The sequence below is a fragment of the Ictidomys tridecemlineatus genome, chromosome 1 (assembly GCF_052094955.1).
Source record: "Ictidomys tridecemlineatus isolate mIctTri1 chromosome 1, mIctTri1.hap1, whole genome shotgun sequence".
NCBI classification, from domain to species: domain Eukaryota; kingdom Metazoa; phylum Chordata; class Mammalia; order Rodentia; family Sciuridae; genus Ictidomys; species Ictidomys tridecemlineatus.
Window position 1 is genome coordinate 240,844,139 of NC_135477.1, and position 144,179 is coordinate 240,988,317.

A 144,179-nucleotide genomic window follows, 5' to 3' on the forward strand; every position below is an offset into this window, starting at 1 on the left:
CCAGGGCCTCACACATGCCAGGCAAGTGGTCTACCACTGAGCCACAACTCCAGCACACAGGGCATTGCAGTTTTTGACCTTAGTTGGTCCTCTCCGGTACTGCCACGGTGATCATCCTATTTAGGGGGCTTCATCTACAAGTCAATCCCATGTTAATGTGGGCACTAGGGTCAGTAGCTGGTCAGAAGTTACCTCAGTGCGTCTGCACTACTAAAGGAATCTTCCTTCCCTGGCAAATGGAGACACCTATAGCCATAATTTCTAGCTTCATATCAACATCAATGGACCCTGTCAAGAGTTAGTCCCATTTTCTTTTGACACATTTTCCTATTAGCTCCTTTATTTATTTTGTACAAATTGAGTACCACCCTTTGCTTTCTTGTCTACATTGGAAGTAGTTTAAAGAAGATCCTAATTTAAAGAACACTTGTGACTTGCCATGCATTTCCCTGCTCATTGCTAGCTACTACCTAACAAAAGGGAGGCCAATAAAACCTGTTGTTTTGGTTGGCCCTCCATTTAAATTTCTCTGGACTCATTCCATGATGATAGAAGTCAAGATCTGGCATCCAATTTGGGATGATCTCTAGGAAGGAGGAATGAAAAAAGCTGTTGATGTATCTCAAATCATTAACAGCCTGACACTTTACATATCATTGACTGCTACTGGGTGATATCACAACTGTTAAGATTGTGTATCAAAATAAAAAATGTGTTATTCCTTCTTGAACGTTAACTAAGATCAAAGTATTAAGTTTATGAGTTTCTGGGGGCTGGAGTTGTAGCTCAGTGGTAAAGCGCTTGCCTAGCATGAATGATGAACTGGGTTAGATCCTTAGCACTACATAAAAATGCATTAATAAAATAAAGGTATTGCGTCCATCTACAACCAAAAAAATAAAAGTTTCTGGTATTGCTGGACAGCCATCAGTTTAATTTGGTACTCAGTATGGCTTAAAATATGGAAGAAGAATGGGAGGGTGCTTCTTTTCTACAGTAAAGGACCATTGGTATTTGGAGCCTAATGATTTTATTATTTATTTTTTAGTTTTCAGTGGACACAACATCTTTGTATGTGGTGCTGAGGATCGAACCCGGGCCGCATGCAAGCCAGGCGAGCACGTTATGGCTTGAGCCACATTCCCAGCCCGGAGCCTAATGATTTTAGATGAAGGAAGCTGTTGCAATCTTAAGTGCTAGCACTTTCTCAACTAAAAACAAGCTAGACAGTCGTCCGCACTGGGGCTCAAAGAACAATCAGGCCTGTTTTGAGCTTGGCTCACCGTTCTCACTCTCTGAAAACCTGAAAGGTTTATTGTTCAGGTGTCTGTAAAAGAAAAACAGGGATTTTAAAAGGCCCTGATTTGTTAGAAATTGTCCTTTGTCACAAGGTTAAGATGTAAGGAAAATTTTTGAAAAAAAAAAAATTGTCCAAAGGCAGAAAGAGAACATAAGGAATTGCTAAGCTGCAAAGAAATATCTCCATGTTTTTTACAGACTAACTTTTCTGCTTGAGCCCGGCTGAACAAATAAGCCATTTTCCCACCTCCATACCTACCTCCAGAACACTAGTCTTATTCAGCATTCTTTCACCTGGTTTTTGGAATAGGTTGTGAGGGCAGCCAAGTAAAAGCTAGAAATCTCAGACTACAAATACCTGAAGACCCAGAAAGAGTTGGGGGGAAATCAATTCATCTTCTCAACTCATTTGATAAAATACTGAGAAAATCATTGAAACCACAAGAGGTCAGAAGTAACCCATTCATTTTCAGAAAGAAGTCGGATCCACTTTCTTCCTGGTCCTCTCCTGTATTTCACTGAACTCCTTAACAGATTTTTCAACTGTTTACGGGTCTTATGCTGATAAAGTATCAGTAAATATACTAGAACTTATAAATTTATATATGTATCTGGGATTTTTTTGGTACCAGGGATTGAACCTGGGGGCTCTTGACCACTGAGCCATAACCCCAGCCCTTTTTATTTATTAATGTTTTAGACAGGGTCATGCTAAGTTGCTCAGGGCTTCACTAAATTGAAGAGGCTGGCTTTGAACTCTGGATCCTCCTGCCTCAGCCTACCAAGTTGCTGGGATTGCAGGTATGCACCACTGTATCTGGCTCTATATGTATTTTTTTTTAAAGTTAATTTATGTTAACTCTGCTTGTGCTCCTTGATTTTCAAAATCTTGGTATTCCTCAGACCTTAATATTTTCAATATTACCTTTAATAAAAAAAACCCTTATACTTATTTGATTACTAGTAAGGTTAAAAAACCGACTTCATATAGCTATCAGCCACTTATATTTTGAGAATATGTATTTTTTGAGAATTGTCTGTGTAATTGTACATTTACCCTTTTAAAGAAAACTGATATTATAGTATTACCAAAATGTTTCATGTTCATTTCCAAATAATAGGAATTAGTTGAAAAAAGTCATGAAGAATCTCATAACCCAGGGATAGCCAGTGTTATTTTTTCCCCCAGACATGAAGACAAGCAGGCTGCTCTAATGTTACTGAGTTTATTGAGATAAGTGGTTTTTGTCTCACCCCTGAAATAAAAGATTCCCTCTTAAGGTTCTAACTTGCTTCTATTTCAACCCTCCTTCCCCACATTTGTCTTGAATTTACTGTGAAGGAAGTATATCATTCTTTCTCTGTGGTGGTTTCTCTCATTAAATCTGGTACATTAAGTATCCTCATGCATAACAAGCATCTGATCCCTTGACTGAAGAATTTTACAACTAAGAATAACTTTAGCAATTATGCCCAAGAGATTTGGCTACACACTAAAATTTGAAGTATTTAATTTCTGACTTTTGACCAAAGATCAAAATGCAGAACATTAATGGAATCCCCTCCTTTTCCCTAACCTTATTTAACCACTGACCTTGGAAAGAGATATAGCTTTGTAGGTTCTTTAGAATGAAGAGAGAAAAAAAGGCTGATGGGTAGGTAGTACTTTCGAGCAGATCAAACTGGAATATCTGAAATCTACTTGAATACTTAATAAGCATTACTACCCTATATAGAAAAAGGCTTTGTTAAAAGACATTTATAAGAGGTACCTAGTGTTAAAAGCTCAGGCTTTAAAGTCAACAGAATTCCCCAATTATGAAGCATTTTGATGATGTGAATCATTTGGATGATCCTTTATTATACCAACCTTAAGTTACACAGCCTTAAACCTCAGCTTGCTCATATATAATGAATACTTACAGCAATACTATGAGTATGAAATAATATATGTTGTTGAGCCATGATGCAGCTGTCTGAAGGCCTTTGAAACATTTTTTTTTTTGAGACAAGGTCTTGGTAAATTGTCAATGCTGGAGTTGAACCTGTGATCCTCCTGCTTCAGCCTCCCAAAAGATTGGATTTACAGGCCTGCACCACTAAGCCTGCCTTAAAGGCTTCTAAAAGTAGCAGTAATCTGAATTAGAAGGAATATACAAGAGCTGTATGATGATTAGTACAGACTGGAGTTTGAATAAAAACAGGATTTGAAAATAATTTGAATAAGGGAGAAAATAAAGCTTGGAAGAGAAATGAGATAGGTCATAAATCCCACGTACATGTAGAAAAAATACTGTACCAGAAGAACGAAAAGTACCACTTAGAAAAGGCAGGAAAAATAACACACACACACACACACACAGAAAATTCAGTGCCAAGATAAGTGTTAAGGTAATAGCAAAACCAGCACCAATTGTCCCAAAATTTTATGTATCTTAGCTGCCATGAAACCATTTGGTTGTGGTGTGGGGGTTAAACCCAGGGTAATTCAACCACCACACTACATCGCTGCCCTTTTTATGAGAGGGGGCTCAGTGGCAGAACCTTCACCTAGTATATTTGAGGCCCTGGGCTTGATTTCCTACAGGGGGGAAAAAGGGAGGGAAACAAATTCACTTAGTCATTCTCTCTTGAGCATCTCTTACACTTAATGCTCAGAATAGAACACCATATTCCAGATATGATGTGACCAATGTCAAGTGTAGGAGGACTTTATTATGTACATCCATCATTTTGATGTTATTCAGACACGGAAACTTTTCCTGTTAAGAGTTCCAATGCTAGCTCACTAATTTAGCAGATACTGGCAATAGAAGTTTTAACTACCCTACGACCCCTCAGAACATATATTACCAAAAGTCAGGTCTTCTGTATTTGTTTACATTATAAGTCAAAGATTGTACTAGGAGCCTGTGCACGTTAGGCACATGCTCTACCGCTAAGCTACAGCCCTAGCCCTTTCAAAATTTTTCAGACAGGGTTTTGTTATATCACTCAGGCTTGTACTCGAACTTGAGATCCTCCTGCCTCAGCCTCCAGAATAGCTAGGGTTAGGGCTGAGGATATAGTTCAGTTGGGAGAGTGCTCACCTTACAAGAACAAGGTCCTGGGTTCAATCTCCAACACACACACACATTAAAAGGAAAAAAAAAAAAAAGTAGGGTTATAGCCAGTGTGGATGACCACATTCAGCTATTTATTTTTATTTAATTTTTTGTGGTGCTGGGGATTGCACATGGTAGGCAAAAACACTCTGCTACTGATCCACACCCCCAGGCTTACAGTTTACTTTAACAACTCAAAAATCTTTTTTTTGCATTACAATTCTTATTACACATATTTACCACAGTTTTTCATCTTTGTAAATAAAGTATGTTGACATCCATTTCAGGTCTTCATACATGTACTTTGGATAATGATGTCCATCACATTCCATAAACATAAAGAACATTTTTATTTGGAAACATCCTATATTTTACAAGGCTTATTTTTATTCAAGTGAAATATGTTGCTTCCCAACCCCCGCTTTTAAAAAATTCATCCATTTTAAAAGTAATTAGTAGGTTTGGGATCAAATTAATCATCTATACTTCTGATCAACAGGAGATTGCTGCTTTTTTAGAAAGCATTTCATAAAGGCCAGTTACTATAATGACTAAAGTTACTGTTATGAAGAATGTTTATTAAAGCAAGAACAGGCCACTTGTATGAGAACCACATCAATTAAAGATAAAGTCTGGGGCTGGGGTTGTAGCTCAGTGGTAAAGTGCTTGCCTAGCATGTGTGAGGAACTGGGTTCGATCCTCAGCACCACTTAAAAATAAATAAAGATACTGTGTCCATCTACAACTAAAAAAAAAAAAAAAAAAAGTCTAATTTACTAATATGAAAGATGTTCAAATACATCAAATGAAAAATAGTGAGCTGCAGAATGTATACAGCATTGCTGTCATTTGTGTACAAAACAAAGGAAGCATACATTTGTGATAATGTGTGCAGCAATCATCTGTGAAAGAATATGAAAGAATACAGTCAATACTGACTACTCCTGGAAAAATGACAACTAAAGGTAAGGTGAGGTAGAATACTTACACCATATACCACTTTACATCTTTTTGACTTTTATGTCATGTGTATGTGCTATCCATTCAAATAGATATTAAAAAGTTATCTTATTGACTTTTTTTTTTTTTTTTGGCAGTACTAGGGATTGAGTTGCTGAGGCTGGCCATAAACTTGCCATCCTACTGCCTCAGCATTTGACTTGTTGGGATTATAGGCTATAGGCATGTACTACCATTCCTGACAGAAATCCATCTTAAAATGAGGATTCGCAGGCTCACTCTGGCCTTCTTCAGTAACAATCTGTAATTAGGGCTGAGAAATCTTAATCTTAAAATGTTCTGCAGGTGATTCTCATGAAAAAATTTGAGATGACTACTATGAATATTATCATCTTTATATGACACTAAAATCTTTGCTTTTTATTGGGAAAAAAATTTTAAATTTAAAAATTTCATAACAAAAGGTTTTTTTTAAAATACACAGGAAAAAAATGATTTTATACTGTTGACTTAAGAAAAAAAACAGATTCTTTGCTAAGTTGTTTATGTAATTTTGCATTTTAATTCCAGATTATTGAGAGAAATAAAAACGGGCTGGGGATATAGCTCAGTCAGTAGAGTGCTTGCCTCGCATGCACAAGGCCCTGAGTTCAATCCCCAGTACCACCCCCCCCCCAAAAAAGACAAAAAACACCCAAAGAAACAGAAACATAATAGTGCTTAAGACAAAGAAAATAATCTAATTTGGAATGCATTATATCATTAGGGCATGGTGAGAAAGAATAAATTTATTTGGTTTACCATTAAATTATTTTAAAATAAGCATGCAGTAATAACAGGAAAAGCCAGTCTGAGATGCAGAGAAAAACTGGTAAATAAACCAGCTGATGAAACAACTAGCTCAAGCATGCATTAAGGTGAACAATCAATGCTTCTTTATACTACAGAGTAAATTATTCTTTCATACAAAATGGTTACTATGGGTTTAGCCATAGTTACTACAACAATTAAGCTGTGCCAAAAAAAAAAAAAATCAATACACAAGTAATTTAGCAAAAAAATGTAAATGGACCAATTGTATTTCTGGATAAAGGCACCCAAACCAAAGGCAAAATTTTGAAACATGGGTTGAAAACATTTTTTGAACATAACTGCAATAATGGGGCCAGTCTGACAAAATGTTATTGACCATAAATTTTGAAATTTGGGTCTTAATTTCAACTGTCACTTAATACTGAAGATGTATGATCTTTTATGCTGGGCTTCAGTTTCCTCATGTGGAAAATAAGTAGTATGGTACTTTCACTTACTATGAATAGGTTTATTGATTTATATTTTGGTGCTGGAGACTGAAGCCAGGGCATCAAGCATGCTATGCAAGCACTCTTAACAATGAGACTTTGTTATGAATAGTTTTACATGGGAAAAAAAAGAGAAAAAAGCTAATACGGTGTTTGTCATCAGTGGAAAAAAAAATTCCTTCCCTTAAGAGAACTGTAAGGAAAAAAATTCTAAAATTATAGTGGAAGACTACTAGGGTAGACTTGGGGAGTAGGGGAGAGAAAAGAAAAGGGAGGAAAAAAGAAAGAAAAAAAAAGAGGCTTGACAAAGTCATACAGATAGTTTGTGACATATCTGGGAGAGAAGCCTATTTATTTCCCCAGTTGTGTCTTATAGTTACCTGGTGACATAAAAGTATGGGGGAAAATCATGAGCCTAGAATTAAAATGAACCAATACAGTACAGAACTATAAAAGTTTCTGATAATTATGCACTAAGGTAGCACTTACGTTAGGAATAACGATATGTAGTACCCAAGAAATTTGAATATAATTTTACTGAAGCATAAGTCATTTAAAAGCAAAAGAAGTTTATGATATAAATTCTAACATATAATACAGTTAAGTCATTATATGAATTTAAGTTTTTATTTATGTATTTCACTGTAGTGCTGTGACAACAAAATGACATCTGTGTACCAGAGCATACATACATCAACAGTAAGATGTAACTTTTCATTACACCACTGCTAGAATATTTAGTTATTTGTAGAAGACATTAGCATGTAAGATGGCCACACCAAATAATTTTCTGTTTTTTTTTCCTTAGATAATCTTAATTTTTAAAATCAGTAATACTTTATCAACCTCACTGTTAATAGAACTGTAAATTATCTGGGTGATGGGGTGTGTGTGTGTGGGAATCATTCAACTGTGTTATACTGTAATAGTTGCTAGGTAATCTCACACACACCGAAAAGAAACTGTCACCATAATTAAGGGCTAGTTGTTAGTTGCACAATGATAAACTTCTTCTGAAAATAATAGCCCACTTATATGTGAAAAATGCTCTTTCCACTTATACAGAAGAAAAAAATATTCAGAAAGTTATTTTATGGCCTTGCTATGTCAAAAAGTCAACTGTACAAAGATCTACGTGTTAAACCTAAAATTATAATTTTAAAAGTCTATTAAAAACAAAAACGTCATGCATTTTTATTATCAATTATGCAGAGGCTTTAAAACTGTTGCAAGACCATATAGTATATATTAGCTTTTATACTGCTAATGCACAACTAACAGCAAACTTGATTAGATTAACAGAAATCTGTCTTAATTACACCTTTATATATCACACTAGAGACAAATGCCACAAGATCTGCAGAAACATTTTGTTCTGAGCACTTGAATGGCAGGATAACTTTTTGTGTTGTAATCCTTCACATACAGTAACAAAAGGAAAAAATCCTGCAGTCTCACGTTACAAAAAAACGTACTGCTGTAAAATATTAAGGGGTAAAGGATATCATCTATAACACAAAGTAACTTAACAACTAATGTCAAAAAGCAAACAAAACTTCTAAATAAAAATATCCAAATACACAGAGCAACTAAAGCACAAATCCTGCATTAAATACAGTAAAGATTTAATAAGACAATGCACTAGTTAATAAGACAAAAATAGGGGGTGCTAGGGCAATCAGGAAATAAAACCAAAATAATGGAGAAAAAAACCCAGAACCTCTGTTTTTCCTTAGTTGGAACACAATTTTTCTGGTGTCTTTCCATTCATATAATACCTAACACTGTACATTGTTTTTAATGCCATAGAAAAACTTGGTTCTTCCATGAAATTCTTAAATTCTTGATAAAATTTTCAAAGTAGACATTATTATGAATGAAAAAGAGCCAACAAACCGGCACCTGTTGTTTTTAACACTGAAGATTTGCAGAAACTTTTTAAAAGTTATCATAATCTTTTTTGTCTTTCTTCCCCTCAGCTTCAAATCCATCAACTCCATCACTATCCCTTCTTCGTTTCCTGTTGTTGTGGATGTTAAAACGTTGGCTCATTTGGGGTAATGGATCCATGCCTAGAACTTTATGTATCTGGCGGAATGCAAGGAGTCTCAATGCAAACTGTAACAAAGAGTCAGAATTTAGAATTAATTACTAAAACCAACATATTCTTATGTTTATTCCCTCCATTTAACAACTTTAAAAAAGCAGGTTTAATGAAATACACACGCTGAATTAATTAGTTTCATAACTCATCATCAGAACTGACATCTATATGCTCTGATGTTTTTTCCCCCAGGATTTTGTATGTGCAAGTTGCTTTCTGAAACATTAAGTTAAAAAACAAATTACCAGCCAGGTGCTGTGGCCCATGCCTATAATTCCAGTGGCTTGGAGGCTGAGGCAGAAGGATTGCAATTTCAAAGCCAGCCTCAGTAACTTAGCTAAGATCTTGTCTCTAAATAAAAAATATATAAAAAAGGACCGGGGATAGTTCAGTGGTCAGGCGCCCTTGGGTTCAATCCCAGGTGCCAAATAAATAAAGAATAAAAAAGTACTGAGGTACACCTTAAGCCCCCAATCCCTTCTAAAATTTTGAGACAGGGTCTAACCCCAAGCTAACCTCAAACTTTAAATCCTACTTCCTCAGCCTCTGAGTAGCGGGGAGTACAGGGGTGTGAAACCACAGCCAGTTAAAAAATAAACTGTTAATAAATTTAGTGTTATAATCACTGGGAAAAAAAAAACATCCTGAAATAAAAGGTCTCTTTCTCAATGAGCAAACTGTTCTTTTGTTCATATCTACATATTTTACTACTCTTTCTTTGGATACCCATGAGGCATAGGCTCAAGGCACGTGTTGTACACACATATATGGCTTTACAAAAGTGAACCGTACTTCAATTTCTTTCCCATTTAGCCATTCATTCATATGCTTGCTCCTTTTAGATATCTAAGTAAGCACTTACTATGCCAGAATATAAATAACATTTCTGCTTTCATGAAGCTTACTATTTAGTGAAGATACATGAAAACAAACTAAAACATAAATTAACTATAAATTATGATACATCAAAAAATATATAGGATATATAAAACAAAAAAATGCAGGTTAACTGCTTTCATATAATGGTTAGTGACAGCCTTCCTAGACATCTGGTATAAAGTACAACTTTGGAACTGCCATTATACTCAAAAGTTATTGTTTTTTTGGATTAAATTCAGGAGCACGTTAGTACTGAGTTACATTCCTAGCCTTTTCATTTTTTATTTTGACAGGGCCTTGCTAATTTGATCAGCCTTGCCCTTGAACTTGTGATCCTCCTGCCTTGAGTCTTCTGAGTAGCTGGATTTCAGGTATATGACACCATACTTGGTTTACTGGATATTTTGGTATCTGGTAGTTACCGTTTTTCGTAAGATCAGGCAAACTTCATATTGAACCATGCCAACTTGCCTTTTGCATTGTCCCTCTACCACTGCACCCCACCCCCACCTGCCTCTTACATGGAGTATGTATGATACTTCCCATTTAGTACTTGTACATGATGTGGAGTTATACTGGTCATGCCTATAATTCCAGTGGCTTGGGAGGCTGAAGCAGGAGGATTCACATATGAACATAGGAAAATTGTGTCCAATTCATTCTACTGTCTTTCCTATTCCCATCCCCCTCCTTTCCCTTCATCCCCTCTTTTTTACTTTATACATTTTTAATTTGTTTTAATTAGTTATAGATGACAGCAGAATGTTTTTATGCACTTTGATACACATAAATGGGGTATATTTCCTCATTTTCCTGATTGTACATTTTGTAGAATCACACTAGTCATAAAGGCATGCATGTACATAAGGTCACAATGTCTGTTTCAATCTGTTATCCTTCCTATCCCCATATCCCCTCCCCTCTACCTAATCTAAACTAACTCGGTTGTTCCCTAATGCCCCATCCTTATTGTGAATTAGCACCCATATATCAGAGGAAGCATTCGGCCTTTGCATTTTGGGGACTGGCTTATTTCACTTAGCATGATATGCTTCAGCTCCATTTATCAGCAAAAGCCACAATCTCATTCTTCTTTATGGCCGAGTAATATTCCATTGTGTATGTATCCCACATTTTCTTTATCCACTCATCTGTTCAAGAATACCTCGGTTGGTTCCATAGCTTAGCTATTGTGAACTGAGCTGCTAAAACATTGATGTGGCTGCACCACTATACTATGCTGATTTTAAGTCCTTTGGGTGTATGCTTGTTTATGTTTATTCACTATAAGATATCTTAAAGATATTCTGTTAGGGCTGTGGCTGTGGCTCAGTGGTAGAGTACTCATCTCGAATGTGTGAGGCCCTAAATTCAATCCTCAGCATCACATAAATAAAAATAAAGTTATGTGTCCACCCACAACGAAAAAGATATTTAAAATAAAGTTCTGTTACTGCAGCTGGTTTTCAATGAGTTGAAACAATCCCCTAACAACAGGTAATCCCCAAATGATTCCTTGGAACACACACATACAAAATTCTACTTTCTAGTAACACAGTGGAAAAGGCTAAACTACAAAACCTAAATAATTCTGGGTAATTCATAACATGTTATTGAATAATCATTAAGCATCAAACCATTATGCAAACCAACTTTCTGTCATTGTGAAAACATAATTACCAAGAATATAAAAACACTGCATGACACTGATATCCCCATGGTTAAAAAAAAAAAAAAATCCTTGTTAGTCATGAATAAAAAAGATTTTCACTATATGACTATGTCTATAGTGAATAGTGGTGTCTTTGGCACTAATGGCAAGATTTCATGAAATCTTGAAAGTTGGGCTGGGGTACAGATCATTGGTAGTGTGTGTGCTTAGCATACACAACACCCTGGCTTCAATCCCCAGCACCACAAACTGAACTATAATTCACACATCATAAGGTTAACCCCCTTTTCCTTTTCTAGAATCAAAGGGGATCAAACCCAGGGTCTTGCACATGCTACTGTTGAGCTATATCCCCAAACCCAAGACCCACACTTTCAAAGAGTAGAATTCAGTCACTTTTAGTAATACTTATAAAGTTGTTAAACTGTCTCCATTAATTCCCAAATCTTTATCACTCTTAAAAAGAAACTCTATACCCAACAACAGTTACTCCTTAAGCCTTCTACTTTAAGGCCCTCACAGCTAAACTATATTTTTCTGTATCTCACAGATTTGCCTATTTAAAATAATTTGCATAAAATAATGTTTGTGTGTGTGTGTGTGTGTGTGTGTGTGTGTGTGTGTGTGTGTCTGGTTCCATTCACTTAGCATTAAGATTTTCAAGATTCATTTTCATGACTGAATAATATCCTACTATATGAATATACTACATTTATCAATCCATTCATCAATTGATGGACATTTAGGTTGTTTCTACTTTTTGGCTATTATGTATAATGCTACTATGAACATTTGTGAATAAGTTTTCATATGGATTTTTTTCTTCTGATGTAGAGAAGTGATCTAAATCATGGCCTATCTGACTCTTGTGGTTGCATTTGTGCTGGGAGCTGCCTGTGTGAAGGTGTGGGTCAAGATGCCCAGTTGCTGTGGTAACGCTGGGGGAGGTGAGCTATGTGAGAAGGCATGTGGCTCTATTAGCGGACGCCTTGAGTTCAGCACCTTCTCCCAGGGATAGTGAATTCTGAGCAAAACAAGATGACCCTAATGTCTTGCCAATCCTGCATCTTTCAGATTGCCTGCTTTGCTGAAACTTTCCCACAAATAAAACCTTTGATGAAACTTGTATAATAAAACTTGCTTGGCTAGTTCCGGAGTCAGTCAAGCCTCACCAGGACTTGGCTACACACCTGGCTCCAGTTTTTTCTTCCTATGTGTGTCTGTTTGTCTTTTCTTTATCCACTATGTCTGGTATCACCTTAATTAATGGCTGCGGCTGACAGAGAAGAGAGGGTCACAGCATTCTGATTTCATGAGTTTATAAACAGGAATCAAAGAATTGATGAAGCACAGGATAATTTATGTATAACTTATTAAGGGACCATTAACTTTTTTTTTTTTTTAAAGAGAGAGTGAGAGAGAGAGAGAGAATTTTTAATATTTATTTTTTAGTTCTCGGCGGACACAACATCTTTGTTGGTATGTGGTGCTGAGGATGGAACCCGGGCCGCACGCATACCAGGCAAGCGCGCTTGAGCCACATCCCCAGCCCCCATTAACTTATTTTTCAAAATGGCATACAAGAAGGTGAATGTTTTTGGAAGGAAAAGAGGAATAGTCCTAAAAAGGGACAAAGGAAGGAAAGAGAAACATAAAACATGGACATGAAGAAACAAGCTGAAAATTGGTTCAATATAGAGACTATTCAGATTTCACTATTTATATATGTACAGCCCTCTTCAATTTTATTATATATGTAGCTGTACATTATTTAACCACCATCACAATCAAGATATTCAACTGTATCATGAGCACAAGATTCCCTTTAAAGCTACAATGTTCTCTTTTCCTAGCCCTAACTTTCAGGATTCATTAATCTCTTCTTAACTGCAATTTCAAGGATGTTTAATAAACTGAATTATGGATTCTGTAACTCCATCACTTTTAATAAGAACATTTCTGACTACCTCCTAAAATTAGACAATTTTCTTCAAGGCTGCTTTAAAAAAAACAACAAAAAAGTACTTTTTAAAATTGTCAATTCTAGTTGGTCATAGTAGCACGAGCTTTTAATCCCAACAATTTGGGATAGGCTAAGGCAAGATGATTGTAAATTTGAGGACCATGTGGGCAACTCAAAGAGACTCTGTCACAAAATAAAAATGGCTGAGTACATGGCTCAGTGGTACTGTGCCCCTAGGTTCAATTCCTAGTACAGTGAGGAGTGAGGGGGGTGGCTTGCAGAGTGAGTTTTCAAATGCCTGCTCCTAACCCCAAATTTCTTTTCAAGTAAATTCACAATTAATTCTTTCGAAAATTAAATCAAGGAAATAAAAACTAGTTTAATACTGTAGAATTGGTTCTATTTTAAGTCTATAAAATATCCCTAATGTTCTAATACTACTGCCTCCCACCCAGTATACTTTCCAGTGTAACATTTACTAATGCCTGACATCCTTGAAATTCCAAATTGCCCTTGCCAGTAGAGGCAATAAATCACGATCTTAAGTTTAACAACTCTCATCTACCATAGAATGGATTACTGTTGTTCACAGCTCATGTTTTTTCCCCCCTACTCAGTACATTTCTGGGATCATAAAAATTATGGATAGCTATAATAATTTTAGATTGATAACTGCTGATGACACTAACATTTAAGATCTTTCAATATACCGAGTAGTATAGTATAATTACATATATTAACCAATTTAATCTTCCCAATGATCCTGTTTGAGCTAGAAACTGCTTTCCTCCCATTTTATAAACAAGATGGCAGAGTTGATATTCAAGCCCAGGGAATCTGACCCTGGAGTCCATACGTTCACTTATTATATTGTGCACTGTTAGGAAAGGCTAAATTATATCAATAACGTCTAAAACCAGATACCCTACAACTTCCATGTAATGAGAAAACATGACTTTCTGCTTATCTTGAGATATATATATATATATTACTCTGATTTAACGAAACATTGAAAATACTGTGTTTATAGTACATAATGTTCTTAATTGAAAATTCTATTAGCAAAATCTAATTTAAGGTAAGTCTTTTTTAAAGGTTTACTTAATAAAGCAGCAAAATATTATACAGTGACTTCATCTAAAGAACAGTTATGAAAAAATAAAACTTTAAAGACAGGAACCCAACAAAGCTCTGGGATTAGAAATTCTAGTACCTGTGCACTGGATGTAATATCTTCCCGCTGCTGGTCAGTCATTGTTGCCAAGGTATCAAAGGGATCCTTTTCACAAGGATCCAAAAGTCCAGGGCTACCTACAATCATTACCACAAGGAGACAAACATATTAGCAATACCCATCTGTAAGAGAAGAACTTTTATTTAACTATCATACAATTTTACTTCATTAAGAACAAAATGAAATATACCTTTAAGAATAATCCCTGAAGAAATGCATTCAAACACTCTTCTCAGAGCATCCCCAGGGCTCTGAGGACTGGAAGCACTACTAATTGCTTTCTCTACTAATAACTCCATTGCCTAAAAACAAAAACAAGAATATGTTTAATAACATACAGATAAAAGAAATTATTCTTTTTTCCCCTTTTTTGGTAGTACTGAGGCTTGAACCCAGGGCTGCTCTATCACTATGCTATATCTCCATCCCTTCAATTTTTTTTTTTTAAATAACTTTGACATAGGCTACAAAGTTACCAAGGCTGGCCTCAAATTTGTGATCCTCCTGTCTCATCTTCCTGAATAGCTGTAATTTACAGGCATGTGCCACCAAGCCAATAAATAAAATTCATTTTCAAACACTAGAATGAAAAATACATATATTTTTTTGGTGGTACCAGGCATGTAGTACCTGGGATGACTTCACCCGTGAGCAACATCCCCAGACCCCAGCTCTATTTTGAGATAGGATCTTGCTAAATTGCTGAGGCTGTCTTTAAACTTGGGATCCCCTTGCCTCAGCCCTCTGAATAGCTGGGCTTACACACACATGCTACCACTCCTGGTTGTCATTAAAAATATTAGATTGCCAGGCATGGTGGCACATGTCTGTAATCCCAGGTGTTCAGGAGGCTGAGGCAGGAGGATCCCAAGTTCAAAGCCAGCACCAGCAATTTAGTGAGACCCTCAGCAACTTAATGAGATCCTGTCAAATTTGAAAGAACTGAGGGTGTAGCTCAGTGGTAAAGTGCCCCTGGGTTCAATCCCTAGTACTAAGGGGGTGGGGAGAGAATAAAGGGTAAAAATGAAAAGAGAAAAAATTTAAAGTTTAAAAATATTACATAAAATAAGTCACAGGGCTGGGGTTTGGCTCAGTGGTAGAGAGCTTGCCTAGCATGTGTGAGGCACTGGGTTCGATTCTCAGCACCACATAAAAATAAATGAAATAAAGGTCCCTTGACAACTAAAGAATATTTTAAAATAAATAAATAAAATAAGATAAGCCACAAAAACAGAAAATAGAAATTTATACTATAGGGACTGGGGTTGTGGCTCAGCAGTAGAGCACTTGCCTAACACGTGCAAGGCCCTGGGTTCAATCCTTAGCATCACATAAAAATAATTACATAAAATAAAAAGATATTTTGGCTGGGGATATAGCCCAGTTGGTAGAGTGCTCAGCGGTAGAGCTCTCACCTAGCACGTGTGAGACCCTGGGTTCGACCCTCTATACCACATAAAAATAAGTAAAATAAAGGTATTATCCAACTACAACTAAAAAATAGAATTAAAAAAGAAATAAAAACAAAGGATTGGTAATATGTACTCATAATCCCAATTATTTGGGAGGTTGAGGCAGGACTACTGAGCCAAGGAATTCAAGGCTAGCCTGGGCAACCTAGCAAGATCTCATCTCCCAAAACCAAAACACCAAAAGTAATAAGACAATATAAAATCTACATTTAAAAAAACGTGGATGTGTAACCGATGTGATTCTGCAATCTGTATACGGGGTAAAAATGGGAGTTCATAACCACTTGACTCAAATGTATGAAATATGATATGTCAAGAGCTATGTAATGTTTTGAACAACTAATAAAAAAATTGTGCTTCTCTTTATATATGTACATACATACATATACATAACTATTACATACATGTATTGTGTGTTATACATATTTTGTATTATAACTTATGGCTTAATTAAAACAGATTGATGCTGCTATAAATTAGGACAATATTCTACTGAAAATACTTCTGCTTTTTCTTTACAAAATACATGTATCATCTATACTTCCATTAGATGTATAACTGAACTTCTATTATCTGAGGAAAATACAAAGTATACAATCACTGTAAAATTACATTTAAGAAACTCAAAATCTAAACCAATGAATAGAAGACAAAAATAAAAGTACAGAATTAAAAAGCAGCCAACTCGGGACATGTTTTGAAGGTTCTCTAATTAGAAAAATGTGTTTTCAAAAATATTAAAAATTGTTTTCTAATTCACACATAAGATCCACTTTTTTTGTATAGTACTGGGGGGATTAAGCCCAGGGGTGCACTCTACCACTGAGCTACATCCCCAGTATGTTTTATTTTGAGACAGAATCTTGCTAAGTCCTCCAGGCTGGCCTCAAACTTGCAATCCTGCCTCAACCTCTGGAGTAGCTGGAATTACAGGCAAATGCTACCATGCCCAGTGATATTCACCCTTTGAAAGTAAAAGTGCAGAATCCAGTGGCTTTTAGTATACTTACAAAATTGTTCAAACATCATCATCTAATTCTCGAAAACTTTTCATCATTTCATAAAGAAACCCCATATCCAAAAGACTTCTTTTTTCCATTCCCCTTTTTTTCAACCCTGGGCAACCATCAACCTATTTTCAACTTCTTCAGATTTTCCTACTCTGAACATTTCATTCAGGTGGAACCACATTAAGTCTGGTTTCTTTCACTTAGAATAATACTTAGATTTCATTCATGATGTGGCTTTTATTTAAATTATAAGTGAAACCACAAATAACAATTCAAAGAAAAAAATATTTTTTTAAAAATTAGATGGACACAATACTTTTACTTTATTTATTTTTTATGTGGTGCAAGGGATTGAACCCAGTGCCTCACACATGCGAGGCAAGCACTCTACCACTGAGCCACAGTGTGTCCCCAAAGAAAATATATTTTATGAAACTATTACAAAGAAATCCTTAAAATGATATGGGAGCTAAAAAAGATTCCATGTTTAGTTATACACTAAAAAACTCACAGAGAACAGAGGTAAAAACTATTTACTTCAAGACCATTTCTCAAAATCTAAAATGTAAAAAGTTGGGACACAGAGAGAATATAGTTCCAAAGTTAGGAATACACTTCTCAAGAGAGGTGTAACTTATAGAAATTGCACATTAATGGCTGTGAAAAAATGATAGCTTGCATAAATGAGACTGAAAATGATAAATGCTTACAATATAAATCACAGTGAAAAAAATTAAAATAGCTCAGTTTATTCAGTTGAAGAATATAGAAAGATGGTGAAGACATTTTTTAAAGGAATGTCATTTAAAGGTTTTAGTGTTTTAAGGAATAAGCTTCAATCATCTAGAAAACTCCATACATGTGAAAGGAATCTCTCTCATTTCTGAAAAAATTAAAGTTGTCCAAAAGACTGAGATTATTAAAGCAGATATTTATTTTAATGAGATTAAGGTAGATATTTATTTTGAATTTCCTAAACTAGCATAAATTGCCAGCATATAGTAAATAATGTTTTGAAATAGAGTATTTCTAACCTAAATTCAAAACAACACTGTACTTGCTAAAAAATAGACATGTAGATCAATGGTACAGAATACAGAGAAAAACCCACACAATCATATGATTCTTCATAAAGGTGCCAAAAACATTCAAAAAAGAAAAGGCCATCTCTGATGGGAAACTGAATATTCATATACAGGAGAATGAAACTAGAACCCTCTCACTTTGCACAAAAGTCAATGTGAAACGAATCAAGTGTAAGACCTAAAATTTTCTAATTGTCAACAACAATAAAAACCCAAAACAACAACAACAAAACCCAACAAACAAACAAACAAACAAACAAAAAACCCTGGGAAATTACAACATATAGGCTCAGACAAAGAATTCCTGATTGGGAACCTTATAGCTTAGGTAGGAAATAAGAGAATCAATAAATGGGATGGCATCAAATTGAAGAGCACAGCAAAGGAAACAACACAGTGAAGAGAGAACCTATAAAATGAAAGAAAATCTTTGCAGTTGCCCTTCCTACAGAGGATTAATATCTAGAAAAAAATATATATATATAAAAAACTCAACACTAATAAAACAAATAAGCCAGCCAATAAATGGGTAAGTGAACTAAACATACATTTCTCAAAAGAAGTAAAAATGGCCAACAAATTACCTGAAAAAAAAATGTTTAACGTCTCTTGCCATCAGGGCAATTCAAATCTTGATATTATATCTCACTCTGTTACAATGGCAATCATCAAGAATATAAATAATAAATGCTGGCAAGGATGGGGGGTGGGGAGAGAAACTATTTATACACTGTTAGTGGGAATGTAACTTAGTATAGCCACTACGGAAATCAGTATGGAGGTCCCTCAAAAAGCTAAAATTGGAACTACTATATGATCTACATATTTCTCTAAAATAATTAAATTCAGCATATTTTCAAGATACATTCATACTCATGTTTATCACAGCACAATTCACATTAGCCAAGTTATGGAATCAGCCCAGGTGTCTATCAACAAATGAAAGATAAAATGTCGTATGTATGTACAATGCAGTTTTAACTATAAAGAAGAATGAAATCAATATTTGCAGGATAAAAACTGAAGACGATAATTTTTAGCAAAATAAATTAAAAGAAGAAAGCATTATGTATTTTCTCTCATGTGTGTGGAAGTTAGAGGGAAAAAAACAGGGGAAAAAAAGGTGATTCCATGGAAGAAGGGAAACCATTAGGGTAGAGAATAGGGATGAAATGGGAGGAGGAATTGAGGAGTAAAATTGATAAAATTGCATTTTTATGTATATCTGAATATTCACTAATAAAAAAAATATTTACAAAGAATGTGAGAATAGCCCTGACAACTCAGTGATGAAAGAAATTGAGACCCTGTCTCTAATAAAATACAAAATAGGGCTGATGTTGCTTAATGGTTGAGTGCCTGAGTTCAATCCCTAGTATCCACCCCCCAAAATATATTATAAAATATGCAGCTTTTCAAAAATGTCTCAGATTTTCACAGTGTACTGCTAGAGAAAGTTGTGGGAAAATTAATCAATTATAAATTTAGGTATGTTAAGACATAACGTGGGGCTGTACCTCAGTACCACATAAAAATAAAATTTTAAAAAAAGGTATTGTGTTCATCTACTACTAAAAATAAAAATAATCTATGATTATAATATTTGCTTGTATTTAATTATTAGTATTTTTTTGGTACCGGGGCACTTAACCACTGAGCCACACCCCCAGCCCCTTTTATTTTGAGGCAAGGTCTTGATAAATTACTTAAGGCCTCACAAAGTTGCTGAAGCTAGTCTTGAACTTCGGATTCTCTTGCCTCAGCCTATAGACTTGTTGTGATTATAGGCAAATATTCATGAAGTGCTAAGCACTTTAAATATATGATTTCATTTAATTCTCATAGATGCTATTATACCACAATTTAAAGATATAAAAAAAGATACCTTAAAAGATATTAAGCAGTCTGTCTAAGACTATTGTAGGTAATAAAGCTATCACCTAAATTCTTCTGAGTCAAAACCAACTTTTTCAAACCTTTCCTTAGACATTAATTTCTAGTTCTGGTAGAGGTTAAAAAAAAAAACACACACACACACACACATACACTTGAAGAGACTGTAATAATACAGGCACTTTCATTAGTGGGAGTATAAAGCAATAAAACCATTTTTAGAGCATAACCAGCAAGCTCTATCAAAGTCTTAAATGGCACATATTAATTAAATCAGGAAAGTCAGTATGTTACACTTAACAAAAGCACAAAAAATACTCATCTGTGACTAGAAGAAATCTCTAGCATTAGTTCTGATTAAATAATAGTAGTAGCAGGTATTCTCTTCACCATTAGCACGATATATCCTGCAGTAACCACTGGTCTCAGTTTTTATATACGTTGACTAGCTTTTACCATTAAAACCACCTTCTGGAGGTAGATATAACTATTATTCACATTTTACAGATTATATTTATGCTACTAAAAAAGGATTCTATAGATCCCTTATGAACAATTCTATATACAACAGCTAATTATATATTCTAGTTGACATAGATAAATACTAATGCATGAGTGACAGATTTCCATTTTTAAAGTCCAATCACAGGAAGTTGTATTTTTGTAACATAACTATGCAGAACAACTTACTTCAAAGTGCTGAAATCTATAAAAGTCTTAAACTGTTATGACTTTTGGGGGAAAGTTTACTTTTAGCTAAATGCTGAGTTATTACCCTTTTTTAAGTTAAAGTAAATGAAATATTACTCCCGTACAAGTTGCTGATTCTTTTGTAAGCAAACATAATGTTAGTTCTTTGCCTGGAGTTATCAATATACTATCATTTAATTTTTTTTTCATTGATTCCATCAGCAATAGACAAGAACTCTCTTGCTACCAGCACTAATATCTAAATTACTTACAAACACACTGAAGAAAACAAAAAAAAAATGTGAAAAGTAATGTTAAATTACATATTTCAATTATTATGTGAGCAGTAAGTATTATTAGAACAGTTCTCCCCACAATCTGCGAGAACTTAAAAAGCTCAGGTAATATTTATGGAATGTAAAGTTAACTATTTTAAAAAGTGAACAACTAGTATTTTATTCACTATGTTGTCCAATCATCACCTCTACTTAGTTCTAAAAGATTTCCAAAACACCCAAGTAAACTCCTTACCCCTTAAGCAGTCTTTCCCTAGTCCATAAAGATACACATTCCTTGTATGAAATTTTTAATTCTCATTATTTCATACAAATGGAAACAATATGACTTTTTGTGCCTGGCTTCTCACACATTTTTTTTCAACATTTTTTTAGTTGGACACAATATCTTTATTTTTTATTTTTATGCCTCATGCATGCTAGGCAAGCACTCTACCACTGAGCCACAAGCCCAGCCTGGCTTCTTGCACTTTAAACAATGCTTTGGAGATTCATCTATACTACAACAGATTATTATTTTTTCCGTGTGAACTATTTATCATCCAAATACACTGTTCAGCAATAAAATATATATTTTTAGGAACTCAACTACACACCATTCATAATTTACAGCATGTATACCCTACTAAAGAAGCTATGGATACTATATAGCAATTCTGATGTCAGACCAACCTTACAAAAGAACTCCACTGAATTTTTTTGCACTTCATGACAAATTCAGAACAAAAGAACTAATTTGAAGGTAGAATACCATTTTCAATACTATTGCAATGTATGTGAAAATCCATAAAAGCAAGCATTATTAATTATTTGTTCAAAGTAAGTAATCAGAATGCTATATAAAAATAAAAATAAAGAACCTCCAATTTCTTTTATGAAAATCAAGAAGAAAGGGTATTAAAGTGACAACACACAAGAGCCAAATCCCAAGATCTTCTGGCCCCCAAACACGACTATGATTAAAAAATGAATTACAAGCTGGGTACAGTGGTGCACATCTGTAATCCCAGTGACTCAGGAGGCTGAAGGAGAAGGATCACAAGTTTGAGGTCGGCCTTGGCAACTTAGTGAGACTGTTTTAACATAAAATTTAGAAAAGGGATGAGGCTACAAACCAGTGGTAGAGCACCCCTGGTTAAAAAAAGAAAAGAAATACATTATAATGTGCATGTACTTCTGCCAGTAACCAAGACTGCAATAACTTGAATCAAATACAGGAAAGGCTAGTCAGTGAAGGAGAACATTTACAAGAAACTGAGAGCTTACCCTGTTTGGGTAACTCTCATGTAGGTCTTAGTCTTATTGGGCTCTCCATACCGGGGGTGGGGGGAAGTGAGGGGGGAATAGGGTTGACTGAGTGAACAAAATCCAAAAGACTTCATCGATAACCCCCAAGCTGTAGAAAGGTAGCATGAGTTATGCTGCAGGTAGTTCCAGGAGAAGAAATGTTCCTGAAAAGAAAAACCTCTTCTGATCACCTTCTACCTCAGCAGGAAAAAGGGAGCATAATTTGCAATGCTGAAGTTTTTGTAGAAATCAGGAAAGAGTAGAAGAATCATACTTATTCACTTCTAATTATGCCCAATAATAAAAAGACATGGCTAAAATACAGGTAAAATACAAATAAATAAATAAACAAACGAAGCGAGTACCAAGTAAATAGGGGGAAAAAATAACATCAAAGATGGTTGTGGCTGGGCATGGTGATGCACACCTGTGATCCCACATGCAGCCCAGGAGGCCAAATTAGGAGGATCTTGAGTTCAAAGCCAGCCTCAGCAAAAATAGAAGAGTTAAGCAATTCAGTGAGACTGTCTCTAAATAAAATACAAAATAGGGCTGGGAATGTGGCTCAGTGGCCAAGTGCTCCTGAGTTCAATCCCCAGTACCCCCAACCCCCCAAAAGATGGTTATGAACTCTCAACATAAGGGCTTCAAACACCCTCAGTGGTGTCACGAGTGAGGTTGTTCCTAAAATGATATGGCATTCAGATTCAGGAAACAAATGGAGATTTTGCAAGAGAAAAGGCTCTTGGATTTAAAACCTGAAGCAGATACAGTAGAGTGCATAGCCCATGTCTGTTAGCAAGGGTGCATATAGCCAAATCCAACTCCTTTGTAAAAGCAGTTCTCATAATGCACAGTGGAAGAAAAAGAAGAAATATTAAAAACATTCTTGATCTGGGCATAGTAGACATGCCTATAATCCCATTAGCTCGGAGGAAGAGACAGGATGATTCCAAGTTCAAGATCAGCCTCAGCAACTTAGCAAGGCCCTAAGCAATTTAGTGAAACCCTGTTCCAGAATAAAAAGGACTGGGAATGTGGCTCAGTGGTTAAGTGCCCCTGGGTTCAATGCCCAGTACCAAAAACAAACAAAAAAACACAATGTTTGTCAACAGATAACTGAATAAAAAAAAATAAGGCATACAATCACAACAGAATGTTATTCAGTCATGAAAAAGAATGTAATTCTGACATTTGCAGCAACATGAATAGAAATGGAGAATATTATTTTAAGTAAAATACCTCAGGCCTTTTTTTGGGGATTGAACTGAGGGGTGGTTAACCACTGAGCCACATCTCCAGCCCTTTTTAATATTTTATTTAGAGACAGGGTCTCGCTGAATCGCTTAGGGCTTCACTAGGTTGCTGAGGCTAGCTTTGAACTCATGATTTCCTGTGTCAGCTTCCCAACCTGCTAGGTACACCAGGCTTTTGAGAAAGATTAATACTGCGTGTTCTCACTTATATGTGGCAGTTAAAAAGTTGATCTCAGGGGGATGGGATTGTAGTTCAGTGGTAGAGCACGTGCCTAGCACACATGAGGGCCTGGGTTGAATCCTCAGCATCACATAAAACTAAATAAATAAATGTACTGTATCCATCTATAACTTAAAAAAGTTGATCTCATAAAGTACAAAGTACAAGAGCAGTTATCAGAGCCTGGGAAGGGTGTACAGGAGAGTAAAGTAAAATGAACATAGGACTGTTAATGGGTACAGGGGAGCCAACAGGATAGGCAGAATACCTTCTCATGTTCAATAACACAGTGGGGTAATTATGGTTGACAGCAATTAATTATATGCTTCTGTTTCTTTTGGTGGTGCTGAGGACAGAATCCATGACCCCACACATGCTATAATCATTCTATCCCACTAAGCTTTATTACTAGTCCTAAATGTATACTTCAAATTAGCAAGAGAGAGTTTTGAATGTTCTCAGAATAAAAAAATGATGTTTGAAGTGATGAACATGCCAATTTCTCTGATATGATCATTATATATTACATAAATGTACTGAGATGTCACATTTTACCCCACAAGCAACTAAGAATAAAAAAAACACATTTAAAAAAAGTAGAATAGATTTGCATGATATTTTGTACTTTTGTGCCCTACAATATGGAAAATAGAGATGAAAAATCTATTCTTTATATACTTTAGATGATAAGGACATGTCAAAGTAGTTCAATTGTTGTTGAGCAGGATGTTGATGGTAGGAGAGGTGGTGCATGTGTAGTGATAAAGAATATGTGGGAACTCAATATTTTTCACTGAATTTTTCTGTGAGTCAAAATCTGCTATAAAATTTGAAGTCCATTAAAGAGTTTCTAAAAAATCTGTTCTGAATGAATCTTAATTTATGGGAATGAAAGTAAATTCTAACATTTGAGTTCTAGAGTATGATGTGTAATTGAAGGCACTTAAAATTAAGAGCACAAAATTAAGAGGTTATTAAAATTATAGGGCTAATAAAGCAAACTGAAATGCAAAATAACTTAGAGAACTAAGCAAAGAATAGGACATAGCTGAAAACTAAGTTGCTGCCAAGGAGATAATCACTGGGGATACAAGAAGAAAGAAAGAAGACAGAGACTAAACAATTGAAAAAAATAGTACATATGTTAGACAAAGGCAACCAAACAATAGGATAATCTGTGTTCCTAAAATAAGCATATTGATCAAAAATAACAAAATTATTCTTCACCTTTAGCTATAAGAAAAGTAAAAAGTAAGAGGCAAGAAAACACAAACATTTTAAAGAAATACGGATAATAAGAACAAGATTTTCATCAGACAAATGTGGTTAAGTTACTCAAATTCCAGGATAAAGAAAACAATTTTAAATAAACTCATGCATCAGATAAAGGGCAAAAAAACCCTGGGATTTAGATTTAGTAATACTAAATGTCAGAAGATAATGGAGCAACAATTACAAATGGAGAGGGAAAAACTGTAACCTAACAAAGTATTTTTCATTGAAATAGTGGTGAGTGGCAGAATCTCAAATATGTAAGAAATTTAAAGCATACTTTTTGTTAAGAACTGATGATAAAATGTAGTCAGTCAAGAAATGAAAAGCCACCTCAATAAAGACCTAGTGAACCATTCAAATATAGAACTAATTTAGCAATCTGTCTACAAAAGTACACAGCTGGATTCATCTTTGATCAATTTGTAGTTTTTTAGTTAATTTTTAACTAATCAAGTAATACTTAGTTTTTTTCCTGGTAAAAATTAAACATTATAATAGTCTTTTAAAATCATTTTTAAATTTTTTTTTGTAGTTGTAGATGGACAGAATGCCTTTATTTTATTTATTTTATGTGGTGCTAAGGATCAAACCCAGTGCCTCACACATGGCAGGCTAGCGCTATAGCCCCAGACCAAACATTACAAATCTTTATCCTAACCATCCCTTCCTCCCACTAAATATGCAGGGAGTACACATACGTGCCACCACACCCAGCAGAATTTATAAAAATTTAGAAGACTTTTTATAGCAAGAATTATGAACTGAAGAGCACATGAGAAACTGGAAAATATCATTTAACAGAGACAAAGGCCAATTTCTTACTGTGGAAAAAGTTAAGTCTAGGGCCAGTCTCAGTAATATAGTGAGATCCTGTCTCAAAATAAAATAAAAAACTGGGAAAGCATCCTTGGGTTCAATTTAAAAAAGAAAGAAAAGAAACAAATGAAAAACGAGATGGCTTATTTTGTCTATTATATATTGTTAAACATTAAGAAGTATGATGAGCTGGGGGCGAAGATGCATGCCTATAATCCCAGTGGCTCAGGAGGCTGAGGCCCTAAGCAACTTAGCAAGACCCTCTATCAAAATAAAAGCTAAAAGTTTTAGGTTAGGGATGGGATGTGACTCAGTGGTTAAATGACGCTGGGTTCAAGTCTCAGTACAAAAAGAAAAGTACAATGATATCCCAGAATATTTTGAAATTTTAAATGATCCAACTTTCTGATGAACAATTAGAACATGTTCTTAGATCTTGGAATTTCAACTGTAGCAATTTATTCTACCTTCAAAAACTTGAAAATAATATATAAAATAAGGACTTAAAGCTGAAGTCTGCAAAAACCTCCAATGTCTATCAAATGAATACTAAATAAAGTACAGCACAAGGGAATACTACATAGTTAATACAGAGAATGAGGTGCTTTTCAAAAAACATCTATTTTGTTAAGAAAGATGCAAATAGTATTATAACAGTACAGTTATTTATAAGTTAAAAAAAAAAAAAAACAGGGGCTATGGAATAGCCTAAGATATGCAAGGCCCTGGGTTCAATTCCCCAACAATACCTGCCACCCCTAAAAAACAAAAGGCTTGACTGAAATCAAATATATGGGATGCCTTTAAATAAGGAGGCTTTCGATACTTATTTTTAACCATTCTGAATTATTGAATTTTTGAAATTTTCAACTTTATACATTATTTTAAAAACATATGAACAGTATTCTGCACAGGGGCTTAACAGCTCATTTTCAGTCTTTTAAATATACCTATATGTGTAAAATCCAACTAATTACTGCTGTAATATTAAAAAAAAAAACCACTGGGAAGAGGAAAAAAAAGAGCAAAGAAAAAATACAAAATAAGTATGACACATAATTCTTTATTAACTTCTGAGAAAAATCAAACATACTAAGATGCCCAGCATTTCCCATCAAAAGAAAACGAACAAAAAATTGACAAAAAAACAACAAAATACTGGAAATGGTGGTGCACAGCTATAATCCCAGTGGCTTGGGAGGCTGAGGCAGGAGGATGAAGAATTCAAAGCCAGCCTCAGCAACCAGGAGGTGCTAAGCAACCCAGTGAGACCCTGTCTCTAAATAAATAAAATACAAAACAGGGCTAGGGATGTGGTTCAGTGGTTGAGTGACCCTGAATTCAATCCCCAGTGCCAAAACACACACAAAAATAAACAATAAAACCCTGTATTTAATAAATAAAAATAAGATTGATAACTAAATAGAAGCTTAAGGGTAAAAGTAACTGCAGACATATTTCCTGAATGTCTATTTTTTTACACCATGCAGTTATATACTACTTACCCAGCTGGGAAAATCAGACCATGTTGGAACTCGCTGACAGAGGTCTCGGAGAATACGTATGATAATCACACAGGACTGCAGACCGTTAGCTCTAGCCTTGAGGGCAATACAAAAACCAACTGGATTAAACTTAGAAATACTGAAAATATCCCTTGATGAAAAAAAATTAAAATACCACTGTTCAATGGAAGCTCAGATAAAAACAAAAATAATCACACTTAAAAGTTGGATTCAATGAGCTGCCATTTACAGCAGTATTTTATGCCAGGGTTAGTATATAAAAGTTGGTATTTAGGTCAAAGTAAACAGATTATACAAGAATAAAATTTCTTGATCCCCTGTGAACCTTGACCTATATTCATTTAAAACATTAAACTTAAAAAAAAATCTGCCTACATTAGAAATAAAAGAAATAGTGAAGAGCTAAAAAGTTTGTCTAGGGACTGAAAGGCTAAGGAAATCTGTTTGGTTTCCTTGCTGTGCCTTTGCATGACTGCAAAGTCACTAAACCAAACAGCTGCTTCCTCACCTTTCACTCCCTACACTTATTAACTTAGAGAAAGAGGGGGGAAAAATCTTAAAAAACTATACACAAAGCTTTAAACACATATTCCATTATTTAAAGCAAAGTTAATCTGCAGCCTTATGGAATATAATACATATACAAACATGTGATGTTCCTAAACAAGTTTAAATATAGCCACTAAAAAGAAAAAAGAAAAACCCAAACTACAAAACACCCCCAAAATGAAAGTTTATTGTCAAATTAATAGTAACTGCAATATGCAGAATCTTCACATCCAGCTTTCTATGTTAACATATTTTCTGAGATTTAATTTAAAATAATATTGCTTGGGCAATCTTTTGAAATGTTTAAGCACAGTTAAACATGTGTACTGAACGACTCTCTCATAAGGCTACAAGAAAAAAGTAAAATGATGTTCCGAACCTGGAACCACTTAGCGTGGCGTAGAGCAGCCAGAGCGTCAAGGCATTTTTGCCTGTCCAAGACGTCCGGTGGGTCTTTCACCATACCCGAGGTTACATCTAAAATGGATTGAATTGGCAAAATGCAGTGAGGAATGGGTGTTTGACCAGGTGAGCAAGACACTTCCTTAAAGTAGCATCAGTGTCACATGAGCCATTTGAAGTTTGTCAGCATTTTAACACACCCAGGGAGTTATTTTCAACAAATTTACATAATTCAATTTTAAGAATAAAAGGAGAAATTAAATTTAACTCTTAATTTAATAATATAATATTTTCTGGAAAAATAAACCCTACCCACCCAAATGAAATCCAAAGGAAAGATTACTGGACACAGCGCACCAGCACAAAGATGACAAGACAAAGGGAACACAAAAATCCACCTTAATAAATGAGAATGTACAATTAACTACTGAGTTTGTTGAGTATTCTAAGTGATCAAAGGTTATTCTGAGGCTAATTATAGCAAAGAACTGATGATAAATATGAAATGATCAATAGAATATGGGGGGCCCCCAAACAGGCATTTCTCTAAGAGATCAATGATTTTCTTCCACAAGAGGATTTTAAAATATGAAATGCCCCTTAAAATTCAAAGTTTTCACAAAATGTAATCCAAAGAGTAACTAGAGAAGCAATGGGTAAAGCAGAAATGGGTAATAGAAACTAGCATGGTTAAATGGAATTAAGAACAGAGAAGGTGGAATAAGATGAATGAATGTTTTGATGATAAATAATATATAGGGATCTTTCAACTTGGTTAAAACATAAATGATGTACATAAAACTTGTGGAGAAAATATGAAACTAAACCAGGACAAGAAGTTAACTTTAAACTAAAAAAAGTCACTCACATAAGCAGTCAAAGGACCAACCATATATTCATCTAAACAAATCTATAAAATGTACATGATATATCAAATATGCAAATCAAACTATCAGCAAGCAAATAGTAACTTTTTTAATCTAATTCATAGTTTCCAGGGACTTTATAGTACATTTTCTATATCATCAGTTAATTATAGCAGTCCTTTGGTCAACGAAAACAAAATCACGAGGCACTCAGGATATAATTCATTGAGAACCCCAAATGAATATTGGGGACAAAAGAAGAAACAGAAGATAAAACAAGAAAAAGGTACGTTTGCAAATTACTTCAATGTATATCTTATCATGAGTATTAAGAAATCTTAAAAAAGACAGCTTGTCCTCATTCTCAGCAGATGACATATAAAAAAGTATGTTAAAAAACTGATGAAGAATTTCATCCCACTTGGGTTTTCTTTTCTCAGTTATTATTCCTCAAATAATCAGATACAAATTTTTAGAAGATCTATAAAAAGGAAGTCTTATAGATATAATCAAGGAAAATTATGTAGTATTTTGAGAATGAGCAATGAAGGAGGGATCTGGTGCTAAAAAGAAACTATTAAGGAAAAAATATTAGTAGGTAATTTCAAAACTTGAAAGACTAGCTACTGAAAACAAGAAATAAATTTTAATATAAGAAAAAGACTTCTTTGAAATAAGGAAGAAAGACACGTGAAAGCACAGTTAAGGGGAAAAAAAAAAAAACAAAAAAAACCAATCAACTCCCCAAACCATTCTTGCTCTCCAAAGTATCTAGAACATGCTTTTAAAGGACCTCTTTTCCATGTTCCTTATTTACATTATTTGCTGAAGCTAAAATGCAAAGGTGATGGTGTGCAATCTCCTTTTAAGTTTCTAATAATATAATGTTAATGCACCATTTTAAAATTTCCTCCAATACAGAAGAATTTTGTTCACAAGCATTCATAACTTTGGAAATTTTAATCAATGACACAAACTCAAAGATGCCAAGACACCTATTTCAAGTTAAAAATATATTAGAACTATAAGTAGGAAATTGCTGTTAAATTTAGAGTGTGGATTTTTGCACCCATTTTTTACTTCAAGTGGATTAACCCCTTAGATATATCGTGCTTAAATCATACTTACTGCCTAACACCCAGTTAAAACAGAAATCAGTTAATTTATAAAAACAAAATGCAAATTATTATTCTACATGAACATAATTCAAAAATTTTAAGGGGTTAATCACCAATTAGAAGACATGCTGTGTCCACACTATTTTATGATTAAAAGTTAATAAGAATATATTAATTTAAATTAACATAATATATAATCCACTCAACCATTTAAAAACTAGTGTGAACACTGCTTAATTCTAGAAGAGACAAAGACAAAACAAACAAAACAGCCACACGAAAGACAATAAATGCCAGACTCTGCATCCAAAATCCCTCCTTAACCAAATGGCAGATGTGACACTGAGCTTTTGAAAACCTTGGTCAAAAATCCTTCCGATGTCTTGGCAGCAACCCCTGACAGGAATCAATCCCCTCTGTTAGAAGGCTTTGGACCGGGCCTGATAAGCTACAGGTGAAAAAAAAACACACACAATACTTGACTTGCTGCAGAAAACAATTCTGTAGCAAGGGTTAGAGCATTTTGAACATCTTAAGCTTTAAGTCAATTAAATGTTTAACTGTCAAACACAGTACTATAAAGTAAATCTGTCATGCGTTTAACAGTTATTAGAACAATTTAATAGTTTCTTTTTTTCATATGAAACAGGGCTTTTACACATCAAAGAGCTACCACACTATGTGCACGTAGTCAGTCTCATGATTTACAATGTTCTTCCGGCAAAGCCTTCCTTAACCCCTGTACTAACTCCCCAAAGCAAGCTATAGGCTTTAAGTGATTTTAAGACACAGAGCATCGGGAGCTGCAGTGAGAGAGAATACATACCGTTACTCTGCAGCAAGAAAGAAGCAATCTTCGTAATGAAGCTAAAGACATGATTTACTGCAGTTATCTGCAGCAAGGAACACTCTATCAATGTTTCTACACTTTTGCATATCCAACTTTCCAGCTCAGTGTCTTGAAGCACAATCTTTCAATTTTGAACTGACCATTTCCCTCAGGTTCATTTTTATAATTCAGAACAGTAATTCTAACTCAAGTCTGGGTCAGACAAAAATATAATTTTGTTTCCTTTAAAAGGGATAGGTTATCAAAGAACTTACACTTATGACACTATTAACTTTAATTTTTTGCAACATAATAAAAAGGCTTGATACTGTACATAATTTAATTCAGTCTAAACATAATTGGACAGAATGTACTCTGAAACAAAGTTAATTGTTATATAATTTCACACTAAAATAGCAACATTTATAATATTTTGTATTAGAAAGTTTTAAAACTTCCAGTCCTAAATAAAAGGTCATATGTTACATATTAAAAGTCATATGCTACATAAGTAAAAGGTCATATGCTACTTATGACCTGATCAGATTGACTCAAACTCTTTCTCCAGCAACACCTTGAGTGGAAACTCATGTTACATAAAAGATCCTTTACACAAAACTCAAACTCGTTTATTTTGAAGATGCAAAGCTTAAGATACAACATACAAATCCTAATATGGTAAATAAACAAAGTATGCAAGATAAAACATGTCTCCCAATGACATTTTAGGTAAAATGCCTTTTTCCTGGGTTGTAGAAAGCCCAGTGCCATTAAAAAAAAAAAAAAAAACACAATGCTTTGCTGTAAGAAAACAAATTTAAAGGGACAATAATTGAGAGGCTTTTCTCAACCTGTATCACAAAGAAATATTAGTGTAATTCCATATTTAACAAGTTAAGATGTATAAAAACAACATGAAAGGAAACAAAGTAAATTTTATCTGACCCATAAAACAAAAGAACCAACATACTGCAGACACTGATCATGCTTTTTGGCTTAAAAGCTTTTGAAGCTTTAAAAATGTTACAGAACAGTCCCTAAAGCAACATTGCTGGCACCAGCAGGATTCATATTCTACAATAGCAAATTAAGTTTAAAAATGCTGAACTGTACTCTAACTCACTAACTGTATCTGCCTAATTTATTTTTAATTCTAATATGATATTCAGGCCAAATATCAAAATCTGTGTGCATTAGGATGATCAACATTTACGAAAGTGCTCCAAACCAAAGAGCAACCTCAGAGAACTAGAAATATTTACCTCAGAACAAGCCAAATCCATGATTACATATATAATACCTCAAATATAAGTGCTAAGAATAGTTAGCCAATTTTGTCTGTGAAACTTTCTTGTCTTCTTTTAAGACAAGGCAAAATTGAGAACTTCTTAATGGAAGTTAAAGTTGTGGCCCCTATACTAGTAAACATTTAATTTTTTTTTTCACAAGTCAACTATGCCAAGTAAAAATAATTTTGAATTTTTTTCCAGAAATCTGAGGTTAGCAAGAAAAGAAAAAAAATCAAGAAAACCAATCATATCCTATGGGTTTCATGTAAAAATTATCATTAACAAGCGCATTTACTTTGTGGGAAATGATCTCAACCCAAACTGGTTGCTAAATAAGTCAAATCTATTAAATATGTAATGCCAGCATGTTGCCTTCTAGGGCTTAATGCCATCTTAAAGAGTAGGTAAATTGAAAATAATGATAAAACAAAACAAAAAAACAGTTAATAGAAAAGTAGAATGTTTAACAGCTTTCCAACCTCCTTCCCTCATGTTCTCTTCTCGAATAATTGGAGATGTCAGGGTGATAGTGACTTGCATTTTGGGTTCCACACATGAATTCAAAATTATCGCTGCTTCAGATACAGCACATTTTATGTCATATTTCTCAGGACTTATAACCTATGTAAAAAAGATTATAAGAAATTAGTTGGATATAATGCATTTGTTAACAGACAAAAGTAGTTTCATTATGATTCTTTTATTTTTCCACTACCCTAACCATTCTATAAAGATAAGATCATATACTACTATAAGATCTGCCAAAAATATCCATATCATTAATCTCTTGTACCTCTTTATTTTCAAAATCTTTGTTGAGCTAATATTTAACATTATCAGTATTATTTGGGTGTATGTCTCTTAGATGATGAATTCTTAGATAAAAAAATAATGGCATTATTTTTTCATATTTACAGAACTTGGAACTAAAATAACTGGACCTAACAATTCAACCATTGGATCCTACAGCCACAATTCAACCATTCCCAGTATATATTCTCAGTGAATTCAATAGATCCACATCTTATCAGGAAGCAGGAAGTCCCACTTAAGAACAAAAAACAAACCCCAAGATTTACCGCAATTTGGTAGACATGTAAAAAGTCACAATTTATATGAATAAATTAAAGTTTTAGACAAAAATTACATGAAGTGTTTACAGTGTAGCGTCTAGTCTTAAATCTTAGCTCTACTTTATAAGCCATGTGAAGAGGGGCAAATTATTTACCCTGTGATTGTTCCTGTAAAATATGAACAATAATTGTACCTAACACTTAGGTTGTTAATTATGTAAAACCCATTATTATGATGATGATGAATTAATTTTACTTTACTTGTTAATCCACTTACATAATAAGAGCAGGTAGCTTTGAAAGAGCTATCTGCTTTAGCTTAACTGTTAATTATTTAGTTAGGATACAGGATTTCCTGCTTTGTAGTTTTATTAAGCAGCACATTAGAATGGAGATGTTTCTTACAAATTCTATGACTTTATTCTAAGGCCCCTAATCTTTTCTTTGCCCCTTTCATTGGCCTAACAGGGACAACAAAGAGGTAAAAAGACAAACAGGAACTTCATCTCTAGAACAATGGTAAGAGAACAATAGAAAGTGCTAGAGTGGTGCTAGTTTAAGTTCAACAAGGTGCTTTCACTGTTTCTTTTATCATCTGTTGTAATATTGCTGTCAGGTAGTATTCTGACTTAGTACTGCAGGATCCATACTGCCAATGAAATTTTAATCCCTGAATTCAGAATGGCTAAATTGAAAGGTTTTGAATAAAATTTATTCAAGGTATCATGACTTTATACCCTCCCCACAAAAAAATTAAATTCAAGCTTTAAAGTAAGGTTGTTTTGTAAAACCAAAAGGGAATATTCTTGTCGCACGACTATAATCCCTGAGGCTTGGAGGATGAGACAGGAGGATCTTGAGTTCAAAGCCAGCCTCAGAAAAAGCAAGGTGCTAAGCAACTCACTGAAACCCTGTCTCTAAATAAAACACAAAAATAGGACTGGAGATATGGCTCAGTGATTGAGTACCCCTGAGTTCAATTCCTGGTACCAAAAATAAATAGGAATGTTCTCTTAATTGCGAAAATTTTTTGCTGGAGACAAGAGAAGTACTTCCTACCATTATAAACATTAGAAAATTGAAACTACAGAAGTCATCCCTTATCTGTAGTTTCACCTTCTGTAGTGTGTTACATGTTGTCACTGCAGTCTGAAAATATTATACAGTAAATTCTAGAAACGGATAATTCGTAAGTTTTAAATTACATGCTATTCTGAATAGCATGATGAAATATTGAGGCACCTTCCCCTATCTGGCCAGCTATGTGAATCATGACTTTGCCTAGCCCATGCTATATATGCTCATTAGCCCCTTAGTTGAACTGTTATTAGATTGTTATGGAATGGCAGTGCTTGTGTTCAAGTAACCCTTACTTTACTTAAAGTTCCCGAAGTGCAGAGTAGTGATGCTGGCAATTAAAATCTACAAAAGATAATCTGTGCCTAACATGTAAATTAAACCTTTTCAAAGGTATGTATGAATAAAGAAAACACAATATACACAGAGTTTGGTATTATCATTTAAGGTATTGACTGGGTGTCTTGGAACACATCCCTGAAGATAAGGGGGTACTATTGTATTAATAATTAAACTGAAGAAATCAAAATCAGATCCTTTCTTTTAGTTATATTTTATTAAAAATATGTCAAACTACATAAGTAAGAGGTTCATGAATTTAAAAACTTAAAATTAAGCACTGGTAGTGTGGCTTTATTAAGAGGGAAAAAAAATCACTTTTTGTTCCCATCAACTGCCTTACACTTTAAGTATTGGAAAAAGAACAGGAAAAGGAGGGCATATGCTACAATTTTACATTTCAAAATAAACTGGCAAGATGGCTTCATGTCAAATACAAGCACCATAAAACCTAAAAAGACAAAGTAGAAAATAGTTTTATCAGTTTGCACAATTAAGCAAAAAACTCAATATGGAAAGTCAAGCCAAAAATTTAAAGGCTGGCTGAGGTTTAAACTGAAGCACAGTTAGTCCTGCCAAAAACTTTTGAACCAGACAAGGGGTAAATTTAACATTTTCCATCATACTTACAGCAAGCTGTTTGGGTAGGTTTTCTGCAATCCGGCTTAATAATGTCTTTGAAGGTTTTTCTGAGCACAGCAAAACAAGGTTGACATTTCTATCTCCCCGGAGAAGTAGTCCTTTTGCCAATACTCCCACTCGCAACACTCCTTTCAAAGCTCTGTATCAAAATCAACTCATATTATAATATGACATTTATTTCCTTTTTCCCCCCGTCTTCTTTCTTTTCTGCAGCGCTGAGCATCGAATCCAGGGCTTCTTCCATGCTAGGCATGCACTCTACCACTGACCTATATATGCCCTCAGTCAGAACCATGATATTCTCTAAACACAATATTAAAGGGAAATTATTTTAATACTATTAAAATCATCAACTACACTAACAAAACTATAGTATTTTTAACCATACTTCATTAGATAAGCAATATGGATTAAAAATAAATCAAGAACAAAGTTCTTGGCTGGGCATGGTAGCACACACCTGTAATCCCAGTAGCTTAGGAGGCTGAGACCCTGGGTCACCAGTTCAAAGCCTGCCTCAGCAAGAGTGAGGTACTAATAAGCAACTCAGTGAGACCCTGTCTCTAAATAAAATACAAAATAGGGCTGGGGACTTGGCTCAGTGGTCGAGTGCCCCTGTGTTCAATCTCCAGTACCCTCCCCCGAACCCAAGAACTAAGTTCTCACAGGCAAAACAAAGGATACCGAGTACTTCTGCTTTTCACTTTACCGTTAATAAAAGTCATGTTTAAATTAATACAAAAATATTTCCAAATGGTAAAAGGAAAAGTAAAAACTTATAGATCATACTATACAAACTCAATAAAAAAGATGGAGTTAAAGTTTGGGCTTATTCATGCTTTATGGTTAGTGCTACTACAGAATAGTAAAACAAAGACTGCAAGGGGGACATACCAACAAAAAAATAGAGAAATTAGCAGCTGAATGCAACTGGAAAACCATACCAGAGACTTTGAAACAGATTTAATATGTTTTTATGTAAACTTAAATGAGTAAAATCCAAGGTTTAAAATGTGTTGTCAGTGGGACTATGTATTTCTCATTTTAGCTGAAAATATTATGTATCTAACACAAGGATAGTTAAGAAAGGTAGACTCATACAGGAATTATCTAATTGTGATTTCAAATGTAAAAAGTGCACGTAAGGAAAACTAAAAATATGTACAGTAAATAACACTGAAAACACACCTGTCTTTACCTCCCTCTTTTTTATCATCTCCTTCTTTGCTCTTGCTCTTCTCATGTTCAGACAAACTGTCTGAAACGAGTTTTAAAGCACGTTCAGTGATAGAAACAATTTTCTGAACTGCTTGCAACTCCTCTTCTGTTGGATAAATGGTTGCATGTTTTGTCATTACATAACGGTCATCAGATGAGTCAGGACGACGTAAGGGCTAGAGAGAAAAGTTATACTTTAATTTAGCAAGGCCCTAAGCAACTTAGTGAGACCCTGTCTCTACATAAAATATAAAAAAGGACTAGGGATATGGCTCAGTGATTAAGCATCCTTGGGTTTAATCCCTGATACTAAAAAAGTCTTCTGAGCAAAAGTAAATATTATTTTTTAACTACACTTGATCATATCTTTAAAAAAAAAACCAGTTAGGCAAAATATCCATTTAAAAAAATTTCAATTTTCCATTTCAGTAAAATGAAAATGCAAGACTACATGTGGTAGTAGAAATCAAACCCAGGGACTTGACCTCTACTACTGAGGTACATGGCTACCCCTGAAAATATTTTTTAATAAATTTAAAGTATTGATGATTTTGAAATTTTGATTTCCTTAACTCAAAATTTTACAACAGCCAAGACTTTATGATGACAAATGAGAAAGAACAGGCAAAGGAGTTTGCTGTTTTTTCTAACTGCTGAATGTTTGTTCTTGTTTTCAGTAGTCTGGATTTCTTTTATGAGATGTTCCTCATAATCCTTTTAGCCAGTTTGTTCAGAACATAAACTCTCAAGACACAGATCTTTGTGAGAAACATCTAAATCAGATGAAAAAAAATCCCATTAGATTAAGAGATTTAGTCTACAAACTAGCCCTCCAAACGATCTCCTAATGTTGAAACAAGTTTAAATTTTCATTTTTATATAAAAAACAAAGACACTCACTGCAGGACCCTGTGGTTGAGGAGGCATGCCTGGTCTAACACCTAGAAGACCTAATGGGCCTGGAGGACCATGAGGATAGCCCCCATCGGGCATTCGGCGACGATCATCCCAATGATGCTGTTCTTCCTCCATTCGTCTCCAGTACATGTCCTCTTCGTACCGTCTGAAACACAAAGAATATTACAAGGTTATGAGAAGAAATACAACCCAAGGACTTGCATCAGTGATGACATAAAAATTCTCCCCAAGCCAGCCTAACATTTTTCTTCTTCCCTACTTATCTGATTTCCCATATTTGCTTTCATTGAGAAGTAAATCAATGTAAAAACAGAACCAGAGAGAACAAAAAGCAGAAGAAAACTTCAGAGCTGAAGGTCAAAGTAGAAAGAACAGAAATTGTTCCTTCCAATCTCTCCCCACTGAAATTTTGCTTTCTATAACTTAAAATTTTACAACAGCCAAGACTTTATGATGACAAATGAGAAAGAATAGGCAAAGGACTGTAAACAAGGCAAAGATTGGAAACCCAAATATCTACTCCTAATGGGGCTCAACCAGTAATATATATAAAACACCCAATGTGCACACAGACATTAATAGCATTTTCTTGTTCTTTATAAAACTAAAACTCTCTCCTACATTTTTTTTTTTTTTACCTTAAAGAAAGCCTCTTAAAATACCTTTAATTTCTCTATTTGTGATACAGGTACAACATATATACTTCTCTAATATGCGCAAAATCAATGATGTATAGTAATAAATGGCAATTCAAGGTCAATGAGACAGTTTCATTGTTGGGGATCTATAAAGAGCAACAGAGATTACAGTACAGTACAAAGCAAATATCCTGACTAGAGACAACAGCTGTGACTTAGTTCATAATAAGTGTCGCCATAAGGAATAATGAATGCATTTGCCAAGGTCATCAGGGTTTTTATGAAAACTTCATGGTTCAGATGAAAATTTACTATGTATTCCAAATAAAACACCCATGAACTGAACCTGGAACGTGGACATTTAGTGTACAGGTGACATCTTTCTAATCTATTCTACAATCTTCTTCACCATCTCTTTCCCTCTGGGTTCTACCTTTACTTTCAACTTCAAACTAGCATAGTAAGAGCTCTCAAAGAAAATCATGTGTCAAGCAAATTTTGGTAGCAAGTTTCATTAACAAATCTGTTTAAAACAAAACTTAAAGAATTATGCTTCTTGACCACCACTGTAACAAACTACTTATTTCTTCATGTTGGGAATAAGCATCCTCTTTTAGGTAATCCAAGGACTGAGGGAACCAAATATCCTGTTATGTGATGTAGGCCTTGAGAAAAAAAAACAAAAAACCCATAAAAACAGCTTGAAGGTTCTGAAAAATCATGTTCAGTCCAACTTGGAATAGTTTATTAGTGCTGAAGATGTTTAAGTAAAATAACAGCTGGGACATTTAACTGTTGTTTGCCAATTCACATTATAGTATGTAACACATTTACTGGCAATTAGGTACTTAATAAATTTTAGACATGCAAGTAAAACAAAATAATTATATAACTTACTAGAGAGATGAAAGTCCTAGTATAGGGAAGAATACATTACAAAGGCAGAAGCTCCAAAAAGAATATAGGACTTATTTTTATCTTACACATAAAAACTGGTTTACACGTAATGGTAAAAACTAAAGGTAACATACAATAAAAGCCAAGTAAGTACTGTATAGGAAGTGTGTACAAATAAGTAATAAAAAATAAGAAATTTTTAGCACAGTGGTAGAGTGCTTGCCTGCCACAGTCTGGCTGGGCACAATTCAGGAGCTACTTGTCAAAAGAAATGAACTTTATTTTTAGAACCACACATGCCAAACCACTCAGCTCTTCAGGAAAACCTTCAGAGCCAAACTGCCACCACTGGCTTCCCACAAGCCTCTCACCTCCCCCACTCCTCCTGCTCTTGAGGCTGATTGGCTGGGTCATGTGGGCAGAGCCAAAAAAGTCCCCCAATGAGCAGCTCCTGGTCTGAAAGGGCGGGGAAACAGCCCAATGAGCATCACCGCAGAGGAGCCAATCAGTTGGCAGCTAGAAGTTTGCTGGGGCTGCTGTGAGCCAATCATCAGCTGGCAGCTGGAAGTTTGCTGGGGCCCCTTCAGCTGTGGCTCTCAACACCTGCCTTGCATGTGTGAGGCCCTGGATTTAATCCTCAGCACCACATAAAACTAAATAAATAAAATAAAGGTATTGTGTCCATCTCCAACGAAAAACCCTTATATTCAGAATACTGTTATCAGGTAACCAGTCATTCTATTTTGCCTGTTTTAAATTGAGGTACTTATTCATTTATAACATGAAATTCTTTATATGATAACACTTTCAACAAAATTCCTAATCCCAATAATTTAATTTTAACATAATTTTTCCTAGACTTACAATCTTACTAAACACTAAAAGTACATTAAAGAAATATGAATTGCTCTAAATGGAAGACATATACCCAGAAACTTTTTTTTATGAAGGAAGAATCACTATCATGCTAATAAAAGTTAAGGATATTACCTCATTTCCATTCTCCAGCGTTCCTCTTCTTCCCGTCTTCGCCAATATTCCTCCTTCTGCATCTGCTTCCTCATTTTCTCTTCTTGAATCTTTCTTGCTCGAATACTAGGTTTTACTTCTACTTGCAAATCTGGGTTTACTTTTTTCTGTTAAAAAAAAAAAACCATTAAAAAAAAAAGAAGCCACCTTCAACAATCTACCTCCATCTTTAGCCATACAATTATACATATTGATCATAGAGGCTTTTACTTACAAAATTTCCTAAAGAGAAATATCAGCATAACTAAATTGAATCAGAGAAAATAATTCAGAATACATTAACTAAAATGCAAAATTACTAGGCTGGGATTTGTGGCTCGGAGGTTGAGCGCTTGCCTTGTATATGTGAGGTACTGGGTTTGATCCTCAGCACCACATATACATAAATAATGGTATTGTGTCCATCTGCAACTAAAAAATTAAAAAAATATATATATAAAATTACTAAGTATGTAATTTAGTGTTGACCAACAGAAAGTCCTTGTGGGACTGACTGATGAATGTTTAATTTTAGTTGTTTATAAATAGATGAAATATTCTATGTATCTGCCTTGGCAATATTTCTTTTCATGAAAATATTGCCATTTAACAGACTGTTTTGCCAGCCGTGCATTTTAAAGAGAAAATATGAAACTAGTTCATTAATCCAACCTAGTTAAAACTTTAAATATTAAGATTTATCTTAATATTTATCTAATCTAATGTCATATTAGATTGGGTAGAGAGAGGTGATGGGATAGGAGGAGAGGGGGGGAATAGGAAGGGGAGCAGAATAAAATAGACACTAGTGTAGCTGTATGTATATACGTGGCCGTATAACCAATGTGATTCTGCAACCTGTACACTTGGAAAAAATGAGAATTCATACCCCATTTGAATCAAATGTATGATGTCAAGATCATTGTATTGTCATGAGCAACTAATAAAAAATAAATAAATATTTTTTAGTTATAAAAAAAATAAGAAGGTAAATTAATTGAAAAAAAAAAAAAAAGATTTATCTTAATTCTTACTGTGTATCCAGTGAAGAATTCCTAGGGCAAGATGATAAAATTTTTCAAAAAAAATCATCTTACAATTCATTTTATTTGGAGTTCTACGAAGTTAAAGGAAGTAGACAAAGATTTGACACGTTTTTCAAACACTATATGGAACAACTATCTTTAAATGATTACTTGATCAAAGCAACATTTGTTCGTTTTTCCACAATTACCAAAATTGATGAGAAAATAGTTATATTGGTTTTACTAACTACTAAATAAAAAACAAGCATCTGATTTAGTACCTACGTGAATCTTTCAAGAGCTCATGCGAGTTCACTGACTGGGTGAGTTGTGGTTAGATGTTTTGTTTTACATAAATATATGAGTTGTAAGAAAAACAGAATAGTTAAAATTTACTTACTTTATATTGAAGTCTGTGTCTCCGTCCTTTCAAGTGCATCTCCTTAGCATTGGGATCATTAAAGCTGCATTCACATAATTTACAATGAAACCGTATTACTTTTCCTTCATCATTTCGCACCTTGGTGTAGAAAAAACAGGAAATAATTGTAAAATTTCATTCATAGACCCTTACAGATTCTTTGTTTCTGTATTTTTTAATGTGTGTAATTGTACATAATGGTGTAATTCATTTTGCAAATTTCATACACACACACACACAATATTCATGGATTATTTAATACAGATGTGAACATCTGGAATTTGAAGTGGGAGAAAAACATAAATGGCATGGATATACTATTTTAAAAGGATACAAACTGAGAATGAAATTATTTTTAACTTTCAAAATATTACATACATTTGCTTTTGTAATTCTCTTTCATTTGAATATTTTAATCTATAAACACTTAGATTGTAATTTAACTAGATGCCTTAAATTTTCTCATCAGTAGTACAGAATACCTAACGCTGGCCAAAATTGTTTTTGGAGATGAAGATATTTAAAAGCATTACTGTAGCATACAACTTCCTCAAAGCTCATCTAACTGTACAATCAGAAAGATAAGTAGACAAGAATGTTATTACAAATTTAATAATGGATATGCAGTTGAAATTACAAGCATTTAGACTGGCTCTGAATGCAAATTTCTGAAATTTTTGAGTATTTTATTAATCCAAATCAGAAATTAGGATGTTTGAGTTAAAAACATTTTTTAAAAAGAATACCAAATCTTACATTTTTAAAGTGATACTGCATACTGAACCCAGGGGTGCTTTACCATTGTACTAAATCACCAGACCTTTTTTTAGTTTTGAGACAGGGCCTAGGTGGCTATGGCTGGCCTTGAACTTGCCATCTTCCTGCCTCAGTCTCTAGTCACTGATATTATAAGCATGTGCCACTGTGCCCAGCTCAAATTTTACTCTTATAAGAGATAGCTAAGTTAGAATTGTTTATAAACTACTTATAAATTACAGAATGCATCTTGTAAGTAAAGAACTCAAAATAATATGCAGTCTTCCAGGCATGTACTAGGTTCTTAGTTTCATCTAATATTCATAATTTTATTGAGGAAAAATCCTATTTTATAGATGTGGACACTGAAGCTCAGAAAAATGATACAATGCTCTACAATAAAATGAAAGTAAATAGCAGTGTCACAACACTGTATGGTTTCTTTCCTGCTAACAGCAAACGCTAATCCTAAACCTAATTTATTCAAGTCTAATGTCCCCTTACTCCTACATTTACTAATTTATTTAACCTTTAAATAGGAATAGTGTTCTAATCAACTTGAGAAACCAAATAAATGTCATGTGTTAAATTAGCAACCTTAATTTTAAACATAAATCAAAATAATTGTTCAAAAGGAGATCTACTTGCTCTCTCCATCATTATTTTTGCTTCACAGAATTAAAAAAAATATGCATTTTTTAAAATTTTTAAATATTTTTTTTGTACCAGGGACTGAACTCAAGGGCACTGAACTACTGAGCCACATCCCCAATTCATTTTATTTTTTTATTTTGAGATAGGGTCTCACTAAATTGCTGAGGCTGGCTTTGAACTCACAATCCTCCTGCCTCAGGATACAGAGCTGCTGGAATTACAGGCATGCACCACTGCACCCAGCGAATTTTTTAAATTTTAATGTCTTATGATAGCTAAATAGAATATTACAAGAATATCTGCAAATAAATAAAAGTTACCTTACACTTCAGTGACACTGTTAACAAGAACAAAAAGTTAAACAGGCAAGCTTAAAGGACTTTTTTATAATACTCATTCCTTCATAAGTGACCTAAATCTAAAATATAAATAAGTATACTTTTATTTTACATGTAGAGCATGCTTGCAACAAAGTCACATACATCTTCCCTTTACCCAATTTCAGAGCTATAGTATTCTCAAAGCAATACCTCTTCCACATAATCATGGCCCACTGGTTGCACATCACTCTGCAATGCAGCAAGAGATGCTGGTGTGACTGGTTCTGACACTGTATCTGTCTTTACTTCAGGAATCTGCACAGCAGAAGTGACAGGAGTACTTTTAACACATTCAGTTCCTTTTAAGTCTTCTGTTTTATTTCCTGTTGACTGTAGCTTGTTACCACCTAGAACAACAAAGAATTACAGTAATTTTATTTCTATATAAAAGGACAAACCCTGATACAATGAAAACGTCATAGAAAGTTATTTTCTACCAAGAGTCAAACTTCTGTGTGCATACTAAAGATGGGAATTTTAAAGAACCACATAAGTGGCTTCTAAAATCCTATTAATAAAACATATTTCTGAACTTCCCCCTTCTTTAGCTCTAAAATCCAAAATCTAATAAAAAAGTTTGTTATTCTAAACTGACAGTATGAATAATCTCAAAAACTGAAATAAAACCCCATAAATCATGGTTTTCATTTTAATTATCTACTAAACTAAAGAAATTGAAAAAAATTTTTTGGTTGTTGATGGACATTTATTTATATTTGGTGGTGAGACTTGAACCCAGTGCCTCATATGTGCTAGGCAACCCAGTGCAATAGGCAAATGCTCTACTGCTGAGCTACCACCCCAGCCCACTATCAACTAAACTTAACATTTTAAATAACTATCTAAGAGAACGCCTGAGAACCTGATTGCGAATTTTCTATAAAGACTTTCTTTCAAAAATATTTTAAATAATATACAAAATGAGGGCAATGTCCTAAGTTTTGATAATACCATAAGAGAATGTAGCCAGTTGTGGTGGTACACGCCTATTGATCCCAGATACTTGGATCCCAAGTTTAAGGCCAACCTTAGCAACTTAGCAAGACCCTAAGTAGAAATTTAAAAAAACAAAACAAAAATGGGTGTGGGGGGCAGGTCGGAGGGTTGGTGATCAAGTTCAGTGTTAAGCACCTGTGTTCTGGGGGCAGAAGACACCGTAGATGCCTTTTAGGTGCCCAAAATTAAAAAGAAAAAGCAAATAATTATAATACCATGTGAGAGTGCTATAATAAGTAGGAATCAAATATTGTAGGAAAGCTAAAGAAAGAAGTCATTACTCTTTAACCTGATCCAGTTAAGAAAGGCTACACAAAGGGTGTGAAACTTGAACTGGGCTTGGAAAGAGGTGTAATGATTATAATACTGGTCAGGAAGAAAGAAAAAAATAATGTTTAAACAGAACAGCATGTACTTAAAAAACACAGCAACATGGGAATTGAAGTGGAAAATTCAAGGAAGAGTCAATAATTCAGTATAAATTACTATCTAGGAAGAAGTGACAAGATATGAAACTAGGAAGGTAGTAGGAGGCAGATTATGAAGAATCTTATATGACAGAAATAAGGAATACAGATATGCTTGAGGAAAGCCAAAGTGAATTTTTAAGCAGAAGACTAATACAATTTGGTATGTATTTTATGATGACTGATCAGACTATCAAACAACATACTGAAGATACTGGATAGAGTAAGAAACAAAAAAGTTCTAAGAAAGAGACTTCAGACCTAAAAATTAAGGCAAAGGTAATTAAAAAGACAGGAAAAAGCAAGAGGAAGAAATGAATAAAAAGTATTAGTAAACTTTTTTATTTGAAAAATCAGTAATTTTGTGAGATTATATTGTGGTATTCTTGTGACAGATTTATGGGTTAGAACAGAACACATTGCAAATCATCTGTGAAACCACACAGAGAATGAACAGAGAATAAGTATGTAAAACACAGCTCTAAAACTCCGGGGTTTTTAATTTGCCAAAAAATATTTCAAGTCACCGAACATTATCGGAATGGATGAGACCACCCAGGAATAATGGAGCATAGTGAGATAAGAGCTAGAATCAGCATCTTAGGAACTATTTAATGAGCATCCAGGAAGTGGACCAATAACGATACTTGAGAAAAGGATGTGTGGACCTATAAAAAGAGATAAAGACATATCTTAAGTTTTATAGTACAGCAGTCAATGGTACTGAATGTGGGGGGGAGGGGTTGTCAATAGGATGAAACCAAAAACTGGCCACTGCACTCAGCAATTAAGTCTTTGGTGAATCCTGAAATCAGTTTCAGGGAACACTATAGTAGACTGAATTGAAAAGGAACTATAGAAGTAGATAAAGTAAGGACTCAGGAGGGATATAGCTCAGTGGTAGTGTTTGTCTGGCATACACAAAGCCCTGGGTTTGATCCCTAACACTGTGCCAAAAACCCCAAACCAAACTAAAAAAAAGGTCTCTGTGTATATCCACAACTACGTAAGATATGGTCATATTTCTATGGCTGAAGGGAAGAAAACAGTATAGGATAGATACAGAGAAAAGGGTAGATATCTGAAGAAGATAAAGGATGAGTTGAATAGCATAAGCAGAAGGGTTAATCCTTCAATAGAAAAGAAACACCATTTTGACAGAGTTAAGAGGAACACAGAGAAACTTCAGTACTTGCCAACAAAGTTTATTTTGGGTGTAGATGTTTTCTTGGCAGCCATATTGGTAGGCACTGCTGATACTTTAGTGTTGGATGTACTATTAAGAGATGAATTTCCTGTAGTCACAAGACCTTTCACTGAAGAAGTTGCAATTGATGAAGTATTCACAGTGCAATTGCTTGCTGCAATGCTTGAAGGAGAGGCAGTTGGTTTTGAAGCAGAGACAGCCGTTGAAGAAGTAGCTTGGCTAACAACGTTTGGTTCTGTTGAAGGAATAGGTTTACCAAGTTTTGTGTGTAATTTAACCACCTACAAAACAAAAGTGCATTTATTTGTCAGGAAACACAAAACGCAAACTTTTAAGCTTATCTAAATGACATTATAAAAAAAATGAACATATTTTTCTTTGCTATATTTTTTCCATTTTATTGGCGCTTTATAGTTGTACATATTGATGGAATTTGTTGTTACACATTCACAAATGCATATAACGTAATGATAATCTGGCCCAGCACTTTATGCCCCCACTGGTTCTTTTCCTCTACTGATCTCCCTCTGATTTTTAGGAGATCCAACCCCACCTTTGTTTTCCCTTTTCCTCTCTAGCTTCCACATATGAAAGAAAACATTCGACTCTGAAACCTCCAAGTTTGACTTATTTCACTTAACAAATGGATGGTCTCTAGTTCCATCCTTTTTCCTGTAAATCTCATAATTTCATTTTTCTTTATGGCTATATAAAACTCCATTGTGTATATGCACATTTTCTTTATTTATTCATCCACTGATGGACACCTAGGCTGGTTCCATAATTTGGCTATTGTGAACTGTGCTGCTATAAACATAGGTATGCAAGTATCACTGTAATAGGTATCACCGTAATAATTTAATTCTTCAGGATAAATAACAAGTAGTAGTATAGCTGGGTCATGTGGTGGCTCCATGCATAGTTTTTGAAGAGCCATATTTTTTAAGTGAAATGTCTTTATATACAAAACTCATTATTTTCAAGGTACTTTGTGAAGCAGGTATGTATACATATTCCATCTATTACCAGGTGAGGAAATAGTCAGGGAAAGATGAAACTTGGTCACATGCAAGCCAATCTATAATTAAAAAAGACCAAGTAGAAAGTGATTATATCATTTCAAACATGAAATAAGTGGTTTAATTCAATTTAAAGAAAGGAATCTAGTCTTTTCCTTTAAAGAATTATATATGTTAGCACATAAGCAAGGCTTAGAACACAATGTTTTCAAAATTTGAAGTCATCTCTACTAAAATCCCCATTGAAAAGGTAAAAGAAAACAAAGACACAAGGCTGTGTGCCAAAAAAATCCACCTACTTTCTGATGCTTAGCACCACGAATGTGGGCAGCATATGCATCTGCTCCTGTACAAGACACATCGCAGAGCTCACAACGTAGCTGATTCTGAGTCCCACGAGTAGAGTTGTTGCTGCTGCTGGTATTTTGTGAGGCTTTCAATGCAGCTTCTTTTTTTTTATGTTTCTGTCCTTCTAAGTGTTCTTTATAAGTCTGTTTTAAACAAAAAGGGCAAATTTTGCTTCACTGATATTCTTTCTACAGAATTTCTTATTACTTAATTCTCAAATTTCTAATACTCACTTAAAAAATGTAAATTTAAAAAGCAGCTGAAGAAGAATGTGAGCACGAGCATGAAGATTTCACTACATATGTGATACATCCGTGAGTCTCTGCACGCTCTTTATTGAGATTACTTTTTTGTGCGTGGTGGTGCGGGGGCTGAATTAGAAACTTGTGTGTGCTAAGCAGGCCCTTCATCAATGAGGTATACCTCCCTCCAAGAATATATTTATCCAACACTCTGAGCTGCAGAACACTTTCATACATAGTCATAACATAAGTAACTTCTTCCAGTTTCAAGAATTCATATCTTTTATTGCTTATGTATAATATTGAATAGAGAATGCTCAGGGAGAATGGTCATTCAACAAAGAAATTAATTACAGAATTAAGATGAGGGAAGAAAAATGTACCTTATACCAGTACCAAAAGCTACTGCATAGGGCTGGGGTTGTGGCTCAGTGGGAGAGCGTTTGCCTGGCATGTGTGAGGCACTGGGTTTGATCCTCAGCACTACATAAAAATAAAATAAAGGCATTGTGCTCACCTACAACTAAAAAAAATTTATTAAAATTAAAAAAAAAAAAGCTATTGCATGGTAATAAGAGTCTTGACAAATAGGCATGTTTATTTATAAAACTGACTTTTCTAACTCAGAATGTATTCTGAAACATTACCTGTATTATAATCCATGTCACCTGCACAAAAGCTTATTTAAAATAGGAAGAGTCAAAAATGTATATATTTGTAAGGAAAACCATTATTATGGTAAAATTACCAATAAACCATGCAGATATTTTGCACATGATTAAGGAAGGCAGGTAATTAAAATAAGAGAACAATAAGAATTGCTAGGCAATTTTGTTTACTGTGTGGCCAAATGATTCTTCTTTCATGTTTTATTGTTAAAATTATTTTTAAGACTCACAAATGATAAGCATCAAATTTTATGTTCATCATGGGATTTCAGAGCTGGGTGAGATTTTAAGGACCAGTTGTTTGATTCTCCGGTCATTACTTAAGTGGCCTCAAGTAGTTCCATGTAATAGTTTATTAATTACTTAAGACAAATCCTTGTTATAGAAAGAAAAGCTCAAAGAAGTCTGTCTCTAACATGGTTAGCGGTAGAACCAAGATTAAACCTTGGCCCTGAATTTACCTTAACTCTCCCTTTCTTGGCCCACACCTAGAGTCTATTTCAAATCTCAGTGATATTTTTCTTTAAGATTCATTAACACTTTAAGGCTCAGTCTCTGACTTGCAGAAATACCCTTGGCCCATTCTTGTGTAGCCATCTAACTCTCCCCTCTCCCCCTGTAATCAACGGTCAACTTCATGTCTTCATTCCAAATAGTGCTGTTAAACTATCACCATAGTACCATGTTTCATGTTTTTCATATGGGCACCCACATAGTCAATAAATCTCCTATTTCTGTGCTTGCTACTTGTATCATAAAAATCACTTGCCCCCCCCCCCCCAACCATGTGGCCACAATGCCACCCTTTCCTATCATACCCAAAACAGGGGAGGAAAAAATAAAACAAAAAACGCACATGGTTTTATAAATCTAGCCACATATATTAAAATTGGTTTCAGTAACTCAGAGATCATCAGTACTAGTAATTGAAAACACTCCTCAAATTTGTAATTAAACATAGAAGTAATCTAGTAAATAAAAAAGAAATGTACACTGGATGGGCAGAGTAGCTGGCTATAATATAAAGAAACTACCAGAAAGTCAAAATGATTTTTTTCTTTTAAATTAATCTTTTTTTTTTTTTTTTTAATCTACCAAGCTACAAGACTGGGAGAGGCGTTGAATTTAAAACCGGAGCCAATCAAAACCAGAAATAAAGGTCTTACATATTTCATTAATTGTTCTTTTTGAAAAAGACATGTGCTTATATGCTTATATCTTCCTTATTCCCAACATTCCTACAGTCAGTCCTTATATGAAAATTTATAGAAATAAATTATATTCTACAAAGCATGTATAAGTCAGTCTCAGAAAAGTTATAAATTTGAATATAAAACTTTAAAATTGAATTTAACTTTTAATTAATAAGCAAAGCAGCCATCCTGAAAAAAGTTCAATTTCCCTATTTTTCATTTATACTCATAATCATTTTTATAGCTTCCCCCCCAACAATATTTTCAAATTGCAATACAAAGAGCTTCTAAAAAATGATTGTCAGACATGGTTATACATGCCTGTAACCCCAGCAACTGGGGACATTGAAGCAGGAGGATCAAAAGTTCAAAGCCAGCCTTAGAAACTTAGTGAGGCCCTAAGAAACTTAGCAAGACCCTGTTTCAAAATAAAGAGGACTGAGGATGTGGATCAGTAGTTAAGTGCTCCTGGGTTCAATCCCCAAGACCACCCCCCCACCCCTACTCCCAACCCATCAAAAAAAGACTATTTGAGAAATACAGTCTTCCTTTACTGCCAGTGAGAGACTGGTTACCAAATTCCAAGGCTGTGTATCTTTAGGTAGAATGGCACAGTCCTATTTATTTCCTCCTGTATACATCAAATCATCTCTAGACTATATTTATAATACCTAATATAACGTAAATAGCTGTCGTACTGTATTGCTTAGGGAAAAATAACAAGGGAAACAATTCTGTACATGTGTTTTGCCGCACATATTTCTGATACATGGTTAGCTGAGACCATGGATGTGCTAACCCGCAGTTGTGAAGGACCAACTATATGTATGTATTAGCTAAAAGCTAACAGGAAAAAAAAAATGTGAACCTTTTTTTGTGTAGGCACAAGAGTCAGAAAATCAGCATACTTAACTACCAAAAATAACTACTGAGATTCATGATAAAACATACAACACAAGTACCTGCGGTCCAGCACAGCTGATCTTACAAACATCACAATAGTGAATCTGGGGTGGTTTGGGAGGCTGTTTTGGTTTCAGTTGTTTATTTTGGAATGGTGCTTTTTTAGTAAAGGTGGTCCCTGTCCAGGCAGCTGTTGCAGCTGCAGCAGCTGCTGCTGCTGCTGCTTGCTTCTGTTGCTGCTGCTGCTGTTGGTAGTAGGAAGATGCAGCTGAATACACTGCTGCTTCATAACCTGAATAAGACGTACCTTACAAATAAAATCAAACAAAAATTATGTTACATAATTATAAAACAAGTTAAATATTTATAAATTTAAAGTCAATAAATCCCGCCAATACAGGTAGATTTACATGTGAATATTTACAATAGTGCATACCCAGAACCTTTTTATCTTCCATCTACATGTCACTCAAGCAGTGACTCAACACATGCCAGGTGTTACAGAGGTATAAAGATTTGGTCTGTCTTGAAGAAGCTTATAATTCAAATAATTCAAATGGAGGGATGTAATAGTGTTTGACAAACTTATGCAGTCATAGAACCTATTAATATTTCCCAAACAAAAATCCTCTGAACAAAATTTGGGAAGCATTGGATCTGAGGTGGAATATTAAGTAGGATACTTGACAGTAAAAAAAAATCACCCCCCCCCCAAAAAAATCATGAAAATAAGAATTGATTTGCTTAGAGGGTAAGAGGATAAAAGAGATTTTAAAAAGAGAAAAACACACAAAGATGATATCAAGATCATAAACTCCAAGACGGACTGATGGGTTGCGCAAGTGATAAAACCAAAGAACTGATAGGAGCTATTATGCACATTATGCAAGTTACTGACATACTACATATATGTTAAATGGTTTACAGATTTTGGAATTTATAAAGCTGTAAAATTGGACAAAGTTGCTGGATTTATATATAAGACTATCTGAACACTGGAAAACGTAACTGTCATAAACCCAAATCTCCAGAAATTTGGTATACTCCCTCTTCAATGTATTTCAGTTAGTCTCACTTTATTTCCTTAAGTGAGACTAGTCAGGCAAAGAGTGAGTGAGGCTCAGGAGAGAGATTCCTAGTGGTCAAGATGGCAAAGAACACTACTCAAGAGAACTCAACTCTTCGGTCCCTTGAATGTAGGCTCCTCTACTAAAAGGTCTTAAAACCCACTGATTCCAATATATATATATATACACACTGGGAAGAATGCACAGCTAGAAGAATAAGAAAAAAAATGTATAGGAAATCAGAATCATAAGTAACTGGAAATGGACATATCCAGGAAAGAAAGAAGTCAAGCAATTTTTGAGAAAAGCATTCCCAAATGTCTTTGTTAGTTTGTTAAAGTATACAAATGCTTATGAAGTTTTAAGATAGAGTGTTGAAATAGACAAGTGACACCTAACATCAAGAAAAAGTAAGCAGACATTATCAGTGAAAAGCACAAAATCAGATAAAACAGAAAATAATTAATATGACTAGTTAAGAGAAAAATTCTATAGTTCCAAGAATTTTTTTTTTGTGTGTGTGTGTGGTAGAGGGGTGGTGAAACTGGGGGTTGAACCCAGGGCCTCACCCACATCAGGTAATCAATAGACTCTTTTTGTTGTTGTTGTTGTTGTTAACTGATCTTTATTTTATTTATATGTGGTGCTGTGAATTGAACCCATTGCCTCACACATGCCAGGCAAGTGTGTTACCACTGAGCCACAGCCCAGATTCTTTATAGGCCATCCTATCACTGTCTTCTGTTACTTAAGAATGTGATTAAAAAGATCATAATTAGGGCTAGGGTTGTGGCTCAGTGGCAGAGCACTTCCCCAATGAGGCACTGGATTCAATTCTCAGCACCACATATAAATAAATGAATAAAATAAAGGTTCATGAACATCTAGAAAATATTTTTTAAAAGGATCATAATTAAACTTACAGCTAAAGGCTTTCAAATTTATAAAAGCAAAAACAGATACAGTTTAAATTTCTCTATAAAGAAACACAATAAATTTGTTAAATTAAAAACAACAAAGCTAGATGGACAGAGTAGCATGCACCTGTAGTCCAGCTATTTATGAGTCTGAGGCACTAGGTTCAATCAAGCCCCGGAATTCTATGCTAGACTAGGCAACATGGTGAAATCCTGTCTCAAAAAAATCATAAATTAAGAGCCAGGAGTTATGGTGCATGCCTATAACGCCAGCAGCTTGGGAGGCTGAGGCAGGAGGATCACAAGTTCAAAGCCAGCCTCAGCAAAAGCAAGGTGCTAAGCAACTCAGTGAGACCTTTTCTCTAAATAAAATAGAAAATAGGGCTGGGGATGTGGCTTGGTGGTTGAATGCCCGAGTTCAATCCCCGATACCAAAAAAATAAATTAAAAATTAAATCATAAATTAAGAACAAAACTATTTCTAGACTATCACTTATTAGGATCATGATTAGGATCATGAAATCCCCCCTTTTTTGGGGGGGAGATCCTGGGGGTCAAACCCAAGGCCTTGCATGTTCTAGGCACACACTCTATCACTGTTGTATACCCCTAGCCTCTATGAAGTCTTCATAATAGACATCTTCCAAATGATTTCAGTCCTGTATAGAAAATGTAAAAATGCCATTTAAATATAACTTCATGAATTGTTATGAAGAAAACAAAGAGAAAAACGGCAACAGAGGCCAACAGTACTGAATGACCAGGTCTTCTAATTCTTTTAATTTGAGAGTTCACAATATGAGGAGCAATGTGTTAGACACAGAGCAGATAAGTACCACTGTCTGTACTTAACAGATGAGAAAACAGACTGAGAGAGTATGAGTTCCTTTAACAGTGACTTATTTAACCATAAAATCACCAGGGTAAGCATAACATTGAGTCATCTCCACTTGCACACAGGTAGTTCAAAACTAAAAGGCAAGTCTAATTATAGTTTATTACTCAGTTTACAAAAACAGAATAAACACTGAAAGGTGGGTAAAATTTTCTGGAATTCTGCTAAAGAACAACTTAAATTCTCCTGTTAACTACTAGCAAACAAATGTATATTTCTAATAAAAGTACTGTGGGAAAACATAAGCCTGTCAATAAATTGAGTAAAAGCTTGACTTTTTTATTTTTTTGGTACTGAACACTGAACTGGGGCACTTTACCACTGAGCTACATCACCAGCCCTTTTTATTTCTTGCCTCATACTCCCAAGGAAGGATTACAGATAAGCTCTACTGCACGCAGCTAAAAGCTCCATTTTAAAAACTAAAATAGTTTCACTTTAAGCGACATTATTAGAACTGAAATATTCCCAAGTGTACAATATCAGAAACAAAAACATATAATTTCAACCAACCCTTAATGTTTCAAGTAATATATGCTAACTTGGTAGCAATATTCTACAACTCCTTATTTTTTTTTTTTTTAGTTTTTGACAGACCTTTATGTGGTGCTGAGAATCAAACCCAGTGGCTCACACATGCCAGGCAATTGTGCTACAGCTGAGCCATAGCCCCATTCCCTAGAACTCCTTTTATTTATTTATTTAGTTGTTAATGGACCTTTATTTTACTTAGTTATATGTGATGCTGAGAATAGAACCCAGTGTCTTACACATGCTAGGCAAGCACTCTACCACTGAACTATACCCCCAACCCCACAAGTAAAAGAATTCAGAAGCCCTAAGAATGCTCTCTGGTAGGTACTTTCATAGTATATATCACATATTCTAAAAAAGTAGATCCTCTTTGACAAAATGGTTCCATGTAGAAATTTATCTTAAGATAAGGACTAATCTATCTAGTTATGTCAATAAACATTTAACACATTAATATCAGACTTGTTGAGAAAGAAATCAAGAATGCAAACCTACCTGCAATAAGCACAAAAAACAAAATCCAGAAATAAATTTAACCAAGAAAGTAAATGATCTCTACAACAAAACTTACAAAGTACTGATGAAAGAAACCGAAGAGGGAACACATGCAAACAAATAAGGACTCCATATTCATGAACTGGAAGAACTAATATTGTTAAAATGTCCATACTACCCAAAGTGATCTATAAATTCAACATGATTCCCATCAAACACTATTAACATTCTTCATGGAAATTCAAAACATTCCTAAAACGTACATGGAACCACAAAAGGTCCTTACTAGCTAAAGCTCTCCTGAGCAAACAAACAAAAACAACACAATACAAGAGACCAAAAACAAACTGTTAACAAAAAACAAAACAATAAAAACAACAACAAAAACCCAACCCAAACAGGAGAAAGTATGTGCAAATTATTCATTCAGTAAGGGATTAATTTTAAAATCATAAGAAACCATTCAACAGGAAAAACAAAACCACAAATAAACTGATTTTAAAATGGAGTTGGGAGTGTAACAGTGGTAGTATATATGCTTGCTGGCCAGTCACAGTTCAGTTGCCAGCACCTGAGGCTGGAGGGATGACTTTAACAGATATTTCCCAAAAGAAGATACCCAAATAGCCAACAAGTACGACGAGAGGCTCAATATTATTAATTATCAGGGAAACCCCAGTCAAAACTAGAATGAGATAGTATCTCATCCAGTTAGAATAGCTACTAACAAATGTTGGCTGGGATGTGAACACAGAAGAACTAGTATAGCCATTATGGAAAATGGGAGATTCTTCAAAACACTAGAAATAAAACTACCATATCATCTAGCAATATTTCACTATATATTCAAAGGGATGAACATTTCTTTGATGAAGAGGCATTGTACTTGCTTGTTATTGCAATGCTATTCATAACAATAAAGATAAGGAATTAACTGGGTGTCCATCAACAGAAAAAACAGACAAAAATGTGGTATATATAAACAAAACATTATTAAGCCATAAAAAAAGGATGAAAATTTGTCATTTGCAGCAACATGGATAGAACAGGAGGATATTATGTTTAGTGAAGTAAGTTAGGCACAGAAGGACACATGCTGTATGTTCTCATTCATATGTGGAAGCTAAAATTTGATCTCAAAGAAATACAAAATAGAATAGTGGTTACCAAACCCAGGGAAGGATATGGTAAAGGGTGGATAGTGAGAGGACAGTTAATGGGTATGGCAGGGTACAGTCCAACAGGAGAAATACTTTCTAGTATTTTATACTGCACAGTGGGAAAAACTACAGTTGACAACCATTAACTGAACATTTCAAAACAGCTAGTAGGGTTTTATAATGTTCCCAATATAGAGAAGTGATGTTTGAGGTTGTTATGGATCTATCCATTACCCTAATCTGATCATTATGCAATATAAATAAATGCATATTAAAATGTCACACTGTGCCTAATAGTCTTTTATATATATTTTAATAAAATTATTATGTCAATTAAAATTAAATGCCCCCAAATACATATTTCAAAATATAGTACATCCATACAATAAAATACCATGCAGCCTAATACCTAATACTACAGGCATTTATAAGAAACCATTTCAGGAAACGGGAAGCTCAAAATGTATCTGTAATAACTTACAGAGCCAAAAAAAAAAAAAAGAAGAGCTCAAAGACTAATGTAGTCATGTCAAAAAGACTCAGGAGCTGATTTGAGTCAAATACTGTTAGCCAAATTTGGGACATTTGAGCCTTGAAGATAGCAACAAGAGTAATGGATCATAATACACTGAATAACAAAGAAAAAGTCCACAGAAATCAAAAAAAGTAGAAGGAGGGGGCTCTTTTATAGAGAAGAATGCCCAATAACATTAAAGAAATACTTTCCAAAGATGTAAGGGCAAAATACCACATTGTCTGCAACTTAAAAATATATTACTAAACCATATGAAAATAGATTTTAAGGAAAAGAAAAGATAAAGTAGATGTGAAAAACCATTAATAATTGCTGAATCTAGGTTAATAGTATGCAGGTATTCCTTATACTATTTTTCCAACTTTTCTACAAAATTCAAAATTTCCAAAATAAAAAGTTGGATAAAAGCAGCAAAGAAATGCTACATCTCTATACTTAGTAATGTAAAAGGACATTCACTGTGAGAATAAAGGAGTTCACAAAATAGCATGTTTAAGACAAATTCATTTTTATGAAGAATTATATTGATATATGCATACTGCCAAATACATAAGGAATATAGTAGACACACATGCACTAAAATGTGAATGACAATTGGGATGTCTAGATATAAAATGCATAGTGGCTTAACTTTTCTTTAAAAAAAAAAGTCAACAGTTTCTAATTTTAATAATTATCTATAAACTGGGTAAAGTAAAAATCAAGCTACCTGAAAGAGTTGTTGTAGTTACATAAAACAATGTCTTTATTCTTAGGAAATACTTTCTGAAGAATCCAGGGTAACGTCCTAGTTTATCTAAGAATTATCTATGGAATTTATCTAAGAAGAATATAATGAGTAGAAAGGGATGCTTTTGTACTTCCTATTTTCTTTAAGCTAATGTGGACATTAAAAAAAAAAAAGTGCCCAATCATTTCATTGCAGTAATTTTGGTTATAATTATAAATAATTACCCAGATACACAAAAAAATGCAAAACAATAAGAAACAATGCAGTAATATAAAACCAAGAGTTTACAGACAATGTGGGATTTCAATTACCTCAACTAGAAATTAGCAAGAATCATGGACATAGCAAGGTTTTAATGATCAAATTTCTTTAGGGAAAATTTATGATTATTTAAGAAAAATAGAGCTATTCTGTATTTTAAATATAGATGTGTTACATAACCATCTTATAGTTTATCCCTTCAGTGCTATCCTTGAGTTTTCAAATTCATTTGAAAAAGTCAGCAAGGAAGTGATCCTATAGAAGACTGGGTATTTGTTCTTTTAATTGCAATACTAAGTCAAAGACTCTTTACTGACTTTCAAATTCCCAAAGAGTACTTTATATTCTGCTAAAATAGTTCACTTAAAACAAAACAAAAAAAGAAACCCCACTCCCCCAACCCCCACCCTTTTTAAAAGAGTATGGTCTTTTGTCATAATATGCACATACATTTATATTAGTGCCTATCAATTCAGTTCTTGCTATCAGGAATAAGATAATTCCACAGAATATCAAGAGTTTCCCTTTGTAATTTGTTTAGTCATTTAAACACAGTTTATCAGTCTTACCAGAATAAGTAACTGCTGTGGTACTGTAAGTAGCACTCTGAGTATAGGATGGCACCACAGTAGCTGCAGCTGCTACTGGCTGTACGGTGGAGGACACAGGATAAATGGAGAAAGTAGTGGTAGCTGGACTTGGTGTAGCTGGCTTTATGGCTGTCACTTGTCGAGTTTGCTGGGCTTGAGTATACTGAGTTGCACCTTGGCTATACCCTGCTTTGGGAGCTAAAGTAAGAAACACATTAGAAAATGAGAAGAGTGAGTCAGCTTAGCTTCTATAACAATATTCTTAAACACCAACAAAAACAGGTTCTAGCAATTTCTTCTTGGAAAAATTCTTATTACCAATATGAATGAAATACATAAATAATTTACTACCTTTTCCCAAATACTTTCTACACATTTCCAAAATGATACTTTGGCAAACTTTACAACTGGAATAGTAATACTACTTACAACTGGTAGATAAAAAGTTTTTAGATAAGCAGTATATGTGTATTTGGGCTACTCAGTACACTAGAGAATCAAACTTATGTTTGGAACGTAATTGAGAGTGCCTTCAAATATACATTTCAATTTACATTAAAAATTTCAAGATTTAATTCTATGGAACATGTTCACATACCATTCATCACATTTAAGTGATTTGACCCTAGTGAACATGAATATAACTCTTAACTCCCAAGGTACTACTGGCTTAATTCTTCAAATGTCAATAGCTTTAGTACAGCAATTCAAAAGACTACCACTCATGTCTCTGCTAAACTTTCTCCTGCCTTCAACCATATTCAAAACAAATATACACTTTGAAAGAATCTTATGAGCCTTATTATCAATCACTAAATTAGTAATTAATCACTTAATAATGATCACTAAAGAATACAAAGGTTATTTCTGAGAAAGCCAAATCACAGAAGACCATAATCATTCTGTAACATTTATCTGTTACCTATGAAATGTGATCCACACAGATGAAGATAACATTTTACAGAGAAAAAACTAATATTTAAGACCTAAATGACTTTAAGTCATACAATATCAGAACTTAAGATGAAACCAAGATCTTCTGACTCTTAGGTAATTCAATGCTCTTAAATATGTATAAGTCTAACCTGGTAATTAATTAACTAGGAAGTTCATTATAGACAAAATCAACAGAGAAGGCAGCAAGCAAAACAATAGCAGTCATTACAATTCAAAATATTTTAATACTACTTTGAAGAGACTCATTAAATAGTAAAATCAGAAAGGACATCCTACAGAAATCTGGGCCAGAGATGGATTAAAAAAACAAAACAAAAACCTCACCCATACTAACAGTAAAGGCAGAGCTGGAAGCCAATTTTACTTTCTAGTAATCCAGGGCTCTACTCACATTCTCAGGTCCTTCAAAAATAATTAAAGGAGCTACCAACTTTTCAGACTTCAAAAAGCTTTGTTTTAAAAGTTCTTAATTGAATTTATATGAGAAATTCATTTTTTAAAGTAAAAAATATGCAGGCTTCTTTATATACAAAACACTTCCTGATTTGCAACATCACATATACCGTATTTAACATTATCAGTGGCTGATAACAGAACTGTCATTAAAATGAGAGATGTTTATATATGGATACACTACCAGTGTAACTCTGAATCATGTACAAATACACACTCTATTGTCATGTATTATCTAAAAAGAACAAACCTTTTTAAAAAGAAAAAAAAAAAGAAATTACCAAATATGGAGCCCATTAATGAAGTCTCCATTGGTTACAAAGGCAATCAGCAATATAAGTGTTCTAGGCATTTCTGATAAAGAATGTGGTCGGAATTATTACCACAGCTGCTTCTATATAGTTTATTTCAGCAGGAAGGGAACTATCTGCTAAAGACCACAAATGGAATACATTTCCAGGAGAAAAGGACATGATTATGAACTGTTTCCATTAACTTCTTTATGACTCAAAGGATTTCCAGTAGTTAAAAAGAAGGACATGGCTAGAACCTGCTACTCAATAAATACATAAAACTACTGATTTTAGGTGGACTCATTTGTGTGCTACTAAGCTTTGTAATTACTCATTAAAAATATTCTCAATCAGGGCTAGGGTTATGGCTCAGTAGTAGAGAACTTGCCTAACATGCAAAAGATACTGGGTTCGATCCTCAGCACCATATAAATAAATAAATAAATATATATATTTAAGAAAATATCCTGAATCATATATTTTGATGGTTAAAAATGAAATTGTGTAAGTTAATACAACCCACCTGTCTGATAGTAGGTTTCAGCAACAGAAGGTTGAGGCTGGGCAGCAGCAGCTACAGCAGCAGCAGTTGCTGTTGGCTGTTGGTAGTACTGCTTACTATCATAAGCTACGGCAGGAGCTGTGGATCTTACATATGAGTATGAGTCCTAAAGAAAATGAAAGGAAATCTTGCTAAAATTGGCAAGCAAAAAATCCTTACTATATAGAAATACAAAAAAGAAAAACAACATAAATATCAGACCTAAAGGAATCAACTCAATATAAAAAAATTAATTTTGAACTACATCAAGATCAAAAACACTTCTAGAGGCATGTTTAACTTCTAAAATCAGAACCATCATTGAAATATTTAAAAATAACATTTATTCAAATAAAATTTAATTTCATTTAAAAATTCACAGCACAACTCAGGAGACTGAGACAAGAGAATTACCAAGTTCAAAACCAGCCTCAGCAACTTGGCAATGTCCTAAGCAACTTAATGAGACCCTGTTGCAAAATAAATTTAAAATGGGACTGGGGAGATGACTCAGTGGTTAAGTGCACCTGGGTTCAATCCCCGATACCAAAAATAAACAAAAAAGACTTATGGAAATTTTGCCTTAAAGATGGATACTACAACATTAGGAAAAATGACCCATGAAGCTAAGGATGTAGCTCTGTGGTAGAGAGCATACCAAACTATTTGTGTTATTAAGCTTTGTGATTACTCTAGTTTTCTCTTCCATTTTTTTTTCTTTCTTTCTGAAAGATCAAGGCGAGCTGAGTAAATTCTGGCACTGTCTAAAGTAAGGAGGGGTGGAAAGGCTGAAGAAGTAGGCATGGCCCAGAAAATGATGGGTTTCAAAAACCCTATTAGAAACAACAAAGTTAGGTTGGGGCTGTGGCTCAGCAGTAGAGCTAGCATGTGTGAGGCACTGGGTTTGATTCTCAGCACTGCATATAAGTAAATGAAGGTCCACCAACAACTAAAAAAATAAAATTAATAGCAAATACTAGTAATGTTGATTTCATATTTTTCACAAATAATAGAAATCTGGGGCAAGTCCAGTAGGATCAAAGTTTAAAACCAAACAAACAGTCAGGCACAGTGGCACATTCACGCTTGCAATCCCAGCAGCTTGGGTTCAAAGTCAGCCTCAGCAATTCAGCAAGGCCCTAAGCAACTTAGCAAGATTCTGTCTCTAAATGAAAAAAAAAAAACAAAAAACTCAGTGGTTGAGCTCCTCTGGGTTCAATCCCTGGCACCAAAATAAACAAACAAATAAATAAATCCAAACAAAACAAAAAGAAACTGAGTTAAAAAAATTAGAACTAAATTTAATTAAGCTAATGGTAATCAAGTAATGTCTTCAAACAAAATACTATATGAACAAGTACCTAGATAAGTAAGAGCATGAACAATTTTTTGTTATTTACTAAAAAAGAAAATCTTGACAACATAAATGTACAAGCCACGGGATTTCCATCTTTGGTAAGTGCCTAGAAGAAAATATGTAATATATTTGTCCAATATAGCTTAGGCCCATGAATAAAAAAAAAAAATCTTTTTGAGTTGTAGATGGACAGAACGCTTTTGCTTATTTTTATGTGGTACTGAGAATCAAACCCAATGCCTCACACATGCTAGGCAAGCACTCTGCTCTGCCACTGAGCTATAGCCCCAGTCCCCATCATTCTTAAAAGAGCGAGCCACACCTATGTTTCAGATGGATAAATAACATTCTAGTACAATCAAGAACATCTTTCATATGCCTTCTTTTTTTTTAATCAAAAACTTGGGTACAAAATATTTAACCTAGAATTCATGTGTAACTTTTAAAAAGCTAAAGCAAAAAAAAAAACAAAAAAAGAGTGTGTGTGCGTATATATACACATACACACACACACACACACACATAATAAACAGGGTAAGGGAGAATTACTAAAATTCATTTCAAGAAAATTTAATGCTTATTGTCCCCCCAAATATCTAGAAAATCCATTCACTTTTCTCCTTACCTATATATTTTGGAAGACTCAAGTTCGAGAAGTACTGACTTGGGCATTATATTATATACTGAGAGTCCACTAAAATTTCACATTAAGGTGATTGAAACTAGTAGTTTTCTTACCTGATAGTTCTGTGTAGTAGCTGGGGGTGGTGGTGGTGGTGCTTCTTGTTGCCTCTGGGTGTAACCATAGTCAGTTGCTGTGTGTGCAGTAGGGTAGCCTCCATAAGCAGCAGCTGTTGCGGCAGCTGCAACAGCTACTGGTGCGGGCCTGGCAACTGCAACTGTGGCGGCTGCTGGTGCATAGGCAGCAGTAACTGTGTGAGCAGCTACTGGAGCCTGATGGACAGTGTAGCTAGCAACTGTAGTTGGATGAGAATAGGCTACACCGGAAGCTGGCTGCTGGCTATATTGTAAAGTAGAAGAATAAATATAACAAAATTTAATTTTAAAATCAAGGAGTAAGTCAACTTAAAGTTATTCATCAACTTAAATTAAAATCACATTTGCAAGTAATTTAGTCACAGACTACAAAAGGCCAAGTATTTGAACTCAATAAACCTCCTACTTAACACTATATTTGTTTCTGTTCTTTAATTTCTATTCCTGAATCCCAATACATTATATATTCACACATATTACGTTTCGGATCATGGATCATATTGCAAAGCAAGGACAGCAAACTGGGATAGGATCATTAGGAAGAAAAAGAAAACTGACCAAAATAGGAATTTAAAGAATTATTTGTTGTATGTGAAGTTCTTTATTATATTCTAGTTTTTATAATCTGAACAAAAAAATCTTGGCACTCTATCATTGAACTCTACCCTCAGTCCTGTAGATATTTTTGATGAACAAACTTCAGAGGAAGTAATGGTGATATGTGCTACTAGCATTTAACTTAGTGGGCAGAAGAGGCCAGGGATTCTGTTAAGACATCTTAAAATGAACCCCCAAAACAAATACCTAAATTATGTCAACAGTCCTCTGGCTGAGTAATTATGTCTTAGGGTAGAAAACTTCCACTGGAATACGAACTTAGATAAACATTCCATCTTAGAGGCAGCATTTCATTATATTAACTTTTCTTAAAAATGTTATAGAAGGAGATCCAAATCAGATGATTTGCAATCATTACCTCAAAAGAGGCAAAAATATTTCCCTTAACAGTAATCAAATAATTTCTCACCATTATTTTAACTTTTAAATCGAGACCCTATGTCACTTAAAACCGAAGGCCTATAGATTTGTTGCTTAACATTCTCACGATTCCACTTGCCAAAGCTGAATAATTAAGGTAGAAATGAGGGCCCCAATGGCTATTAAGTGGGCAAAGTTAAGCTGACCACAAGTTTTAATGAGCTGACAGTTAAGAATAGCTAAGTGGGTAGTGGGGACCCAGACATAAGCTGAAGCTGCACTAATAGAGTATCTGAATTCATGGGATATAGTACAGGGTATTCTGCATGGGTGTCCATGGTACCATACAGTTTAGAATAAAAATTTGGGGGCATTATATTTTAACTGTATCATGGAAAACACTGAAAACCAGGATGTGTTAAGGGGTAATCAAGATAAATCTTACAGATATGGGTTTTATTTCATGAAGGACCTGAGGAAATTCAGTCTAGAAAAGGTAATAGCTGCCTTCTAAAAGAAGACACTTACTCCATGTTGCTCCAGAAAACAGAACTAGAACCAACAGATGGAAGTTACAGGGTGGCAGATTTCAGTCCAATATGAAAAAGAAAACAAAAAACAAAACAAACAAACAAACAAAACTTAGAATAGGGTCCAAAGAACAGAATCCAAAGAAATGCCAATAGTTTCTATTTGGACGAGATTTCCATATTTTGACATAAAACTAACCAACATTTTCTACATAAATGCCAAGTTATAAGACAGGAAAAGGGAATTTTATATTTTAATAGTGGGAAGTGGTTGGGAATTGACATTTTCTGTGGGCAATTCTATATTCTTAAGAAAAACTGTCAAATAAGTTATACATCATCAAAATTCCCAGACCTGAGAAAAAGAATTATAGTTAAATATAAATACACTAGGTCTGTGAAACCTATATTAATCATTTACTAATAGGGTAATATTTCACACATCCAAACTATATTGGATAGAAAGGACTTTGGTTATATAAAAATTCAAATAGTTTTGGATTCTTATACAGTTGTCCCTCAGTATCTATGTGAGATTGGTTCTATGACTTCCCATGGATGACAAAAACCAAAGATACTCAAAAGTCCTTATATAAACTGCTCTAATATTTGCATACAACCTATATTCATTCTCTTGTAAACTGTAGATCATCTCCAGATTAATTGTAACACTTAATATTACATAAATATTTGTTATGCTGTATTTTTTAGGAAATAAAGATAAGAACTTCACCATGTTTAATATAGATGTTATTTTCTTTTGATTTTTCCATTCACAAAGTAGAACACACAGGTATAGAAGGCTAACTATACTGTTTCAATTCATCCCACCATTTCTTATCCAGTATTTGTCCACATTTCTTGGTCCCCAAAGTTTGTCCTATATGACAAAAAGCAAGTGGGAATATAGTAGAATGTCAAGTCTGCTAGGCAGGCAAGTGATTTATATTCCCTCTGATTATAATTCTAAAAGTATACGTGACACAGGAATATGACTATGCTCTGATTTATTCCTTCTGCCCCAGTATAAAAAGTATTCTCCATCACTTTTCCAAGTGTCTCAGTTTGAACAATAAATTAACGGCACCCTTCCTAGGAAGCTTACAGAAAACATGCCAGTTCAATTAGCAATTACTCTACACACACACACACACACACATATATATCATAGGCTGCCTAATCCAACTCTGCCCTGTAGAGCCAGATACGTACTCATCTGAACTGGAATGATAATCTCTACCAAAAGCATTAGGAAGCATGATAATGCAGTTTTAATTCCTAGTGCACCAAGCACTAGGGCAGCTGAATGCTGTTCAGAATAAGGTTAGAAAACCCAGAGAGTGTGTTATTTTAAATCCATCTGAGAAATTCTTTCAATTACAAACATTTTTTAAAAAATTACCTTTAACATGATATAGATGATCAGATTCAACTAATTAATTGCACTGATTCAATTAACTATTTAGTGGATAAGTAAATTTATTGAAAAAAAAAAATTCAGACCAAGGACTGGGGGATGTAGCTCAGTGGTAGAGCACTTTTCTACATGAGGGAGGCCCTGGTTCATCCCTAACATTGGGGATTGAGGGTGCATTATAAAGAAAAGAAAATTCAGGTCAAATCAAGTTCAAATTAGTTTATGCAAACTTTATCATAGTAAGAGACAGTAAAAATCAAGGTTTTTACCTAGTTTGAAGCATATTAAAATAAAAGGTGTTAAATTTTCTCACTACACAAAACATAAAATGTACCTGTCTTTAAATTATTTCTTGAGTAAACCAGGACATAAAGTAAACAAAAATTCAAGTATTGGGTCATAAAAATATTTGTGAAATATGAAACTTCTGTTTACTAAGCATCCTGTACAGCAAAAACTCCTATTTGGATAATAATATCCCTCATGAAGAAAGTCTAATCATCTTGTCTGTTTTAAACTGGAAAAGCTAATTAATCAACCAGGAAACAAACACAAGAATAACGTTTAAGAAAGGTGAAAGAATATTTCAAGAGTCAGACATAAAGAATAGTTACTTCTCTTGGTAAAAAAAGAAAATAATAGAAAAGACAGTATTTACGGAATTATTAAGCAGTAAAAACATTCTTTATATTCTTGGATTTGCCATGGAAGTTAATGACCAGATTCCTACCCGCTTGTCAAAAAGTGAGCAGCCTACTGCTTTTTCTTTAAATAAATAAATTAAAACCAAAATCACCAGACATTTAAAGAAAGCCTATTTTAACTACAAAACCTCTTGGGAAATAAATATCTCAAGGTAACAGATGAGAATTTTCAAAAACTAATTTTTATCTATAAAACAAGAACTTAGCACTACTTAGAACATGAAGGTGAGAGATACAGTCAAGTTAAAGATATGAAAAATATAAAAGAAAAAGGATACATTTACAAGGTCTAATATCTAAGTAGAAGGAATTATAGAGAGAAAAGAAAAAAAAAGTAGATGAAAGAAATTCCCTAAACAACTGAGTGAGACCCTGTCTCAAAATAAAATATGAAAGAGCTAGGAATATGGCTTAGTGGTTAAATGCCCCTGGGTTCAATCCCTGGTATCAAAGGGAAAAAAAAAGAAAGAAATTTTAAAAATTCCCCACTTCTACAGGAAAACACATTTTCAAATTCAATGGTGGGCCTACACAATGCAAGCAAAACAGAATAAAAGAACCAAACTTGGAGACATAGTATTTTTTACAACATTGCAACACCAAAAAACATCTTTCAATTTGCCAAAGAAGGACAGGGAAAAAAAAAAAAAACCTAGCCACCTACAGTGAAATGAAAATTAACTTCTTATAGATATACTAGTGGCTAGTAGACAGTAGGAAAACATCTGTTCCAAACTCAAGGAAAAATTATTATTAATGTAGACTCCTGTACTCAGTCTAATTACCCAGCATAATGATAGTTTTAGACATGCAGGGAGTGAAATTTACCTCCTGTAAGCCTTTTCTTAGGAAGCTCCAGGCTAAACAAAAAGCACACCAAGAAATCATGGGGTCATGCCAACAGTGGAGAAAGATGAAAGCATAGGTCAGCAGCTACACAACAGGCCCAGTCATTTATGGTTTAAAAACTGGAATCAGCAGAACAGAAATCTCGGCGAAAACGATATCCAGAAGACAGAGGATTGTACACAGTAGATAAGAGACAAGGAGGCTAGAAATCTCAAAATATAATCAAGACAGTGACAGCAGGTTAAAAAAAAAAAAAAGCAATGGAAGACTTCAGGAAATATGAAAACTACTCAGGAAAGGCATGATCCCAGTAGAAGAGTTCACAATTGGGCAATTAGTACAGTATGTAAAAGGAAAAATCCATTTGAACTTCAGCCTTCAAAGATTTTGTTAAGTGGTACAAGATTGTAAAAATGAACATACTGGGAAATGTAATCATAGAATGAATGGTATCTGGATCCTCAGTGAACACTATTTACACATTCATAATGGAAGAGTTTTTGCTTTAAAGTTTTGGCACCAACATAAATTAACAGAAGATAAACTGATTGCAGAATATAATATAAATGTTATCATAAGTAAAACTATAACATGAGATGAGGTGAATAGAAGAAAATCACAAGCATTTAAAATTCTTAGAGAATACTGAACTACTGTTGAATCTTCAATGGGCTAGAAATGGAATGTATTATCTGAAGAAATAGAAAGAGTCTACCGCTGAATTTTGGAAGAAGAAAAATGAGAAGAGAAGCACTAAATTTTAAACAATGATTACAGGAAATACAAAGATAACTGCATTCCGCTGATAAATTAAGAAATAACAAAAGAGGCACATTATTTAGTGATATGGAGATTAACACCAAAAGAAAACTAGACTTCATTAAGGACAAAGGTCTCTGGGAAGGGTAAATTTTTAGTTTCTACACAACAGTGGCTCTCAAAATGTGATCCACGGATTCCTAAGACCTTTACAAAAGGGTTCATGAGGTTCTTCCCTTTTTTATTAAACATGAGACCAGACTGCCTTCATATATTTTAATCCAAACAATTTACTGCAACAGGCAAAATGCAGAAACAGATTTAAGAATCCAATAGCTTTGACTGAGAATTAAAAATTTTTTTAAAAATGTAAAACAAGTCTTTCTGATCTATTTTTTGGAATTTCATTATTTTTCATAAAGATATTTTTGGTTGGCATGTTATTTCTCTTATTTTGAATATTTTAATTTTAATTTCTAATGTAGTAAATATCAATATAGCCCCCCAAAACAAAAGCCCTTTGGGATCCTCAATAATTGCAAGGGTCTGAGGGAATCCTAATACCAAAAAGAACTATTTTTATGACACAATCCATTAACTCTGAGTTTGTAATGATTATTCAGCATTCATTTTCCTGCTATTTATTACCCCTTAAACCAAAAAGATTCTTTATTATGCAACAGAAAAAGAAATTGCCTAGTTTATTAATAACAACTACTATTAATAACAACTGCACTGTCTTACAGTGACAGTTAAGTATGGCTTATAATCAATGGGAACCTAACAGAAAATTACTTAACCTAATTTCAAGAATCATATAACAAGTAGGACCGAAGCCTGAAGAGTATGGCCCCAGTGTATGTACTCTTAGCTACCATGTCGACTCTATAAACTTGTGTTCTTAAATAGTCTACAACATGGAGACAAATTCAACATTTAACAAAAATCAATTAATGTAATTAATACACAGAAACAGAGTGAAAGCCAAAATCCATGCAATCATATCAAATGATGTAGAAAATGCATATATTATAAAAAGTACTCAACAAACTAGAAACTGAAGAAATGACTTCAACATAATAAAACTATTTATGAAAAGCCTACTACTAACATCATAATTAATAGAGTAAGACTCAAAGCATTTTCTTGAAGATCAAGAAAAAGACTTCTATTTAACATGGAACTGGAAATCATAGCCAGAGCAATTATGTAGGAAAAGGAAAGAAAATGTGTCCAAATAAGAAAAAAAATAAAACTATCTTTGTTCACAAATGACATGAAATTGCATGTAGAAATCCCACAATATACCACAAAAATAAACAGACTACGCAAATTCACCAAAATGTTGTATAATACAAAGTTAATACACAAACATTGGTACATTTCTTTTCTTTTTTTTTTTAAGAGAGAGAGAGAGAGAATTTCAATATTTATTTTTCAGTTTTCAGCAGACACAACATCTTTGTTGGTATGTGGTGCTGTTGGTATATGGTGCTGAGGATTGAACCCAGGCTGCCCGCGTGCCAGGTGAGCGTGCTACGGCTTGAGCCACATCTCCAGCCCCCATTGGTACATTTCTATATAATAATCCAAAAAGAAAATTAGGAAAACAATTCTATGTACAACAGAATCAAAATGAATAAAAATATTTAAGAATAAACTTAGTCAAGAAGATGGAAGACTTGTGCAATTAAAACCATAAAACACTGCCAAAACATTTAAAGATACAAAGTGGAAAAACACCCCATGTTTGTGGGTTGGAACACTTAGTATTAGGATGTCAATACTCAGTGAGCCACAGATGCAATGCAATATATATCAAAATCCCAATGACTTTAAATTGCAGAAATTTAAAAATCAATTCTAAAATTTGTATGAAATTGCAAGGGAACCCACATAGCCAAACAACCTTAAAAAAGGACAAAGCTGGAGGTCTCATACTTCCTAATTTCAACCTTAAGTAAACAAACAAACAAACAAACAAAAAACCCTATGGTCATCAAAACATTGTGGTACTAACATAAAGTACAACATATTGATCAATGGAAAAGAATAAAGGGCCCACAAACACTCTTGCATACAGTCAACTCTTTCTTGACAAGCATGCCAAGACCATTCAATGGGGGAAGGGACAGTCTTCTCAACAAATAGGGCTGGGAAAACTGGACATTCACATGCCAACAAATAAAAGATGGCTCCTTACTGAATTCCATATACAAAAAATAACTCAAAATGGATGAAAGGGTCTGTGGGTGTAGATCAGCAGCACAGTACATGTTTAGCATGTATGGGGCCCAGCACTCCGCCATACACACAAATCAAAGACCCAAATAAAAGTACTTAAACTATTAAACTAAAATTCTTAATAGAAAACAGAAGGGAAAAGTTTAATCACAGTAGATTTGGCAATGACAGACAACCGGAACTATATCAAACTTAAAAACTTCTATGAATTAAAGGGTATAACCATCACAGTGAAAAGACATACCAAGCAGAAGAAAATATTTGTAAATTAGCTGGGTGTGATGACACACTGTAATCCAGGCACTCAAGAGGCTGAGGCACAAGCATTGTAAGTTTGAGGCCAGCCTGAGCAACTCGGCAAGCCGTTTCAAAATAAAGAGAGGTGGGGAACATATCTCAGTGGTAAGTGCTTGTCTGGCATGTATAAGACCCTGGACTGGATCCCCAGTATGGAGAGATGGGGCATAAAGAACATATGAAAAGATGTTCAAAATCTTAAATGATTAGAGAAATGCAAATCAAAGTTATAACAAGATATCGTTTCATACCCACTAGAAGGCTATTATAAAAACTAAACACGTGTCTGAGATATACAAAAGGAATTAAAACTGTACTGTTGATGTGATTATAAAATGACGCAACTGCTGTAGAAAACAGCATAGAGGTTCCTCAAAAAATTAAAAGTAGGTACCCAGGCACAGTGATACAGGCCTGTAAATCCCAGTTACTAAAGAGGCTAAGGCAGGAGAATCCCAAATTCAAGGCCAAGCCTGGACAACTCAGTGAGACCTCGCCTCAAAATAAAATTTAAAAATTGGTAGTAGTAGAGCATCTGCCTAGCATGTGCAAGGACCTGGATTTCATTCCCAATACCTCAACAACAACAACAAAAAAACCACAAAAAGCAAACATCATATGACCCAGCAATTGCATTTTTGCATATATGTCCAAAAAATTAAAAGCACAACATCCAAGAGATATTTTTATGTCTAGCACCATTCACAAGAACCAAGAAGTGAAGCAACTCAAACACCTAACAAAGGAGGAATGAAAAAACAAAATGTGATATGCACACACAATGTCATATATTCGGCCTCAAAAAAGGAAAGGAAATTCTGTCACATGGGTACACTATGAATGAACCTTAATAACATTATGCTAAGTGAAATCAGCTAGTTAAAAATAACAAATGCTTCTATGAGATATCTAGAGTGATAAAATTCACAGAAACAGAAAGTAGGATGGTGGTTACCAGGGACTAGGGAAAGGGCAAAAGAAATTGTTGTTTAATGGGTCTAGTTTCAGATTTTTGAGATGAACAAGGTCTGAAGATGTGTTTCATAACAATGTGAACACAATGCTTACTGAACTATATACTTAATACTAAGATGATTAATTTTTTTGACAAATCTGAATAGTGCACTCCCACATTCTGATTTAATATGGCTAAGACAATTTTTCAAAGTAGAAAAAACAAATGAACATTTAGCATTCAGTTAGGTAAATTTATATAAGATAACTCAAAAATATTAGCAACTATAAGACATCTAAAATGGGGACCAAATATTTTTTAAAATTTATCTGTTAATACAAGTGAGAATATTGGACAGAAAAAAAAGGAAATTCTTTAGCTAAAAATCAAAGGTAATCCTAATAAGTTTTACTCCCATGTTTGTAATAATGTCAAAATATATTCTACTGTCATGTATATCTAAAAAGAATAAAAAATTTAAAAAAACAACAACAAAAAACCACAAGTATACTAGCTATTCTGATGGCATCTGCTGATTTTTGATCCCTGGAGGTCTAGAACACTGCTACTTAAGGTAACAGGTCTTCAAACTGCTGTTTTTCTGCAGGGAAAGAAAATTAAGTAATGAGATTAAGTCAATGTATCACTTCCCAAGAGGAATTTTGCTACCAAAAAAAAAAAGTTGAATTAAATAGTATGTTTAGTAATGTAGTTGATTTGCATTCTCTAAAAATACCTTTTGTAGGCTAAAGAGGTCACAGAGCAGCACCAGTCTACCACACTTTTGAGTGGTATAAAAGCAGAACTTGCCACCAAATGTTATTTCTTAGAACAAACTGGCAGTGCACAAGTAGTAAGAACCCAAATCTACTGCTTAGAGCAGCAACTACTCTTATCCAGAGCTCCAAATCTTCCCACTTCTCCAGTATGCTGCTGCACAAACATCATTTTCTGTTATCAGAGACATGAGAGAATTTGGGGGCTCCCAAAGGAATGACCACTTTGAGTAAATTAGAAAAAAAAAAAAAAGCTCTCTTCCATCTTTAAGGGAAAACTGTAAGAAAACTTCAGCCTTGGCTCTGTGTAAATAAGTTTCCCCTTTAACCACAATGTTCAGGTTCTAGGATTTACATCTGACCAGGATCGAAGCCAAGAAGTTAGTTTAATTTAACTCTACACTGTATTTCAGATTACAAAATATGTTTTTCTCCCTGCATGTTGCAGACAATGTTCCAACAAACAAAAAATGAATTAAAAAAAAAATCACAAGCCCCATAAGGCACACAAGCTACTATGTACAAAAGAATCCACAGAATTAAAAAGAAATTTTATTTCTGAAAAGACAACAGGTATTAGAATTACTGGATACAAAACAGATAAGGGAACAAGAGATGGATCAAAAATAATCAGATAAATTTTTTAAAAACCAAGCAGAATTTCCAAAACTAAATGTAGTATATATAAATCACAACCAGAAACTCAGGAAGGCATTACATAACCAACTACACATGGTTAACAAAAAAACTAGTGAACTGGAAAACATCTGTAAAAACTACCCAGAATGTACAAAGACAGAGATGAAAAACATGAGAGATTGAAAAACTGGAGGATAGAATAAAAAGTGTTAATTTACAACTAAGTCATACTACAAATGGAGAAAAACAAGAAAGAAATATCTCAAAAGAAACACTGTCCTCCAATTTTTCCTCACACATGATAGGCAAGCGCTCTACTGCTGAGCCACAATCTCAGCCCAGCCCCAAATTAATAAAAGATAATCTTCATATTCGAGAGCCCCAATAATCCCCAAGTAGGATTAAATAAAAGGAAATTCATACCAACATACACTCAAGTGAAATGGTAAACATGATAAAAACTCTTAAAGAGCTGGAGGAAAAAATTGCCTATAGAAACCAAATGATGACTACTCAAGGACAAGGGCATTTTTAAAGATTGAGATTTTAAAAGACAACAACAAAAAAACTCAGTTACTCTTATATCAACGCTAAAGGAAATTCTGATTTACTTTAGGAAGAATGAAAATGATCTCATAAAGAATGAATGTTAAGTAAAAAGAGGTAAATATGAAGGTAAATTTAAATAATCGTTCACTGTGTATAACAATTATGTTCAACAATAGTTTTAAAAAAAAAATCTAAAACATTGTACAATTGCCTAAACATTTTTACAGGAAATCCTTATAACTAAGTGAAAACAGAAGTGCTTAAAAAAGAGTAAAAGCTAATGGATACCATAAGTTAACTAAAAGTGCTCCAAAACTCTGTACTCAAGAATAACACATTTCGGGGCGGGGGATGTGGCTCAAGCGGTAGCGTGCTCGCCTGGCATGCGTGCGGCCCGGGTTCGATCCTCAGCACCACATACCAACAAGGATGTTGTGTCCACCGAAAACTAAAAAATAAATATTAAAAAAAAAAAAAGAATAACACATTTCTCAAATATATTAAAATCACTTCAGGGAATGATACAACTATTCACAGAAATGAAAAAACTGAAAGTAGCCATTGACCAATTCTGTTTTTATACTTTTTTTAAACAAACTTAATAGAAGATTTTCAGATATGTTTGGATTTCATACTGTGGGAAAGGGATCAGACACTGACACCTCTAAAAGAAAAACAATCAGACACTCCAACAATAATTTAAGTAGAAGAGTGTTATGATTAAATTTACATTTTATAAAGAGCATTATGCTCATGGTTAAAAAAAAAAGATTGGGTGGGCAGGGTTGGGGTTAGTCAGAGAAGCTATAAAGCCATCTTCATAAATCATAGCAATTCATTGTTATTGTTTAAAGGCCTTTTTTGTTTTTCTTTTAACTAAAAAAGTTTTATGTCTGGGCTGGGGTTGTGGCTCAGAGGTACAGCACTTGCCTAACACTCTCGAGACCCTGGGTTTGATCCTTAGCACCAATAAACCCCAAGTGGGATTAAATAAAATAAAGGCATTGTGTTCAACAAATAAAAAGTATTATGTCTTTAACTTCTTTTTGAACATTACGTGACAACCTCTCTTCCTTTCTCTGGCTTTGCCTTAAACACAGATGTTTCCCAACTTTATAAACACAGCTTATTCTTTCCCTATTTTTCTTTCATCCATTCAAAACAAATTAGAAATTGTACTTTTCTGATTTTGTCCCAAGTCACGGCTGTAGGGATCATCACCACATGGAAGATATTCAGATTTATGCTACCAACCTGTATCCCTTTTTTGAACCCGTTTCCCAACACCTACTGAATAATTGCTGACAATGATGGGAATACAATGTATGCCAGCTATTATGAATGACAATGAATCTTCAAAACAATACAATGGAAGAATGCAGAGGCCTCCAGGTGTTGACAATGTTTTGTTTTATTTAATTTGGTGCAGGTTACACAGGTATACTCAGTATCTTCTTATATGTACAGTTTTATTTTTATATATATAAAAATGTTCTTAAAACTTTGAATCTTATGAGGAGCTGTGGTTGTGGCTCAGTTGTATCTCTCTTGCCTTGCACTCATGAGGCCCCGGGTTTGATCCTCAGCACCACATAAAAATAAATAAATAAAAATTAAAAGATATTGTGTCCATCTACAACTAATTTTTTTTTAAATTTAAATTTTATGAGGTAAAAAAATATTATCTCCAATTTGTAGGTAAAGAAACTAAAGTACTACTAAGAGACCATATTGTTCAAAGTTACATGGCAGGTAAAAGAAACTGGATACAGCTTTTAGTCTAACTTCAGAGCCCATCCAATTTCAAGCACATAAGGCAATTTACACATTCCTGTTTTGGCTCAACACAACTCTTTTGTCTAAACTGACAATCCCTCCATTTTCAAAATGTAAAACCATGACATCTATCTCAAACTCCATAGCCAGAATCCTCCAATTTCTCATTTCAGAATTTCATACAAAATTATCATGGCATAGTTATTTGTACAAATAGCTGTTCCTACCCTCCTGCCCAAGAAATGTAAACTTCTTGAGAGAAGGGACTATGCTTCCCCCTCCCAGCCCCACAAAGTGCTGGAGTTGAGTCCAGGAAGCACATGGTAGCAAGCAAGAGTTCTATTACTATGCTATGACCCCAGGCCTACAAATATACAGAGTATAAAGAAAACAAAAGCAAAAGGCTAGGGTTTATTTCATTCATTTGATCTTTATAAGTAATGAAGAGCTGAACTGCACATGGCTTTCATGAAATACTAAAAATGCCACACTCAGAAAAACGTACAAATATTGTATCCTACAGTGGTGTCAAGGACAATTTACGAACAAGCACAGTAGATGAGTCCTCGGCTTTAATATAGGATAAAGATGTATCTCAGTAATTATAACAATTACTACTCTTCTAGATTAACCTGCTGGCATATTTCTAAAATAATGTCTTTTTAAAAAATAAATACCTCTAAGTAGCTCTACATTCTAACTAACTATATATTTAAGCATAGGTCTATCTATGGAATTTGTTGTTGTTTTTAAAATATTTACTTTTTAATTTTAGGTAGACACAATATCTTTATTTTGCATTTTCATGTGGTGCCGAGGATGGAACCCAATGCCTCATGCATGCTAGGCGAGCACTCTACCACTGAGCCACAACCCCAGCGCTGGAGATAGACAATCTATGTCTATCTCTGAGTCAATATTACTTTTTTAAAAATAAGTTTTGGTATCTGATATTCCAAGTCTTTGCTTATCATTTCTTACCAGATTGTCAGGACTACATTCTGCACTACGAACAATGAAAGTCCCCCAAGAAAACCCAAAAATCTTGATATTTTTTTTTGGAATTACATTTTACATAGACTACTAGTAGTCAATAACCTGATGGCACTAATTTTTTTTCCTCGAATATAACCTTTATTTCCACAACTTTTATATTCGATTGTATTTTCTTCTTAAGGTGTTTTGCATGTTTCATTTGTTTTATTCCTACTTACGTTTGATGGCTATATCTAAACAGGTTTACTTGAAACTTAATGGTCTAATAAATTAGTATTAAAATATTGCTGCAACAGGAATGCTACTGTCTTTTGCCTGATCTTAGATCCAAGAGAACTTAAAGTCTTGTTTTTCTTTTTTGCAGTACTGGAGATTAAACCAAAGTCCTCAAGCATACTAGACAAGTGCTCTACTACTCAAGCTACACACCCCAGCCATTTCTGTATTTTATTTTGAGACAAGGTCTTACCATGTTGTCCAAAATGGCCTTGAATTTGCAATCCTCCTGCCTCAACTGGGACTGTAGGTATGTGCCACTATACCCTACCAATGTGCTGCTCTTATTATTTCTCACTTTTTTTGGTCTGATAATTTTAAATCTCATGTTGTCTGCATATAAGAAAAACTTTCTTCCCTCCTCTGTTACATTGAAACCTAGAACCAATGGATAGAAGCACTTATTTTTTAAAAATTTTATTGTGAGATTATGAAATTCTATGTATTAAGTATATTCGATATTAACCAAGGAGCTTTTAAAAACCATTATAGTATTGTTATTCGAATATCAACTTTGTAGGAATACTACAGCATTGATTGGAATATTTTCTGAAAACCAGGTTCTAGGCTAGGAAACTTTATATTTAATTTTCAGCTCAAGGCAAGTTAGGTGAGAAAACAGTGGTAGAGAGGCTAAGTGCCCTGGCCAAGTAACAGAAGAGATAAAGCTGGGATTCAAATCTAAGACCAACTAGCTTCAAAAATCATGCTCTTTTTCACCATAGTAAATAATAAGGGAGTGTACAAAAGCATACTCAAAAATACACCTCAACATTCTATGTGGGGATATTTGGGCTCAACCTAATCCTTTTTTATTTTTTGCAGTGTTGGGGATCAAACCCTTCTTTTTAAGCATGCTCTTCCACTTAGCTACACTCCAGCACTTTCCAATTACATTTTTTTTTTTTTTTTTGGGTACTGGGGATTGAACTCAGGGGCACTCAACCACTTAGCCACATCCCAAGTCCTATTTTGTATTTTATTTAGTGCTGTCTACTGAGTTTCTAAGAGCCTTGCTAAGTTGCTGAGGCTGGCTTTGAACTTGAGATCCTCCTGTTTCAGTCTCCTGGACCACTGGGATTACAGGTGCACACTACCGCGCCTGGCTTCCAACTACTCTGAAGGCTCTAAAAACATATAAGGGAACTATCATTAAATGCAACAGCAACTGCAACTACCTTTTAAGAAAGTTAGTTTTCATTCATTATTTCAAATTTATCCAAACAAGATATGTTCTAGGCTCTCTGATTCAACAATGGAAGAGCCAATATACTTAAAAGTTGGAAAAATAATTTTTTCATAAAGCCAGTAAATTTCCACCACCATGGTTGGTTTCAAAAACCTGTTCACCTGGTTTTTTCACCTCCTCAGTTAGTGATTAATCCTTTTAGATCTTACTAGTATTACTTTTATTCTTTCTTTCAAGACATAATATTTTTAACTCTATATTGGAAAGTGTAAAAGAAAAAAGAAAAAAGTAAACTCATTGGCTAACCAACCTACCCAAGCTAAATGTTAGCCAACCAAAGTTATCTTAGTGATATTTAGACACTTACCATTTAGGAACATATGCCTCAAAAGACATCTCAAAATCATTAGATAAGATTCCTTCGTTGGACTAGCAAATCCTTAATTTAAATGTCCATCAACAAATTGTTTAACATTTGCAAAAATTAAGAATATGGGAGTAATCTGCATGTTTATGTAACATTTAAAGTCTCTGGATTCAGTAAATACTAGATAAAACATAGTAAAAAAAATTGTTAAAGGTAGAATAGCAGTCAGACATCAATGACACACCAAGAGTTATATAAAGGATAAAGAAAACTAATTTAAGTACAAGGTAAAGATTTAGGTTATTGCTTTGCACAGGCCCCAAGTCAACAGGGTCAGTTGACCAAGGTCTGAAAATCATGAGCCAAAATAAACCAGGCTGATCTTAGTTCTCTCAGCCATATATAGTGGGCAGAGCAAAAACAGAAATACAATGAGTACTATGTAAAATCATCTTGCCATTGATTAAAAGTTTATAATAGTAAAAAAAAAAAAAAAAAAAGATTTAGGTTATCTAGGTAACAGACAAGTGTCTTGACTTAATAGGAGAATAACAAGGAATGTCCAAGGTTTTTCTAAAAGATTAGATGCAACAAAACTGGCTGTTTAAAACTCTCAAGTAAATGGTTACATCCTATTAATTATAGAATGGATAAAATTCATAACATATATTTGTATATACCTCAAATACCCTTGAAAAATTCAAGTACTATGAGAAATTCTGTAGCCCTGTCAAAGGAATGGGAAAGGATTTTTGATCCTAAAGTATTACAAAGTTTTCTTCCCATTGAGAATTATTTTCCTTCACATTCTTTGTTCAAACAGTTCTTTTCCCAAGAACTTATTATAAAATTAGTCCTGTATTTCAAAAAGTGTATCTTTTCTAACAGACAACTGCTACATTCAAGTAGGTTATCCACCCAAGTTCCCTTTCTGCCAGAAAACCATCCATGTTTTCACTATGCCTGAGATTTTCTGTCCTGTACACTCACAAATTAATGTCCTATAAAAACATACAAATAAACATACAAATATGTGTGTGTGTATATCTGTGTGTTGTGTGTATAAAAATTTCCCATGGGAGAATAAAATCTGTGAAAGGTAAGAAAATAAAAAGATTCCATTTGCAAAGATGGCTTAGTGGGTTTATTTACATGCCTTTACGAACAACATAAAACAGGAAAAAAAAAAACAGTGAATGATGGGACGTAACACAAAGACTAAGTAAATGCTTACCACAAAAATGTTCAATACTCATTACCAAAAATAAAACCTAAAAGTTATTAAAATAAATTTAAAGATCTCCTTATAACATCTTAACTTGATCTTCAGTATGCCACTGTGAATATCTACTATTAAGCTGGAGATGTAGTTCAGTGGTAAAGCATTTGTCTAGCATGCATAAGGCCCTGGCATTACCCAAAACAAAAAATAATCCTTAGACCTAAAATAAATTCAATCAAATACTTTGCACAACTTTAACCAAGAAAACTAAGAACTGGAATTAAAATTTAGAACATTTACTCCATAAGTACTTAGAATTCCTGGGTTTCAGATCTTTCAAATTAAGAAAACAAAAACAAAATTAGCAAACTAAGCTGTGTTCTTTCACTCTGAAAGTTCAACTGTTTCCAGCCAGAAGAAAAATCAGCAACTGCTTTTTTTTTTTGCATATGCCTTTGCTATTCATGTTATTTATTCATCTTCCTTGGCCAAAGTATTAGCATCCTTGGATCTGATTTCTTCTATATAAAGGCAAGAAATTTTCATGAACTATATGTACAAGGACAAAAAAGCTTTATTAGTTAGTTTTGGTAACATGCATTCAAAGACTAGTATTTTCTCATTAAGACACACATATCAATTCAGTAATTTGGATTGTTATTACAGTTTACTGAAATGGATTCAAAATATTCGGTACAAAATTTTGTAAGAGTATTCTATTCTGGGATAACACACGTAAATATCTTTAAAATTAAGTCTCTTTAAATTGATATTTCTTCCTTGTTTCTATCTGTAGTTATGTATTTATAAGAAATATTTCAGAACTGCAACAATATTAGGTACAGAAATTCTGTAGTTAGTTTCACATACTGGGATAAAACATATAAATGTAAGTATTTTACACAAAAAATCAAGTATCTTTAAATTCATACTACCTCCCTTTATTTCTATGTCTGCATTTAGAAAAAAAAAATTCTAAACTGCAACAAAAAAACCCTTTACTATTCAGTGAGCAGCTAATGATTTAACAAATGTAGATACTAAGAAAACAGAAAAATACTACATAAAACAGCCCTTTCTAGAACACACGGTACTTGCTAGCAGTAGATTAATGGCACAGATGCCAATTAGCTATCTCGTTTCACAGAAAAATAAAATGGCTTTTTTTCTCTTCAGAAAAATTACTAACTCTAAAAGGGTTTATTATTGAAACTTTGTATAGTTTTTACAACTTGTAAGCAAAGGATTTAATAATATTTGAAAAGCCCCCCAAATTCTGCTGTAACAATGTCCTCTCAGTTCTTTTTTGCAATACAGACCTCAAGACAGCTGTAAAATGGTACATATGATGATGCATTCAACAATTAGTAAAATACAAATTTTGTCAATATAACATACCCTTATAAATTTTAAAATCAATGGGGTCTTAAACACTGCATCTTATTTTAATTGGCAGATTTTTTCCCCAGGAGCATATATAATAATGTCTCTTGCAATAAATGGCATCCTAAGACTCCATAATATAGGGCAACTTTCTCAGAATTCGAAGTTTCAACCCCAAAACACAGTTGACCCAGTACTAATTTTTACAGGTGGAGAAAATGAAAACCCAGATGTACGCTATCCCCAGCATCATAAATCAAGATCAAGAGAGACTGTCATTCAAATGGTATGACTCTACTGATGCCCCTTTCCATTACACAACCTGTGCCCGGAAGTAAATTGGGGTGGGGAAGGAATCTATCTGGGTTTAACTAATACCCCGAATACATCTGGCCATCTATACATTATAAATCTTACTACTACTCAGGAGCCATGTGCTCTTATGGTCTAAGTCAAGAGACTGTGTCAGAATGACTCAAGTGTAATAACAATAAAACATCCATCCAGTTTTCTGTTTTTATCTTTGAAAAGCTTTATAATGAACTACAGACAGTTCGGAATTGACAGCTTCCCTTAAGGTAGAGATTTTAGCCAGTGCATTGCAATGACTCAGTATAATCTCAATTGCGTTTCCTTTTCCCCAAAGGAAAAAGACCTCCAAGGTGAATTACTGGCCCACCTGAAGCCTAGACTTAGTAGCTAAAACAAGGCTGTGGCACTCATTTATCAGCACCAGAAACTTGCCCATCTTTTCCAGTGAACTACACAATTCACAGGTGGTTGGCATATTAACATCTCTCTTTGCGTGGAAAACTGAGGGAAAAAGATGAAAGCAGTGACGCCGGCAGTGGGTTTGCAGGACTGGGGGCGCAGGATGGGGGGAGGCAGGGGAAACGGGACGGAGGAGAAGGTGCCTAGACAACGACATATATCTGGGCTCAGGGGACTAGAGCACAAGGGGAAGACCAAGAGAGGCGTCGGAGAAAAGGCCGACGGGCCTGCGACTCAAGAGATCCTTTCCATCCCCTCTCCATCTCAGGAGCGAGAGAACGAAAAGAGTGGGGGCTGGAGAGGCGGAGGCGGGGACTGGGGGCCTGCCGGACGGCGGTGGCGGGCGGCTCGGCTCCGCTCCAAGGCCGCAGGAGGCCATTTTAACTCCGGGGCCGGCGAAGGCCCCAGCGGCCCTCCACGTCCCCAAACCTCGGCTGTCTCTCCCTCCCCGCCCCCACCGGGGGCGGCTCCCCGCCGCGGTCCGGGCCGGACGGGCCGGGGCGGGGCGGGCCTGGAGAGCCGCGGGGCACTGCTGGGCCTGCCGCAGGCCCGGGCTCGGGGCCGCTGGGTGGGGGCTGGCGCGGGAGCGGCCGCGGGGGCGTCGCGTCGGCGGGATCCGGGCCCAGGGGCGAGGAGGGGGAGAGAAGGAAGGGAGTGGGGAGCCGTTACCTATACTGGGCCGCAGCCGCCGCCGCCGCCGCCCCGCTGTGGGTGAATCCAAAGTAGTTGCCGGTCGCCATTTTGGCATCTTCCCCCAGCCGGCTGGGCACTGCGGCGGGCACGGAGAGTCGGGTCCCATGGCGGGAGGAAAGAAGCGGAGGGACCGGGACGCCGAGGGAGGGAAGGGGAGAGAGAGAGGCGCCGTGAGAAGCCGCCCTGGCCGGCCCGGCCGCGGCCCCGCTGCCGTCCGCCTCCCGCCCCGCACTCCCTCACTCCCTCGCACGCCCCGGTGGCGGCCGCCGCCTCCTCCCCGAAGCCAGCCCCAACCTCCGCGCCTCCCCGCTGCCCCAGGCCAGAGAAGGGACAGGGCAGAGGCCTCGCGGGCCACATTAGACTCACCATAGGTGAAAGAAACTACAGGGCATATGGGAATCATGGGCTCGGGCTGCTGCTGCTGAACTCTGAACTCTCACCCGCTGCCTCCCTCCTCTGCCCCACTCCTCCTCAGCGGAGAACAGACCGCCGCCTCCGGCCGCACTGCGCAGGCGCACTCGCGTTCGGCATCCTGGGAGCTGTAGTCCTCGCAGCCCCCGCGGGCACAAGCCAGGCCTCGGCGTGGGGGCACCTCGCGCGACCGTGAGCCTGGGCCTCTCCCAGGTGGTAGAGACCGCGAGGTGCGGCCCGGCCGCACGAGTGCAAGAAAAGGACGTCTCGCCCAGCCACGGGGAATCGGGAAGAGGGATCGGAGGGTGTGATGTCTGTTAGCCTTTTCGCCCTCTTCACGCGTTTACTTTTTCATTTGCATTTGTTCTCTCACGTTTCAGTCTTCCCCTTCCTTTCACTTTTCATTACAATTTGAGCTGGGTTAGTTAGAATTCTGCCTCATTTCCGGCATTCCTGCTGTTTGTCCTCGGCCTTTGAAGTGGAGAGGGAGAGAAGGGGAGAAGAGAACGAAAAAATAATGGCTAGTGTGCTAGACGAAAAAAACACGCCTGACGCCCCTGCCACAAACGCTTCCCGCCATTCCCTCTGTCCCGCCGCACCCTCTCCTTTGAGTCACTCAAGCGTATATAGACCCCTACAAGTTGCCAGGCGCAGTTGTAAGTGCTGTAGACGTGGCCGTGAGCAAAACCACGTCCACGTTCACATGGGATTCACATGCTAGGAAGGGGTCTGAGTCAGATAATAGCCAAAACAGAAAGTCGGATGGTAAGTGGAGCTAAGAATAAAGTAGGGCAAGAAAGTAAACAGAGCTATTTTATTAGGATGAAGTTAAGGCCACCACTTGTGTAGAGACCTGAAGGAAGTGAGGGAATCAGTGAGGGAATCAGCGACTTGGGAAAGGGAAGTTAGGTCCTAACTCAGGACCTAACTTTTGAGTATCCAAGAGGTCAGAGTGGCGGGACAAACCAGTTCTAAAAGGTGCTTGGTATGGATGCCTGACCTTCGTGGTAAAGATGGAACAATATTATTCCTCCATGCAAAAATCTCTTCCTTCCTTCTGCTTTCTCTTTAAACTGTCTCAGTTCATTTTCAATCATTCCCTTTCTTCTTTCAGTCCCTCTTCTGGCGGACTGTTTTGCCGCCTTCCCTTTTTTCTGGCTTTCATCCTCTCAAAGTGCTCCATTTCACCTCTGCCTTACCTTCTCCTTGCCCATCCCCCAGATCCCCTTCTACTCGTGTCTGCGCAGTGTTGGATATGAGCATTAAAAAGAAATTCAAAGGGTGAATCAGAGCTCCCCCATGAAAGTCAGGGCTTTATCTCACCTTCTCTCTTTCAGAGCAGAAACAATGCCTCAATTCTTATTTGTGCCAACCCTGCTCCCCCACACCTCCTACAAAAGTACAGGTTATGAGAACCTGTCTGATATGTCCTCTTAATCATTTCGAAAAGAGAAAATGTAGAACATTTGCGGGGCGGGGGGGGGGGGGAGAAACAGTGTCCTTGTTTTTGAAAATACTGATGTTTCCTAAAGCAAAATTTATTTGTGCTCCTAGTGTGTTGCTAGGAAAAAATATGTCCTACACATAGGATATCAAAATTGCATTTTTAAAGGTAACTTGCCTCAAGACATATGCTAATTGAACAAAACCCGGGGAGAAAAGAGGTGTGAATCACCTACCTGAAAAGATTTTGTTTTGGCTGATTTTGTTTGGCAGATCTTTAGAGGATGGTGTGCAATTGGCACATCCTAAGCCCACAACTAGAAAGAGGAAGATCTGCCTCTTCTTGGAGGCTATTCTTAGGAGTCAGTAGGTGTGGCAGTAGTGAAATTGTTTACAACCACACCCCCAAAGATGCAGCCTAGGGCTGGGGTTGTGGCTCATTGGTAGAGTGCTCACCTAGCGTTTGTGAGGCCCTGGGTTTGATCCTCAGCACCACATAAAAAATAAAATAAATAAAGATATTGTGTCCAACTAAAAAATAAATATCAAAAAAAAAAAAAGATGCAGCCTATAGGAATACCCTGAACATTCCCTGACTTGCCCTTATTTAAGGAAATAATGTTGGAGAGGACTGGAGTAAAAAAGGCTTAGGTCTTTTTCTTGCACAATTAGTGGTGGACTGACCCAACATGTTATTTAATCTTTCTGAACCTGTGAAACAGGAATAACAATATCATGTCCTTTATAGGATTGTGGTGGGGGCTTAATGAGTTGACATTTATGTAAAGCAACACCTAACTTTTTTATTTAAAAAGAATTAGCCTGGATATTTGTGAATCTTTTTAAAATCAACCTTGTAAATGAATGACTGTGCAGGTCACTCACATACAACCCAAAAGTAGGCAGCTCTGCTCAGAAGAGTATATGTCCCACAGTATCCAGTCTAGGCAATATGGCAGCACGTAATCCTCGAGGCTGATAACAGAAGATGAAAGACTTGACTGGAGGCAATTAGCTATAGTATCTGGTATCCTTTATGCCCAGAAATGATTCAAAATACAAATCTGATCAAACTCTGTATTTCCCAGCCCTCCCAGGATAAAGCAAAATTCTTCCATGTAGCCTACAAGACTTTATAAGATCTGGCCTTCCTACTTTTTCAGCATCTCCTTCCTTATTCTCTTCATTCCAGTTACCTTCACTTCCTATTTATCATCCTTCCTTCCACTACAGGGCTCTGCACAATCTCTGTGACTAGCATGTTCTTTCTTCTCTCTGCCTGGTTAATCTTCATGCTTGAAGGTCTCAGTTCAGTCAATCCCTCCTCATTCTTCTCTGACCTCAATGGATTAGACCTTTATTATGCTCTCAGAGCACCAGACATCTCCTCTTAGTTGCCTTGTCACAGCTGCAATCTTAAACTTATTTATTGTGTGACTATTCCATTAATATGCATTTCTCCCATCAAATTATGATCTTCGTGAGGGCAGAGAGCCAGTACTGGGTGCCTAGTGATTGGTACCCAGTAAGTACTGAAGGAAGGAATAAACCAGAGGAGCACAACATAATCTTTCTTTTGTGATTCAGAAGGTCAAAAACCAGTCGTGCCTCAGGGTCATACTTTTGAGCCTCAATTAGCATCAGAAGGCAAATGAGGAAATCTTAATTGGGAGTACCTTTAACCACGAGGTGGCACTAGCCTGAGAAAGCTGTCCCTAGACAACTGAAAATTCTGTACATCAAATCACCTTCAGTCACACCTTAGAGTAAAGACCTGGTATCCTGAAAGGCCTTATTAAAATATAGATATATTAGTCAGAAAGTTTATCATACTAGCTAGTCTATACTGAGAAGAATATAATGAGGTAAATAAAAGCAACAATTCTAGCTGGTCCCAGCTGGTTTCAAATCCCAGCTCTGTTACTCCCTGCTATGTGACCTCAGTCACAACCTCTCTATGCATCTTTTTTTTTTTTTTTTTTTTCTCCTCTGTAAATTGAGATGTAAGGGGCTGGGGATGTGGCTCAAGCGGTAGCGCGCTCGCCTAGCATGCGTGCGGCCCAGGTTCGATCCTCAGCAGCACCACATACCAACAAAGATGTTGTGTCCGCCGAGAACTAAGAAAAAATAAATAAATGTTAAAATTCTCTCTCTCTCTGCCCCCCCCCTCACTCTCTCTTTAAAAAAAAAAATAATAATAATAAATTGAGATGTAAAAGTAGATTCTATATGAGGGAGTTTTTGGTAGGGCTTTACTTCTTGTAGATGTTAAGCTCTAAATCGTTGCCTGCCTCGTTGCAAGCGTAGTGTGAGTGTAAGCTGTTATTCTAACCACCACCATTCTTCTCATAATCGGAAAGTGGGTCAAAGGATGGAGAGAGGAAGGTCTATCCCACACAGGCATAAAATGAGAGGTATCTGGATAGGTAATGGCAGTATGGAGGATTGTGGGGAGAAAGGGACAAACTGCTATTGTTTCTTCATTCCTGGGAGCCCAGGGAGAGAGGCAGGAGACCAGGAAGCTCATTTAGAACCTGTGATCCTCTTTTAGGACACATAATTACAGTCTTTGATTTGGGGCTAATAAATAAAGAAATGAAAATAAAGCACCGGCATTGGTCATGATTCAGACAGGCTCAGACTCCAGACATTCTGGGACTGTTCTATAAAAGTTGGTGGTGGGAGGGCACGGCATGTAGAGAATAGCAGGACCAGGTAAGGTTGACCAAGATGTTCATCTCCTAAGGGGCAAGTGAGGTAGGACAGTGCTCATGGTTCAAGGGGAATGCTTGTTGATGGACATTATGTTGTTTCCATTGTTTGGCTATTGTGAATACTACTGTGAACACCAGTATACTGGTTTTTGTGTGGATGTCTGTTTTCAGTTTATACTAGGAGTGGAATTGCTGGTATACCTTTTTTAAAAAAAACTTTATAAATATCTAAAATTCTTTTCCTCTCCACAGTCACTGTCTTAGTTCATCTCTTGCTCGAGACTATTCAACAGCCTACTAGTTGATCTCTCTTCCTAAGGATCCAATCCTCTCAATCCCGTCTTCCACACAATTATAAGATTTGTGGAAGTAGTGATATGAACAACTATGTATGTTATAATGAATCATTTCAATTATTCTTTAGAAAAACCTGTGAGGTAGAAACTAGTATGATTACTCCATGTAGAGACAGTATACTGAGTTCACAAAGCTAATAAGTGCCACAAGCAATATTTAGAATAGGTCTGACCAGATGTCTGACCTCTATGACATACTGCTTCCTTGAAACACATCAGCCCACATGTCACCGCCCTGCTGAAAATCTCACAAAGATTCTCACTTTTCAAAAGTAAGAACATGTCCTGTCACTGATGAGTCACTAGAGTCATCTTTGTGTTTCCAGTTTTAGCACACAGGGCTATTTCTCATTTACAAATTCCTAGAGCACTCATTTTATTGTCTAATTATTTGGCATTACATACTTTGCATTTCCCAACACCCAGCAAACTTGTCACTTATTGCTTGATATCTATCTTCCCCAAAGTAAAGAACCTAAGCTCCACAGGGTCAGGAACTATGTCAATTCAGCCACTAAGTTTTCTATGTCTAGGACCATGCCTAGAATATAGTTGACACTTAAGTGTTTGTGGGATGGATGAAATTAGTCTCATATCCCTTTCTTGAAGGCAATGGTTTTATGACATATGTCTTTAATATCTTCTTCTCTCCTCGCCCAACTACCACCTGACATAGCAATAGGCACATAAGCAAAAATCAGCCTATTTTAGTCTTCCCAACTCCCTTGACATTCTAGCACATGGTATTTGCTGCCAAGCCTCAACATGCAACATCAATGTTATAAGGGTTTCATTGTGACACTAGATTATTTTTTAAAAAATGGACACAATATCTTTATTTTATTTGTTTTTTAATGGGGTGCTTAGGATCAAACCCAGTGCTTCACATGTGCTAGGCAAGAGCGCTACCACTGAGCCACAATCCTAGCACCGTGACACACATTCTTAGGAGTCTGAAGAACCTGTGGGAGTGCAGGACAGTCACAAGGAAACACTATTTTAAAGATTAAAGAGGTAGAGCACTACCTTAGCATGTGCAAGGTCCTGAGTTTGAGCCCCAACACCTTAAAAAGAATTAAAGAAGGTAATTTTAAAAAAGGCTTGGAGAGAATTTTAACCACAATTTGAACTTATTTGGAATTTGTTGATCTTATCAATGAGAGATGCCAAAGGGTATATTGGTTTAGGGCTTACAGTCTAGAGAAACACTCTCCAATAGAGTTTTCTTTAATGATGGAAATGTTCTATCTCTGCACTGCCCAATATGGCAACCACTAGCTACATGTGGCTGCTGAGCACTTCAAATGTGGTAGTTGGACAGAAACTAAATTTTTAACTTAATATCCATATCTGGCTAATGGTTACCATATTGTATACAATATGTGCTATACTAGATTCCAATTATCTAGGTTCAAATCCTAGCTGCACAACTTGCTTCAGCCAAATTACTTAACCTTCTTGTGCACTGGCCTCTCCATCTATAAAATAGGAAGGAAAAACCTACTACTGCTTACTTCATAAATTCGATGTAAGAATTGAATAAATAAACATTTTGTACATGGTCCATCAAGTTTGTACTAGGATGGCTGGGAAAAGAGATTGATTGACTTCCGTAAGATGGAACATCTTGTCTACCTGGATATTGGAGTATCTCCACCAGTGGCAACACTCTCTGATGAACATTTATGTAATATGTTAGTTTCTTAGTGCTGCTGAAACAAATCATTGTGGAATTCCTGGCTTAAACTATACGTATTTATTCATTTATTTTCTTACAATTTGGTAGTTTAAAATCTTTTTTTTTTTTTTTTTTTTTAGTACTGGGGATTAAACCCAGAAATGGGCTCCCATTAAGTTCTAACCTTAGCCCTGTTTATTTTTTATTTTGAGACAGGGTTTCACTAAGTTGCTCATGCTGTCCTTAAACATGTAACCCTCCTGCCTCAGCCTTCCAAATAAAGTTGCTGGGATTATAGGTGTGTGTTGCCACATCTGGAAGTTTAGAAATCTTACTGAGCTAAAATCCGGTTGTTAACAAGGTTGTATTCCTTCTGCTTCATAGGGAGTTCTTTATTACCAATTAATGAAAGAAGCAAACAGTCTTAAATATATATATATAATTTTTCCCCCTATATTTCAGTCTGGTGTGGTGGCACACACCTGTAACTTGGGAGGCCGAGACCAGATGATCACAAGTTCAAGGCCTGTCTTGGCAATTTAGCAAGACACTCAGCAATCTAGGGTAGCCCTGCCTCAAAATAATACATAAAAAAAGGAATTGGAATGTAGTTCTATTAAAGCACCTCTGGTTTCAATCTCCAGTTAAAAATAAATAAATAAAATGAGAGAATGGGAGATATTGCCTACCTTTTAAATCTCTCTGATTCTGACACTCCTGTCTTCCTTTTAAAAGGAAGACGCTTGGGCCCACCTTCATAATCTAGGATATTCTCCTTGTCTTAAAATCCTTCAGTTAATCTCATCTGTGAGAGTTCCTCTTGCCATGCCATCTTTTAGGTTTGTGGGCCAAAGATACACAAGACATGAATGTCTTCACATTCTGTGAACTTTCTAGAAGGTCTATCCATACTTTTCTCCCCTAGTCATTCTTTCGTATTTTTTTTTTAGTTTTTTCCCAGTCCCTGATCAGCTGACCAACCTACCAGCCAGTGCCCATTTATAAGTGTAAATCCATACTCAGTTTGTCTTTGTTTACACATGATATAGACAATAAGGTGTACTCCCTTTAACACTAGAGTTTACAAGTCCCCTAAGTCGGGCAGCAGGGCAACAATTCTCCATTTCAACTCACACCAGCATACCATGCAGTTACACTAATGATTTAGGCCTTTAATTCTTGTTTGCCTCTTTCCTTAACTGGTCATAGGGGTCTCCCCATGAGGCTACAAGGATGGCTAGAAGAAGAGAGTACAAGGTGACTGGAACAGGTACCATGGAATTCTGGGCCATCTGCTATACGACTTTACTGTTGACTTCAGGACTGCTCTACCTTGATTATTTACATATAATATATGTTATATATATTTATATATGTATCATTTCTATTTTGAAATGTTGCTGTGTATATTTTATTTTATGGTTCAGTGTATCAGATAATACAGTCTGGATATGGTTTAAGAATGTCTTCTAATGGTTCATGTGTTGTTAAGCTTGGCCCCCAGTATGATGATGTTGGGAGGTGGAACCTTTAAGAGGTAGGGCCCAGTAGGATGTCTTTAAGTCATTGGGGGAGCTGCCTTTAAAAGATATTAAGATAGCTTTCATGGGACTACTGAGTTCTCAAGAAAACAAGCTGTTGTAAGAGAAAGACTGACCCTTGAATTGCTTTCTGGCTTCTGATTTTGAGATGTGATCTCTTCCTCCTACACATGCTCTCACAGCTCTGTCATGAGGTCCTTCCTTTTGAATCTCCAGATCTGTGAGCTAAATAAACCTTTTTTTCTTTATAAAGTTAGCCTGACTCAGACATTTTGTTATAGTAATTAACAATGGAATAATACAGGTTCTCATACTTAGTTGTTCAGTCTCTACCACGGCCTAGAAGCCTCTCAGGAACTGCTTCTCAAGTAGAAGAGCTGTTGGCATACATGACACAATCTGATTTTAAAACCTTAGGGGTTTTGCCCTCGATTTTCCTGTTGGGGCTTGCCAGAGGAAGTGCATAGCTTCTCTGTGCAGAAGTTTCCAGAATTCCCGTATCCTTGGTCGTCAGGCCCAGCGGGAAAGCAGTTTGAATCACACTGTTTTCCTGCTTAAGAGCTTCCTCATAATCTTCCTCATAATCACAATCAAAATTCGTAGCCTTATGGGTTTCCCAGTAAATGGAAAATGCCCAGATGCCATCCATGTTGCTTCAAAAATCCAAGGATATCCCCCAGGCACTGTGCCTCAACCAATGAGGGTCCTTGGAAGAGGTCTTAAGTCATGAGGCATCTGTCCCAGATGCAACACTCAAAAACTTTCATTCAGGAGAAGGTGGCTTCTTCAGACTGTTGCCCAGGGAAGTGTGGGGGACTTGGGGATCAGCATTCTTAGCTCTAACTATACCTTCCCAAATGCCTCCATCTCATCTCATGTCTCAAAGTTCTTTTCCCCACCTATGACCTAACTTTAGTTCAACACTTATCAACATTCAGTGCTTAACAGGTGCTAAAACTCTGGAGCCCTCAGCATTAGGTCCTGGATGTGGTCTTCAGCCATTTTTTTCCCCCATGACCTCATAGGTGATGAGGGACTTAGTCAAACTGCCATTGTGATTTCCAAATAATGACATCCTTTCTTAGTTGAATAGTCACTTCATTTCCCCATGCCTTGCCCTGCCCCTTCACCTCATCTCATATCACTTAGCAGTTATAGTATGAGAAACTATGATGCCATCACATGCCAGGGTCTATTCATGTCCCTGTTCCCCTGGACAAGTGGGTTCCTCAAATATGTGAGCAACCTAATCCTACTTTTCCATTTCTGTTTCCAATATTCTAGGCCATTCTTGGTATATTATACAGTACTAGTCAGAACCTCAGAAGAAAACAGAGGGTACATTCAACTTGAGTAATTTGGCATAAAAGATCTAGGAAATGAATAGGTCCTGGAACTTCAAGAAAGAGAGCTGTATGGTGAAGGGCACAAAGAAAGCTGTTGATTTGGAAGGGAAGGAGCTGTGGGAGAGTCAATGCCCTGAGCTCACTCTTCTCCTTTTCACTGATCTTCCTGGGTTCCAAATTGGCCAAGCTTAACAAGAAGCTTGTGTAATCCAGACAGCTCAGGCTCCCTGAGTAGAGTAGCAAATGCTGAAGAGTGGGTTTGGAAGAAAGAGCAAATAAATGAATGTTCCTAACTCAAAGATAATGTCAAATCAAACTTTTATGAGACCTAGATATATATTTTTTTTACTTGTTTTATGAGGTTCTTTATTTGAATATTTCTCTCAGGCACCTCGAAGTCAACATGAGCAAAACAGTACTCATCTTGCCTTCCAAAGTACTCTTTCTCTACTCTTCTAACTTTAGTTATGGTTCTATTTTTTTTTAAGATACTTGGGATTGAACTCAGGGTCTTACACATACTATGTAAATGTTTTCCCATTGAGCAACTTTCCCAGACACCACCCTTCCTTTTAGACAGAGTCCTTCCAAGTTACCCAGGCTGGCCTTGAACTTGCGATCCTCCTGCCTCAGACTCCCTAATAATGGGGATACAGGCCTGCACCATGGCATTCACCTAGAGGGGGTGCAATTTCTTTAGGCAGCTAGTCAAGAAACCTGGGAATTATCTTATCTCTCCCTTTCCCTTAAATCCTGCATCTACTTAGTCAACATTCTGTTAATAGCTTTTAATTTCATCTTTCCTCTGCATTCCCCCACCAGATTGTCAATTCAAGCCCTCATCATTTCTCATCTGAATATGTTGACAACCTCTTAACGAATCTTCCTTCCCTTCCTCTATTAAACCACACTCCTATTAAATCAGAGTGATTTTCCTGAACTTCAAATATAAACCCAGAAAATTGCCCCTTTGTTTACAAACTCATATTACCCCAACCCTGAGGTTGAAATCTAAGTTTTTTAGGATGGTAGTCAACATTCTTGGCAATATGGTTCCTGTGCCTTCTTTCAGCCTCATCAGTTGCTAATTGGTGGGTGCTCTGTCCTTCAACCATACAAAATACTTGACATTTTATGAATGTCTTCTTATTCTATATCTGTGCCTTCCCATATAGTTTCCCCCTTTGCCTGTTACCTTCCCCACTTCTGCCTACCAGGCAAGTGACATGCCTTTTAAGAGTCAGCTCAGAGGATCTCTTTTCTGGGAAGCTAAAGTTGAAAAATTCCAAGCAGGGGTCCTCTAGGAACAAATGAATGCTTAAAATATAATTAGAGGAGTTCAGAGTATTACACTAATGGATAAATGTCAGGCATTATCATGCATCCATGAGGATGAAGTGGGGAAAAAAAGTGAAATCCAGCAAAGGGAGGATCTACACTAAAGGGACATTCAATCAAATGAGAAACTAAGACAAATAAAAAACCAGAAATAAATCAAAATGACAGGGAATACAAATCATATCTCAATAATAACTTTGAATGTTAACAGCCTAAACTCATGAATCAAAAGACATAGACTGGCAGATTTGATTAAAAAGCAAGACCCAACAATATGCTGTCTTCAAGAGACTCACCTCATGGGCAAAGACATCCACAGGCTGAAGGTGAAGAGATGGGAAAAAAACTTATCACTCATATGGATTGTGTAAACAAGCAGGGGTTTCCATTCCCATTTCAGATAAAGTAGACTTTAAACTAAAGTTAATCAGAAGAGACAAAGAAGGATATTTCATACTTCTTAAGGGAAGTATATATAAGCAAGACATAACAATGATAAATATTTGTGCTCCAAACAATGGAGCATTTATGTATATCAAACAAACCCTTCTCAATTTCAAGTGTCAAATAGACCACAATACAACAATACTGGGTGACTTTAACACACTTCTCTCCCTATTAGACAGATCTTCCAAACAAAAACTAAAAAAGGTAACTATTGAACTAAACAATGAATAATATAGACTTAACAGACATATATAGAATATTTCATCCATCAATAAGAAAATATACTTTCTTCTCAGCAGCACATGACTCCTTCTCTAAAATAGACCATAATTTTATGCCACAAAGCAACTCTTAGTAAATACAAAAAAAAAAAAAACCAGACATAATACCTTGAATTCTATCAGACCACAATGGAATGAAATTAGAAATCAATGATAAAATAAAAAATAGAAGCTACTGTAGCAAATGGAGACTAAATAATACACAATGAGAAGGTCAAACATGCTTTGAATGATGAATGTATAGTAGAAGAAATCAAGGATGAAATAAAAAACTTCTTAAAATTTAAATGAGAATGCTGATAACATATCAAAATCTCTGGGACACTATGAAGGCAGTACTAAGAGGAAAGTTTATTGCAGTGAGCACAATCATTAAAAGAATAAAAAGTCAACAAATAAATGATCTAACACTACATCTCAAAGCCCTAGAAAAAGAAGAACAAATCAATACCAAAAGCAATAGAAGACAGGAAATAATTAAAACCAGAATGAAATTGAAACAAAAGAAATTATTGAAAAAATTGACAAAACAAAAAGTTGGTTCTTTGAAAAAAAATAAATAAAATATATAAACCCCTGGCCATGCTAGTGAAGAGAAAAAGAGAGAAATCTCAAATTACTAAAATACAAGATGAAGAAGGAAATATCACAATGGACACATCTGAAATACAAAAACAATTAGAAACTATTTTGAAAATTTATACTCTAATAAAATAGAAAATAATGAAGAGTTCGATAAGTTTCTAGAGACATATGACCTACCCAAACTGAATGAGAGGGCCATTCATGCTTTAAACAGATCAATTTCAAGTATTGAAATAGAAAACGCCATCAAAAGCCTACCAACCAAGAAAAGCCAAGGACCAGATGGATTCTCAGCCGGCTTCTACAAGACCTTCAAAGAAGAATCAACACCAATACTCCTCAAAGTATTCCATGAAATAGAAAAGGAGGGAACACTTCCTAACTCATTCTTTGAGGCTAATATGACCCTGATACCAAAACCAGACAAAACACATCAAGAAAAGAAAACTTCAGACCAATATCCCTAATGACCGTAGATGCAAAAATTCTCAATAAAATTCTGGCAAATAGCATACAACAACATATTAAAAAGATAGTACAGCATAATCAAGTGGGATTCATTCCAGGGATACAAGGTTGGTTCAACGAATGGAAATCAATAAACATAATTTGTCACATCAATAGACTTAAAGATAAGAATTATATGATCATCTCAATAGATGCAGAAAAGCATTTGTCAAAATACAGCACATCTTTATATTCAAAACACTAGAAAAACTAGGGATAGTAGGAATAAACCTCAACACTATAAAAGCTATATACACTAAACTCAAGGCCAGCTTCATTCTAAATGGAAAAAAAATTGCAAGCCTTCCCACTAAAATCTGGAACAAGGAAAGGATATCTTCTTACACCACTTCTATTCGACATCATTCTTAAAACTCTAGCGAGAGCAATTAGACAAAAGAAAGAAATTAAAGGGATACAAATAGGTAAAGAAGAACTCAAACTATCACTATTCACTGATGATATGATTCTATATCTTAAATATTCAAAATATTCCACCAGAAAACTTCTAGAACTAATAAATGAATTCAGCAAAGTAGAGGATATTAAATCAATACCCATAAATCAAATGCATTCATGTACATCAGTGATGAATCCACTGCAAGAGAAATTAGGAAATCTACTTCATTGACAATAGCTTCAAAATAAAAAATTACCTGGGAATCAATCTAACAAAAGAGGCGAAAGACCTCCACAATGAAAACTACAGAACACTAAATAAAGAAATTGAAGAAAACCTCAGAAGATGGAAAGATCTCCCATGCTCCTAGATAGGCAGAATTAATATTGTCAAAATGGCCACATTACTAAAAGCATAATACAGATTTAATTCAACACCTATTAAAATCCCTATGACATTCTTCATAGAACTAGAAAAAGAAATCATGAAATTCATTTGGAAAAAAAAAGAGACCCAGAATAGCTAAAGCAATCCTTAGCAAGAAAAGTGAAGCAGGAGGCATCACTATACCAGAATTTAAACTATAGTACAGAGCTTTAGTAACAAAAATGGCACGATATTGGCTCCAAAATAGACTTGTAGACCAATGGTACAGAATAGAGGACACAGAGAAAAACCCACATAAATACAGTTATCTCATACTAGACAAAGGTGCCAAAAACATTCACTGGAGAAAAGATAGCCTATTCAACAAACAGTGTTGGGAAAACTGGAAATTCATATGTAGCAAAATGAATTAAAACTCCATCTCTCACCCTGCACAAAAATAAACTCAAAAGTGGATCAAAAACTTAGGCAGTAGAACAGAGACTCTGCACCTGAGAGAAGAAAAAATTGGCCCGAATCTTCACCACATTGGCCTAGGATCTGACTTTCTTAACAAGTCTCCTAAACTGCAAGAAGTAAAATCAAGAATCCATAAATGGAATGGGTTCAAATTAACATGATTCTTCTCAGCAAAGGAAATAATCAGTAACGTGATGAGAGAGACTACAGAATGGAAATTATCACATGCACATCAGATAGAGCCCTAATCTCCAGGATATATAAAGAACTCAAAAATCTTAACAGCAAAAAAAATAATAATAATAACCCAATCAATAAATGGGCTAAGGAACTGAACAGACACTTCACAGAGGAAGAAATACAATTGATCAACAAATATATGAAAAAATGTTCAACATCTATAGCAATTAGAGAAATGCAAATAAAAATTACTCTAAGATTTCATCTCCTGTCAGAATGGCAATCATCAAGAATACAGGCAACAATAAACGTTGGCAAGGATGTGGTTGAAGAAGATACAATCATACATTGCTGGTGGAACTACAAATTGGTGCAACCACTATGGAAAACGGTATGGAGATTCCTCGGAAAACTGGGAATGGAACCACCATTTGATCCACCTATTCCACTCCTTAGTTTATATCCAAAGAACTTAAAATCAGCATACTATAGTGACGCAGCCACATCAATGTTTATAACAGTTCAATTCACAACAGCTAGACTATGGAACCAACCGAGGTGTCCCTCAATAGATGAATGAATAAAGAAAATGTGGTATATATACTCAATGGATTAGTACTCAGCTTTAAAGAAGAGTAAAATTATGGCATTTTCCAGCAAATGGTTAGAGTTGAAGAATATCATGCCAAGCAAAATAAGCCAATCCCACAAAACCAGAGGCTGAATGTTTTCTCTAATATGCACATGCTAATTCACAATAAGGCAGGGGGCACTAGGGAAGAAGAGAGGGAAGTGATGGGAGGGGAGGGAAGGAGATGGGGGGATAGGAAATATATTAGAATGAAACAGTCATTATTACTGTATGAATATATGTGACTACATGATCAATATGATTCTGCAACATGTTCACTCAAAAAAGTGAGAAATTATATCCCATCTATGTATGATATATCAAAGTGCATAATGCATACTACGGTCATGTATAACTAATTAAAACAAGTAAAAAATTTAAAAAGTAATAATTATATACATTTCTGGGCTACAATGTTATGTTATATATATCACATGTAAAATATATTATGTTTACATGTATACAATGTAGGGTGATTAAACCAGTCTCATTAACATGAAATAAAAAAAGATTTGGTGGTAACTTTTCCGGAAGATACTGAGTATATCAGGTGCTTGCCCCTCCGTAAAAATCTCCATGGATACAACAATGGCAAGTGGAGACTGAATCAGGCGATATACTAGTTAATTAAGGAGGCACCCATGATGTAATTCTCTGAAATGGTTAAACAATCTGCTGAGATGCTAAACAGATCACAGTACTATCATATTTCCATGTGCACAATGATGACATTCTCTTAAAGTTCAGAGCCTGTTAAAACTGCAAAAAATACTTTGTGTTTATATGTGAAAGCTGAGCTAGATTCTAGACTCACTTAATTCTGATGACCTTACAAGGTAGGTGTTATTATTATTATCATTACTAAGTTTGAACCCAGGTCCTCTCACAAGGCACTATCATTATTCCTAGGGTTTCCCCTGCTCCCCCCAGTAACAGGCATGAGTTTATTGAAGGAATAGGAAAAGGGAAGACAGACCTTCTTAAGGGAGAGCGTGAGCCTTCTCAGAGAGGACAAGGATGGCAGGCCCCTCCTGGCCTCCAATTTATTTGGGGCTCCCACGGAAGTTTACAGAATCCTGCTCAGGTCCACCTTTTGACTTGATTGATGGCATAGGAACTGCATGAACTACCTCCAAAAGATGGTGTGGTGTTTACAGAGCTGGGGATATTAAGGAATTGAGTACCTCAGTTTCCTGCCCCATGAATTGGCTTATTACACTTTGAATAGTTTAGCAAGCTTTCTTTGAGAGGGTCTTGATGTTTTGGTTTCCAGAGTGATTGAAGGTTGTGACAGTTTCTGATGAGAGAGGCTCTCTGCCACCTGGTAGGGTATGACATGATCTTGAAACAATAATTTTTCTTAAGTGTGCTGAGAGCCATAGCCAAGTAGGAATGACGCATGGCATTTTGGGTTGAAAGGTGACCCTGCTCAGGGATTAGGGTGGCTCCGGGTTTAGGGTGGATCCTGCTGGGATTAGGGCGTATCCTGCTGCCTCAGGCACCCGCTCCTTTGGAGTTCCCTTTGAGTTCTTGTAGGGTTCTGAGAGAATTGGCTCGCAGAGCCCGGTGGAGGCAGTGTGTTTCCGGGAAGTGTGGGTAGAGTGTCGGTGAGAGTTGGGGAATAAAGAGTTGCTGTTTGAATCTACAAGGTTTTGTGGTGGCTCGGTGATTTTGTGCCCAGCCAGACTGCAGCATAAGAGAATATAATTATGGGGGGGGGTGGTTAACATACCAAATGCCCTTCTTACAGATGCTGATTAATCAGATAAGTCTCCCTGCGGTTTTTAGTCACCCTTCATTGTCTTTTCTCTCCTGACCCCACTAAGGACTTGGGTCCCTAAGTTATTTTCAGGCATTTGGGCATTGATTCCTCTGGCTGCTTCCTGCTGAGAGAGGGTGAAGTTAGGGAAAAGTATCCTTGTTCTCTATCAGGTGATAATAGTCAGTAAAGGGTATGTAGCGTCAGGACAATTCAAAGGTCTGTGGTGGCGGGTGGCAGGTGATGGGATGTGGCATACATAGGGCAGGGCACTGTACTTAGATGTGAGTTAGAGTTCCCACTGATTTGAGTCTTGAGTGGGGCCCTTCAACGTTTAGTTGGTCTGAAGATACAGATAAGAAAGTACTAGAAAGAGAAACAGGTCTCTTTACCCTAATGGGAGTTGGGATTCTGAGTCTCCTGATCACTGGCTTTTAGATTCTGTAAGAGTTTGTCCTTATAAAGAATCCTTCAAGGGGCTGGGGATGTGGCTCAAGTGGTAGTGCGCTTGCCTGGCATGCGTGCGACCCGGGTTCGATCCTCAGCACCACATACCAACAAAGATGTTGTGTCCGCCGAAAACTAAAAAATAAATATTTAAAAAAAAAAAAAAAAGAATCCTTCAATTGTCAGTGGGCAAGTTTGTCCCCCAAAAGGACAGTGGGTGAAAGCCTCAATCTAGACCCCTGAGGGCTACAACCTTAGAGTTCCAATCAAGACATCTTTTCTCCCTTAGTAGAGTGAGCTCTAGCCCAAGACACTTTTATGATTTCAAGATTTTTCTTCTAGTCCCCAAGAATCAAAGGTGGAGAATATAGGTTCAGAAAAGGCTAAACAGAGACAGTAACCAGAAAATAACTGGGGTAGCCCATGATAAGATGGTAGTGAACCTATTATAGGGCAGAAGGCCTACCATATAGCTGAGGGAGCTTAGGCCCCCTCTTCAAACCCTGAATCTTGGAATCATGCCAGAATGTTTTCAGACATTTCACTCATTTTTTTTTCCTCAGTTACAGGCATGAGTTTATTGAAGGATAGGAAAAGAGAAAGGGGACATTCTCAAGGGAGACAGTGGGTCCTCTCAAAGAGGATAAGGAGGGCTTGGGATGTGGCTCAAGCGGTAGCTCACACGCCTGGCATGCGTGCGGCCCGGGTTCGATCCTCAGCACCACATACAAAGATGTTGTGTCCGCCGAGAACTAAAAAAGAAATATTAAAAAATTAAAAAAAAAAGAGGATAAGGACCTTATTTCTAGATTTTGATGAGAAAACTGAAGCACAGAGAACTTAGGTAACATTCCAAGGGTCACATAATTAATAAGCTATGAGCTAGGATTGGCACCCAAGGACATGGTTGCAAAGATAGAGCTTATCCATTATGGCATTCTGCCTCCAAGGTGGGAAAGCACCCTTTTGCCAAGAAGTTGTACCTTGGGCATAGAGAAATAGAGAAATGGTATACTCCTCCATTGGCCAAATGCCTTTTTTTTTTTTTTTTTGGCATTCAGTCTGCTTGGAAAGAAGTCCTGTGGTCACCTGCATCAATGAGATTACATTCAGTTTTGTCCACAAAATGTTTCCTTGGTTAGCTCAGCCATTATGGTGCAGACTGAGTGTGGCTGAGGCATTTCTTCTGTTGTAATAGGACTTGGTTTATGACAAATGGTCTAGAACATACAAAGATGTACAGGAGCCTACCAGCAGATCCCTGAGTATCCCAGGTGTACAACCTTTGCTGCCAATGCTCAGTATGTGTACCATAAACAATGTCATAACTATTTATGTTGCCCAATTTCTGAGCAATATCTGGGAATAGGTATAAGTGACTATGAAAGATTAAATTCCAGGAATGGTAATCTATGTACTTCTTCGTTTGATTTTCCAATAGGTCTTCCTTTTTTTTTTTTTTTTACCATCTTTGCCCCAGATAGCTAAATCTGAGCCATCTACTTTTCTGGGACTGTAAAAATTAGGGATCTCTGGAATAGAAGGAATAGAAACCAATTCTGACCAGTGTGATGAAAAGAGGAGTTTAGAGGAGGCCATGGAAATATGAGAATCAGATTCAGAATCAGACTCAGATACCGCTGCCCAGTGAATGGATACCAACCATTTTCATTTCTTTCTCTCAGAACACTGGAACCAGAGACAGAATGGATTACAGATGGATTGCAGATTTAAATGTGAAAGGAAAATCAATGAAGTCTTAAGAGGAAAACCAAGGAGAGCACTTTTGAGCCAGAGAGGGCAGGACAGGCAGGGCAAACCTCCCACCAAACAAAGCCAGGCTTGTGGAACGGAGAATTCCTCATTCACACCAGGAACAGAAACAGGGTAGGGCAAAGAGACTCAGAAGCTGGCACATCCCTGTGGCTTGTGGCACGAGAAGCTCAAGCCCAGCAGACTCTAGGCCCATCCCAGTGTAACTGATTCCAGATCCTTCCCAGGCTGGCTTAGATTTCTACGATACACCTCCTTCTTGATCAATCTCAGCTCAGCCTCCCAGGAAAGGGCCTCAGGACCCACAGCGGATCAGGGAATGGGAGACACACAACTGGCTGGTTGCAATGGATTAGGGACAAGTCTGGGGACTTAGCCGTGTTAAAAATCCAGTATTCCCAGAGAAGCTATTTGAAACTGCAACACACAGCCATGAGATACTGAAGCCACCATTCAGGGCCATGAGTGACCTCAATAGCTCTGTAAGGTATAGAGTTGTGGAAGAATAGATCTTTTGCTTTGTTTTAGTAAAACAAAAACAAAAAAAACAAATAAACAAAAGCCCCACTATTATGTCAGGTGTTTACATGTGCTATATTATTTAATCCTCTAAATAACTCTATTTTGAGTCACTGTGACTTGCCCCATTTAACAGATGAGGAAACTGAGACTCAGAAAGCTTAAGGCAATTGCCTCAGGTTACAGCTATTTAAAGAGGCACAGCTTCTATTTAAGCATTGGCAATAAGACTCCAGAAACACTTAAAAATAGCACTCAATATAGAGTGTAAGCCTCTCATAGATAGATTCCAAAACTGACTCTAAGCAAGAACTGGCAACCAGAGTTGCATCCAAAGTCAAGCAGACACATCCCAGTGCACTGCAAGTAGGAGAAACAGGGAGCCAAACAGGAGGAGGATGGCATGTCAAGCCATTAGGGTATGGGCATGTGATTATGAGGAGGCACAGTTTGTATGACCTTCATTTACCTTGAATCTTAGAGGACACCTGAATGTGGTTGTAGATGTCATGTGGGACGTCCAGCACCAGATTGATAATGAGACTCATGGGCTCCTTTAGAATTCCACAATGGAACTTGCCTAGAAATTTTGCTACTTTTAAAAATAGATTTTATTTATTTTTATTTTATTGAGTTAAGAAAAATTAATTAATGGGCAATGTACCCTGTTAACATTTTTTTTTTTTGAAACAAGCTGTTGCTATGTTGCCCTGGCTGTCCTTGAACCCCTGAGCTCAAGTGATCATCTTGCTTAAACCTCCAAGATAGCTGGAATGACAGGTTCAGGCCACATGCCCAGCTTTAACAAATTAACAATGCAGTTAACTATAAAGACAACGTCCAGCAGCTTTCGAAAACTTACTCATATTGCTTAACTGAAATGTTATGCCTGTTGGTTAGTAACTCTTCATTGTCCCCTTTCCCCAAGCCCTGTAAACACCATTCCATTCTTTGATTCTACATTTTAGGATATTTTAAGGTACCCCAAATCAGTGGCAGCATGAAGTATTTTTATTTCTGTAACTGGCTTATTTCACTTGGCATAATGTCCTCAAGTTTTCTTCATGTTTCATATTGTTGGATTTCCTTCTTTCTTTAAAGCTGAATAGTAGTCCACTGTGTATGTGCCACATTTTTCGTACCACTTCATCCATTGATGGACATTTAGGTTATTTCCACATTTTAGCTATTGTGAATAGTGATTCAATGACTAATCCTGCTGCCTTGAACTACTTTGCATGCACACCTAACTTCTTCAACACGAATGACTTTGGCCTTGCTAAAATTGGTCAATGATCCATCCAACCAACCTTCCTTCCTTCCTTCCTTCCTTCCTTCCTTCCTTCCTCCCTCCCTCCCTCCCTCTCTCTCTCTCTCTCTTTCTTTTTCTTTCTTTCACAGTAGAATGCATTTTGACACATTGTACACAATTGGAGCAAAACTTCTCATTCCTCTGGCTGTATATGGTACATGGTCACCCCAGTAGTGTAATCATGCATGTATATAGGTAATAATGTCTGTCCCATTCTACCGTCCTTCCCATACCCACAGCCCCACCCCTCCCTCACACCCATCTGCACAATCCAAAGTTCCTTCGTTGTTTCCTATCACAGCATCCCACTATGGATCAGCATCTGCTGATCAGAGAAAACATTTGGCTTTTGTTTTTTTGAAATTGGCTTATTTCATGTAGAATGATAGCCTCTAGTTCTATCCATTTACCTGCAAATATCATAATTTCATTCTTCTTTAAGGCTAAGTAATATTCCATTGTGTAAATGTACCACATTTTCTTTATCCATTCATCTATTGAAGGGCTTTACGTTGGTTCCATGGTTTAGCTATTGTGAATTGAGCTGCTATAAACATTGATGTGGCTGCATCACTGTAGTATTCTGTTTTTAAGTCCTTTAGGTAGAGAGATAGCTGGGTCAAATGGTGGATACATTCCAAGTTTTCTCCATACTGCTTTCCATAGTAGTCGCACTAGTTTGCAGTCCCATCAGCAATGGATGAGTGTATCTTTTTCCCCACATCCTTGCTGATACTTATTATTGCTTATATTCTTGATAATTGCCATCCTAACTGGAGTGAGATGAAATCTTAGAGTAGTTTTGATTTGAATTTCTCTAATTGCTAGAGATGATGAAACTTTTTTTTCATATGTTTGTTGATCAATTGTATTTCTTCTTCTGTGAAGTGTCTGTTCGGTTCCTTAGCCCATTTATTGATTGGGTTATTTGGCTTTTTGTGTGTGTGTTAAGTTTTTTGAGTTCTTTATATATCCTGGAGATTAGTGCTCTATCTGATGTGCATGTGATAAAGATTTTTTTTCCCATTCTGTAGTCTCTCTCATCACGTTATTGATTATTTTCTTTGCTGAGAAGAAGTGTTTTAATTTGAATCCGTTCTATTTATTGATTCTTGATTTTACTTCTTGTGCCTTAGGAGTCTTGTTAAGGAATTCAGGTCCTAGACAGATGTGGTGAAGATTTGGGCCTACTTTTTCTTCTATTAGGCACAGGGTCTCTGTTCTAGTACCTAAGTCTCTGATCCACTTTGAGTTGATTTTTGTGCAGGGTGAGAGATAGAGGTTTAATTTCATTTTGCTACATATGGATTTCCAGTTTTCCCAGCACCATTTGTTGAAGAGGCTATCTTTTCTCCAGTGAATGTTTTTGGCACCTTTGTGTAGAATGAGATAACTGTATTTATGTGGGTTTGTCTCTGTGTCTTCTTTCTGTGCCATTGGTCTACACGTCTATTTTAGAGCCAATATCATGCAATTTTTTTTTTTACCATAGTTCTGTAGTATAGTTTAAGGTCTGGTATTGTGAGGCCTCCTGCTTCACTCTTTTTGCTTAGATTGCTTTGGCTCAGAATACCGAGTGTCTGATGTTTCCAAATGAATTTCATGATTGTTTTCTCTAGTTCTATGAAGAATGTCATTGAGATTTTTAACAGGTATTGCATTAAATCTGTATAACGTTTTTGGAAGTATGAGCATTTTGACTATTAATTCTGCCTATCCAAGAGCATGGGAGATCTTTCCATCCTCTAAGGTCTTCATCATTTTCTTTCTTTAGTGTTCTGTAGTTTTCTTTTTTTTTTTTTTTTTTTTTTTTTTAAAGAGAGAGTGAGAGAGAGAGAGAGAGAGAGAGAATTTTTAATATTTATTTTTTTTTTTTTTTAGTTCTCGGCAGACACAACATCTTTGTTGGTATGTGGTGCTGAGGATCGAACCCGGGCCGCACGCATGCCAGGCGAGCGCGCTACCGCTTGAGCCACATCTTCAGCCCTGTTCTGTAGTTTTCATTGAAGAGGTCTTTCACCTCTTTTGTTAGATTGATTCCCAAGTATTTTTTTTTGAGGCTATTATGAATGGGGTGGTTTTCCTAATTTCTCTTGCAGTGGATTCATCACTCGTGTATAGAAATGCATTTGACTTATGGGTATTGATTTTATATCCCGCTACTTTGCTGAATTCATTTCATCAATGATTCTTTTTGCTCTTAGGAATATGTACATATTTCTTCCCATGGCCTCTAAAACCTTGAATAACTCAAAATCCCTACGTTTCAGCTGTAGTCTTCCCAACCTCCCCTCTGAGCCCCACATAGTAGATTTACTCCAGGCTCTTCCACTTTGTTTCCCAGGAACACCCTTGTCTCTAACCTGGGTTACCTATTCTTCAAGGCACAGCTCAAATCCTATCCCCTCCACTTAGCCTTCCATATTAGTCAGGGGTTTCCAGAATACACATCCAATTCCATCTATCTATCTATCTATCTATCTATCTATCTATCTATCTATCCATCCATCCATCTATTTAGATATAGATATACACACATATACATATTTACATATATATCTATCTATCTCATAGACATATATATGTATGTAGCTGTATATATAGAGAGGGTGGGGGACTATCAGCCCTCATATCTGTAGGCCATAAAGCAATGGATTCAACCAATTGCAGATTGAAAATATCACACACACACAAACCCAGTTTTGTCCATAATGAACATGTACAGACTTTTCCCTTGTCATTTCATTATTCCCTAAACAACACAGCAAAACAACTATTTCATACATAGCATTTACATTGCATTAGGTATTATGGGCAATCTAAAGATAATTTATGAGTATGTGCATAGTTTATATGCAAATACACCATCATTTTATAAAGGGACTTGAGCATCCATGAACTCTGGTATCCAGGAAAGTCCTGGAACCAGTTCTGCATGGGTACTGAGAAATAATTCTCTCTCTCTCTCTCTCTCTCTCTCTCTCTCTCTCTCTGTGTGTGTGTGTGTGTGTGTGTATGTGTGTGTGTGTATGAGAGAGAGAGAGAGAGAGAGAGAGAGAGAGAGAGAGAGAGAGAGATTGACTCATGTGATTATGGATGCTGAGGAGTCCGAAGGTCTACAGGCTACAGGCCAAGTTGGAGACTTACAAAAAAATAACAGTTCAGTCCAAATCTAAAGGCTTGAGAATCAGAAGCACTTATGGTGTAAGTGCCATTCTGAAAGCCAGCAGTCTTGAGACCCAAGAAAAGATAATGTTTTGGTTAGAGTACAAAGAGTGGAAAATAATAAATGTAGGTATGTAGGTAGGAGGCATTTCTTTTTTTCCAGCGGGAAGGTCAGCCTTTTTGCTTTATTCAGATCCTCAGCCTATTGAACAAAGCTCACCTACATTAGAAAGGGAAATCTACTTTTCTAAGTATACCCATTCAAATGTGAATCTCATCCAAACACACTATTATACACGTGCCCAGAATAATGTTTGACCAAATGTTTGGGTTCCCCATGGCCCAGGCAAATTGACCCATACCATCATAACATCACTTTAAAAAAATTAGAACTATTTCTTCTAAGCCCCAAATTATTGTTACCTGTGATTACTCTGTGTGTGTGTGTGTGTGTGTGTGTGTGTGTGTGTGTGTGTATGTGTGGTATTGGGGATTAAACTCAGGGGTGAACTACCACTGAACTATATCTCCACATCTTTTTTATTTTTTGTTTTGAGATGGGGGTCTCACTAAGTTGCCCGAACTGTTCTTGAATCTGCAATCCTCCTGCCTCAGCCTCTCATATTGCTGGGATTACTTGCATACACTAACATGCCAGATAGTTGTGGTTATTGTTGAAGGGTGGGATTTTGGAGGGGAATTCGGTGTTTCTTGTTTTACTCTGTATTGTTCAAAAAGAGGATTAAAAGGCTGGAACTTTGAGTGAATTGTGCTTTCTTATTCTGTGTGTTTCTCAATTTTCCAAACTTTTATACTGAAAAATACCAGTCTAATTCCAACTGTTACTTTATAGAAAATTAAGATGAGAGAGGAACATGATTAAATAATCACACGATGCAATAGGCAAAATCCATGACTATTAGAAACTGTGATATTGTTGAAAGATACATTTGGATTTCATCCCTGTCCCTGGTTTATAACTCCCTCCCCAAAGTAGGTCATGGAAACTGCAATTTCTCTTCTCCAAGAAATTAGAATTAGAAATTCTAATCATCCCCTATTTTCCATCTTGGAGCTGGTCATAAAGAAATTCTCTGACTTGCCCTATACTGCTAGTAGGTCATAAAACCCTCCTCATACCAGAAGAGTTCTTCACAGAAAGGTCAACAGGAATACTAAAGCAAGCAGGCCTTGCTGGGTTTCCCACCCAATCTGTTAATATTACCGATGCAATGAAGTCTCCATAACTCCATTAGGATCCAAAAAACAGGGGTCAGAGAGCTTCTGGATATGTGAACACCTGGAGATTCCTTTTTATCTGTGTCCTTTGAAATACCCTTTATAATAAACCTGTAAATGGAAGTGTTTCCCTGAGTTCTATGAGCTGCTCAAGCAAATGACTTGGAGGGGGGTGGGGGGAACTTGATATATATTTGGTTGGTCAGAAGCACAGGTAAAAACAACTCGGCTCCTGATTGGCATCTGAAACGGAGTGTGGGACTGAACCTTCAACCTGGGCGATCTAATGCTATCTCCAGTAGATAGTGTCAGAACTGTGTTGAATTAGACCCCCAGCCCGTGTCTGCAGCTGAAGCACTGCTTATTTGCTGGTGGGAGAAGTCCCTATACATTTCAAGGTCACAAAAGTCTTCTGTTCTGATTATTGTGGTGTGAGCGCACACGAAAAACATACTGTTTTATTTTCTTTTTGTTTTCCCAGCAGAAAAATAACTATATATATATAGTTATTTATTTATATATATATATAGTTATTTATATATATATAGTTATATTTATATATATATATAGTTATATATATATAGTTATTTATATTTATATATATATATGATAAATAATCTGGTCTTTTCAACAGATAAATTGCAAGTGTTATAAAAAGAAATGGAAGAAGAACCAATGATTAAAAGAGATTTAAGCAACATAGTAACCATTTGAAATTTTTGGACATTATTGGGACCCCATTTCCCTCTCCCCACACCGCCCCCCAAAAAACAAAAAACCTCTACAAAGCAAAGTTAGAAAAGTTTGTAACATGTGTGTGGATGTCATGATTGGATATAAAGTATCCCTCCAAATTATCTGCATTATCAGAAATATTCAGAGAAGAAATGATGAGATTATGGGAGTGGTAACAATCAAATTTTGAGGCACTGTTATGGTTTGGATATGAGTGTCCTTGTTAATGCAGGATTGTGGGAGCTATAACTTAATTAGTTCATCCTAGTTTGAATGTACCAACTGGGTGGTACCTATAGGTAGGTGGGATACGACTGGAGGAGGTGGGTTACTTCCCTGGAAGGGTTTATCTTCCTTGTGGCCCTCCCTGCTCTGCTCCTGGCTACCATGAGGTGAGCATCTTTCTTCTTTCATGATGTTCTGCTTTACCTTGGGCTCAGAGCGATGGATTTGGCCAACTGTGGGCACTAAATCTTTGAAACCATGAGCCCAAATAAACTTTTCCTCCTCTAAGTTGCTCTTGACAGATATTTTGGTCACAGAAATAAAAAAGCTGACTAACACAATGGCTATGTTTTAAAAACCTATCTTTTAGCTAGCTGTGTTGGCACATGTCTGAATCCCAGAGACTCAGGAGACTGAGGTAGGAGGATAGCAAGTTCGAAGCCAGCCTCAGCAGCTTAGTAAGGCCCTAAGAAACTTGGCAAGATCTTGTCTTAAAATAAAAAATCTAAAAGGACTAGAGATATAGCTCAGTGGTAAAGCACCCCGTGTTCAATTCCCGGTACAAAAAAAAAAAAAAAAAAAAGCAAAGAAAAACAACCCTTGTCTTTTAGAGAAGCATGCTAAAATATTTATGGATGATGTGATGTCATATCTAAGATTTGCTTCAAAATAGTTTTGGAGAAGAGTAGATAGATGAGGGTATGGATAGTTCATGGATTGATGGTTTTGGGGGGTTAGGTTATGGATATATCAGGGGCACTCATTTTACCATTTGGTCTATTTTGTGTCAGAAATTCTCCATAAATAAAAGGATTAAAAATCACGATGTATTCAATACAATTTGATTGCAGGTGATCATTTCTATCTTAACAACTGTGAAAGACTTATTTTAAAAACTTAAAGTTTCACAGAGAAGATAGTTTCAAATGCTAAGAAACAGTCATCCCTCTTTTCCTCCTACCACACAACATAATTGACATCCTGGCTGCAGAACTGGTGTGAAATCATGCATAACACAAAGTTAATTGTCAGCTCACTTTGGGTCTCTGGCTGCAACTGAGCCGTGATTTGGCTGGTACCTTCTGGTTCTGAGCTGTAGTTTCAGTTGAGACTTTCTCTGCCATAGAGATATGGGCTAGGCACCAGAGCTTATGCAAAATCTAGAAGGGTCACCAAGATATTTGAGGCCTCTGCCCTCATGCACACGGATCAATAGTCCACAATAATTTATTAGGTATTTTATGAAGAACTAGAAGATAGGAGTTCAAAGCTTTCTAACACACACACACACACACACACACACACACACACACACACACATACACACACACAAGGTTTAAGGAGAAGCAAATCTTAATTATCATGATTTGATCATTGCATATCATATACCGGTATCAAAATATTACATTGTATCCCTTAAATATGTACAATTTTGTGTATTGATTGCAATTTTTTTTTTAAAGAATGAGGTATTAACTACGTTAGCTTTTTCACGCTGTGACCAAAATATCTGACATAAATGTCTTAGAGGAAAAAAGATTTATTTTGGCTTGTGGTTTCAGAAGTTTTAGTCCATGGTCAGCCAGCTCCATTGTTCTGAGCCTGAGATGAGGCAGAAAATCATGGCAGAGGAAAGATGCTCAGCACATAGCAGCCAGGAAAAAGAGAGAAAGAGAAAGAAAGAAGATGGGCTGGGGTTGTGGCTCAGCAGTAGAGCACTCGTCTAGCACGTGCAAGGCTCTGGGTTCGATCCCCAGAACCCCATCAAATAAATAAATAAATAAAGGTATTTAAAAAAAAAAGAAAGAAGAGGGGACTGGAGATGAGACGTGATCCCCAAAGACACACAACCAGTGACCTACTTCTTCCAGTTTGGCCCCACCTGCCTTCAGTGTCTATCTACCAGCAGTCCATTCAAATTATTAATCCATTAATTAATCACTGATGATGTAAGAGCCAAACCCATTCCCAAACCCCCACCTCTGGATATTTTTGCAATGGGGACCTATTCTTCAACACGGCTCCTTGGGAGACATTCTATATCCAAAGAATAACATTGTATCCCTGAACTCCAAAAGTTCATGCCCCTCACACAATTCAAAATTCAGTCCCTTCCAACAGTTTCCATAACCCTAACAGTTCCAGCATTGCTCAAAAGTTCAAGTCCATTGCTTCTCAGTGGTAGAGCACTTGCTTAGCATGTGTGAGGCAATGCATATAAATAAATGAATAAAATAAAGGCCCATAAACGTCTAAAAAAATATATATATATATATTAAAAAAAAAAGTTCAGGTCCAAAATCTCCTCTGAGATTCAAGGCAAACTTAGCTGTGAGCCTCTATAAAAATCCAAAGAAGCAAGTTATATGCTTCTGATATACAATGGCATAGAATAAACATTCCCATTCCAAAAGGCAGGAATGGGGACATAGAAAGGAATGATGGGACCACAGCACAACAGAAGCCCAGCAGAGTAAACATTGGCCCTTAACTCTACATCCGGCATCTGGGACACCTGGGGGTGGGGATTTGGGCCCCAGAGGCTTAGGCAGTGCTGCAACACCCTTGCTGGTTGCAGATCACGTGTCCTGTCTCTTGGGCTGGGTCTGCTCATTGCCTGCAGCTTTTCTTGGTGGACGTAGCACATTCCTGGCATCTTTAACTTCTTGGGGTTTCCATTGAAGCTTTGGGTTTGTTCTTATAACTTCATGCATCACCCCTCAAGGAATGCTCAAGGGGTTCTGGCCCTGGGACACACTGCCTGGCCTCACAGGTCTTCCTTTGAAATCTTAGTGGAAGCCTCCATGACCCCATAACGCTTACATTCTTTATGCCTGCAGTACCAGCACCATGTGGATGAGGCCAAGGTCTGTGGCCAACTCAGAAATAGCCTGCTTCCCTTGAACCATGGCTGCAGAGGCCTCTGAATGCCTGGGTGGCTGAGCGCGTAAAGCAACTCCTAGGGAAAAATCTTCTTGGGTGGCCCTGTGAGACCAGGGTGCCCCTGGCACTCTCAAAGAAAAATCTTTCAGAAAGAGTTGGCACTTTTACACTCTTGAGTCTTTTATGGTGGTGTCTTGCTGTTTCCCGAGATGTCCTCAAGGCACGTTTACTATTGTCTCTGTGCTAAGTACTTGGTTTCTTTAATGGTGTTAATCTCCTCAGCAACCACACCTTTCTTGGCCTCAACACTTAATGGGTTCCTTCTCTAGCCACACTGAAAGCTTTTTAACTCTGTTTTTTTTACTCTTGATTCTCACTGTAAAATGGGCAAGTCCTCCCAAAGCTCAGGTGTTAAAGGTTAGGTACCCAGTGCAGCAGGACCCAGATGTCGATATTTGGAAAATAATTGGCTCATGAGGGTTCTAACCTCATCAGTGGGTCAATTCACTGGATGGAATGACATAGTAAACCCTGGGGATGAGCCAAAGAAGGAAACTGGATCAATCAGGTTTTGCTGCAATGAGTCTATATAAAAATAAAAACAAAGATAAAGCACAAGAAACACCACCAAAAAATTCAGTGGCTTCCAAGAATATAAACACCACATTTGTGTAACTCACCTCTAGATGTTCAGGTTAGCGGTGGTGGTTTTGCTTCAAGCTGGGGTTTTGTTTGGTTCAAATCTATCCCACAAGTTTCTCACCTAAGAACCAATAGCTTCTTTAGGAAGATGGCAGAGGTTCAAGAAGGCAAGCCAAACCATGCAAGCACATTCCAAACCTCTGCTCCGATGACCTCCACTAATATTCCACTGACAAACACATCACATAGTCAAGCCCAATATCAGTGGGTCATGAAAACACTCTGCCTGTTCCAGTGGGAGAGCCCGAAAAGTCACATAGAGCAGGCTGTGGATATTTACTTTCTATTTCAGGAAGGGAGTGCAGAATTGAGAGCAGTAATCCAATCTCCCACAGGGCCTATGATGGCTGTTTGGAGGTACAAGTGGGTTACCATGGAGACATCTTCAATGAGAAGAAAGAAACTGAACAGTTCGGTCCTGAAGCCTTTGTTACTGTCACTTTGATGCGAATTCCTTGGTTTTCATCCTCCAGGCTAAAATTAGAACCTCCTTGATTTTTACCTTCAGGTAGGTTTACATTTGAGTTTAGGGAAACTCAAATTATAGGACCATGAACATCTATCTCTGGCAGGAAGTAACAAGGCCAAGAACTTGAGCACACAGAGCCTTGTGATTTAAAACTTCAACCCAGAGGACTACACTGGTGTAGCAAAATGCACCAACCAGGCTTTCCATGAGAAAAAAAAAAACAAAAAACTATTTTTCTATTTCAGTTTTGTGTAACATTATAGATAAAGTTAGTTCTTTGCTATGATTTGAATATGGCTTAATTGTGCCCCACCAGGGTCCGTGTGTTGGAGACTTGGTTCCAGTATGGTAATGTTGAAAGGTTAGTGGGATCTTTACGAGATGAGGCCTAGCGATGGGTCCTTGGGGTCACTATCCTCAGAAGGAATTAATATAGTTTTTGTGGGATCCTGCTTAGTTCTCAAGAGAAGTTTGTTATAAAAGAGAAAGCTTGGCTCCTCCCCATCTCTCTGGCTTCCTATCTCTTCAGGGGATCTATCTCTGTCACATATATGCCCTTCATAATGCCATCACCACTATGTGATGCAGCCAGGAGGATCTTTGCCAGAGCCAGAGCCATGCTGTTTGGATTTTTGACCTCCAAACCTCTGAGCTAAGTAAATCTCTTTTCTTTATACATCACCCAGCTTCAGGTATTTTGTTACAGTAACAGAAAACAGGTGGATAGACTTTTCTTTGCTCTGGGTTTATGTGCTGTTAGGGTCGGGCAAGCGTCAGAGGAAGAGACCGCCAAGAGACTTGTCTCATGCAAAAGCAAAGGGTTTATTGGGGGGTGGGGGGAACCAGCATGCTGGGGCTCAGAGTTCTCCTGAGAGAAACTAAAGCCCGGAGTACAGCTTAAGCAGAGTTTTTATGCAGTGTTTAAACAGGGAAGTTCATATGGCAGTTAGGGTGCGAGGGTGGGACTGTTACAAAATAACCATTACAGAATAATCATGCGTTTTGTCAGGGGGTGTTGGGCCAGGGTACATTTTGACATAAGTAACTGTTTTTAACATAAGTTTCGGGTTCCAGGAAAACAGAACTTAAACTTAGAGAAAAGCAAAACTTAAACTTAACAGGAGGGAAAAACTTAAATTTAACCTTTACAGTGCTTGGCTCTGTGATGACTACTTTTCATGTCTAAGAATTTTAACAATGTTTAGTTTATCCAGCATTGTGGAGGAGTGAGGGTTCAACATAACTTATATTTTCATGTAATGGAAAATGGTTCCCTCAAATGAAAAAGTGTTTATTCGAACCATTTTTTAAAACCAAAATTATTCTAAAATGTATAACATACTACCGGTTTTATAAATCACAGTGTCCTAAAGAAATTCAATACTTTCTTAAGGTCTACCTATGTCTGTTAATGCACAGCACTGCATTTTTCTCTTACCTTATATCAGTATTCCTTGTTAACAGTTATTTAAAAATAATCTTTAAAGAAGAGACTGAAAAAGGGAATTGTTTGTATTATGACTAGATCAGGAAGATTATTTGGGATCCAGGACACTCTAATAAGATTTGGAAAGATAAAATCTCAAAGGAGGAACTAGGTTGAGGAAACAACTGGGGAATTATATATGAAGATCAGGATGGAGATTGATTAAGCCTTACAGAAGAATAAAATTCTGGCACATGCAATGTAGATGAACTTTGAAGAAATTAAGTTAGATGAAAAAAAGCCAATCACTAAAAGACACAAATCGTATGAGTCCACTTGTACGAGATATCCAGAGTAGGCAAGTTCAAGATTGACAGTAAAGTAGTATGGTCATCACTAGGGGCTGGGGGAAGGGGGAGTTGGAGTTATTGTTTAATGGTTATGATATTTTCATTTGGGAAATGGGAGGAAAACTGTTTTGGAGGTGGTACAGATGAATGCACAGTGTGATGGTCAATTTCATGTGAAAACTTGACTCATGTAAAAGATCCCAGATAGTTGATAGTTGGTAGTTTCTAGGCATGTCTGTAAGGATGATTTTGGAAAAGACCAGCATTTGAATTGGCAAACTGAGAAAAGCAGACTGTCCTCCCCAGTATGGTTGGGCATCATCCAGTCTTTGGAGGACATGAAGAGAATGAAAAGGTGGAAGAAAGGTGAATTGACTCTCTCTGGGCTGAGAATCCATCTTCACCTGCCCTTGGATATAAGTACTTCTCAGACATTTGGGCTTCCAAACTTCTACCATGGCCAGCTCCACTTCTCTCATTTTGAGGCCTTTGGCCTTAGACTGAATTATACCGCCAGCTTTCTTGGTTCTCCATCTTGCAGGTGACGGATTATGGGACTTCTTGTCCCCCATTGCCATATGAGCCAATTCCTATAGTAAATTTTTATAATAAACACAATAAATAAATATCCTATTGGCTTTTAATTCTTTGGAGAAGAGTAATATGCACATTGATGTAAATGTACTTAATGGGTCTAAACCGTACTCTTTAAAAGGCAAATTTTATGTTATATATAATGTCATCACAATTTTAAAAGTAATATATCTATGACAGAATTTGAGCATCATTTCCATCCTATCATGACCATTGTGTAGAAAAATCAAAGTCCAAATGTTGAATACCCCTTTTCTCTTTTGAGATGAACTTTTAGATAAAATCCAATACTTTTCCTTTTCCCTTATGTTCTGTTTCCTCCTGAGGGCTCTCAGACTGGTGCCTGGTAGGGTCAAGTCTACTTCAGCAAGATGCCCACTTGTGAAGTCTACTGAGTGAGTATTGTTCTTTTAAAACTGAAGACATCGAATTTGTTCACAATAAGATTCTGATGTGCCTCTCTAAGACTCCAAAGCATAAATAGGATCCACAGGACAGTCACAGCACCAGTCCCATACCTACCATATTTGGAAACTTCTTAAATTTAATTCCAAATCCTGCCCCATCCAACACCCACCCTATGATATTTCTAAATATACAAAGCTTAATCTAGACACTTATGATCACCAAATCATCTAGACATTCATGATTACCAAAAGACGACGGGATGCGAGAGAGGGGTAATAGGCAAAGAAATCCTTTTGTTTCCAGCCCTACCAGAAGCTAGTCATTCCAGGTCAGCTTTTTGCAGACCACTCATCTCACCCAGAGGTGAATTAGAGAACGGTTCATTTCATATATCCCCAAAGAAAAACGTCTCCTCCTCTGGAAGCTGGTGTCTTAGGCATTCCTGCCTTCTTGCAGTCACCGTGTTTAATTGAGACCCTTTTCTTAGCCATCCAACTGTTTCAAATGTCTTGATTCTACCTTCCCCTGTGTTCCAGAGGAACTCAGGACTCTGGTGACACAGCCCCCAACGTTCCTGAACAGGCACTCTCGGTCTCATACTCCTCTCGTTACAGAATAGCTCAGGCCTAGGCAGAGAGTCCGCAGAGATGCCCCAGGAAAGCCATTCCAATGGTTTGCCACCAGTATCCACTGGAAACCGCTCCCGGGCCTTGGTAATGCCCCTGTTTCCCCACGTCTCCCATTTGGTTCAGCTGGAATCGTCCTCAGCCAACTGAACTGAAGTGTCTCTTGAAAGCTGTATTCAATGCCATCTGTTCAGCTGCAAGTCCCAGGCTGTTTTTCAGCTCTTCATATTTTTCACATCCTGTCTTTGATTTCAGGACTTGCATGACTTTCTTCTGCTGCGTCTTTTTCTGCAGTATTGGAATCATCCCCTGCAGTTCCATATTCCTTCAGAAGGGGTCTGAGCAGTTTAGCCATCTATTTACGGTGGTTTACTCTTCTCTGACGGTTCACTGCATTTGAGTGCTTTTAGTTCTGTGTATGTTTTGCTTTCTGGCTCACATTCTTTCTTTTTCCTGCTGAGCTGGGAATTGAACATGACCTCACCTGTGCTAGGTAAGTAAATTACCACTGAGGTACATCCCCGGGCCCAGGTGTTAATTTTTCTACCATAATTCTCTACAATTTTTTCATGAGGTCCCAGAGACAGAAATAAAAGTAGTGAGTGATGGGTTCTCTGAAAGTTATTTCCAAACAAACAACAATGGCCACAAACAAATTTTAATGTCTCTTCCTGCAACAAATAATTCCATCCTGGGGACAGGTATTAGTCCATTTTCTCTTACTATATCAAAATACCCGAAGCTGGATATTTTAAAAATAAAAGAGGTTTATTTAGCTCCCAGGTCTGGAGAGTCAAGAGCATGACACTGCATTGGCTTGGCTTTGGTGAGGACCTTATGATAGATGGCGTCACCATTCTGGGAGTACAAGCAGAAGAGATCAAATAGAAAGCCAGAGAGAGATTCAGGTGTCACACTTGCTCTAATTATAACTCACTCTTGTGGGAACTAGCCAGGATCCCATAAGAACTACATTAATCTCTTCTGAGGGTGATTCCTCCAGTGACCTAATTAACTACCCACTGGGCCCCACCTGGTACAAGTTCCATCCTCTCAACATCACCACAGGGAGACCAGGTCTTCAATATATAAGGCTTTGGGTAAAACACCCAAACCATATTCAAACCAGAGCAGTTATTCTATATTCAAAACATTGAACAAAGTCTAGACTTGGCTTATTATTATTCTATATGGTTTGCCTTTAATTTTCTTTGTTCCTAGGTCTCTCCCAGGAGTCCACTGTAGTTTGAAAAAGTTGGAAACTTGATCCCCAACATGGAGGTGTCGGGAAATGGGAACTTTAGGTCACAGGGTTCTGCCTTCATAATGAGAAATACCACTGTCAGGGGAGTGAGTTCCTCTCAAAGGGAACCTTTATAAGGCTCCCCCACACCTTGCTCTCTCTTGCCCTCCTGCATTCTGCCATGAAGTCCTTCACTAGATGCCAACCCTGAATCTTGAACTTCCTAGCCCACAAAACCATGAGCCAATAAGTTTCTGTTCATTATAAATTACCCGGTTTGTGGCATTTTCTTATGGCAGCACCAAAAAGACTAAGACAGACCAAATTTTATATATACATTGGGCATGTTCCTTTAGGGCCAGGTAATACCCATTTATACCTACAGCAAATAACATTCAGTTAATAATGTTTTGGTTATGTGAAGGTTTACTTTCCTGATTTTTTTTTTCTCTTGGTACTAGGGAATGAACCTAGAGACACTTTACCACTGAGCCACATCTCCAGCTCTTTTTATTTTTTATTTTGAGATAGGGTCTCACTGTGTTGTTGAGGGTCTTGCTAAGTTGCTGAAGCTGGCATTGAACTTACAATTGTCCTGCCTCAGACTCCCAAATCATTGGGATTACAGGCGTGCATCACTGTGCCTGGCTATTTTTCTAACTTTTTTAAAAAAAAAAATGTGTAACTAATTCTTTAAAAAATTGTGTCAAAATATGCACAATATAAATTTATTATTTTAATCACTAAAATTATTTATAATAGTCAAAATGTGGAAACAAATCCTACTGCTTAGAGATAGATGAATGGATAAACATCTTCATGTGTTTCAAAGGTCGGTGACATTAAGTCCATTCGTGTTGTTGTGTAACTATTACTTTTATCCGTCTGTAGAACCATCATTCCAAACTGAAATTTGGTACCTGTTAAACAGGAACTCCTCATTTCCCTTTCCTTCCTGGTAGCCTGACAGTCACCATGCCACTTTCTAGTCTTCATGACTATTCCAAGGTCCTCGGGTAAGTGAACTCATACTGCATTTGCCAATTAGTGCCTGGTTTCTTTCACTTAGCAGGATGTCTTCAGACTCATCCATGTAGTAGCATGTGTCACAATTTCCTTCATTTTTCGGCTGAATAATAGTCCATTGTGTGTATAAACCTCATTTTGTTTATCTATCTGCTGGTGAACATGAGGCTTGTTTCTACATTTTGGCCGTTGTGAACAATGCTGCTATGAACATGGGTGTACAAAAGTCTATTCAAGACCTTGCTTTCAGTTCTTTGGAGTACATGCCCATAAGTGAAATTGCTGTATAATATGAAAGTTCAATTTTAATATTTTTGAGTACCCCATTTCCATAAATGCTGTATCATCTTATGTTCCTACCATCAATACACAAGGGTTCGAATTTCTCCCAATCCTGACAGAATTTATTTTCTCTTTCTTTTTCTTTCTTTCTTTTTTTTTTTTTTTAACAAAAGCCATTCTAATGGGTATTTTATAGAGGTTTTTTTTTTTTTTTTTTTTAAGAGAGAGTGAGAGAGGGGAGAGAGAGAGAGAGAGAGAGAGAGAGAGAGAGAGAGAGAGAGAGAGAGAGAGAAATTTTTTAATATTTATTTCTTAGTTCTCGGCGGACACAACATCTTTGTTGGTATGTGGTGCTGAGGATCGAACCCGGGCCGCATGCATGCCAGACGAGCGCGCTACCGCCTGAGCCACATTTCCAGCCCCATTTTATAGAGGTTTTGATTTGCATTTTCCTAAGAATTAGTGAAGTTGATCATCTTTTCAAGAGTTTATTGATATTTGTGAATCTTTTTAGAAATAATATTCATTAAAATCCTCTACTCATTTTTAATTGGGTTGTTTGTTTGTTTTTGTTGTTGGGCTGTGGGATTTCTTCATATAACTTGGATAATAACCTTAATCAGATGTATGACTGGAAAATATTTCCTTGCATTCCACGGGCTGCTTTTTTACTCTATTGATTATTTCCTTTGATGGAGAGAAGTTTATTTATTTATTTATTTATTTATATTTTTTTTCCTATTCTCAACATTTTTTTAAAATATTTTTTTTTAGTTGTAATGGACATAATATCTTTATTTATTTATTTTTATATGCTGCTGAAGATCAAACCCAGTGCCTCACACAGGTGAGGCAGGTGCTCTACCACTAAGCTAGGGCTCCAGACCAGAAGTTTTAAATTTTGACATAGTTTCATTTGTCTATTTTTGCTTTTGTTGTCATAACCAAGAAATTTTGGACAAATCCATTGTCATTAAGCTTTCCCCCTTAGGCTTTCTTTCTATTAAGAGTTTTATAGTTTCAGTTCTTATATTTAGGGTTTTGATCCATTTTGAGTTAATTTTTTATATGGTGTTAGTTAAGGGTTCAATTCATTCCTTTGTCTGCGGATGCCCAGTTTTCCAGCACAATTTGTTAAGATGACTGTCCCTTTTCAATTGAGTGGTCATGGCATTTTTGTGGAAGATCATTTGATCACATACTCTAGGGTTTGTAGTTTATTTCTGAGCTCTCTATTCTATTCCATTGGTCTGTATATCTATGTTTATGCCAGATGGATACTGTTTTGATTACTGTAATTCTGTACTAAGTTTTGAAATCAGGAAGTGTGAGACCTCCAATTTTTTTTGTTGTCGTTGTTGTTTTGTTCTTTTTGGAGGTTGTTTCTTTTTGGGTTTGAGATTCAATTGGAAATTAAGAATGTGTTTTTCTATTTCTGTAAAAACATCGTTGGGATTTTGCTAAAAGATTTGCACTGAACCTGTAGATTACTTTGGGCAGCACTGATGTTTTAACAATAGTAAATCTTCCAATCCATGAGCACAAAATCTTCTCCCACTTATGTTTGTCTTTAAATCTTTCAGCAATTTTGTATAGTTTTGAACATATAAGTGTTGGCCCTCATTGGTTAAATTTATTCCTAATTTTTTAATGCTATTGTGAAATGAATTATTCTATCAATTTCCTGTTTGTATTGTTTATTGTTAATGTATAGACATACAATTGATGTTGTGTCTTGATTTTGTAGCTGTATCTTTGAATTTATTTATTCTAACAGTCTTTTTATTTTTATTTTTATTTTTTGGTGGGAGCTTTGTACACATAAGATCACGTCATCTATGGACAGATACCTTGGTTCTTTCCAGTTTGAATGCCATTAATTCTTTTTCCTGTCTAGATATTCTGGCAAGGGCTTTCTAGTACTATGTCAAATAGGCGAAAGAACATGTCTTTGTCTTTTTCTGGATCTTAGAGGAAAAGCTTTCAAGCTTTTATTACTGAGTATGATGTTAGCTTTGGGATTTCCATATGCACATTTTAATTATTACAAAGAAACATACTTTTTGCTGTCATTTTATTGTATAACCATGGGATGATGTGATGGAACATGCTTTCAATGGAAAACAGAATATGGGGAACATTATTTGGCTTAGGCAATTTATCAGTCCTTCTTGATGTTGCCATGACAAAATACCCAAGAAAAGCAACTTACAGAAGGAATTTTGTTATTGTTGTTCATAGTTCAGACGTTTCAGTCCATAGCTACTCAGCCCCATTGCTGTGGTGCGTGGTGAGCCAGAAGGAGGCAGAACATCATGGCAGGGAGGGTGTGGGAGAGCAAAGCTCCTTACCTCATGGTGGCCAGGAAGTAGAGGGTGGGGAGAAAGATATACCCTTCTAGGGAGCACCACAGGTGATCTACTTCTTCCAGCTAGATCTCTTATAGTTCTATCACCTCCAAAGTCCATTCAGTTATGAACCCATGAGTGGGTTAATCTGCTGATGAAGTCAGAGCCTCATGACCAATCACTTCCCAAAGCCCTGCCTCTAAACATTGCTGCCTTGGGAACCAAGGCTTCAACACATGAGCTTTTGGGGGACATTGCAGACCAAACCTTAGCGGGCAATGTCATGGTCTAGAAGTTAATGGATTGTCATGATTCATATTAGAGTATTCTGAGGTCAAAATATAAATGACCCAAGAGGCAGATTTGCAAAAGAACAGTAGATATTCTTTTTTTTCCTTTTTTTTTTTTTTTTGGTGTGTGCGTGGGGGGAGGGGGTACTAGGACTTGAACCGAGGGTGTACTACCATGCAGCTACATCCCCAGTCCTCTCCTTCCCCTTTTTAATATTTTGAAGCAGGGTCTTGCTAAGTTGCCCAGGCTGCCATTGAGCTTGCAGTTTTCCTGTCTCAGCCTCTTACATCACTGTGATTAAAGGCATAGGCCACCATATCCAGCAGAGTCAAGAATATTCTGATAAATGCCTGATCTCTTTCTCACATGGGAAGAAGGGAAATCATCTATGCTCCTGCAGATTTTCTTCTAAAAAAGGGCCATAAGAAAAAAGATTAGGAAAATGTTTAAGGGAATCTTCATTTTCCTGGCCTTGGTCAGAGTCCAGAAGAACATTTCTATCCTCTTTTTACTTCTTACCTATTCATTGATCCTTTGAGAAGAAGAAGACGCGTCTGCGTGATTGTTGAGTTAGCTACAAGGGGCTGGGCACTCTGGTTCAGCTCTTTACCTGCCATCTTCCAAGGTGTCTGCTTGGTGTATTTTAGCCTGTGCCCTGCTTTGTAGCAGCCTGTTTCACACAGGGAGTGGATGTCCAGGAATGCCTGGGGCCCAACAGGTAAGTCTGTATTCATTCGGGGGCAAAATATTAGCAATTTTTTCTAGATTAACCATTAGGCCATTTTTCCTAATTAGTTTGTTAACAACACAGACATATTTATTTCTGTCAGCTTTCAACTTGTATCTTTCCGCCTCCATTGTTTTACTTATTGATTGATTCTAAACTTAGAAAAGGAAATGTAGAATTTAAGGGAAATTTCGCCTTTGCCCTCTGAATGTTCACCAGGCTGAATTAACAAGTAGACAGATTAAACAGAAGAAAAGGCATACAGTAAGTTTATTAAAAGGGAAAAAAATTACAGCATGAGGGGAAGACACAGGAGTGTGATTATTCGATAACCCAACATGATTCAGAAACTTATATCCCCCTTTGCCATAGGAAAGAAAAGGAAGGGAGAATGTCAGGGGAATAGTAGGTGATTTTTAGGGGAACTCAGAGAACTTGGAGAATGTGCCATGGCCTAGGACCAAGTCTATTTTGCCCACAGAATAGATAATGGATTGTAAATGATTTTCTAGGGACCAAAATAGAGGATAAACATGTGTGACAAAAGTCTGTCCATGTGTGTTGGCAGATTTCAGTTTTTCTTCCTGCAATATGAATTTAGTTAATGAAAGCTCGGGGAGGGGACTAGAGGTAATTGTTTCTTCTTTGGCAAGCGTCTATTTTGGCATACAGGGAACTTTGTAGAAAGCTTCTCCCTGTGCTTGGGAAGGGAGAAGCAAGACACATTTAGGGGGACTTTTATTCCAAGCTTGATTTTAAAAACTTTTAGTTTCCTTTAAATCAAATTGCTTAGGGTAGGGCTGGAGTTGTGGCTCAGTGGCAGAGTGCTTGCCTCTTACATTGAGGCACTGGGTTTGATCCTCAGCACCACATGAAAATAAATAAAATAAAAATATTTTAAAAATTATAAAAAAATTGCTCAGTATGCCTGAAAGACATATATTTAAGGTATCATTTTCTGAGCCACAATAGAGTAAAAGAATATCATTTTGGTTTTCTAAACCCTGTGGTATAGTACACAGCAGTTAAAAAGAACTAAGTAAGGTTGTGGATATCGCTCAAAGGTAGAGTGCTCGTGTAGCATGTGCAAAATTCTGGACTGATCTCTAGCATTGCTTCCATGCAAAACAAAACAAAAAACAAAACAAAAACAAAAAAAGAAGTGGCTCCATATGTATGTACACACATAAGATTTGTTTATAACAAAAGTCTTATTATTAATTTAAAAAATCAAGGTACAAAAGAAAAAAGAGAAGATAGGTACAATATTGTTACATGATATAAAAATTAGATAGCTTAATTGAACTCTTGTCCAAACCCTAACTCTGAGGTAGGATACAAAAGAAACAAAATATAGGAAGAAAGGGTACAAAAGAAAGGACAAGGTGACTATAACTTTAATCAGAAAGCCTACACTAAAGTCCCTTATCTACCTACTTAGTCCCCTTTCCCAGACCTGTCAGTCCCAAATTTCTGGGAAATCAACAAATCTTCATTCATATTTAAATTACTGGAAATTCACCCACTTATGAAAATTGTCCAATGCATTATTAATTAGCCCACTAACATGTATTTTTAGAATAGTTGAGCAAAGGGAGATGTAAAACTTATAGTATGGGGTACTTTTCTAACATCATCTATTGGTCAGAAAATGGAGAAGACATCAACCAAAGGATCCTGAGAATTTCCATACCACCTGTATTAGTCTCAGCTTTTTTTTGCTGGTGTGACTTAAAAGATCTAACCTAAAGAGAGAAAAGTTTTTGTTTTTGTTTTAGTGAGAGAGGAGAGAGAATCTTTTAATATTTATTTTTAGTTCTCGGCGGACACAACATCTTTGTTGGTATGTGGTGCTGAGGATCGAACCTGGGCCGCACGCATGCCAGGCGAGCGCGCTACCGCTTGAGCCACATCCCCAGCCCAGAAAAGTTAATTTGAGGGCTCATAGTTTCAGAGGTCTCAATCCATAGCAGCTGGCTCCATTCCTCAGGGCTCCAGGTGAGACAGGAACAAGATGGCGGAAGAGTGTGGCAGAGGGAAGCAGCTTATGTGGTGATCAGGAAGCAAAAAGTCTCCACTTGCCAGATACAAAATATATCCCCCAAAGCCACCCCCTTCCAGCCATACCCTACCACCTACACTCAGTTAATCCCTAATCAAGGGATTAATTTACTGATTGGCTTAAAACTCTCACAACCCAATCATTTCTCCTCTGAACCTTCTTGCATTGTCTCACATGTAAGCTTTTGGGGGACACCTCACATCCAAACCACAACACCAGCATAAATCATCTTGTGATCACCAGACTGCTATCATCTCCTTTTATCTTCCCAAGCTCACCCCTCACCAAGTTTCCTTTAAAAGAAGAGCTTGAGGGGTTGGGGATAGAGCTCAGTTGGTAGAGTGCTTGCCCTGCATGCACAAGGCCGTGGGTTTCATCTCCAGCACCACCCACAAAAAAGAGCTTGAGAGCCCCCAAAGGCATCTCACTCTTTGAGACAGCCCACATCCTCCCTTGAATGTATCTTTGCTTTCCTAAATAAATCTGTGACTCTAACTTATGAATCCTGAAATTCATTTCTGCAATGTTTTAAAAAACCTCATTTGTCCTGAGTTGAGGTCCCCCTTTCCAGGAACTCTTCAGACTTCCTCTTGTGACAACATTGTTTATTTCTAAGGAAAGCGTGTTTATGGCCAAAGAGTCCAGTGTAACTGGGGACAGCCACTTCAATGACCTGTACTAGACCCCAAGCTCCATTTTTAAATTCATCTGCATGCTAAGTGACACCCCACCCCCCAGTGCAGGACACTTTACAATTGCCATCACAACAAAAGGAAAGAACCATAAAAGGAGTGAGAAGAGGTGGTACCCATATTTCCAGAAAATTTCTGCCCATCCCAGAAAAGACATGAATATCCCTCACCTTATAAGCCTACCTCTCCCCCTCATTTATTTTAGTCGATATTTATGACTTTTCCACCCCTCAAGGCTTAAGAAGCTGACTTGGGAGTTGGGCTCCTACTTTTTCATTCTCTGGCTGTTGAATAAACTTATGCTGTCAGTGTTCAGCATTCAGTCCCAGTTTTTGGCTTCATGACATCACACAGAAGATCCAGCTTTGGGGGTATTCCCCTTCTAGGAGGAGTATTGTTACTGTTGAGAGACATCTCAATAAGTTCATGTCCTTGGTGTCTAAAACAAAGAACTGAGCAAGACACACAGAAGTAACAGGCAAGGTACAGATTTACTGAAGGTGAAAATAGCACTCTGTTAGGTAGAGCAGAGTAGGCTGAGCAGAGAGAGAGAGGCTCAAGACTTCAATGTCTGGAAATGAGGCATTCTTTCTGCTGCATGGACCTGATTGAAGACCTTACCCTCTTTGCTTCCATTGGTAACCTTATGATACCTAATTAGAATATTTCCCAGTTTTATTCAGTTTTTTTTTTTTCCTGCTGCGACCAAAAGACCTGATCAGAACAACTGTAGAGGAGGAAAGGTTTATTTAGGGGCTCACAGTTTCAGAGATCTCAGTCCATAAGTGGCTGGCTCCATTCCTCAGGGCTCAAGGCCAGGCCGGACATCATGGCAGAAGAATGTGGCAAAGGGAAGCAGCTCACACGATGATTAGATGGCCAAGAGAGAGACTCCACTGGTCAGATACAAAGCCCTGCCCTGCCCCCTGTCCCACCTCCTCCAGCCACACTCCATCTGCCTGCAGTTACCACTCAGTTAATCCCTATCAGGGGATTAATTCACTGATTGGGTTAAGGCTCTCACAACCCAATCATTTCTTCTCTAAACCTTCTTGCCTTATCTCACACGTGAGCTTTTGGGAGACACCTCGACCTACAAACCATAACACCTCCCATTAGTTACTTAAGAAAACTTAAATGCTGCCCACTTTACCCCACAGGTCGTTACCCCATAGGTCATTTTAAATGGCAGAAAAGACATGAATATCCCTCTGCCCACTTTACCCCATAGGTCATTTTAAATTTCGAACCGGTGGTGGGAGTTGTCATGGTGATAAGCCTTCAGTAGCAGAAGTTGCCATGGTAATGAGATTTATTGTAAACAGGGACATGACTTGTCTCCTTGTCCTCTAGCAGTTTCTTTCTTATACCCTGTCTCTGCCGTCTTGGTGTCCCTGAACTTCTATCTAACAGTATGACCCAATTTATACTAAAAAAAAAAACAAATCTTCACAGACTCACAAAGTTCTATATCTTTGTGCATTTATGTATGTGAAAATACACATAGAAAGTTGTGGAAACACATGCTGCAAAGTAATAATGATGGCTTCTGTATGTGGTATTTGATTTTTTTTGACAATAGAATATTTCTATGTAATTTATTTGAAAATGTAAAATCTTGCGTGTGAGTAGTGACAAAAGAGACAAAAGGCAAATGCACTCCTGGGCTTTAACTCATGGCCCGATGACCATTAGAAGATAGTATAGTTTCCTTTTTCTTCTTTGCTCACCCACCTTGATTCATAGCTTGTTAAGCATTAAAGCTTGATATGTGCCTTACCCATCTCTCTTAAACAACCTTGTCATCTTAAGGGACCAGTATATCATTGGGACCAGGATGTTCTTTCCATGACGCTCAGGACCAACAGCATAAAGAATAAAAACTGTTGAGGAGTCATAGAAATGGCAAATTCCAAGGGTCCTTAACTTGTTAGTTGCTATGAGTTGTGTTCTCTTCCATTTCCCACCCAGGAGTTTCTCAGCTGCCGCCACTTATCCTTATCACCAGATGAGATGTTTACACAGAATGCTGCATTGATAGGAAAAGCCAACATCTGGCTCCAGGATGACCAGTAACCATGCCTTCCTCAGAGTTAAAGTGCCCTCATAGGAAATACCTCTGAAACAGTCCAATTAACATTCCTAAACTTTATTCCCCTTTCACTCTTTCCCTTTGTTGGGGGCAGGGTGGTGGAGGAGAGCAGATTGACATTCCTCTGTGTGTGCTGTGTCTCCCTTCTCTTAGGAGAAGCCCTAACAAAAGCTTTGCCTGTATGTTCTCTTGCCTGACTTGATTTCATTTCTATAATCACCAGGTCGAAGTTCCTGTGTCCAGCCTCATGGCTGAGGGTTCGGAGACCCTTTCATATTGGTTCCAAGTTGAGAATTGTGAGATATTCCCTAATGGGAGTTGATAAGGAAGGGGTGGCTATGCTAGACAGGTGAAGGTCAGGTGCCATAGTGTAAATATACTCTCCCCCAAGGTGCAGATTCTGGGGGCAGGAGAGATAAGTGTAGGGTTGGAAAAGCAGTCCTAAAGGAGGGGGGAAACTAGGCAGGCAGGATTGAAGTGTGGGTGATGGTGGAGCCACAGAGCTGAAGCCGAATTTGGGGTCGAAGTGCTTGAGTTTATAAAGACAATGAATCAACAAATTAAATTTAACTCTTGATTATTTTTATTGACTGCTTTCTATATCATGAACTGGTTGGTGGGATAGTTTGGTTGTTAATGTATAGAGGTGGATCAGACAAAAACTGTACTTTCTTTTTAAAACAATTTTTTTTTAGTTGTAGATGGACACAATATCTTTATTTTTATTTATTTATCTTATGTGGTACTGGGCATTGAACTCAGGGCCTAACACTTGCAAGGCAAGTGCTCTACCACTGAGCTATGACCCCAGCTCAAGAACTATACTTTTAAGGGTTATCAAATATACTTTTAAGGGTTATCAAATGTCTGCATTTAGGAAGCTCAATGTACCCAACTAATGTTTGAGGTGTAAGGAAAAAGTGTGGGGATGCCACCCAAACTATATGGATTTCTTACCTGTCAAATTGTCCTGATTTCACTTGAAAAGGACTCTGCACCTGCGGATTGGTCCCTGAAAAAGCTTTGTGTGGGTGCTAAATGCAAGAATGGTAACAACTTTGATTTTCTTTTCCCCTTATGGTAAATTGTAGTTTACCTCCAAACCACCAGGGGGCGCACGGATTTCGGTAGGAGACTTGGATTGGGATGAATAAGGGCTGGGCTGGGATAATTACTTGCAGATAAGGGGTCCTCTGATGCCTCTTCCAGAGGCCATCAGAAATAACCCTTCAGTTGGCCAAGTGGATTATGTCTTTGTGACTTTTGGTGCTGCCTGTGGCCACTGGTTCCAAGTCAGGCTTATAAAGACTGGATTAACATGTTGCACTTGGCTCTTGATTATCCTAGATTTCATTTAAGAATGATTTGAGCTTGTTGCTAGTGCTGATTCCTGTTTATGTTGAGGCCATGTTATCAATCCTCTGCAAATCGGCAAAAGCAGAGTGGGAGAGTAGACTACCATGTGTCTTCAATTTTGTCATCAAAGACTATCACAAAAAGACCCATTCCTCTAAAAACAGAAAGAAAAGAGACAAATGGCACAGACATTCCTAGAAGCAATGTTCAGTCTTTTGTTTGTCTCTTTTGTTTGTTTTGCTTTAAGGTTGTGAGCAGATGGCCCAGCTACATCAATAACAGAGCTGACTGGGAAAGAGCTGGAGATTCAAGAGGGTGGGCTGTGCTAATGGCCTCCTCATGTCCCTGGGGCACAATTTCTCCAAGTGTAGTCTGACCCCCACCTGCATTAGGCCACCCTGGGGAAGAGAGCCTGTGAAAATACAGCTTTCTGGGCTGCATCCCAGCCTAATGCATCAGCATCTAGACCTCTGAATCTGCATTTTAAATGAGTTCCCTTCCTGATTTCTCTTGGAAAGGCATTACCTGTAAGATTAGAGGTAAGCCTCTTGGGTAAGGTAGAAGGAGGGATGTGATACCCAAGCCTCATATTGTTGACACATCTGGAGTCAAGGACCTTGCTCTGAGACAAAGGTTACATGTCCCAGGAAGCTGCCCTGTAGGAAATAAAGTGACTAGTAGCTCAGCCTGGGAATAGACCAGGAAGATCATGAGGTCACAGGAGCTGGGCTCTGGGCGTCACTGGCAGCCATCTGGAAGGACAAATGGGAACTCTGGAAGGGAGCTGAGGATTCTTTGCTCTCTGCTACTAAGAAGCATCTAGAAACCAGAAGCATGATATCCAGCAATGTTGGTTCTATCTGCAGAACACCTGTGAAAAATTGCCCTTGCCCCAGAAACTCTCCCATAGGGCAGGCAAATTCCTCTCTTAATTACACATCCTGGACTTTTACCAAGAATAGTTTAACTGGGGATTTTTGTTTTGTTTTTCAAGTTTCTTTCCAAATGCAAATCCCCAGGGGAAGATGAAAAATATGTTTGGAGGTTGGAGGGAATTTACTTATTACCTCTTATTACAGAATTGTGATCTCTCACACTAGAAGGAAATGAAACATTTTTATTGAATTGAGAGGAAGAGGTAATTTTAAAATGCAAAATGAGAAGCTGAAAAGGTAGAAGAATGGGAATAGCATATTGATTCCAGGAACATTCTAAGCAAGGCATCATTTAAGAGCTACTTCTGGTTTTGGAGGGTTTTAAGCCCTGGGATAATCCTGGTGTGCAGAAATAAGAAATAGTACTTGTGGTGGGAATGAATTTCAGTCTGCGAACTCCAGAATGAAACACATAGCACCTTCTTTGTTTCTATGTCATCCTAATTTCTCTTTTGTATTTCTCAATTCCCCTGTAGAATAGGTTATGCTGCAACAACAAAGTCTTCAAAAGATCTGTGGTTTAACAACAGAGGAGGGGCTGGGATTGTGGCTTAGCAGTAGAGCCCTCACCTAATATGTGTGAGGCCCTGGGTTTGATCCTCAGCACCACATAAAAATAAAATTAAAAAAAAATGTAAACAAACAAACAAAAAACAACAACAGAGGAGTATTACTTATGGTACCTGTCACTGTGGGTCAGCAGAAGGACTCTATTTGCCATAGTTCCTGAGAGATCTAGGCTGTAGGACTTGCTTCCAGGTCACTGTGTATGTTTAGAAACCCACCTCTAAACCCAGGTGTGTTCAGAAAGAGAGATAGAGATTCTATTGGCTCACACAGTTTTTTTTTTTTCCAGAATTTTAAACTTTATTTTATTAATTTATTCATTTATTTTTTATGTGGTGCTGAGGATCGAACCCAGGGCCCACTGGTGCTAGGCAAATGCTCAACCACTGAGCCACAACCCCAGCACCTGCTCACACAGTTTGGGGGGCTGGCAAATCTGAAATACAGGGAGGCTAGAGACCCAGCAAAGAGCTGATGTTACAGCTTGAGTCATCTCAAGGAAGCCTGGAGGGAGAATTCTTCTTTGAGAAAACCCAGTGGTTTTTCTCTTAAGATCTTCAACTGGTTAGATGAAGTCTGCCCACATAGGATGGGAAATCTGTTTTACTTCAAAGTCAACGGATTTAAATGATAATCACCTCTCAAGTAGCTTAATAGCAACATCCAGACTAGTGTTTGACCAAATACTGGAACAAACAAGGTACCAATATTTGCCTGGTCAAGTTGACATGTAAAATTCACCTTCTCTGGCTCTTCATGTGCAGCATAGACAGGACACATCTCACTTCTGCTCATACGTCATTGACCAAAATGTACCACATGGTCACAGGTAACTTCAAGGGGACAGAAAAATGTAGATCCTACCATCTACCCAGGAGAAGACTGCCGGGGATATTTGTGAACATCTCTAATCCTCACTTCCCTAAGGCAGTAGAAACCCACTCTAAGTCAATATGGAGTCCCTTCTTTCTCTGGGCTTTACAGTAAAGTGGAAGTGGGTTTACATATGCTATGACATCAGGGGACACCCATACCTCGTTCATCATCTTTTTAAGTTGGCATCTCCTAAGACATCCATATGATCTGCTGTGACCAGCAAACTATGACCAGTTTGCTATGCTTTGTGACAGCCAGAAGATTTTACTGTCACATCTGTGTCTCTCTGGGAAAAATGGGAATTATTCTGCTTTTCCTGGGTCATTTATTCTCTTCTATTGGTCTTCATGTCTATTTTGGTGCCAATACCCTGCCATTTTTGTTATTATAGCTCTGCAGTATAATTTAAGGTCTGGTGTTGTGATGCCTCCTGCTAAAAAGCTTTTTCACAGCAAAGGAAACAATCAAGAGCATGTAGAGAGCCTACAGAATAGGAGAAAAATCTTTGCCACCTACACCTAGCATTAATATCCAGGATATATAAAGAACTCAAAAAATTTAACACAAATATTTATTTATTTATTTACTTGAGAGAGAGAGAGAGAGAGAGAGAGAAGAATTTTTTAATATTTATTTTTTAGTTTTCAGCAGACACAACATCTTTGTTTGTATGTGGTGCTGAGGATCGAACCCGGGCCGCACGCATGCCAGGTGAGCGTGCTACCGCTTGAGCCACATCCCCAGCCCCTAACATAAATATTTATAAATAACTCAATAAATAAAAAAAATGGGAAAAGGAAGTGAACAGGCACTTTACAGAAGAAGAAAGATGAATGATTGACAGATATATAAAAAATGTTCAGCATCTCTAGTAATTAAAGAGATGCAAATTAAAATTACACTGTGATTCCATTTCACTCCAGTCAGAAGGGCAACAATCAAGAATACATTAACAATAAATGTTGGTGAGGATGTGGGGGGGAATGTTACACTCATACATTTCTGGTGGGACTGCAAATTAGTGCAACCACTCTGGAAAGCAGTATGGAGATTCCTCAGAAAACTTGGAATGGAACCACCATTTGACCAAGCTATCTCATTCCTCAGTATATACCTTGAGAACTTCAAATCAGCATACTACAGTGACATAGCCACATCAGTATTTATAGCAGCTCAATTCACAATAGCAAGCAATGGAACCAACCTAGGTGCCCTTCAACAGATGAATGGATAAAGAAAATGTGGCATATATACACAATGGAATATTACTCAGCCATAAAAAAGAAATGACTTTATGACTTTTGCCAGTAAATGGATGGATCAGGAGACTATCATGCTAAGTGAAATAAGCCAATCCCAGAAAAACCAAAGGCCAAATGTTCTCTCTGATACATGGATGCTAAAACACAACAAGGTGTGGCGGGGTGAAGAATAGAAATTCATAGGATTAAACAAAGGGGAATGAAGGGAAGGAGGGGTATGGGAATAAGAAAGACAGTAGAATGAATCTGACATAACTTTACTATGTATGTATATGAATACACCACAGGGAATCTCAACATCCACAAGACTGGGATCCTCATTAGAATAAGTTATACTTCATGTATGTATAATATGTCAAAGTACATTCTACTGTCATGTATACCTAAAAAGAACAAATTAAAAATCCCTATTCCTGAGGATTGAGGCAGTTGAAGTTCATATCTGCTAACTCCCTGTTGGTTAAAGGTAGCTTCTGGAGGCCTTCACTCTCTGGTACATGGGGATTGCCCAACCTGCAGGACAAGCAGTCTCCTGTGGCTAGTCAGGACTGTCAGTGGTGAGAGTCAAAGTGGGTGCTCAGTATTCTCTCCAATCCGGTCCCCATGTTGAAATCAAGATAGTTTGAGGAGCAGGAGAACATGAAGTTCTTAGAACTTCTGTTTTCCAGGTTCTGTATAATAGATGCTTCAGCCAAGACCAGCCATGTAATTTACAGGACCCAGTGCACAATGAAAATGCTTGGGCCCTCCTTCAAAAGTAATTAAGATTTTCAACCTATTAACAAGTGAGAGGACCCTTCTATGAACGGGTGCCTCTGCACTGTGCACACATTCGAAAAGCTGCCAGGTTTCTTCTCTGGAGTATTTATAAGACCTTGTAACTCCAAGGGCTCTTGAAAGATCTCTTTTTAGTCTAAACTCAAAGTTCCCAACTCAGATTTTACTGTCTTCCACTTGGCTTTCGTTTATGGATTTTGTCCTCCCTCTCATTCCTCACAACACAAACACAGGAAACGTAGAGCTCTTTCAGAAACGTCTCAGCCCATCTTCCTGTTTTTGACATGAAACAGCCCCACTCATGGATTAACTGTAAGCGAGATGAAGTCATGCTACGTGCCTGGTGTGGACGACAGGGTTTGTTTTGTTGTTGTTTTACTCTCGGTTATAATGTTAGAGGACAGATAGATGAGAATGGTGGGAACACAAGGGTAAGAGAATAATTCAATAAAATGGTCCCACTGTACTGACATTGCTTTCTTTGCCACAAAGCAATTTGCCTGCAGCCCCGCCTGGTCTAACTGGACAGGATATATGTCATGTTCATCCACAAACCGAGGAAGGGCAAAGATCAGGCAGTCAGTGCAGGTGATGAAGGATGGGGGTCGAAAGTGAAGACTGGTTATCAGAGAGAAAACAATGGGTTGCGATGGGTTGACCTCCATGATTGTACTCTGCACTCTAGGTTGCTAACAATTAACCAATGTGCCCCTGCTCTTGGTCACGTAGACAGGGAAGAAAGAGAAGACAATAATTATATAGAGGGGTTCTGGGGTCTATAAAAAAAATCCCAGGATCCCTCTCCCACAGGCTGTCAGCTCTGAGGCCCCTTTCTCTTTGGAGAAGTCTGTCTTTATCACCTTCTTAAGTAAAACTTGCTCTCTATGCTTGGTCTGGCCTCTCTGGGGTGTTTAATCTTGAACACTGGGGAACAAGTACCCATCTCTGATCTCCAACATCAGTATCAATAATAAGCTCAGAGGTTGCGTTGTAGGTCCCTGGCTTCCCTGGTTTTTTGTTTTTTTTTTTTTCCTTTTCTCCTGCATCTTGTTCCCCCACGAGTCTGATACTGGGAAACTTTACCTCTGGCCCATGGCAATTCTGGCTATCAGCCCCATGGAGTCCAAGTGAGAAATAATGGTAACTGGGGCCAGGGGGACCTTTGGAGATGGGAAAGGGCTGATTTGACAGGGAGTAAAGTTGTCACCTCAATAGGATTGGGTGATCGATTGCTCAAATAAGAGAAGCAGGAAAAAAAAAAAGAGAGAAGCAGGGGTATTGAGGAGTATTTCCGTTAATGGACAAGACTGACATTCAATGAATTTCTCCCACGTATTAGGCGCTGTTAGGCCCTTCTAGGTACTTAACTCTTCCCCATTCGTTATGTTTTGAAAAAAAAAGTCTCATTAAGTCATTTATTTTCCTGAAGCAGGGCTCGCCTTGATTTAAAAGGGGAACTTGCAAACAGAACAAAACAAGGCAAAAGCAGAAACTTAAACTTAGCCGCATTCCTGAACTACTTAACATTTGAATGATAAAGCTATTGAACAGCAATTAAAGGATACATTTTATTGCATATAAACTGTATCTTAATATATATTTTTTAAAAAATTCTAAATCAGGGACTCCTGATCTCAGAGATTTTGATATTTTGGGTGAGATGTTTCTCTGTTGAGTGGGGGTTGCACTGTACATTGTAGGATATTTAGTATCTTCTCAATCCACTAGATGCTGGCAATGCACCCTCCTCCAGTTGTGATGAAAGAAAACATTTCCAGACATTGCCAAATGCTCTCTGGGGGACAAAAGTGCTCCTGGTTTGGAAACACTGCTTTAGAGCAAAACAAAGTTGATTTCTGATGTCCTGGTATATTTAAGTGCTAAGAAAATGTGATGTTCTGTTTAACATATTCAGAACATAAAATGTACAAATAATATACATTTTTTACTCTAAAGAAAATTCTCAAAAGTTTAAAAAATATTATCTGGGTCTAATGGGCTTAGCATCTGGCATCCCTGTAGGAATCCTCAAAAGACAAAAGGAAATGATATCAGAAGGGATGGGAAGTCCCCAAGGGCATACTTTGCCAACTTCTGTTTTGGGTCTGAGCTTCTTCCTTCCCCCAGGCCTAAAATGGTAGGGGAGGTAGAGTGACTATGGGCTTTACTTTGGAGTCTTTATCATTTACCAAAATATTAATCATTTTCTTTTTCTATGTTGATCACACACACACAACACACACACCCATACATACATACTGTATAGAATAAATATGTACCTGACATAAAAAATTATATGCTAATATTAACCGCTGTTGACCGGTGACGAGTCCTTGCTTCCCCAATGTTGAAGAATAACACCAAAGAAGCACGCCAAGGCAAGGTCAGAGTAGAAATTAAAAGTTTATTAAAGGACAGCAGAAAAGACTTCTCCCGGAGGAAGAAGGGGACCCAAGAGGTGGAATCCGTGGAAGTGCGGTTGTTTCCCCTTTTTATAGTTTTGGGGATGGAATGTAGGTTGGAAGGCCCGAGGGGTGGGACACAGGTGGGCCAAAGAAGTAATCTGGGCAGGAAGGACTTCATTAACACTTCTTTGGGATGGGCTATCTTCAAATCTGCTGGGGCTGTTCATTAACATTTCTTTGGGATAGACTTTGGGCCTAGGGAAATGGATGGCATTAGAGCAGATTATGCTAAGTGAAGCTAGCCAATCCCTAAAAAACAAATGCCAAATGTCGTCTTTGATATAAGGAGAGTAACTAAGAACAGAGTAGGGAGGAAGAGCATGAGAAGAAGATTAACATTAAACAGGGAGGAGAGGTGGGAGGGAAAGGGAGAGAGAAGGGAAATTGCATTAACATTCCATGAGTTGTCCTGTGTTTCTGGAATTCATTCTCCGCATGGCCTCCATTTTAGATTTCACTCGATATTAGACCCAATTTACCTAACTACACTGACTATCCAACTTTAAGTCTGGCTTCAGTAAGAGCAACAAAAAATAACTAATATTATAAGTTGTGAATTGTCGCCCTTAAAATATAGAACAGGGCAATATTAATCTTTTTGTCCTGTATTTCCTGGGAACTCTTTGTCACCCTCTTTTGCATTCATTGCAGCCTTTGAGTTTTGCCAGATTAGTCCTGAAGGGAATGGGAAGGACTAAGAAACAATCTGATGTAAAAGCTATGCTGTAGTCCCCAGCAGGATGCACAGATTCCTGTGAGGGGGGGGGGGGGGTAACAGTAGAAGCCTTGCATGCAGGGACGTGGATTCCCAAGTAAGGGATGAAAGGAAAGCAAGGAACCAGGAGAGGACAAGCGAGAAATGAAAGACGGAGACCAGGCAGAGATACACAGGAGAGTTTATTTATCAGAGCTGACAAATAAAGGCATATCTGTCCATAGACAGAGAGAGGCAAAACAGGCTTGGGGTTTGGAACAGGCTCAGGGATTAGAGCTGGGTGGGTCCTAATGCAGGCAGTTAAGGGCTAGGTTGGTTTGAGGGACTGGTGAGCCTTTCTCAGAAATGCCCTCGGGTGGGAAAGTGAAACTTTTTTCTTAAAACCGCAGCTCTCACTTAGGATGGCCATCCAGATGCTAAGCAAGGACCTTATAAGGGCACGTTGGGCTCATCAAGAAAGATAAAACCCCTGGGAGCAGAGGACACTCAGCCTTTTCCCGCAGATCCAGATCCAGGGGTGTGTCAAAGCCCACAGAGAAGAAAATGTTACAAGGTGTAGCTAGGCAAATACAGTTGTATCTGAGTTGTACAAGTTAAGATTATGTTTGGGGCTGGAGAGGGGTGTGTGTTGACCATGCAAGAGGCCCTGAGTTCAATCCTCAGCATGCATGAGGATTGAACATATACACTTATGTTTGGATGTGAGTGTCCCAAAATATAAAAACAGTTGAAACATTTAAAATTCCATTCATTTGATGGCTCTCCTTGCTTCTAGCTCTCATGGTTTGCTTTATTTTCATTTTCATTTCCTGGCACTTATCATAGTAAATGTAAGTGAATTAATCAACCTTCTCTCCTAATGGACTGTAATCTCCTGGAAGGCATTGTCCTAACCTGTCAAACTCTCCATCATAGTGAAGCCAGATTTAAAGTTAGGTAGTTAGTGTAGTTAGGTAAATTGGGTCTAATATCCAGTGAAATCTAAAATGGAGGCCATGCTGGGAATGACTCAGGGAAAACAGGACAACTCATGGAATGTTAATGAAGTCTTGAAAAGGCCCTAGGCCAAAGTCCACCTCAAAGAAGTGTTAACCAACAGCCCCAACAGATTTGGAAATAGCCCATCCCAGAGAAGTGATAATCCCATCCCAAAAGGTGATAATTAGGCCCACCTGTGTCCCACCCCTCAGGCCTTCCAACCTACATTCCATCACTGAAAGAACTATAAAAAGGGGAGACAACTGCACTTCCACGGATTCCACCTTCTGGGTCCCCTTCTTCCTCCGGGAGAAGTCTTTTCTTCTGTCCTTTAATAAATTTCTAATCTCTACTCTGACCTTGCCTCGGCGTGCTTCTTTGGTGTTATTCTTCAACATCGGGGAGCAAGAACTCGTCACCGGTCAACAGCGGTAACAATAGCCTCATTGCCTAGAGCATATTAAGCTTTCAAGAGGTATGTATTGAATGAATGATGTGTGTATGTAGGAATGAATGAATAAACAAGATGGAAATTCCTCATTTGGGTCTCAGACATTTGGGTCAGCCAAACGTTTGATACACTGAGCATCCTTAGTTTGGGTGAATATCCTTGAAATCAGTGTCTATGGAACAGAGAGGCTAGATTGATGGGTTTCACTAGCAATAAAGGAAGGAAAAAAGCTTAATAAAAAATTTTTTTTTCATGGAACCTTATCTTTGTTATGGTGCTGGTAATTGAACCTGGGCCCTTGTTTGCATGCATGCTAAACAAATGCTCTACCACTGATCCCTATATTTCTTAAAATTTTTTAAAATAGTAAAATAATATACAATATTTTAACAAAATCAAACACTGCAAGGACATACTTTTCCCTGTGCCCAGACTACTTCCAGGAAATAGCCTCTGGGTTCTGGTTATTAGGTAGTTACTTCTGTGCATCTAAATACTATGTGTGCAAGGCGATTTCCTGGTTTATCAACCATAGACATTATCTCTTGACTTCCTGTTGTGAATGATAAGGATTTAGCTCACCACATTTCTCTTCCAGTAAAGATATATATTTTTTAGGTCCTCTACTGGTTACCGCCTTAACATGTCACAAGTAGGCTGAAATCTGTCTTTCATGTTCCAGTGATTTTAAGAGGTGCTTTCTTGACTTCTCCCTTAAAAAAAAAAAGCTTGCATTTCCCTTAACGGTCCTCTCTGAGTTTCTCAGTTTCTGATGTCTGTAATTTTGCTTTCATCTTGTCAAGGCTGGTAGGGTTTACATTCTGTTCTCTGTCATTCCTTCATGATTTATCTATCTGGCTTGGTTTTTAAAGGTGAAATTCTCCAGGTGGGAGAAGACAATGAGGACAGGGGTTTGTGGGTATCTCCTTGAGGCCTGATCTGAAAGGGCCACCTGGATAGGAATAGGGGACTTTACATGAAAGGTCTTTTGTTGAAGGACCCAAAAACTGAGTCATTATCTGAAGATGAGCTGTCTCCACTAGTCTTTTCCCGGGGGTTAAGGGTCTCAGCTGGCTGTGTTTTCTATTAACACCCCCTGAGAATGATTCTTCAACAGTAGCCAGTCCCTCTCCCAGTGTCAATGCAATCTCGTGACTCCAGTCTATCCCCACACCTTTGCTCAATCCCTGTCTCACTTATCCTATAAGACTAGATTACCCTTTAAGACATCAGTAAGCCCAAGAAAAGGAGACTGTAATCTTAAAACTCATTGGGCAAAATCCCCCATTAGTCCTGGAAAGGTACCAGCTATGGCTCCCCACCTACCTACCCATCCAGGGTTGGAACAGTGGTTAGACCTTTAGTTGACCCCTTAACACTTCACTTCTCAGTCTGCTCTGTCATACCTGTAGAATGTCGGGAGGCCATTCCCTTTGGTGTTTCTATTCATGTTGTGGCAACTTTCATCTAGACTGTCTTTCCAAGATTCCTTAGCAAACATCTTTGGAAGCTAGAAATACTGTTTACCCTGGGTCAAAGGACATTTTTGTTTCCTGACCACTATAATAAAGATAATGTCTTCCTCTGGGGCAAAGCAGGTGCAGGCTTGCTAGCAGTTCTTTTATAGGATTTGGAGCTCAGGGTTCCACAGCCTCAGGATTCACCTGGCCAGCTCTGTACAACATCCTTGAGACCTGAAGGGCAAAGAGAGACAATGAGAACATGGAACTTATGCTTCTGCTGTCTGTCAGTAATAAACTATCTACACTTATTTGGTCTGGCTAAATCTATGAAAGTGTTGCAAGTAGGCAGACCTCACAGCTGCAGGAATAGCTGACATTTATGAACAGAACCGCTTGACCACTTAACACAGGACCCTCTGCAGAGCTTCCTCTGGGTCAAGCACTCCCTATACTTTAAAGGCAGTGGCTTCCTTCACAGGCCTTGAAATCCCTAGCATTTGATACCTCTGTTCCATTCTCTTCTTTACTGTAGTCTTGATGAAGTATTAGGTGTTGGAGGTGGTAATTATTGATATGCGTGCTCTGATTACCTAGTAGGAACTCCATTTGCAATTCAGTATAGACTGAAGAAATAACAGAAAGAACTTTGTGAGATCTTCAGCTTTGTATATGCAACATAATTTTCAACTAGTAAGCTGCAAAGCATAATGCATCTTAAAAGGGATATTTTTTTGCTGCTTCTAGAATCTCTGTCTCCTGCGTTTTCACCACAGGAATCCGCATAACCCTTTAAAGATCAGACACTAAGCAGCTTTTCCAGAGGAAGCAAGAAAGGGGAAGCAGGGAGACATGATGTGCTCCACTGTAAATCTCAGGATTGTTCTGTGGATTGGTTTGCAGAACATCATTCCATGAATTCCTGCACGCAGGAGCTGGGCAGCAGCAGCTGCCAGCTGGATGGACGCCTCTGCAGTCAGGACTCCTCATGAGACAGTGGTCTTAGTCCATTTTCTGTTGCTATAACTGAATACTGGGATCATGATAAAGAATAAACGTTAATTTCCCTCATAGTCTGAAGTCTGTGAAGTTCAAAAGCAGGCTGTGTATTGGACAATGTCCTTCTTGCTGGTGGGAACTCTCTACAGAGTCCAAGGCAGCACAGGGCATCATATGGAAAGACAGAATGAGCAAGCCAGAGAGAGCTTGCTTTTATAACAAAGTCACTCTCAAGACAACTCATTAATCCACTAGACCATTAATCCATGAATGAGTTCATTCATGAAAGATCCCCAATGACTCAATCAGCTCTGCACAGTCCCACCTAATCCCGTTTCTTGATACTTCTCAGGATGGATTAAATTTCAACATAAATTCTGGTGAGACAGCCAAACCACAGCAACCGCCATTTCACCAGACCATAAGCATGGGTGAAATCTTGTACTTTAAGATAGAAGTGAGACCCCAACTGAGGGTAAGGAGACTACATTTTTTGGAAAGCACCATGGCAGAAGTTTTTGGTTGTTCTGGAACAGCTGATGGCATGATTACTGCTAACCTGTACAGCATATCTTTGTATTAATTAGAAAAATTATAACCATTGTTATGGTTTCGATATGAGGTGCCCCCCCAAGAGCTCATGTGTGAGACAATGCAAGCAAGTTTAGAGTTGAAATGTTTGAGCTCTAAGAGATTTAATCTAATCAGTGCATTAAATCCCTGATAGGGATTTACTTGGTGGTAAATGTAGGTAAAGAGACTGGCTGAAGGAGGTAGGTCCCTGGGGGGGTGCCTTTGGGGTTTATATTTTTTCCTTCTTGAGCAGAGTTCTCTCTGCTTCCTGGTGCCATGATCCCAGATGCTTTCCTCTGTAAGAGTAAAAGAAATTGAAGTTAAAGTGTAAAAGACTGGGAATTGTAAAGTTTCTAAGCTGCAAGGCGTGAGTTAAAAAGTGAAGGACCAGGTATTGTTAAGTTTCTCTGCTACACCCAAAACCTGAGATTCCTGTAGCTGTTAGGACAATACCGGGAACTGCCCAGTAAATATTCCCCCTGACACTCTGGTTGTTTAATAACCTAGGACCCTGTGTAGCCTGGCACGTAGGCATTCAGGGCCCAAACCAATCAGTTTAAATGTGTACCCCTCTTAGGAGTGACCAATCACCCCCACCCGACCTGTTCCCGCCAATGAATGTACTAATCAAGTCTAAGAATTGTTGTTTGATTTTCCCGCGGGGTAAGGTGATTTGTCAAAGGAGACTGTGATGTGTGTAAAGTCCCCGCCCTCCCCAAAAAGTGTACTTAAGCACTGCTTAACCTCTGCTCGGGCCTCTGGGCTGCTCTCCCTTCTTGAGTGAGCACGGAGCCCCAGCGTGCTGGAATGGATCCCCAATAAATCCCCTTCTGCAATTGCATGAGTCAGTCTCTTGGTGATCTCTTCCTCCAACGTTTTGCTGGACCCTTACACCTCGACCACAAAATTTGCCATGATGTTCTGCCTCATCTCAGGGAAATGGAGTCGGCCATCTATGGACTGAGATCTCTGAAACTGTAAGCCTCAAAATAAACTTTACTGCCTCTAAAATTGTTCTTGTCTGGTCTTTTGGTCATGGCAATGAAAAAAGCTAACTAAAATACCTATTTCTACACCAAACATTTAAATTACATCTATAAAAAAAAAACGTTGTTTATTAACATACTGATATATGAGAATAAGACACCATCTGCTGGAAATTGTAATAAAAAAAAATCTAAGATGTCCATAGTGTGGCTAACATGTTCTGGAATAAAGAAAATCATGGCCATGTGCCGCAGTCTGGCTGGGCACAAATAACCGAGCCGCCACAAAGCCTTGTAGGTTCAAACAGCAACTCTTTATTCTCAACTCTCACTGGCACTCTACACACACTTTCCGGAAACACACTCCCTCCACCGGGCTCCCCTCGTGCCAATTCTCCCGGAACCCCTGGGAGAACTCAATGGGAACTCCAAAGTAGCAGGCGCCGGAGGCAGCAGGATCTGCCCTAACCCCCCCCACCACCAGCCACCCTAATCCCAGAGCAGGGTCACCTTTCAACCATTCCCTCTAGCAAAATGTCAGGCGTCATTCCGACTAAACTGTGGCTCTCAACAGCCATCGATGCTAAGTGGCGTGTAGTGGCAATACTGAGATCATTGTTAAAAGATTCTCTTGTGGGGGCTGGGATTGTGGCTCAGTGGTAGAGTGCTCACCTGGCATGCGTGCGGCCCGGGTTCGATCCTCAGCACCACATACCAACAAAGATGTTGTGTCCGCCGAGAACTAAAAAATAAATATTAAAAAATTCTCTCTCCCCTCTCTCACTCTCTCTTTAAAAAAAAAAAAAAAAAAAGATTCTATCGGGAATCAGTCCATAGACTGGATCTGGAATGACCCCTCAAAGCCCACATATTAGTCTTGGTTACCAGCATGATACTGAAAACCAGACTCTATCTCAGAGCAAAGCCTGTCCAAGGAAGGGACATGCCTTTGTCCTTGGAAAAACCCACAGAGCACTCCTAGGCACATTCCCACCCTGCTAAGTTGTTTATCTAAAGGAGAGATCTGCTGCACCAGGTGTCCCTGACTCAGTCAGGCTAGGTGGGAATCCAAAGCAGCCCCCTAGCAGCCACCAATCAGCATGAGACAGGGATGCCAGATGACCCTCCTGCTGAGGGCCATTGCCAAGTAGGAATGACGCATTGAAATTTCCTTGCCAGGTACCCCATGTTAAATGGACTTGCCTTGGAAATCTGCTGTGACCTTGCATGTGTGTTTGAGAAAGGTGACCCTGCTCAAGGACCAGGGTGGATCCAGGATTAGGGGGTATCCTGCAGGTTTTAGGAAGTATCCGGGTTTAAGATAATTTGGGTTTAAGGCGTTCCCGGTTTAAGACAATCTGGGTTTAGAGGGAAGTTCCAGGTTTAAGATTATTCCTGGCTGGGAATAGGGCGTTCCTGCTGCCTGAGTTCCCGTTGAGTTCTCGTGGAATGGATAAAGTTTTGGGGAGGTGAATTGGTGGGCAGAACACAGATTTCCCCAGAACGTGTTTGTAGAGGGTCGGTATGAGTTTGGGAATAAAAAATTGCTGCTTGAATCTACAAAGTGAGGTGGCTCCTGATCTTGTGCCCAGCCAAGACATCGGCACCCTCCCAGTAGTTTATGATGGTTAATAACCTATTGGGAAACCATGTAGTTCAGCACGTACAACCCTCTTGGCTCAAACCCATCAGTTCAAACGAATACCCCTTTTGTACTGACCAATCACCCCTACCCAACTTGTTCCCGCCAGTGAATGTGCTAATCATGTTTTAGAGTTGTTATTTGATTTTCCCGCGGTGTGTGATGATTTGCTATGGTGTATGTAAAGTCCCTGCCCTCTCCAAAAAATGTATAAGACTGCTGCAAACCCTGGGCTCGGGGCCTCTCAGCGTCACCAGTTGCTGTGTGTGCGTGCGGAGGACCAAGCTAGCTCGCAATAAACACCTCTTTGCTGCTTACATCGATCTTGGGTCTCTGGTAGTCTTTGGGGGTCCCGAATTCGAGCATAAGAATACTCATATTAGCTAGCTTTTATGTCACGGTGGCAAATACCTGACAAAAACAATGTAGAAGAGGGAGTTTATTTTGGCTCCTGGGTTCCGAGTTCAGCCCACCGTCAGCCACCTCTAGAGCTCTGGGCCTGAGATGAGGCAGAACATCATTGTGGAAGGGCAAGGAGAGGAACGCAGCTCAGGGCAACCAGAAAGAGAGCTCTGCTCACCAAAGACCACCCCAAAGGCAAATTTCCAGTGACCTACTTCCTTCAGCCACACCCTACCTACCTACAGTTATTACCCAGGTAATCCATACCAGTTAATCCACCAATCAGGTACAGCTCTTATAATATAATCATCTCACCTCTGAACATTCTTACATTATCTCCTACGTAAATATTTGGGGGACACTTACACTTTATCTAAATCATAACAGCATGTTAGAAATTGGTGGGAAATTTTAAGAGGTGGGGACTAGAGGCAGGACCTAACTGAGGTTGTGTTCGCAAAGCAGATTGCGGGACCATGGTCTCTTCCTTTGCGTGTGTGTCGCAGCCATGAGGCAAACAGGCTTTGCTCTGCCATGATGTGGCTGCTTTGTCACAGGCCCCAAAGAAACGGGGTTAATTGGATCTTGGACCAAAACCTCCAAAACAGTGAGCCCAGATAACCCTTTTCTATTTAGAAGTTGATTTATCACAGGTAATGTTACAGTAATGGAAAGTTAACAAAGGGAGAGGGGGTTCTTATCTGCTATTAATAATTGTGACTATACAGATACAAAAGGCAGAGAAGGTACCAGCAGTGAGAAGGACAGGAAGAAAATCAAATGGCTCTTTGAGATTTGTAAAAAAAAAAAAAAAAAAAGAAGGGTCCCATAGGAAGAAACCTAGATATACAGAAGTCCGTTTCCATGAAACTGCTGGAGAGACAGCGAGTTTCTTGAAAAGGACTCCGAATATTCACATGTAAGAGTGTCGCAAGTTCAGCACAGAGGAAGAAATGTATTTATTGGAAAAATAAATTCAGAAGGGATTTCAAAGTCAGCAAAATATTGCCTTTGTGATACCCTACAATTCAGATGTTGAATGCTTTTAAAAATAAATAAATACGCAACCCTGTCAGTTTATTCCTCGTTGGAAAGGCATGGGCACGTGATCCATGCCACAAATGGACTTGCAGACACTGAATCCGGAAGACTGTCCGTTAGAGGGTCTGCAGGGGAGCTGGAGATTTGGGGGTGGTCTCTCTGCCCTATTTTACTAACTTCTCTCCTGGATTTCCTCCTTAGTGTATAAAACCTCAGTTTAGAACTGTTTAAGCCAGAATGCCTCTTACTTTGGTATTAACCATCTAGTCATTTTATTAATTCTTAAACTTCTAGTAAAAGTTGTGTGGGGAAGGGACTAAATCCTTGATTTTGTTGGCAATTTAAAGACTATGTCTCTGTGGGTACGGTGGTGCAAACCTGTAATCCCAGAAACTCAGAGGCCTGACGTAGCAGGATCACAAGTTCTAGGCCAGTCTCAGAAACTTAGCTAGATCTTGTCTCAAAATAAAAAAAATTAAAAGGGCATTGTATATCAATGGGTCTTTAATGCATTATCACTGGAAGTGTTTGCAGTAAAGGAATAATTTTCACCTTCATAAAAAAAAATTAAAAGGGTAGGGGATATAGCTTAGTGGTAAAGCATCCCTGGGTTCAATCCCCAGTATTGGGGGAATAAAAGAAAGGCTCTTTTTATAGTTTGCTTTGTCATTCATTTGCAAACTTTTATTTTTTCTATGAAAGACAACAGAGACATCTTGCCTTTGCTTTCTTACCCCAATAGAGTTTATTTTCTCCTTTCTCTGTGTCAGTGCTTTTTTTTCCCTTACTTAACATTTTGTCCCTTTCCTCAGTCTGAATTGTCTGTTTTGCGCCTTCATCCAGTTATTTCCTAGATGGACCCAGAGCTTTAAGCTATAATAGTGCTGGAAAGAGAAGGCTTGCCCTGGGGGTGGCAGAGGGAGGAATCCAAATCTCTGTCTCTTCCCAGTTTAACACATCTTTAGGTTATTATGCTAAGCAGCCTGCCTGCCTTATTGTGCTATTTGAATCCATTTTGCATTCAACCTCAGCAGGAAGAAGGGTAAAGCAGGAAAAAAAAAAAATCCTTCCTGCCTCTAATAAAATATCGCAGATGTTAACTGATGATTACAAAAGACGGTAAAGCAGGCCAAGAAACTATAGGAGGGAGGGAGGTGGGGATTACAGTGGAGGGGGTGT

The 144,179-nt window shown here is 37.2% G+C and overlaps 1 protein-coding gene across 6 annotated transcripts; it reads right to left on the bottom strand.

Annotated features, from left to right (window-relative positions):
- Positions 1-4,457: 4,457 nt before the first annotated feature.
- Zfr (zinc finger RNA binding protein) lies at positions 4,458-82,137 on the bottom strand. Of its 6 annotated transcripts, XM_078017129.1 has the most exons (21): positions 81,783-81,942; positions 81,393-81,492; positions 63,553-63,576; positions 62,008-62,290; positions 59,895-60,039; positions 57,648-57,866; positions 50,544-50,791; positions 47,430-47,621; positions 46,101-46,392; positions 43,592-43,788; positions 41,631-41,750; positions 40,188-40,333; positions 37,645-37,807; positions 36,715-36,920; positions 35,515-35,665; positions 32,875-33,016; positions 28,271-28,368; positions 27,322-27,417; positions 14,707-14,818; positions 14,496-14,593; positions 4,458-8,782 (listed from the first exon to the last, which is right to left on the bottom strand). In XM_078017129.1, the coding sequence occupies exons 1-21, from the start codon at positions 81,817-81,819 to the stop codon at positions 8,603-8,605; spliced, it is 3,249 nt and encodes a 1,082-aa protein (XP_077873255.1). In that variant the 5' UTR covers positions 81,820-81,942; the 3' UTR covers positions 4,458-8,602. The 6 variants fall into 6 exon arrangements, with proteins under 6 accessions (XP_077873255.1, XP_077873261.1, XP_077873265.1 ...); XM_078017135.1 differs by lacking the exon at positions 63,553-63,576; XM_078017139.1 differs by lacking the exon at positions 47,430-47,621.
- Between the last annotated feature and the right edge of the window lie 62,042 nt (positions 82,138-144,179).

Excerpts from the sequence above, each read along its gene's own strand:
- Zfr (XM_078017129.1), bottom strand. The coding sequence starts at position 81,819 with ATGATTCCCATATGCCCTGTAGTTTCTTTCACCTATG. Across the intron at positions 43,789-46,100 it reads ACCCAAAATAAACTTTGTTG|GTGGTAACAAGCTACAGTCA; the intron begins GCAAGTACTGAA and ends TTGTTGTTCTAG. Across the intron at positions 27,418-28,270 it reads GCCACGCTAAGTGGTTCCAG|GCTAGAGCTAACGGTCTGCA; the intron begins GTTCGGAACATC and ends ATTGCCCTCAAG.